The sequence below is a fragment of the Motacilla alba genome, chromosome 3 (genome assembly GCF_015832195.1).
Source record: "Motacilla alba alba isolate MOTALB_02 chromosome 3, Motacilla_alba_V1.0_pri, whole genome shotgun sequence".
Classification (NCBI taxonomy): Eukaryota; Metazoa; Chordata; class Aves; order Passeriformes; family Motacillidae; genus Motacilla; species Motacilla alba.
In genome coordinates, this window is record NC_052018.1 from 28,425,031 (window position 1) to 28,569,209 (window position 144,179).

The window sequence follows — 144,179 nt, forward strand, 5'->3', positions numbered from 1 at the left end:
TTCGTAGGACTCGCAATGGACCCCAGTCCTTTGGCACTAGTAATTACTTCTGTAGACTAAAAACAGATTAATTGCATTTTTTTTTGAGGAAAAAAAATTACTTCCAAAAAAATAACAAAAAAAGCAACAACAAAATCCCCCAAACGAAGATCATTGTAAATTTAGTGTTTCCTAGAGTAATAATTGCAATTAAATATGTACACCAAAAGAGCAAAGCAACTTTGTGAATAAAGGCTTCCATTTTCCAATTACTTTTTACCTATGTTAGCAGAAAGCTACGTAAGGCCTTAGGATGGAAAATGAATTGTACAAAATTGAAAGTATAGTTATAATAAGCTGCGACATTTGAAATATTCTTGTCACCATGTGAATTTGTTCCCTAACACATTCTACCATCAACAACTGCTTGATTAAAGGAAATACAAATGTTACAAACAAGCACAAAAGGTCAGAATTGCAAAATGTGAGCTAGGCACTTAATCTTGTGTTGACAGGTGTTAAGTGCTTAAAAACTTGTGTGGATCGGAGTCTTAATTTTTGCATAGTACTCTACATTTTCAGAAAGTATACCTCAGAATCTTCACATCATTAATTCACAAAATACATGTATAATTCTCGTTTGATACAGAGCACAAAAAAAAATTACTTGCACAGGTAGGTAGCAGGTAGAGAATTAGTACTCAAGACCTATTTATGCTTCACCAAGCCTATATTCTCCCATGTTACCCAAATTTCTTGTAAGTGAAAGATAAAATGATAAACAGTTACTAACAAAATGATAATATCATCCCTGTTTAAAACAATATTTAAGCACAACAGACTTCCACATTAACATATTTCACAATGTGTCTAATGAAACTTATGAGTTAGAAGACATATGGAGTATTTTATTTCTAAGTGGATTACCTTTGGTTTGGTTTATGGTTTTGGTTTTTTTTTTTTGCTTGTCTGTCATTCAGCTTTAAAAGTCTCCCTTTGTGGCTTTTTTTTTTTTCTTTTGTGCGTGTGATTATAATTGCAGCCAGTGTTTTGGGTTTTTTTGTCTGAAATTTTGTAATTTATATTCTGTATTGCAATTCAATTTACTGTTCCTAACAGCAAGAGGTGAGTTTTCTTAGTGACTAGGTAAAGAGGCTGATAGATATGATTACTTCTGAAGAGGAGAGACATGATTCTGGGAGTATAGTTCTGTTTGTTTCTGAACAAAGGAAGCTATGATCAAGAAAGCCCAGCCCATGAACTATAGTTATGAATAAAACAGTTTTGATCATGTTTTTGAGAAGTTTTCTCTAAGACTTAGAGTACCAACAGAGAGAATCTCACAAAGCAGGATTGCAAGTTAATTGCAACAAAGAAAATAAAAGTCTTCCTTGAAAAACAAATACTAGGAACTGGAAGTGGCATTTCCAGACACCAAGAGATTTGCCAGACCTACAGTTCAGAGCAGAAAGGGAATAGACTACCCAGCACAGATATCAGGATAACTACAGCTGTAACTAAACTGAGGTCAGTAAAGGTTGCAAAACCTGACTGAACAGTGAGTAAATCATACCCAGTCCTCTAATACTGTATGCATATTTTTAGAGGTCACCAAGATATGTGGCTTCAGGTCAGCACTCTTAATTTGGTGTTACACTGATTTTATTGCCCTGACTGCAGTAAGGGTATGCATGACCGTTTTTGTCATATAAATGCCTAGTTTTTTTCTGATAGTGTGGTTACTGGGTTCAAACTATACAGCATATACAGCATCATTAAATGCCTGAGCAAAAACTTACTGAGAAAATATCAGCCAAATCATCCACATTTTTAGATACTTTTGAATATTGCCTCAATTATGCTGAAAATTTATAATTGCAGTATTTTTTTTTCTTTTTCCCAACCATAACAACAATGCTGACCTAAGGAAGGATACAGGGTGATCTGTGCATGACAAGGAAACTTTTAGCAAAGATAAAGTCTTACTGCCAAATTGCACTTCACAAAGAAAGCTTGGGTTTTTTTTGTTTTTTTTTTTTTTTCTTTTTTAAAGTAGTAGAATTAACAATTACAGGGAAAATTGCAGATTTCCTGATAGAGTTTTGCCTATATTAAGAGACTTCTTTGATTGTCTCTCACACTAGTGTCTTACGGTGTATTTCTAGTGTAGGGCAGTCCAACAACAGCAGAGTTTCTGTAGGGTGAAATGACTGCAAGCGGAAAGTGTCAGAAGAGGGAAAAAAAGTAATGTTTTCAGTCATGCAGTCTACTATTTCACTGTTTAGACAAACTGTATATTTTGAATAGTTACAATCAGGATATTTTGAAGGTTATAGAAGTAATCCAATAGTTTTCTTAAGTGGATTAAAAGTAATTTAAATACTTCCTCCATGCCAAAGAGTATGTTTACTCAAAGTCTTCTTTCTGGCAGTGACCAGTAACAGATGCCATGGGGAAAAAATGGTGGAGCACAATTACAAAAATTTCCTCAATTTTCAAATGTCAATCATAAGTAAATTATGAAAATCATAACATCCTGCAGTTAGAAATGTCATTAAATGATTTAATTTTAACTGCAAACTCTCTGAACTCCAAGTCTGTGTGTGTAATAACCTTACTTTATAAGACTGGTCATGACTTACCATTTAGTGCTTGCCTAACTTCTCTTATAGTTCAGGTATAACACTGTGAAACACCCAAGGTTTCCCAATCCCAATGGCAGACAATTTGTAACATATTCTTAGCTTATATCAAACCCACTCCAGTAGGATAGAAGCATCTGATAGAGGAAATTTTTCTAGGCATTGGTTTTAAAAGCACATTGCCTTGTGAAGTCACCAAGATTTTTGGACATGACAGGGGACAAATTCACAATAATTGTGAAGTATATTTTGAAGCTGTAAGAGATTGAAGGGCTGCAGTATTATTCCTCATCACATATATATACACAGGTTTTTAACTGGGGAACTAAGTCAAATAGCACATTTATTGCATGATAATAATAGGAATGGTGTTTCTTTCTATGTTAATTATACTTCAAACACACACTGATATTAGAGCATTGATTAGCATGTGTCTGTGAGTACTTTAAGTTCATCCTTTATAATTTTACCAAGTTTTGTTCCAATTGTGAATTTATAATGCTGAAAGTCCAAGACACTGAATATCTGTGTAAAGTAATGCATATGTCTACCCATCTGCAATGCACCAGTGAAAATATCTATCTTATTTCATAATCTTCTTCAAAATATTCACTAAATTAGAGACCATATGTCTTTCTGTCAATAGCTAAGATTTCACTTAAAAAATTAAAGTCTCTAGTGCTACTTTTTCATATTTTATTCAGAAAATAAAAAAAAAAAAAACAACATGATATGCTCAGTGAAAGCTGCATATCAAACAACACTTATTATGTAATATACTCACATAGGAATGATTAGATCAAAGAAGCAAAAATGGTTCAATAAGGTGACCTTTCAGTCATTTGAATTACCACCCTTCTGCCACAAAAGCCAGTATTTCTTGCATTGGAAATTAATGGAGGAAGCAGATGATCAACCCACCTCTATTTATGAGTACTGCAGTTTAGAAAGAACCCAGTGTTCCCTGGGGTAAATTGGTTGTTGTTGGCAATATGTGCTGCTGCTGTTGGTACAAAGGGCAAGGCAATGTAGTAATATTTTACTGGTGTCAGATGGTGCTGTGCAGTAAGAGGCTAGGGCAATTTAATGCAATGCCATTTATTTATAATAGAAGCCTGAATCTCCATCCACTGAGCTATAAACTTGCATTTTGTTGGATATAGTCTATTTTCCTAGATCACTGAAGCTATTAAAATCTGAAGACTAACTTATTGATATGGAAACCTGTTGCTGAGCTGTTTAGATCTATCTAGTTTTCTAGCACATATATTTTGGAGGTACTAGATATTTGTTTCTTTTTCAGGCTTTATGGTGTACTTAAGCTTGTCACATAGTCACTGTTTATTTTATAGATTATGTAATAGGAAATACAGCTTTAATAGCCAAATTGAACAGAAGTTCTTACACAGTATAAGTGAACTTATCTTCAAAATCAGCATATTGTCACTAACCCTTAATATTTTAAGAAAATGGTCAGATATAATTTTACTGGAAAAATCTTCACTGTCAAACTCATACTTGTATTCTTGTCTTGGAAACTGACATATAATTGTCATCACTGAATTGAACATTTCATATAAAGTAATATTTAGAAACAATGAAAAAAGACAGTAAAAGTTTGTTCTTGCAGTTTGTAATAATTTAAGCTACGCAACCCATGTATTGTAGTGTTATGTCCCTCCTCAATACATATTGCTACAGAGTATTATCCAAGCATCAGAGAGGAAAGATGAATTCAGATTTCTGGTTTTAATAAGTCTAACATACTCATGGCCACTGGATGATAAACTATGATTACAATAAATCATACCCTGATAGGGCTGCTAAAAGAGTTCTTTTGTGTCTCACCAGAACTTCAGCAATACCTAATACTTCTATAATTTTCTTTCTCACTGCCAAGGATACTCCTCTATCAGGTCAAATTTTTTTTGCATTTTTTTAAATTCAAGGCAGGGTACACTGATTTAAAATTGCTTATATGAAACAGAATCTATGTCACAATATGTAACATAATGTAGATAATGATTTTTTTTTTTTTTTTTACTGAAGAAGGTTTAATTCACAAAGATATTAAATGTACCAAGGACCTCAACTTTCAAAAAATGGAAGTAATAACATATGAATGTATGATAAGAGAACAAGAGTCCAAGATGCCTTTCCTAAGTGTGGTACAAAGGTTTCTTCCACAGTCCCAGACATGTAACAGCCAACATTTTGATTGCTGTCTCACTAGTTCTGCTAACAGCTAGATATAATTAATTCAAAATCTGCCCACAATCTTAAATTTTAAAAATCTGGTTACAATTCTATCTTGGAAAAAACAGATACTGAAAACTGAGTCAAAACTATCATAATGACTATTACAGATGATCCACATGGCAGGTAGTCCTCAGATCCTATTGAAGTATACATTAGTTTTCTGCACAGAGCAGTGTAGAGAAGAAGAATAGAAAAATACACACAGTGAATATTCACGCTCTTTTTCTTTCAATATACAAACTTTTTAAGCGAAGACATTAAACTTGTTGGGTTGGTTGGGTGAAATTATTTTTTGGTTTAGGACCACTAAAATCAATATAACAAAAAAATCTGATAAAAATTTGGAGCACTCTTAGTGTTATGCCTAAGGATGAATAACAGCCACTTATCACAGGAGAAAACAGAGTTCCTGCATTTATCATCAGGAGTCCTAAGTTTTCAGACAACATTAAACAGAACTGTCTGTTCTCCCAAATATTGGCTAATGGGCATTAGTTTTCACCAGGTCTTTCACATCTGCATATCACATGTTTATAGTTACAGCTCAGATCCTTTATCTAGAAGAAGGAAACAAATATTTCCGAGTAATAGGAACCTATGGAAATTATGGACAAGAGCGTTATTAAATATAAAATATATCTGTGGAACTACACCTGTTTTTATCAGATAAGACCTTGTCTAATGTGCAGTGATATTTCCAAGGATGATTACCAACTGTGAATTAAGAATGTATATTCCATTCATGCAGCATTTGTTCCTGTAAGGAGAATTTGGAGTAACTATGCTTTAAACACTCTCTTAATTGTTCATAACAATTACAGTAATAATGATATTGACAAAAAGAAAACCAAATGGAAATGTTTTAATAACCCTGTTATAACAGGGAAGTAAAAGGACTAGAGAGACTTTTCCTCTACTAGTTGGTAACTATCAATTCAATATTAATGGTCTCTGAAAAGTGTTGTGTCTGTACTAACCTAGTTTTTCAGCTTTCCGCTTATTTTCTCATATACATTTAACTCCATGTGCTGTGTTATAAATCATAAAAATCAGCGATGCCACCTAATGAATACACAGACTTCAATCCAATAACTTCCCAGCTGTGAACTGGAGCGTATGATCATCTTGCCCTGCGCCTTTCTAATACTAACAAAGCTTAAAGACTTTCTGTTTTCAGTCCAACTGTTTCCTTGGTGTAATTTCTGAATTTAAACTCAACTCTCCAAAAGGGATAGTGGTGAAACTCCTGGGTTTTGTACTTGATTAGCTGAAGAGGTATGACATCTCCCTGACAATAGAGTTGAGATGAGAGATCCCATACCTTTGACAGAAGGAGGACGAAGCCAGCATCACCAAGGGTGTGTAAAAATGAAGTTGTTACAACTCTGATTAATTTTGGCCCCCAGGTGATCATACATGCTGAGAGCATAGGGCAAGATGGAGAAAAGGCACAAAGGACCAGGGTTCATCCCGGTGAGTCAATTCCTTTAGCAGAATGATGAAGGCTTCAATATTTTCTGGCATCATGAGAAGGATGTCTCAGTGGTCACAGCCAAGAGCCCAGAATTCCTGCCTCTTTTGTCTCTAGACACAATGTGAGATATGCTTAGTAGGAAATAATGCCATCGGGGCAGATCTACTTTGAATTCAGACCTCTGAAAATTGAAGAAGATTTATCTCTGCAACTATATGATAAGATGTAAATTATGCAAGTAAAAGTTATTCAGCATTACACATTTATTCAGAAAAATAAAAATCCCAGTCATGTTCACACATATTTATTTGAGACATTTCTACAGATGAAGGCCTTTAGGTAGCATATTCTCACAGGATCAAGAAGTTAAAACCATCTCTGTTCATGCTTAACTGAAAATAAATCAGTACCTGCATTCTTAATTTTATTGGCAGAATGTAATAATGCTCTAATCTTAAAATTTATAACATGTAATATTGCCAACTGTTTAATAATAAACATCTCAACTGGCATTATAATTTTCAAGACCAGAGACAGATGTTTTCCATCAAATTTCCTTTACTGTACAAAGAAAGATGTTAATAAAGAAGAAAAGAAAACCTCCCAGTTCAAAATCAATGCCTGTCTAATTTTGTGTAACTGGGTTCTCTCAGTACTTTGTTACCTTATGCATTAAGTCACTCTAAAAGATTAGAGGGCTTTTTGAAAAGTTTCAAGGGCACAGTGAAGAAGAATTAAATTATCAAGTAATGTTACTGCTTGCTCTTGTATTTACATTTATCCTAGATGAAGTTAATTTATTGTGGGGGAGGGGGCAAAGAGAACCATACATCACACTAATGCAAAGTCCATGAAGGATTTGTCCTTCATGCTATGACTGGACACTGTCAAGCAAGGTTTACAACCTTTTTATCTGTAGCTAAGAAAAGCTGCAGTATTTAGCTATCTCAGTTGCCACTAGATACATTCCTCTGATTATATTTATGAGGAAAAGGTGTAAAAAAATTCATCTGTTACAAAGAAATAACCTCTAAAGCATAACCTCCAGAATCTGAGTATTGATTCTCTCATGTTTCCCCAGGTGGCAAAGCGGTGAAACAGAACCAAGAACACCCAGAGGCAGTTGCTGCAGCTTCTGTGTATGGGACTTGAGTAAAATCAAGATTATGCTTTCATTGTCCATAATATTGCTTTGGTTCCCTTTACATTATGTGCATTCAGATTCCCATGTGAAATCTGTGAAAAATTAGATTTAAAATAGACTGCAGTCATGACTAAAGAGCTGTCAGTGAAATCCAGCAGAATAGGTACCCAGACTAAGACTGAAGCCTCACCCATATAGAACAGAACAACACTGTAGAACAGACCTTTGGACAATAAGGTCATGACAAATCCATGATGCTTTGTTTTTGCAAAAAAGAGATAATTTCAATTCAATTTGAAGTAAATTTTGTGTGTGAAAGCTTAATCTTATTCTCACTCATATTCTAAGTATCATAAAAATTATTGTATTACAATTAGAATTGTGTTACAATTCTAAGTTTTCTAAAAAAAGCCTAGAGTAGAAGCTTTGTTCAGGAGAATTTATATTTTATTCTACAACACACGAACAATCATTATCATTTTTCTTTTTGAAATTAAAGAAGTATTTTAAACATAATATTTACACATTCCAGTATTCTGAAAAGAACCAAATCAAAATTAAACTAGAGGTGAAAAATAACACCCAAAATCAATTTTTTGCATGAATATTAAAGTGCACAGTAATAGTTTACTCTTCCTCTAGCCACAGTTTTCTCCACTGTCTTTTTTCAGCAGTATTTCCATCTCTGTCATTTCATCTCAATTGTTCTGTCTGTTTCAAAGGCAGGGATGCTGTTTTATGCCTGCTGCAACACAGAACTCACAGCCATATGGATTGTCCCACAGAGACCCCTATGGGCTCCTAGAAAATCTTTGCAACCCACATATGGTCCTTTTAAAGGTATTTTGCTCCTTTCTAGATTCATAAATCTCACAGGTAATAGGATACTACTGAAAAAAATTTCCTAATGCTGTCACAGATCATAAATGAATTTAAACAGACCCCTCACGAACAACCTAGTTTTTAAGAAATACAGAATCAGTTTTATCAGTGCATCTGCTAATGAGTCTGGAAGCTCTTTTTTCCCCTCTAACAGGGCAAAGAGGAGAGTAGCAGTAGTGAAAACATTGAGACATTATGCACTGGATAATTTTTTCTGGCCAGAATTATGACATTGCTCTAAGCAAAACCTATTAAAATGTGGGAAAAGGCCCAAAACTATTCAATATATCTTGTGAAAACACTCTGTGGAACATAGTTTTAAAAGGTTTTTTCATTAAGATGGGATCAACTTTTATTGAAGTACCAGTGCTTGGTGCACTTTTATATCTAAATTTTATTATTAACATCACCTTTGAAAATGCAGCGTGTAAATTTAGGCAAATAATGAAATGGGCAGTACAGGGAACTGCTCAAGAAGTTGGTAATTAGTGTTAGAACTTGACAGAACCTGGGACATCTGAAGTTTAGTTGGTCTTCACTTACGTTGACTTAACTTGCTGGTGAGAGACAATTGCTATCATCTTTTCAGGAATTGCACACTTCACTTGCTAATTCCTTTCAGATTGTTTCTCAAGTCAGCATTTGGCCTCCGGCTCTGTGATTTATCCTATAACTTTTATCCCTGTTTAACAAACTTTGTTAACAGACTGTAGATATTCTGTGTGCAATTATGCTTTTTAAAACCAAACCAAATCAAAATTGTACCGTTATATTTCATGCTGCAAAGATTTACACAATTATTCGGTAAACTGTACAAAATAACACAGTATTGATCTGTCATCAGTTTAAATAATAATTATCTACCTGTAGATTACCAGTAACCTTGCTATGAAAGTCAAAGTAACAATTTTATTGTCCCAAACTGATGTGTAGGGGTCTTGTTTAAAAGATGCTGGAGCAATTTTGTGGGAAGCAATAATAATCATGCATTGTCCTTCTGAACAGACACAGCATACACATGCAAATGTTTGGTCTTTCTCATCCTGAAGCAGCAGTAAAACCATAGCTATATTAGAGAAGTACAGACTTCTTGAAGAACAGCCACTTTCTGATTCCTCCTTGACCAATTTTCTTACTCTAAGTGTAAGCAGAGGCATCAAGAAATTCTGTTGCTGCAAAAGCAAATTCACCATACCGTCAAATCCTTTTATGGATTTAGATCTACCATAAATGCAGAAGAGTCAGTCCACGTTCTGCATTTACTTTAAATGTAACAATATCAATGAAATTTTAGCTCGATATTTTTGCTGTCAAACACCTTCCAACAAAATCCTAATTTTCTCTGTATCACTTTAGGCCCAGCACTGTTCTTTTATGGGCTATGTGCAGAATTAATTAATGGACTGTACTCACTACTGTCAAGAGAATGTCTCCTTATAGAAGTGAATGATTAGAAAGTCTTGTCTTCAAAATACTGGATAGATCATGCAATAGTGTATTGTAATGCTGAAAATACTACATAATATATAGGCAATATTTCCCATATTTAGCTGTCATAAAATTTGTATGTTTACATGTAATTTTCTGTTGATTTCCCATTGGATTTTAAAAACTATGCTTTTCTGTGGGATTCTTCAGATGTGTTGAGAAGGGAATAAATAAGTAGATCCTATTATTCCACACCAGAAAATAGTTCTAAACCTAAACCAAGGCAGTTTTTTTTTTTTTAGAATCCCATTCTGGAACACCAAATTATCCCTCATCTCTGTAAATTGAGGCCTCAAATTGCAAGGAACCTATGCATTAATTTATTAGCTGAAAAATTGCATCTGAATCTCACTTAATTCATTTGGCTTGAATTAATTTCTAATTACTCTTCAGAAAGGGATATGTTCTGATTAAATTTCAATTTTTTTAACAGATTGTTTTGGTCTGTTAATAATGCAAGAATGGTCTCTGTAAAGAAGATATAAATGATGATTGCATTGCAATATAATTGTAAAAAATTGAAAATATACTGCACTCTTTCTAACGTATGACAAGGAGATCATGTAGGGATACAGCATAAGATTTCAGACACTGTATCAGCAACTAAAATAAAAATAGGAACTTATTTTTCTCATAAACATATGGTAGAATGCCATCTGGTATATCTAACCAGTCTGAGAATTATAACATGTCCTGTTTTTCAAATTTGTTAAGTCTTTACTAGCAACATTGGTAAAATTTTTATATTTGCAATGCAGTTGATAAGACTGAATTTATGTGTGAATCATGCGAAAAGTCACATGAAGTGATTTTTACAGAGATATGTAGGTAACAGTTCAAAATATAACTACTCCGTAAAAAAAAAGATGCTTGATTATAAAACCCATATGTGATTATACAATCAAGGTGAATTCTTACATATTCTTTGGTAAAACACCAAAAACCTGCAGAATTTTTTTTTCATTCTCATTCTTTATAAAGACAGGTTAACTGCAGCCAACAGAATATCAGTCTTTCAGTTTGGTGCATTGTGCATTTCCATCAGAAATGAGAACACACATGTTAGCACATGTTTCAGGGCAGCATCATAGGGTCTTTTACCAATAAGTAGTAAATTGTCCCACCTATATGTTTTTCTCCACTAAATTAAAACATTTTAAATCCCTTCTGATATACTTTTGATCATTAAAGTGCATAGATAAACCAACCATAGTGACACTAAATAGTATCAAAGTAACAGTGCAATAATTCTGGATGGGTTTATTCTGTGCATAATGCTGTATGTAGAAAGGTTGCAATAGCTAGGTCAGGTAAAAGGAAGAAAACTTCAGAACCATTAGCTTGACCTAATAGTTTCTTCTGAATTTCTTGCATTCTCATTATTTTCTACATCTGAATAAGACTAGCAACATTTAAGTTCTTTGATATATAATCTTAATATATTGTTCAGATATACACATAGCTAAATAATTTCTACTACTACCATTGAGTGAGAATATAAACCAAGTAGAGCAAACACATACTCACTAGTTTACTGTTGTCCATCAAATAATGCTGATGAATTTAATGGAAAGCATGAAGACTGTTATTAAAAAATTACTATAAGGAAATATAACTTTATCTGAGGAAGCTGTTTTTTGTGACTATTACAGCAACACAGCTCTACTAAGAATGTCAAAACCTCCATTGTGACAAAAATACAAGCTGCAGGACCACACATGCTGGAAGGAGAAGATTTATTTGTAAAATATAGGTGAACTAAGCTTTAAGGAATCCCCTAGGTATCCAAAGTATCCACATTGATACAATAACAGATACAATACTGGAGCTGTGGATGACCCATACCTTTTTAAAAGTGGCTGCTAAAAGTGACCTGAGCTGCCCCAGACTTTAGATATCCACATGTAAACAGCTGAATGATTCACAAGGTGTGTGCAATGCCCGGACAACTCTTGTACTCATAAATTCTGTTGCATATATACCAATTTTAAAATTTGAAATAATTCTGTACAATTGCCTGAAATGTGTCTTTACAGGTTATAGGCCTCATACACAAATAAATCAATTCCACCATTCCTTTAGGTAAATATTTGCCACCCTTTTTTTGATTTTGAAGCAGCTTGACTAATGAAAGCGAATGCTAGACTTGATAAGCTAGACAATCCCAAATTTTTCACTGAAAGTAAAAAACAGAGCAGAGGCTTTAAGGGATTTCTGTTTCCTTGATGCTTCTACTTTTTGCACAGCTATGTAACTATTTTTTTTCCACAGCATACACAGAACCTGGATGTATTTCATCCCTGCTATGGAATAAAGCAGTTCTTAATAAATTCCATTTATCTTGCCAACTCTAAAACACTTAATTTTATAAAATACTCTGTCAAAAACTTAGTGTTTATATTCCAGTTTGCTCTCTATACTCCAATTATAATTTTATTCAGAATGTGATACCTTTTTAAAGATGCTAACTAAAGAAAAATAATATCATCTAGTTTCAGACTGAAAAAATTTCTCTAGCTCTTCTAATGGTACACAGGCTCTCATTAAACCTGCTTTTATTTTTTTTTTCAGGGTGTGAGGGGGGAAGTCTGACAAAAATTACAGCATAAGAACCAAGAAATAATGATGTATCTACCAGCCCTGTTCCAAGTCCAGTTATTGCACTTATCTTGGATATATTTAATAATTGAATTCATTATGAAGACCTTTATAAGTCTGTCTTACCAGATACATAAGGACTGCATTTTCTTTCTCTATTATCTTAGTGTTTACAGTATCTATTATCTTAGTGTTTACAGTAAAGAAAGAAATTACTTTTTTTTTTGTCATGTGCCTTTTTAAATTAATGCTCAAATATATATATATATATATATATATATATATATATAATCTTAATTCACATACAATTATTAGGCAACATTTTCTGTTTCCCCAGCATGATTTGAGTTTAACTCCTCTTGCTTTAATAGTTTTTTGCTTCACATACAGTGGTGGCACAAAGAACAGCATTTTGCTCAGTGACACTGTGCCGATGCTTTCAAATCTCTTCCTGTGTGAAACCAGGACAAAGGCAGAGCATTCAGCCTGCATTTGAGGATAGAAAGATTTTGTGGTTTCTCCAGGAGAGAAAGTTTTACTGCTACAGTTGAACCCACACTCCTGACTCATTTTTAGGGCAACTCAGAGCATAGAAGTGAGGAGACAACACAATAAAAATATCCAAAATATTACATGTACAAAGACTAACCTTTGAGGGTTTCTTTAGAAAAGAAACAAAGTTTTATTCCAAAAGAAGTGTAGGTTTTTTTTGTGGACCATTTTGTGATACAAAAGGAAAGTCAAATCTAATAGGAATATCAAAGCTTACTCCAAAGCTGAAAAGTAGCAAGTTATCAGAAGACAGAAAAAGGCCCTTGAATAATTGAAAAACAGCTACCTGCTCCACAGAGAGTTGCTCTCTTGAGGTTTTAAAATGGTAGTGAGAAATGCTGCTTGTGCCAAACAAAGGACAGGACTATGAATTTGAATTGAAATATTAACGTTCTAGTAGAGTACATATTATTGAATGCAAAATAATAATAAATAAGTTAGTTACTGCAAACGTCTACATTAGCTTTAGGATTATTCTGGTATTGTTGCTTATTTGAAAAATGGTTATGCTGCTTATGCTCATAGGATGGTGAGAAATAAAACAAAAACTAAACCACTCTAACCCCTCTTTGCTTCTCCCCAGTCTCAGCTTCACTCACTTTGCACCTGCTCTCCACCCCTGAGCAGTGCAGGGGGATAGGGAATGCGGTTGTGCTCAACTCATGACTGCTTCCCTCACTGCTCCTTCCCTCACACTTTCTCCCAGTTCTGACATGGGCTCTTCATGGGCCACAGCTCCTTCAGGAGATCTCTCAGTGCTCCAGCATGGTGTCCTCCACAGGCTGCAGTGTGGATATCTGTTGCCCATGGTCCTCTTCCCATGCTGCAGGGGAATCTCTGCCCCAGTGCCTGGAGCACATCCTCCTCCTATTTCTTCAGTGACCTCCATGTCTACAGAGTTGTTGCTCTTGTATATTCTCACTCCTCTCTCTCACAACCTTCAGTATGGCATTATTTTTCCCTTTCTTCATATCTTTCTGCCAAGGATGTCTGCACCTGGGCTGTGGGTTCAACTATGCCCTGCACCAGGTGGGTTGAAGCTTTCTGGAACTGGCTGTGTCCAGCACCAGGGAACCTGCACCCAGTGCTGCCCTCAAGAACTTGACCAATTTCTTCTAATATGAGGGAATTTATTTTTTTAAAAAAAACTCCTACTTTGTAAGAAACATCTTTAAATCTGTCCCTGCCATCAGAAGATCTGCCAGGAATCTCACTGAAATTAAGGAGGACTTCAGCACTTAAATCTACACATAAAGCTGCTTCATAAAAGCTACTTAGGTTTCAACTACCACAAAAAAGTGTTATGTTCATTACAGTCAGCAAAGAAATCACATTAAACTGTGCATGTTTCTTGAAAGTATCCCAATGGACACCTGATTTATCAAGGTCCTTCATCCTAACAGCCAAGTCATAACTGTGACTGAGAAGATGAAGTTAGGGAGTGGTGTGAATCCCTTAGATACACAAACTAATTGGAAAGTTCTTGGTTTTGCTGATTAATTCTAAAAATGGATCATTACATGCCATTATTTTATTACAAACATAAAGCATAATGTTGATCTGTCATCGGAGATGAAGAAATATTTTAAGTACAACTGGACAATCACATGCTCCCTGGAAGTATTTTCTTCTTCTGACAAGTCTTCATTATGCTTTATGGCTTTAATTAGAGACAAAATATAGGAAAATATTTCAACTGTCTCAGATACTAGACTAAAGCAATATACTTTTCCAAACAATATGAGCTAACCTCTATATTAAAAGTGCCACTGGAGTATATGATAGTACTCCTTGGACTGTCTATGCTTCTATCTATTTAAACAGTATAGTACAGATGGTCATTGCTTTACTGGATTGTATTGTGGAACAATAACCAACAACATTTCATATGGTAGATTACAAAAAAAAAAAAAGTCTGAATTGTTTTGAATTACTTTATTCTTTTATAACAGTAGAAATCACAAAGCACTCATTAAAAACAATTATTGATTATAAATATTTTTAACCCATGCTTTCTTAGAGAAATACCTCCAACTTGTGGAGATGGGGAAGTTACAGGTAGTTTCAGTCAGAATAAGAAAGTGTATAATTATCTAGGTGAGCTAGTTAAACCTTCAGATACAGTAGTTTTTCCCTTTAAAAAATAATTGGTCTACAGCAGTTTCTCACATTGTTAATTGTCTAGCAGCTAGGGTGAAAACATCCACAGAGCCAAAGGACTCTCTGCAATGAACACTTCAGCCTTTTGCAGCTCTCCCCAGGCTGTACCTGCAGAATAACACAGCAAACTGCCATAGTCCAAGTGACCTTGATGCTGGATAGGCTCAGCCACTTATAATTGCTCTTTTGCAGCTGGAGGGCTTGGCTCAGTTTTTGCTAGGAAACATTTAGTTATTTGTGTGGTAGATTTTATGTGGAAATTAGCTGTTGGATGATCTGGACTTTGTAGCACAGACATAAAGAGACAGAGTATTAAAAAAAAAAAATTGTGCTCTGGACACCAGGCAACTTTTGCATGGAGAAAGAGAATCAATAAAAGGACAGTGAGTTGCTCTACAGATGGAAACAGACATCTCTGTTGCATGCATCCTACCAATAGTGTCTTCAGCTGGATCACAAAATTTTTATTCTGTTCAGTTTGTAAATTCCAGCTGGTCCCTGGTTCTACATGGCTGCTCCAGTTATTTGCCATCTTAACTAAACTAAAATCTCTCTTAGCTCTCTTCCCTATATACAAAAGGCTGGCCTGCATGACTACTTCTACATCTGCTGCAACAGTCTCTATTGACCATTTTAAAGTGCCTTATCTAGGTACAATTTTGATAAATCTACAGAGGAAACACCCAAGGGAACATCCTGAAGGGCCAGATTCTCCACTTGGGGTTTTAATCAACATGTTTGAGTAGATGAAATTAGTACAGCCAAAGCAGAAACTGCCTGAGGGAAATACTCTGAAGGCCTTCTTGAGGCCACTTTGAAACATTTCACAGCATTTGCTCAAATACTTTGTTGTGAAGGATGGGGGATCTCAGTCATTCAACTTGCCTCGTGTTCAGTGAGTTGCCTCTGTAGAAGAGTGCCTGGGGAAATTTCTCACTCCCCAAGGAATTAATGATCCAAGTTAACTGGATGTGCAAGAGGTACCACTCAGATACCCAGCAATGCAATAACTCTAACACATAAACTGTATTCTATACTTTTAACTTAAATTCTGTAGTGTTGCCATATCTGCAATACCTCATAATATAACTTGAAATGGCATACATATTTTAGGTTGGTTTATAAACCAGATTATAACTACTTCTCAGGCAGAAACAGGAATAAGGATGTTCAGAATTTTTTCTGTACTCCGTCTCCCAGAAGAATTTTGCTTGCAAGTGTAGAAGATGCCTAAAGTCCCCCAAAGCAGTACCTCAAAAGAGGCTGTATGCACTCTTTGCTTAAAAACAGACATGTAGGAGACTTTGCAAAAAACAGTGGACATGAAAGCAGCTTTACCTCATACTTTACTCTCAGCAAACTTGGTACATGCACATATATCTACAGGAACACAGTCACATCACTTCAGGTCTTTTACTTCATGTCTTTTACTTTAGGTTAGTTCTTTGACCCAACAGAACTGAAAAAAAAAAAATTGAAACAGTTTAGTTCCAGTGCTAGTCAGGTACATAAATAAATACATAAAGTATGGAACAAACAGTTGAATTCTCTTTGTTAGCAGGAAAAACTCTTCGATTGTGTCTAAGAAATTCTCTCTTCTCTATCTTTTTTTTTTTCCCAAGCTGGAAGTAGTTTTGAATTCTAAATTCAAATGCTTTGTCTGTCCTCACAGTGATCTCTGTTGTCTACCTCCACAAAGAAGGTGGATCCAAGCTGACTGTTGAGAACAATCTTTCACACAAGTATCACCTGTGGGAATCAATACAACAGAACAGTTCCAGAGACTACATAATGGCCAAATACATACAGAAGTAAAATTTAATGAAAGTGAGTTTTTAGAAGACTGAGACATTAGTCCAGTTTTAAACTTTCCTGGACTAGAAATCATTTATAACACCCTTCCTGCTAGTGGCTACTTCTTAGTATCAGTCATTATAATTTTATCAGTATGTATTCAAAGTAGTCAGACCTTAGCAATCACAGCTGACACTAGCTGCAAAAATGCAATACCAAGGACTTGATGCCACCTAATTATTACTCGTGGCAGCAGTCCTGGATGTTCTTAGTCTCCACAGTAAAGGTAAGATGGATATTCTGTGGATCTCCCACCAAATTCTGGATCTTTCATAAGGTTAGTGAATTCTCAGCCCTCAACCTCAATTCTGTTCTACTACCTGCCTGATCCTTGGGGAATATTACTTTTCCAGGCCGTGGCAGGTTCCTTATCCTGTGTTCATCTGCTACTTCTGCTTTTCCTAGAGCAAAAGAAATGTTCCCGCAGTTCAGTAGGTTGCATTTTTTCAATGAGACTTACTATCCATTGATGTGCTCTGGCTGCCCTCAACCAGTGTTCATATTTTCAAGGTCTTTGCTATTAACGGGCACTTAAACTATGCATCATAACAAGAGACACCTGGCATCAGGTCCATGTCAACCATTTCTCATAACAATTTGATACTCAGCCTCACAAGCCAGAAGTAGAACTTCACACTGTTTGCATCAGGCATAATAAGGCCCATGGCCAGCAGTGGTAGTAACTTTTTACTTGATTATTAGGTAAAAAATGTTCATACACTTATGCTATATTAATGTGTTCCTGTTTGGGTTCAACAGAAGCTACAATTAAAATCTGCTTTTTGTGCTTCTACGTTTAGAGGTGCAGTATGGATCTGCTTTAATTACAAATGTTTTATTCGCTAATATAATTGTAGTATCAGGGACTTAAAACTACATAGGGCCAGGCAGTTTTATTAAATTTATAGCTGGATGAGGCCCCTTAAAAAAAGGAGCAGCTGCTCTCTGTTTACCAGCATTGCATTCCTTACATATACTGTTGGCATTTTCTCAGTGTTGACCAGGTCAGCTTTGGAGAAAAGTTGATCTAATTTCATACGCCTATAGAAAATCCTACAAAAAATTGTTTTGATCCAAAACCCAACACTGTCCTCTAGGTTCTGCTAAGCCTTTATTAAGTAGCCTCAACTGACTACTGCCTCTTCTGTTATGTCCTATCAGGCAGAGGAGCCATCAGAGTCATCTTTGTACCCATTACTTGGCTTCAAGGAACATTCCCGACTCCTCTGCCACAATTCAGTACCATATCCAGGGTTCATACTTTACATACCCTTTTGTGACTGAGACTGTCAGTAGCTATTGAAGAAGAGAGGAATAAGCTGCTATTCTTGGATTTTGAGCTACATGTACTGCATGATGGTTATGTCACCTAATTTTCAAGTATTCACTGGTTGTATCCAAGCTTTTCTCAGCCTCATATATTTAAAACTCTGTGGAATGGCTTAACAGTGTGCAGCTGCTTTGGGAAAAAATCCAAAACATCTATTTAGGGTTCTAAAAATAAGCATTTAAATGTACCTAATTACAAAGTACTAGAAACCCCACAGTACTGCAGCTATGTAACCCTGAAGGCAACAGAAATTCCCCTCTGCAGGTTAATTTAAATCCCCTCATCTGATCAACAAGACAGAAAGTATATATTGGGGATCAGGCTCTTGAGCTCTTTCTTCTGGTTTACTTATAGACCCTTTCTCTCTCATCTGATTTCTACATTCCAACAAAATGACAGCCTGTCTTTCATACACAAGTTTGAGAACATTTTTAGACACAGACTCAATTGCCTCATCACTGAATTACTGTACACAGTACTTAATTTTTCTTGGTTTTACAAAGGACATAGGGGTTTAATGAGTTAAGGATTTGTCTTCAGGACAAGATGTCCCCCATGCGGACTTCTCAATAGACAAAAGTTTTTGTCTGATAACTTGTAAGCCAAGGGTCCAGGATCTAGAGTTCAGTTTCTCTGAATTCAATCACAACCTACTCTTAGTGGTCTTGGTTTCCCTGGGAAGTTTACAAATCAAGAGGTACAATTAAGCTCTTAAAAGTAGTTAATTGTCTTCATCCAACATACAAGGACCTCAACCACCTTATTTCATCATTTTACCTGGCTAAGCTGGTGGGTTGACATTACAATACTAAATAAAGTAGGGGGTACTAATTTTATGAATTATATAATTAAACAAGATAGATGATCCCAGTATATACAAGAACAGCTGGAAGAGGGAGTACGCTGCAAGCAGTCTTCCCTGTAGTCAAAGAATGTGTGTTGCATGTTTTCCTTTGCTGATCAATGGATAGTCCATCATTATTGCCTCCTATTAAGTGCTAATAGGGGTATCTTACTCACTATCTTATCTATACTCTCCACTAAATAACATACCTTGGAAAACAATTAATCTTAATTTGTTAATCTCATGTGTATAAAAATTATCTTGATTTACTGTTAGAGTTCAGGAGAGAGGTCAGAAGTTTAGGAGGAAGAACAATAATGCTCAGCAAAGGTAATCGTTTTAATCTTGGATATAATCACAGTCTTTTTAGTATTCACAGAGATCTAGTGTCAATGTTTAGTTCACACCAGATGAAAATAAATGGATTTGAGTTAGCTTCTCAGATGCCAATCTAATTAAGCACTTAATGTAGAAAATATAAGTGGCATATGTAGCAGAGCATAGAAGTATTTCTGCAGTTTTTATAGCAGGTTTCAGGTGTAAAACATCAATGATTAAAGCACTCCATTGTTTATTTACTCACTACAAAGCAACTGGGCTAGGTTTTATGCAAAGCAAAGGCAGACTTTGATTTTAAATTACCCTTATGGGAGTTAAGTATCACTCAATAATAACAGTAGGGGAAAAATTCTGCTAAAACAATCCAGCTGCAATTTAAACAATTCAATTACCCTTTACAATAGCTGGGGCAAGACCAAGTGCTAATGGGTTCTAAATGAGAAGGTGATGTTTTTTCACTGGCTTCGTTGGTCATTTTCGGTTGCTCTTTGCACTTTGTCACTGTTAAGGGAAACTGAGGTTGATTGACAGGAAGTATTTAAGAGCTTAGGCAGAAAGGAGACTGTCTAGAATTGCAGGTCATAAGCTGCCAGTCAAGTGACACTGGATGATCTAGCCATTACTGCTTGTATTTGAGCTGGGCTATGCACACAGCCAACGAACCTGGGCTCTGGAGCCCTACATTCATAGATAGTTTATTGCCTGGTGGGTCTGGTTTATTCTCCGGACCACTTCAGTTTGACTGATGAGTGTAGGTTCCCTATATGACCACACCATGGTAGTTTTCTATTTGAATACTCACAGCATTTTCTGCTGCTCCAGTCTGGTTAGGACTACCTCAGCCTATTGATGACTAATGGCTCTCATAGGATACCCTTTTGACTATTAAATGATATAGGATCAGTAAGGAAGTAGATAGGAGGGCCATTCAAGCTCATTTTTATTCATATTTACTGCACATTACACTCATGCTGCAGTAGTAACTCATTCAGGAACTGCTGAGAAAAACAGTAGAATAAATTTTAGTTTCTGGGGTTGATTTCTGGTGTTAAAATAATTTCAAAAAATATCTGTCAGTGCAAGTATGTGAACAATGAAATCTTATATTTGAATCAATTTCCTTTCTTCCTTGTGTAGTGCAAACAAAGAAGTGTAAGTCCTCCTGCAACGATTGTTTGCTTGTATATTTTTTTAATGTTATCATTGCAATAATTCTACATTAAACCATTCTACTTGCAGAAGAGATCCCTGTTTTATAGCCCCAAAGAATAATCATCATCTTAAACCCCTTCTACTTGTCTTCATATTAAACCCCTTCTGCTTGTTTCTGATTCCACAGAAATTCTGCTTCTATTTTTTTTACCTTAAAAGGTTTTTATTTATGTCATTACCCCTGTATCTTACTCTTTCCCAGCCATTCCCATATTCCCTCAAAAGATCCTGTTTTAATTTGATTTGAGCTTTAATTCAGTCACTGTACAAAGACAATTTCTAAAGGCAGGAAAATAATGCCCTAAAAATCGAGTCTTATGAGAGATCTATAAAATGACAATTATCTTCTTAAAATATCACAGACTTATTTTGCTAAGTATATCAGTAATGAATACTGTACTCCAATCTTTAAGCATGCAACCCAATTTCTTATTTCTCTTTAAAGCCATTCACAGGAATCCACTGACTGAATTATATTTCTGCTATAGGAGAGAAATGTTGCTATTGTATCTGTGCAGTACATTTTCTTCCTTGCTTATGCAATATAACCTTTGGTGTTTTAAGTACACAAATAATTTTATATGTATATACACACATTAGGGATTCAATTCTCATTTAAAGAGTAACTGCTTCTAAAAAAGTGACAGACTAGGATTATATAGATGGGCTACTACAAAGCAAAGCTGATAAAGTACATCTACAGTCTGGCTTTATAACGGTGCCCACAACATAATTAAAGAATTGTGATGGTGTCTGATGACTGACAGCAGCCTTCTCTTCATTCTTTTTTTTTTTTTGTTCTCTCTGACTTACCCCAAGGCTGTGCAATTACTGCTATTATTTCATTGCCAATCATTAGCTAGTTCTTATTAAGGACTTTTTCCCTGATACAATAATGTAGATGTCACAGTGTTACACAATCCTTGTTACTGCATTTTCCCCTGCAGATTTCTTAGATGGAAATGGGTGTTGAAGTAATTTAGACTATGGCAATAATGAAATGGAAGGGGCGATTGTGAAGAGGTAAGTGAGTAACCTAAGGTCAGACTTACTAAATCTTAACTAAATATCCAAATAGAGAGGCACAACTCAACCTGTATTTCTGTCCTTTCCTAATTATCTTTGTATTGAATATTAAAATTTTCATATATAAGACCCAAAAAAATCTTTATCAAATATACATGCACACTTATACATCTTTCTTTGTGTGTGTGTGTGTATTAAGAAAATCGATGTGCTTCAATATATATGTCTGTTTCCTTTGCCAAGTTAAATTCTTCTTGTCTTGAGTGAGGTATCATTCAATATTTTCACCAGTAATCTGGTAGAATAACTGCAGACTGTTCTTGTTAATCATTCCACAAAGTGTAAGCCAACATGGGTAGCCAGTATATTGCCATATTGAAAGAAAATTAAAAATAATTTTAAAAATTCGAACAAACACATGGAAATAAACACAAGCAAGTTCCAAATGATTAATCCTTTGCAAAATCTTGTTTCAAAGGCATCTGGCTAGTTAATAGTTCTGTATAAAAGCAGGTAGAGGTTGTAGTAGATCATGACCTGAACATGACTCAAAATGCTGCCAAAGAAACCCTAATCAAACAAACCCAAAACCCCCCCCCAAAAAAACCCCCAAAAAAACCCCAAAAACAAAAATAAGAAAACACCACCCAGAGATTATCATAGATATAGAAAAAGTGACATTTTCTGTAAGATGCATTTCTTATTTCTTTTCCCTCTATTACCTCTAAGGCCCCAAGGCAGAAACATTAGGTGCAGAGAGTATAGTGGAGAGCAATGAGAATTCTTGGTCTAGAATATTGGTCTATGTGAGGTCTAGAAAGCATGACCTATGAGAAAAAGTTGAAAAAATTAGAATTGTTTAGCCAGAAGAAGATTAAGGTGGATGGAGATAGTCTTGAAAAATATAAAAGTCTGCTGTTGGAAAGAAAGGAATATTCTATTTTTGACCACAGGGGATAAAATAAATAACAATTGGCTTCATTCTCAGAAATATATAAATTTACATTTAGAAAAAAAGTGCTTCATGGCCATACTAGTGAAGCTTCCTGTGAAACTGTGGCATCGAATCACTTTTTTTTTTCTTGTGACCTGAACTAACATCTGTTAGAAAGAACTGAGGGATCATTGCTCCTGTCTGGGATATTTAAAATATTAGGTGACCTACTGCAGCTCATTCCAGCATTATGAATACATTATTATAAGATATTTGTGCATGTTTTTTAGGTTATTTCTTTTTCTGCAGTAGATATATTTATATTAAAAATACAGAGATATTTTTAGGTAGAGCAGCAGAATCTCCCAAAAATACTTCTGTGGGATGGGTAAATGACAGCAGTATTTAGATGTCTTTTGACAGATCAATATGGGTGGGCTTTACTTTGTGTCATAGCTCTTAAAAATCAAAACCACCAGGTTGCATTCAGAAGGCTCACTTCTTGATGCATAGCACTAGAGCATGTACAACTTTAAACAAAATAGAATTTACAGGAAAGAAGCATCAAGTCACTCCTTCCCTATATTATGAATTCTCAAGCTTTTTTGAACTTTTTGAAAACTCCAGAAGCCTTTGAGCAAGGCTTACATGGCTCCAGTTAAGTCCCTTCTGTGTTGCACATGTCAAAATCCATTGAACTGCTGACCACAGCTGGCTTGATATACTGAGCTGTTTATTTCTGGGAATTTTATGCATTTGTCCAGTTTCAAATTTTAATGAAATGTCTGTGGCTTAACACAGGAGAAAACAATAAAGTAAATGGTGCTGATTCTCATACTGCTTACATCAGTTGGTGTTTGAATTAACTCCACAAATGTCAGTGGAATTTTTTCTTGATTACACCAATGAAACCAACTTAGAATCAGGCATGCTTTTTACAACGAAACAAATATATGTTTATTTTTAAAAAAAGACTTCATCTCTAAATGCTTTAAATACGTAGCTAAACACCAAGTTAATAGCAAACAGCATTGTTCTCCCAAGCTGTGGCTCAATTTTCTCACTCTGATTAGCTAGCAATTTGTACAATTACACCTAAATGGATGCAATGCTGATTTCACTGCTTATTTTATTATAGCACTAAAGCAGGTACAGACTTATCTGCAATGCTTGTTTACAGTACTACTCATAAACAATTTTTTACATACTCTATTAAAATTTCCCAGCTTGATTAGCTACCAATCTGCACTAAAACACTCAAGTTAAAATGAAAAGCTAATTGCTCTGAGTTGCTCAGATCATTTACATGCAACAGGATTTATTGGGGCTAATGAAGCTCCAGAATGACATGGCTTCTATCTCCCAGCCTTTTTCTGCTTTTCTACTTAATAATAAGATACGTTTCTTTTAGACCTGTAAGGTAACCAATCAATCTGATGATACCTTTAAGTCTCTAAAAATCACACTGAAATCAGTGTATCTCTAGAAACTCTAACTAAATTTATATTTCAGAACTAATTATTTAAAGAAAAATATGTAGTTAAAGAAAAAATATCCTCTCCCAATTCCAGCTTATTAGGTAGTTCATCCCACCAAAATTAATTTACTTCTGATGCAAATCAGACTTTTTTTGTTGTTGTTCTTACATAAGGGTAAGGAAATTTGGGAATTCTATAACAAGAGCTCATGAATATAATTTCTAAATAATACAGTTGCTGTAGTTTGAAATACCACCTGATAATAGTTTGTTTGCTAAAACACAGGCTTATTTTCACTGCATAATGTTTTTTTTTCTTTTATCTGCCTTTTCTGATGTGCAATATTCTGCTATGTGCAACATATTTCTGCTGCACTATTTAATATTGGTTCAAGAAAGAGGAAACATAAGCTTGTCATCAACCCCAGCCTGATTCATAGATTTTGAAAAGGCAAAGCTTCTGATCCTGGAAAGGCAGAGGCTGGAGAAAACACAGAACTCAGGTCTCGGACAAATACTCTGATTACTGAGAAACTGTGCTAAAACTTTTTTCTTGTCAGTCTTGCAACACACAAGTCTATTTGTGAATCCACAGCCTAAAACCTACAAAAATCATGTTGATTTCCAAAATTTTTCAGCTTGCCAGATGCAGAGTATTGATGTACATGAGCCAAGTCCAAAAACATGAAAGGGCTGATTGACCTCTGAAAAGCTCTGCAAGGGAAAGAGGAGGCCCCCATTTACAGGGTACAGTACTTGCCTGAGAAATGTGCGACCTGAAATCCATAATCTTCTTGGGCCAATAAATTTAAATGCCAATAACTGCTTAAAAACTCAGCTGTTAGTTGTAGTTACGGTCTGCTTTTTCTACTGGAGATGAAATTATATAGATCAAAGTTTCTAATAATCAGGCCCAGTAAAAATATTAAGGAAATTGACTTTTGCTGAATCTGGCTGGGATGGAGAGAGTTTCCTTCATGGAAGCTCTTAGGGCGCTGTGGTTTGAATCTATGATCAAGAGGTGTTAAAACACCAGTGTTTTGGCTACTGCTGAGCAGCTCCTCAGCATCAAGGCTGTTTTTGCTTCTCACAGTGCCCCTACCCCTCCAATAAAGCCCATTAGGGTATGTTTTCTCTTCCTTTTTCTCACTCTGCTTCCTGAGCTGGGGGACTGGGGAGGGGGAGCTAGCAGATTTGGGAGGAGACACAGATGGAACAGCTGACTCCTGCTGACCAAAGGTATATCCCATATGATATCAAGCTCTACAAAAAAAAGCTGGGGGAAAAGGAGGAAGGGAGTGGTATTTGGAGGGATAGGTTTTGTCTTCCCAAAAAACTGTTATGCATGTTGAAGCCCTGCTTTTCTGGAGATGGCTGAACACTGGTCTGCTCAGAGCAGCTATTGAATGAATTCTTTATTTTGCTTTGCCTGCACATGCAGGTTTTTCTTTTCCTTTTAAACTGCTATGTCAAGACACAAGATTTGTCTCACTTTTGTTCTTGGTATTCTGTTTCCTATCCTGCTGGAGCAGAGGTGTATGGACTGCTCTGTGGAGCCTTAGCTGCTAACTGGGATCAACACGCTGCAACTTTCGAAATCAACTCAGGAAGGCAGAGCTGAATTTGAGAAGCATAAAATACTTTAACATAGTGATGTGAAAAAGATAAATTCCTTAAGAATCACACAGATCCCTGGTGGTGTTTTAAGTACAAGAAAAAAGAAAACAGGATAGTTATAGCAAAAAATTTAAGAGTTGTAGCCTATGGGCTGGATATGAACTGGCTCTTTAAAACACTTGCACTAGGCAAACAAACGTTGTTCTTCAAATAGAGAGGCCAGAAGTTTTTTTCACTGATTTATTCATAAGTAGAATATGCCCCTGACAAGTCAAAGTCACTGGCAAAAAGTAAATAAAAAATTCACAAGTGAACTTTGTCAGAATTAGAATACAGAAGCTATCCTCTTAACATTGTCAGGGATACTTCTTAGAAAATTAGATGGAATGCATGTATCAGAAAAAAAAGCATTCTTTGATAAGTAGGTGATAACAACTGTTCATTAAGAGTTCATTGAACTCAGCAATGTTACTTTTATTTTGGCAGGAATAATCCTATCAGTAACCAAATACATGTTATAATAACTAAACCCCAGGAAAAATTTCACATATGAAACCACTGTCAGTTTACAGTTTATTTTGAATTCAGAAATATCTTACTCCACTCAGACAGATGAAATGTCAGTGGCTTTCCAAAGTGTTAAAGCTTTTCAAAAGAAATATTGTGATGACATTAGAAATTAATGTGATAAGCAAGCAGTTGCAGTAAATATCATCTTGTTAAAATGTCAGCAGTAGGCAAGAAAGACAAACTACACATTCTAGTATGAATTTGTACCCAAAAGAAAGCTTTACAGTGTGAAAATATTAAAGCATAAATATTTTGAAGCAAATTGTATTAAATTCTATTAGGAACCTTTATTTTTCTGTCAGGGTTTTTTACTTACATTAAAAGATGGTTGCAGGAACCCAGGACATCCCTCTGGGTTCCCTGGATGGCCAGAGCCGCTGGCAGGGGGTTCTGAGACCCTGGCACGGAGCCAAAGACACTCGGGGTTTTGATCTTAGCCTGTGGAGCAAATTATCAACTCTGTATGAAGAATTACAAGTCACAAAAGTTTAGGTATTGTAGTAGAAGTAGTCACGAAGTGAAAGGAAGGATTTTTGAGTGCTGTACAGGGGGGTTTTAAGCCTTGTACACAGGGGTCCAAGTTTTGTACATGGGGGTCAGGAGTTCTAAGATGGAGGGATTTGGGTGTGCCCTGTCCTCCTTCTTTCTCCTTCCTAACCTCAATGTCTTTGGTGATGTTGGCACTCACAGATTGGTTTAGAGTAGAAAGTCACCATTCAATATAGATAGTAGGCATTGGGGGAAAAGTATAAACATGTAACATGTAATGTATGATATAAAAGATGGCACCAGCCCCCTGGGTTGCCTTTGTCTGACCTGCTGAACGGACCACAGCAGTTCAGGAGAAGAATCTTTTAGATAACCAACAATAAACAACCTTGAGACCGGACAACAGAAGACTACTGAGTCTTTCTTTGAAGGCACGGGTTGGAGAAGAGACTTTTCCATCTTTTGGGGTTGCCCCAGTCTAGGGGTGACCTGACAGATGGTTACTTTTAAAACTTCATAATCAAATTAAATAATGACAAATAAGTAAAAAACTAGTTACAGATGTTGTGACAAAGAACAATATTGCAAGAAATGGGCTATTGCCTTTAGTACAGAGGATATCAAACCAGATATTCTAATTGTCCCTTCCACCTTAAAAACCTCATGATTCTATAAATCTCAAAGGAAGTATAAAAGAACCTTAAAGATCCCATGTGTGATATAGTTGAGGTTGTTTCAGGAAGCACACAGTCATGAAAGAAGTGGAAGCTGATATTTTCTCGAATACTTTATCACAGACAAAGCAACAAACTCAATCTGAGTTTTCATGAAAATTGAGTCAGATGTAAGCACAATGCAATAATACTAAGACTCTAAATCTCAATAAGAAAAGCTAAAAAAGAAAAGAACATAGAGAACTTGACTCTCTGACATAATACCTGATGTAGTCATATAGGGATTTCAACTCCTTCAAATCTGAGTTTTGTTCACCAAATGTTGAATTAAGAATTGGAAAATAAAAGCATTAACCATCCCCCTTCCTATTTCCATAGCAGGGAAATTTTTCACATATTAAAAAAAAAGAGAATAATTAATAACATTGAATTTTTTTTTAATTTTTCATTTCCACTTAGAAAGTCATTCTATGAAAATATGTCTGTAACAATAGAATAAAGGTTTAACAGACAACATTAACAAAAATTGTGTGTATCAAAAGCAAGCTTGGTCAAACAGCACACATTCAAAGGCAGGGTTTTATCTGAGAATAGGCTTCTTCATTGTGATATATTCCACTAGGTTGAAGTTTGTAAATGAGATAGAAACAATATCCCTTTTATATTAATAACTCAAATAGTATAAAAGACTATATGCATGCTTTTGGGCTATTTCAGCACACCAAGATGGAAAGAGTATTATTCTAGAATCTTCAGGGCCTTTGTTTCAAGATCCAATTTATTCTTCAAACAGAACAAATCCAGAAGGAATACAAATCAATGCAGTTTTCTTATTAAAAAAAAAAAAAAAAAAACAGAAAAAACAAACCAACCAGCTGTAGTCTCTGCAAGGCCTTTTCTACTTGTTTGTTTTTCATATGCCCACTCAGAATAATGCCTCTTACTTTAATAGTTTATAACATATTCAGAGACAGGGAGTACTTAATCTTCTTTTGACTATTTCACCCTGCCTGAGAGGGTGTCCACACTGCAAACAAATTAAAAGATGTGGTTTTAACTTTCAATTTCTTTTCTGCATTACATACTTTAAGCTGAATAAGGAAGAATTATTATTTCAAGCTTATAGTATTCTCAAGTATTAATGAAAGAATCCAAATATGGAAAAGATATTTTAAATTAACTCTAGCCCTTTATCTCAGTAGATAATTCCTTAGTGAACATTTTCTCATTGTTTGTCCATTTTAATTCAAACAATTAAAAAAATGGGGTTTAAATAAAATTGAGATAGTATAAAAAATGTAGAGTTGTGTTTCTTTCCTAATATACATTACTGCATGGTAAAATATGTCTCCATGTATTTCAGAAGCAGTTGTTTACAAAAGAGTAATGTGGTGATTAGGAATATTTCAAAATGAAAGGAATAATATGGAAAAGCAGAGTATCCATTGTGCAGAGTATTCTGATACCAGTTGATTGAAATGGCTCTTATGCTACTTGATTCTCTTGCCCTTATTTGAATTTAATTTACAACTTTTCCCAAATCTACAAAGAATATCTGTGATTTTCTCTCCGAATCTGTCTACCCTTTACTTAGGAGAAAATCAGCTGAAACTTTCTATGCATTTGCACCTAGACACTTATTTGGAGCTACATTATATTCTGACTGAAGTGCATCTTTTTGGGAAATGGTATGCCAATTCATAAAATTATAGTGTTCTTGACAACTTTGTTTAGCAATAGGTCACTGAAAAACACCATGAACTGCAATGTGTGTGGTAATAAGATATCAGAGACTTCTTGACATGATTCAGTGCACCATGGACACGGAACATAGGTCTCTTGAGAGCCTGGTGATGTTTATCTGATATTAAATGTCACTGAATATGACTGATGTTGAAATAATAAAAATTACAGTGGAAATGAACACTTATGAAAGATCTTGTCGCATTCACAGAAACACAGATTCACAAAATCACAGAATTGGTAAGGCTGAAAGGGACCACAGTGGGTCATGTGATCCAGCTTTCCTGCTCAAGCAGGGTCATCCCAGAGCACACAGAACCAGATTATGTCCAGACAGTTCTTGAGTATCTCCAGCAAGCGGGACTCCACAGCCTCTCTGGGCAATCTGTTCCACTGCTCAGTCACCCTCACAGTAAAGAAGTTCTTCCTCATATTCAGGTGGAACTCCCTGTGCATCAGTTTCTGCCCTTTGCCTCTTGACCTACTGGTTGGCACCACCAAGAACAGCCTGGAAACCTCCTTGTGATACCCTTTCCTTCTGATAGATACTGATAGACACTGATGAGGTCCCCTTTCAGCCATCTCTTCTCAAGGCTGACCAGGCCCAGCTCCATCAATCTTTTCTCATAAGAGAAATACTCTAATCCCTTTAATATCTTTGTTGCCCTCCCCTGGACCTGTTCCAGGAGCTCCATGTCTCTCTCTTCCTGAGGAGCCCATAACTGGACTCAGCACTCCAGATGTGGCCTCGCCAGGGCTGAGTAGAGGAGCAGGACCACATTTCTAGACTTGATGGCAATGTTCTCCTAATGCACCCCAAGACACCATTGGCCTTCTTGGCCACAAGGACACTGCTGGCTCATGGAGAACTTGTTGTCCACTAGGACCCCCAGGTCCTTCTCTATAGAGTAACAGCCTGTGCAGGTGCGTGTGGTTATTCCTCCCCAGGTGCAGGACCCTGCATTTGTCTCTGTTGAGTTTCAGACAATTCTCTGCCCAGCTTTCCAACTTGTCCTGGTCCTTCTGAAGGGCTCTTTCTGAAGCCCTCTGGAGTATCAGCCATTCCTCTCAGCTTTGTATCATCAGTAAACTTGCTGAGATGGTCTCTGCTCCCTCATCCAAATAATTGAGAAATAATTGAAACAATACTGGACCCAGTACTGAATCTTGGGAGATACTACTAGTGACAGGTTTTCAACTAGATATTTTCTTTTAAAAATAAGAGAGGAGAAGGTTAGGAGTGGTCTTGTGTTTTAATAGATCTTCTGTACAATGGATTGATACAACTACTATAGAACCGAGCCATTTCTTTTGATATTCAATTCACTATATTTGTATTCATTTCATATTTACAGTTTTCTGATTATCATTCATATTTACAGTCCACTAGTCTATAGGTTTCATATTGGCAGGAAAGAATTGCATAAGAAATCTTTTTAAAATCTGGACAACTGAAAATCTGGCAAGGGAGTAGACTCTTTATGGATTTTACAAAATTATGATTGTATTATCCAAATGGTATTCTCAAAACAACCAGCAGCAATTGACAGTTCTGGCTTGCTGAGACTTTTAACAATCTCAGCATTGCTAGATCTAACATTGCTAGATTCCAAGTGCCCGTATACCAAATTTTGCAACCTTTTTTGAAAAAAAAAATATTTCTAGTCAACATTATACAACAAATAAATGAAGTAAGCATTCCATAAGTAAATCACAGGTAGATTAACTGGTGGTATTCCATTGATTGTTTCATTTTTTTAAATTACCTTTTTCAGAATATTTTATACAATCAGAAAGAATTACTATATTTTCCTGATTTACAGCATTTCTGATGAGCAGCTTTCTCAACACTACAATATGTAGAAACACTCTTGCAGAATTAGAAAGCTAATATTCTCCTTGGCTTATTCATTAACAGAACAAAACCAATATATCTGGGCAAGTCAGCAGAAGTAGTTCTTGAACACAACCATTTTATAACCAGACATGTAAACCAGGTATTGGAAGAAGAGTTTAATGGCAATTTACCATTCCAAGATCTCAAGTTCCTATGAATTTTGTACCTTCCTAATACTGTTTATCTATCTCTCTCTCTCTTCTAAGGCATTATTTATAAGATTTCTCTCATCAAACTTCTAACATATGTTTATACTATAAGGTCATATTTCAAAATTAGCCATGTTAGAATCCTTTCCCAGTTAGTAAATAAACAAACAAGCAACAACAAAAAAGTTGTGACAAAACAGTTTAATCTCTGCTTTTGAATAACACGAGTTTTCTCTTTATTTTTTTCTGCTGGCTCTCCACTGACATAATAGGAGTTTTGTGTGACTAGTTCATACATGGAAATGTCTGCTTTTGGTCAGAATGACCTTGAAACAAACAACTGTAATTTCTACATACCTTGATCCAATAGTGCTTTCAGCAATCAGTTAAAAATATGTGACCATCCTTCCTCTCCAGGTGCAACAGGTCATTCTCCTCCCTGATCCTAATAAGTGCTCCTGGTTGCAACTTTCCCTAGCAATGTGCTGCTGACCTCTGTGTGGAGGATACAGACCTTCAAAAGCAGATCACATGTTCTGTGAATACAGAGGATGGAGACAAGCAGATGGCAGAGTAAGGAAAAAGGTTCTCTTACTCCTAACTTCAAATGTGTTTGAAAATAGTAAAAAAGTAAGTAGATTATTTTTTTTTTCAAAAAATAGTTTCAGTAATTGATTTTGATCTTTTTTGTTGTAACTATTTACAGGGCTTCTTCTTAGCAAATTTTCTAGACATTCTGAGGAATTCTTAATGAGAATAATAAATTATGTATAATAATTTCAGTATTTGTAATATGACAGAATCACAGAACAGTTTGGGTTGGAAGGGCCTTCCAAAGAGCATATAATCTAACCCCTATGTCATAGACAGGAGCATATTGCACTGGACCAGGCTGTTCAATGTTCCATCCAACATGGCTATGAACACTTGCAGGGATGGGTCATCCACAGCTTCCCAGGGCAACCTGTTCCAGTGCCTCACCTTGTCATAAAAAATTTCTTCCTATCTAAATATATATATAAATATATCCTCCTTCAATTTAAAACCATTGCCACTTGTCCTGTCACTAAAGTCCTTGGTAAAAGCACTGTCTCGTTCTTTCTTATGATTGTCCAGTATATATTTAAAGATCAAAGTAAGGTCTCCCCATAAACTTCTCTTATGGTGGCTGAACCACCCCAGTGGTGAGACTTTTCTCATAGATTATATGGTCCAATCTTATGGCAATTTTTGTAGCCTTCATCTAGACCCGCTCTCACAAGTCTATGTCATTCTTGTTCTGAGGATTCCTCAGTTGAGTTCAGAGGAAGAGTCAACATCCTTAATCTGCTGGTCTCACTTCCTGTGATGCAGCCCAGAATACAGCTGGCTGTCTGGTCTGCATCAGATATTGGCCAAATTTTCATCCACCAATATCCCCAAGTCCTCTGTGGGGATGCTCTCAACCCATTCAGCACTCAGCTGGTATTGATACTGGGGGTTGCCCCAGCCCAGAACCTTGCATTTGGCGATGTAAAAATTCATGAGGTTTACATGGGTCCACTCTTCAATCCTATAGAGTTCCCTTATCAGTCTTCAAATTCCTAGAAACCATGAGATATTTTTTTTTATTTTAACAATATTGCCTAAAAACATGAGATTTAATGATAATAACAACTTTCAAATATTTTTAATTGTCTCTGATATTATCTTCACGTTTTTCATATTTTTTCTCTATCCAGAGGGCCAAGAAATTATTTCCTAGTATTTTTTACATAAAGCTCAGCTTTTAAATAATTTGCATTTCTAGAATGGCTGCAGCTATTGGCAAAGTAAGTTTAACAATATGAGAAATTATTAGCAGTGACAATATCAAATTAGACAGACTGGGTAATGAGCTATGCAAACCATTTTGTTAAATAGCTGCATGATCCAGTAATGACTGATGGTTTGGAGAGAAGAAAAATCTAGACAGAAAAATCATCCAGAAACTGCCGAAGGACAAAGGTTTCAATTTCCCAGTCACTTGCATACCCAACTAAGTCAGTTTGCTCAGGTAGTTTAAATGAAGTTAATGGTACTGTTAGTGGAAGATATAGCTGTCTGCAAGACTAGGGCCAGAGAGGGCAATTCTATTTTCTCTAATAGACAAGGGGAGAACAATTTTATGACACAAGCAGGAACTTGTTCAGAAAATAAGTGGGGCAGACTAATCTTCAGTTGCCACCAATTAACATATTATAAAGCATGTTGCAAGACTGGGTTTATTTCCCTCTTTGCTTTTTGCAAATATTCTTTCATTATTGTTTAAGTTTTTTAAAGGTCAAGCTCAGACATTTCTGTCATGGTAATTGTTGCAGAAAGGAATAAGGAGATTCAGTTCAAAGAGTGTACAGTCCTATAAACTGGAGAATAAAACAGAAGGCAAAAAAAAGTACAAACATACGAGCTGATATAAAATTTCCAGAGCCTGCATTTATTAGATTAAAAACCATAGTGACTGTCTGATTGAAGAAAAGAAAATTCTATTGGAATATATATTTATTACCAATATTCAGAATTTCAGAACTGATGCAGAACAAGCTGTAAGAACATAAGATTCATTTATAGCAAATAATAATATTTTTCCCAGAAAATGTATGAAGGAAAACCTTAGAAGAGCATTTATAAATAATTTTCCCACTGGTCACTAAAGCTGAGTCAATTCTATCAATATCTTCTGGTTTCTTTCCAGAGAGAAAAGTGTATGTATCTCACTAAACTCCTTCATTATGAATGATGACCCTCAAAACCTAAGGCTTGGAGGTAGAAGATATGAGTAGCTAGTGTTATCTTTTACTGAATCTTCTGCTTCCTAGGAGGCCTTCTGCAGCACAGCAGTGCTGGTCTCCAGCAAAAATTGAATTTTTGCTGAGGAGGAGAAAAATATTTTTCTAAATTAAGAACCGCAGAAAGGGTGGGTGTTACAGTTGTACTCTCTTAGTGCTGCCCTGGTGAAAGTATATTCTGCTGCGGCAAGAGCGGGAAACTGCCTGGGAAGTCCATGGGCCTGTTCCTACAGGTTCTGAAGCCTGGAAAACTAAAAAGCTGTGTCTGATTACCACAGAGATAAAGTCGTGCAGGGTACATAACTTCACCAGTGCTGGGATACAGCAGTGTTGTGTTACACTAAATAGTTACTTAATTGTTGTTTTGCACTGATTTGGAATTTGCACTGAGTGGTCCTTGTGTTGCATGGAATGGTTTGTGTTATATCAACTGGTTATTCCCTTCTCCCATCACAGGGTCTCTCCCTCATCCACCCCTCTGCCCTATACTCCCTGGTGGTCTGTCCCCTGGTTACTCCTCCCCTCTCCCCTCCTCAATGATATCCCATTGGCTGCGGTCCTCTTCCCCCCGCTCCCTTTATTCCGTCAGGTATAAAAGTCTCCTGCAAGAAGGGAATGTCCTCTTTTCTACCTGGGGGGTCACAAGAGTCTGAGGTGTCCCCTCCCAAGTCAATAAACAGAGGACTCTCGCCCTACATTGGGCGGCATTCCACGCAATACATTCCATGCAATACAAACCACTCTACGCAATAGAAGGACCACTCAGTGCAAATCCCAAATCAAACCCAGTGCAAAACAACAACTAAATAACTATTTAGTGCTACACAACACTTCCCCCTTTTCTGTTAAAAAAAAATCAAAGGAAAACCATTGGACTATTTCTGCTGCAGGTTGTGAATTTGTCCACTACTCATGATTTGGGGACCTGTCAATTCGCATTAGGTTCGCAAACTCTGTGTGGTTGACTTTTGAGGTAGTGGAGACTAAACCGTTGATAGCTTTTAAAAGTATGCAATGTAAAATTCCAAATGCTAACATGACTAAGAAAAGAGCAACAAAAACCAACAGAATTGTCCTAATTATAGAAGTCCACCACCCCGAGAGTCCCCAGCCCTTGAACAGTCCACTGAATCAGTCCTCAGATTCCTGCTTGACCTGTCTGATCAGGCTTTTCACTTCTTGGAGGGCCACGTGGATGTTGGGTGCTTTAGATGTAAGGTTCAAGCAGCAAATTCTTTCAAATTCCTGGCATTCATGTCTATGCAGCCGCAGGAGGAAATCTATGGCCGCACGATTTTAGAGTGTTGCCTGCCTGGTAATCTCCTCATCTTCTAGGAGGGAACTGATGTCTGTGGATGTCAAGTTTGCCTGTTTGACTACCCAGCACTCTAGGTGGCCCAATTCACCAAGAGCTTTGGCCTCTATAAGCCATGGACAGAACAGGGATACAGCAATTTGCTTTGATTTGGCCCAATGGAAAATTTCTGCATCACAATTTGGGTCCAAATTGTCAACACTTCTCTTCTGAATTTTGCTGACTGAATTGTTCTTTCGAGTCCATTAACCAATCATGGTTTGGTTGGGTGTCAACAAGGACAACCACCCTATGGTACATGGCCCTCCTAAAAGCCGAAAAGGGATTCCGGCCCATGCCCCATCCCCACAAATTAAAAACAAACCCTTGGGGAGGCTTTCGGGATGTGAATGATACGCATTATCTGCTGCAACATGGCTTAAAACCTTACACTACTTTCTGGCAGTGAATCCCTCCTGATGCTGTATTATGTTAAAAGGTTTGGTGTTGTAAAGTGGGATAAAGACAAAGTGAACACAATATGGCGCAGGGGAGGAGCCCAACAGCTCTAACTCTTGGGGCTCCTGAGCAGCTCTGGGTAACTTTGGCAGCCACTCTTCTATGGGGTTCCTGATCATTACAGCCCACCACTGACAGATATTGTGTAGTTGTGTGTGATGTGATTTGGGACTTGGGTCAGGCATAGGTGTACTAAGTTTGTCTGTAAACTCTCCAGCTTGCAACGAAATTCCTACCAGGCAGGTAGACAATGGGTCTTTCGCTGCTGTGGTGGACAGACTTATATTTTCCTGTTGGAGCGTGTGTGCCAGGGTCACCCAGATGTTTTGGCATGGCTGAGGGACGATCCATGCAGCTGTCAGACTGCTCAGCATGAACAGAACGACAACTCGGACAGGACTCATCATGAGGTTAGGTGGGAGGTAGATTTTCTTCTCTACAAAGAAAAACGAACATTTTTAAAACACATTCAAGTCCAGGGATCTGCCAGAATGCAGCTAACTCTTTTGGGGAGATTCTTCTTCATCTTTCTGGCAGTGTCTTCTCTTTGAGACGACAGCTGCTTGCTTCTCATCCCCATCTGCTGGAGCTGGATTTTTGGGGATGAAAGGTTTTACCCACTTTTGGGGTATCCATCGAGGGCCTGAGGGGGTAGATACACATGCGTAACCACGTCCCCAGGTGATGAGCTCATAGGGATCCTTGGTTTACCAAATTTCTGGGTCCCTAATGAGAACTGGTGGACGCTTTGACAACTTAAACTGATCATTAGGGAAATGTTGTACTACTGGAGGACTCATGTTTTCAAATGTACAATTCAAAAAAATTGATGGTAAACAGGGCTTTACAGAGCTTTTGTTGTGGTGTCATCCACGCTGCAGAACTGCCCTGCCTAGCCGGGACTTGTTTGAGCGTATGGTGGGCACGCTTGATCACAGCTTGACCTGTGGAGGAGTGGGGAATGCCTGTCTTATGCTCCACTCCCCACTGCTGGACAAACTCTAGGAACTCCTTGGAGGCATACGCTGGACCATTGTCAGTCTTTATCTCCCTAGGGATCCCCAACACTGAAAAGGCTTACACCAAGTGTTGTTTGGCAAGCACAGCCCTTTCCCTTGCGTGGGCAGAGGCATAAACCGCACCTGAGTATGTATCTATGCTGACATGCACATATTTCATGCGACCAAAACTGGGAGTGTGTGTGATGTCCGTCTGCCACACTTCACAGCTCCCAAGGCCTCAGGGGTTAACCCCAACACCCAGTGATGGCACGGCCTGAAGCTGGCAATTGGGACAGGTAGCCACAATGGCTCGAGCTTGACTCCGTGTTAACTGGAACTGACGTATCAGACCTGGCACATTTTGATGGTATTGCTGGTGACTTAGCTTTGCCTGTTGGAAGACGTCCGGAAGGCGTGCCATTTCTGCTGGAGTGGCAAGGGAATCTGCTTTGCTATTACCTTTTGCAATCTTGCCTGGCAAGTCGGTGTGTGACCTCACGTGCATCACATAGAATGAATGCTACCACTGCAAAACTAAATAAATTAGTTTGGAGAGCAACCTGAAGAGATGCTCATTCTCGATGTCTTTGAGAACTGCTTGCTCCGCCCTGGACACTACTCCCGCCACGTAAGCTGAATTGGTAACCAAGTTAATTGGCTCCGAGGACTTCTCAAAGGCTCTCATGACTGCAGCCAGTTTGACGACCAAGGGCGACCCCTCCACAAACTCAACACAGCATGAGGACAGATAATTGCCACTTAGGTACTGTGCAATTTACTGCTGTGGGTGTGTTTTGTGGGAGCTGGTGAGTGCTTCTCACTGTAGGGTATTCACCAAGCATGAACAGCTGTTCAGGATGAACACCCTCCAAGTGTTACTCCCTGACATTGCAGTGACAGTGTTTCTATACTCGCCCAGAAAACTGATCATTTGTCTGCAGATCCAGAAGCATTTTTGAAATAATTCCTGTAGGACAGATAGGCACAACATTTAGGTCGAACTTCAATAAAATCCAGAAGATGCACCAGTGGGAAATCTGGATTTCTGAGATTTTTTGAGAGTAAAACTCCCCCGAAAGTTATAAATCATTTGAGAAAATCTTGACTTGCCTTTTTTTTTGTGTGTGTGAATCCCAAGAAGCAGTATCCTGGGCTTTGACACATTTAAACTCTCTCTAATACTCCCTGACTTCCAGGGTCCCTCTTGGCCTTTCCAGCTGTTCACTGATTATTCTCAATGCTTGACTGCCTCTCTCAACTACTCACCCTCATCCTTTGTGACAGACCCTCTGTCTTTGATGCTGTGATTTTCTGCCATGTCTTTTTTCACCTTTGTGCCTTTCTCACCACGCATAGTCTCAAGGACTAAACTTCTCTCTCAGATTCTATCAGCAGGGATTTAAGATTTGGCTTCAAAGAAAATTATGTTCAGATGAAGCTGATGCATCACTTAAGCTCTTAACAGACTAAAACTTAGATATGTGTAAAACAATTTTCCCCCACACCACCAGATGATGCTTTTAGTAAGTGCTGAAATGGCCATGCTTAATAGGCAATGGAAGTAAAGCAGCAGAAATTCTATGCTTTTTTTTCCAACTTCCATACAGCAGTGACAGGTTATTCTTTAATGAATTGTCAAAAAAATTTCAAAATCTTATAGAAGATATATTTTCCACTGGTTGCAAAATTCTTTTGTTTCATTCTTTTGAAAGCTTCTGGAAGCCAGGAAAGGAATCAATATCTCGTTTCTTAAACCCATTCTTTCCGAATTGTCTAAATTTTCATGAACAGGCTGTTTCCTCTGCTGCAGCCTTCAAATATTGATAAGTGAAGTCTGCCCCACAAAATAGTTATTACTGTGTAAAGAGACTGGGCCTAAGGTTACCTTAAAAACACCATAGGGGATTTGGTTTGTTTTTTCAAGAAAAGATAAGTAATTGTAGCATTGTTTACTGTGCAAGGTGCCATGTCCAATCAATGTCAAAGGGAATTTTTAGGAAAGAAGGATTGCTTTCACTTGAGTATCCTTATAGCTGCTAGCCACAAGCTTGGTTTATTTCCCTTGTAAGTAAACATTGTATTAGTGAATGAAATTTCTTCGTAAAAGACATAGAAAGGGTTTTTTTTGTCCAAACCTACTTTAGCTCTTGGGAAAATTCTCTAAACATCCAATTGCCTGTGTCCTGACAAACTATTCTGGTATCTGCTAAACTCCATTTGAACTTTTTTCCTGTGCTCTAGATGATGGCTATAGTTTGTGTTTGTGAGATCAAATGAAGTCCTCCACAGTATTCCTTTTTTTTTTTTTTTCTCTTCACTTGGGAGATGTTTGTAGTACTATATTACATATGTAATTTGTAGTGTACACAGGAACATGAAAGATAACAGTGATTCCCTTTCAATCAGTTTTTTTACACCTAACCATTCCTTCTTAAAAAGCAACACTATTGAGAGGCATTTTTAGGTTTAGTACAGTAAATTTCATCCTTGTGTCCAAAAACTCTTGCTGCTGCCATGGGAATTGTTAATGTACCATGTTATCCAATGTCAGCAGTAGTAAAGAAAGGAGCACACAGAGTAAATATTTAACTTAAAAATTCAGTCTCTAGAGATTCAAACTCTGTCATCTTGGGAAAATAAGCTATCCAAGGGCATGTTTGCAGGCAACAGGTTCTTCTCATCCTGACATCTTAAACCTTCTGTAACACAAGCCATTATCATCAGAATTTTACACTTCCAAGCAACACAAATGGATTTTTTTTCTCACTTAGCGTTTGCTTGATTATTTTTTTAAGTTTCATTTATCCACTGATACATAACTGCACTTCAATTATAGAGCGTGTAAATTAGATTGCAGTTCCCCTTTAATAGTGTTTGTAATATTTCAGGATCTCTATGATCAGAAGCTGCCCTTATTTTAGCCCAGAGGCTCCTCTGTGTAGTAGATCTTGCTCTTTAAAATTGTCAGGTTAATGTATGGTTATAGATGTATTTATTCTTAAGAATTTTAGCTTAGAAGATTACACAAGGAACAAAAATTAAGCCAAGTATGTTATTCGAGGTACTTTAAGAATAAAGGATAATTAGCATAGTGGTAGAGAAACATCCTATTTTTAAAATGGAATGTTGTGTGATTGCTAAGAGTAGATAAGATGTTAAGTGCAAAAACATAGTAGAATTTCTGATTCATAATGATTTAGTTCACTTTATCTCACAGCCTTATGTCCTGTAAAATAAGACATGTTGCTCAAATGGGCCCTTTTAAGATAGCAACATCTTGATTTTACATATTGGGAGAACCCTTGGCAAAGCAAACACTGTAAATCATTGCTATGTCCTCAAGAAGATCAAAAACACTGATGAAGATATGATTTTTGCCTGAGTTCCAGTTTCTGTCTTTACTGCACACAGATGTAAAGAGAGATTTAGTTTTCAGATTCACCCTTTCTTTTCTCAGCTTCTCCCCAACATTTGTTTTAGAAGATCATCTTGAATGAGATACCCTCAAAAATTGTTATTTTTTCTGTCTTATGTCAACTTCTATCAGTCCACAAACTTTAGTATAGTTCTAGGCCTTAGTATCTTTTCTAATCCATGCATTTGAAATTTCTCTTCTGTTCTCCAATCTCATCCCTATCTAAAGAGATGCTCCCAATTTCCATTGATAATTTGATTACATCTTCTTATAGAATAAGTTATTTTGCTCAGGTTTTCCTCTGAGATATTCTTCCTCATTTATTTGGCTACCTTGAAACTAATTTATGAAACAGTATCTGTGCATCCCCCCCTCTATTTTATGTCAATATTTATAAAAGATTCCACTCATTCTTTTATATATCCAAACATAAGAGGGTAAAAAAAAAAAAAAGAAAAGCCCAAACCAAAGAAAAGTTCAGAGTTTATGACCTTTACTTGAGTTATAAATGAGCATTAAGTGTCTTAGATTCATTTAAATTTCACAATACAATCTGAATGAAGAAGTAAGCAAGGTATAAACAAAGGAGAGTATTACAACTCTTAATTCTGGTATCTAAGGGAACGTAGAAACAAAATATACATCAGTTTCTTCAGATTACTGTGGACTGTTACTCCATGATGCTTTGCTCAGTTCTGTGGATGTAGAAATATATCCTGTCTACACTTAGTCTTTTTTCTTCTTCCATCATGGGTTTGCGTCCAGCCTTGATAAGAAATTAAATATGGGAATGTAATCAGAAGCTGAAGAGGGAACAGGCAAATCTTCACTACCCAGGTGTAGCAGCGTGTGGCTACAGTGGCGATCGTGTCCAAGGGAGGCCACCACCTGATGGCAGAGGAAACAGATAAGACAAATCTCTTCACAGTTTAGCGCGAGAGTCCATTTTATTTCCCCTCCCACACCCTGCACCGGGGGCAGGAGGCAGAGGCCCAGGAGCCCAAGCAAAGCCCAGAGATCCGAGAGCAGAGAGGGAGCAGACCCGGGGCTGTGGGGTTTTATCAGGTGTCCCATGGGAGGAGCCTTAAGATCAAACTACAGCCTCCTCAGAATGGAAAGGCTCCACACCCAGTTCCACATGCCTCTTTTACCATGAGCTCATATCATCAGACATTGCCCTTGCTGCCTCCCTGCATTGCAACAGGTAACAGGTGACCTCACGGAGGTGAAAACCCCACGGACTCTGGAGAAGTCTACGGAAATCCAGTATAAGGTAGTTCTTTGTTTCCTTCCAAAAATAAAAAAGAAAGGAAAGTGAGAGAATTCTTCTGAAAGAGTTAAAAACATATACCAAATAACTTCAAAATTAAGAATAAGTACTACCATTAATTATAATTTGTAAAATTGTGTATATGACAAAGATTGTTATGTCAGCACAATAACTTAGTGGTACCAACACAGCTTACGCTCTTATGAAAGTCCACTTCCTCAGACAGAAGAATTTACTGGGGAGTTTAAAGTAATTGGAAACAGATGCCCACATAGCCACAAACATGCATGCACATGGATATACCCATTCCTTTCACTTACCTGTCTATTCCTGTTTTCTGAAGAAGCACTGACTTACATTTTGTCATTGAAAAAAGAAAACAACACGTTTACAGGTGGTGGATGCGAGTCTTAAGTGACTTATCAGCAATGACAGCAGTATGTGTAAAGAACACCACTGTGAGCCTGCAAACAAGTTTAAGTTTAGCTGTTAGTGGAGTCAAAAGGAAAGAGGGAGGCTGCAGCTCAGTGGCCTGCCAAATACAAGGCACATGTACAGCTAGCAAAAAGGAGCCAAGCATGGTTGACCTACTTATATCTGATCTGCTTTAATGCTCTCTTATATCCAGTTCTTGAAAGCATTAAATGTTTTCAGGGCTCTGAGTGTGTTTCCTACAGCCCCCAGGGTTTAGCGGCTTGAACTCAGTGAAAACTTTGATGATGCTTCTCTCTGGCTGTGAGAAATCCCAGCAGTGACTTAACCCACTGCACCTGGGAGAGGCTTTTAACCTTAGTCTTTCACCCTTGATATTTCTCTAGTATCCCAGTCCTGTGCTTCCTTGACTCTGACCCAGAGCCCAGGCCGCAGGTGACTTTGTGACTTTTTAGCTTGATGTTGGACTTGCCTCATTACTATGGATCTATCTGATGTTCTGGACTCTTGGCTGAACTAAATGATCACTGCAGACTTCCTTCCCTCATGTGTCCCCTGCGCTGCTGTCACTGCCTGCCACCCCATCACCTACCCTGGCAGAAGGTGCCTGCTATTGCAGCATCCTGGCAGCTGTAATAGCTGATTAGCAAGTGCAGCCACTTAGAGAGCATAAATGTCCTATAAATGCCAGGTGGAAGGTTAATAATAAATAAGCACAATAAAAATAACCCTGTCTAATATATATGGAGAGCACTAGATGACTTGAACTCCTCTGAGCCTATTCTGTAATGGGTGGCTGCCTGGTCAGCAGGAAGCGGGTTGGATTGTTTTCACCTGATTTTGCTTCATTTTCTACTTGTTGTACTGCCTAAACAAAGAAGCCCAAGCGGAGGCCAGCACAGAAGTGATCTGGTGACTGAATACTGAGATTAGAAGGACCCCAGAATCATTTGCCATTGTCCAGTCTCTGAACAGCTAGGCTCTGGAGCAGTGAGCAAAAAGAGGTCCCTGGAAGTAGCTGAAAGGAGCAGCAGCAGCTTTTATATTAGAAAGGCCATATGTTACTGTGCATGGCACATTCTGCATCATGCACTTATATAATATTGAGAAAAAAAATCTGAGATTTTGGCAGCCCCAACACTGGGGTATTGAATAGCTTAAAAAAAAAAAAAAAAGGCAAAAGAAAAAAAAAAAAAGAAAAAAAAAGAAAGAAGTGTTTAAGTGTAGAACACTCAGTGGCTGAATTGTCTCATTATGGCTGTGTCCTTGATCCAGCTGTACACAATTATTTGATACTCAGGGAATTCTCTGCAGTTCTCTGTGGGCTCAAAGACTTTCAACTTGTAGGTCTTCTGCCAGTGTACTGACCTGAGTTGTGTAGCCTGAATCTGGGCATTGGTCTTCATTTAGCTGAGATCACTGCCTGCGATCTCTGCTGCTGCACAGTCACAGCGAGGAGTTCAGTGAGAGTGACAATCAGCACTATGTTCAGTCTAAAAAAGAGAAAGTATGAAAGAATTCTCATAATGGGAAAAGAGTAGAGAAATCTAGGTAGGTGAAGCCTAAAGGGAAGGCTTTTTAGTTTTTATATTGTGTTCAGAGTTATTTTTTGGGAGAGAAGAGAATTTTTTCTGCCTTTGGACAATGTTACAATGCTGAGTTATTAAAAAGAAAATGTAATCATTCTCATGGTAGTGATTCTGCCTAGCAGGCTGACAGGTTGAGCACACATATATAATACAGTCTCTGAAAAACAATCCATCTGATGTCAGGTCACATGAATGAGTCATGACTACTTATCAGTGTGTCTGAATATTTATAGTAGAAAAAAAGGTTTGTGCTATATGGTACCACAATCTGTGTCAAATAAACTTATGAACTTAGTAGACAGCCTAATACTCTCATTGCTGTACATACCTAATTTAACACACCATATTGTCCTGGTATAACATATTATATGTTATACATTAAAGATAGCCTTCTATTGCCTTGCTTTAGATACAAGTTTTGTTGTAGCCAGTAACAGATCTGTAGGAAATCTGAATGTCACTTTCTTTACTCCACCAGTAATCATAAATTACTTCATGTCAAATATCTTAAGAGTCCTCTGTGGGTTTCATTTCATTATTTGGCTGAGTATATATCTGCTGCAAAAGCAGTGTTCAGTTACCTGGGGTCATTTTCATTCATAGGTATTCTGTAGGTCTGTCATTTATAAATACCTAGGGTCCTTGTATGCTCAAGCAAAAACTGTTCATTATAGCTTCAATCATTTCACACTTACTGAAGTCAATAAAACACTTTTTAAAAATAATTTTTAAGAGAAATGTATTCCACTAAACTACTTAAGCTTATTTATAACCTCTTTTTAAACATTCAAATAAGCACTCAGTGCCTGAATTAAATATAGCTCTTGTAAAGACTTCAGAGACTTTCAGACGTCTTTATATCAAAACTATAAAATTCTTAGTTCAATTTTATTTATGTAGAAGCTCCCTATACTTGCCTTTGAGATTTAAAATCGTAATCTACTACATTATGTTCAGAAAGATCCACTCAAAGAGAAGACTAAAGAAATCAGATCTATCAAAAATTCCACAGGACCTTGCTATTTTTCCAGTGCTAAAAGAAAAAAAATTCTGAAAACCAAATAGGCTGAGGGAAATATTTAATAGAATTAGGGGATAGGTGTTCAGTTCTTGTTTGTGAAAACTATCCAAAATTCTCATATTTTGTATCAGTGTTCCAGGTTTTGTTATTTGCCTTAAAAATAAGGAGAAAAGCTGCACTTTCAAGCAAAAGATCATTTAAATAAAAAAATCTATGAACAGCTTTGTATATTAGGCTGACTTATATATTACTGACTACAAGGTATCTTAAAACACACACTCTTGTGGACTTTCCACAAATGTCTAAACAGATTATTTAAAAGGAAATAAAAATCCCCATATTTTTTATATTATAGTCATCTCTTCCTCTGGCTTAAGATAAACATTTCATGTTATACAGGTTTTATTCATGAACAACTGCTGATAACAGCTTATTCTACCTCCCCATGCATATTATTAACCTTTTTCTCACATAAGGTGTTATCTGCAACATAAAAATTCTGGATTTCTCTTTTGGTTTTAGTTTTATTTTGTTTCATAGGAAGTGACCATGGCTAAGACACATGATCATTTATGACTTTAAAGGTTCACCTAGTAAATATATATAATAATTTAGTTGTTATAAGGACCATTTTAGGACATCTCATTCCCTCCACAGTAACAGAATTTTCTTATCTGTTAACTTCTTTCTTACTACTATACGCAAGATGTTTATCTTCTTCAAATACCAAACTTAATTCTGCCTCAACGCATCTGTCCAAACCCTGTGTTTGGATGGGAAACAATAAATTAAAGTCTGGATTTCTAAACACCATTTTTAGCAAAATTTTCTTTCATCTGCAAAAGCCATTTCATAGCTCATTGCACTGTATTTTATTTTCTTGGCTTGGGAGGATTTCTATGGGGTTTTTTATTTTAGAAAATAGAAAATGTGTGTGTAAAATTGAACACATTTTTTGTATTATCATATGAATCATAAGGAAGACTTTATATCTTAACTTTTTCTGTGATGGGGGTCAGTCACAGACTACCTTAATTCCTCTTGATCATGGCCCATCACAGCTCACATACTGATTTTCTTTCAGTTCAGGTTATATTTTTCTAGATGTTCAGTTTGCCATTGACTCTACAGAATTAACAAGCAGATGCTCATTATATTTTTCAAGGCTTTATGCAATGTGTTAATAACAAAAGAGATTGTTGCAAAGTCTTTAACACCTACTGCAAAATACAAAATGGTATAACCTCTTCTAGGTTCCTAGAAATACAAATAGAATTACTTGTAAAGGAAAGTTGATAGGAGGGAAAAATTCTGTTTAAAGACAATTAATGTAAAAAAAAGTCTTTAAACCACAGAGACTGTGTCTACTATATGTCTAGCAGCAACTGCTAAATGGTGAAAAATTTGTTTATGTTCTTAGTCAAGATATTAGATGTGCTTGTCTGACAAAATGTGTGTGTTCTTCTTCCAGGCTTGGTCTCCCTCACTAATGTGAAATAAAATGAAATATGTTTGCTATTTCTTGAGAATGTCTCAAGGCATTTCTTAACTCTGTGTGTTATAATTTGAAGAACCTTGGCATGGTTTCTTAATTTTCCTCTATTATTTTCCTTTGCCTGCATGTCTTCTTTGTTCTGTATCTCACTGTGTCCACATTTTTATTGTAAAAGCAGGTACCACCATCAGATTACGATCCTGGAAAACACGTTCACCTTAGTGAAGTCTGAGCAATGCGGGTGTATTTTGAACACAGATTAAGAGTGTGGTCAAAATAAGGTAAAACCTGCAATGATTAAATTAATAATGTTAGGTTAATATCTGTGATTTGACATAAAAGACTGAACATAATAACTAATAATAACGAATGCATTTTCCTCCAGCACTGTGAAACAATAGAATTGTGTATGTGGCACATGTGCAGGACAAAGAATAGGTCATTGAGGATAGAAATTATAAAATTCTCTTTCACTGACACAAAGTCATTTGTTATTACTAGACATGCAAAAGAAACTAGTGTGTTTAAGCATCTGCGAATCCTCACATACCTGTATGCACAGACAGGTGCATTTCAAAATGTACCCATCTCCAGGCACAGCCTTCTCTTTGACTTCTGAATCTCTGAGTTTGCCTCTAGGACCATTTGAATCCTTCTTTGTTCCCCCTTCTAGTCAAAAGCATAAATTTCCCCCTTCTAGTCAAAAGCATAAATTTCCTGTTTTCTGCAGGAAGGACCTTTACAGTTCAAATTCATGGTATAACAATGACATTTTTCAATGACTCCCATCACTAGCAAAATAAACAGTTCACCTGTTGCAAGAAAAAGGACTGGAGCTACTTTTAGACACTCTTCTGAAGTAAACAGAAAGACCAAGAAATCTTCTGAGTCTTACAGAGATGTCACTGTATGCCAGATGTACTACTGGCGAGTCTCAAAAGAAAATTAGGTAGGAAAATGCATTTGTTCTGTTTAGTTCCCTCTCAAAGGCAGTGCTTTCTCCAATTTCTCCTTTGATTGTAAGCTGCAATTAATGAACAGTTCTGGTGTATATGGTCTTTTTCACCCTACATATTTATACCTGTACAGAAAAAAGATTCAAGGACATTGCATCAAGAGGAATTGGTTTCCAATTAATCAAGAAAATAACATTTTTTTTCCCAATTAGAGTTGTTTGACATTGAAGCTTCAGTTACTTCTGTTCTCCAGTGGTTTAGATCTCAATTAAGAGCTTGATTCTGGCTGTTCCTTGCTCCTTGGCTGATAGTCTTCACTAGGCAGAGTTAAGGCCAGAGGAACAGCAATTTCTTATAGAGCAACTTTGGATCAAGTTCCATTTATACAGACCACATTAGGATTATGATGGTCTTCTTGAGTGCATTACTACTGTTAGGGTCTTTGGGTTGTGTTACCATGTATGCACTGTTGAACAAAATAAAAGAGGATAAGGTATCAGATAGAGACTTAAAATACCAATAATTTTTGGTGGTGAAGGAGTTAGTCTGGGGTTATTGTTGCTGTTGTTGTAGGGTAGATTATTATTGCAATTATTACTATTATTGTTATTGTTATCATTATTTCCTTTAAAATTTATTATTTTTCATATTATGATTTTATGTCAGTAATTAAGAAATCTAAAGAAAGAAAAGCCACAACGAAGACATCTGTCGGATGCTGGTGGCCATACTATGTTCAGAATTTATTTAATATATATATCTTAGACCTAGGCACTAGAATTAAACATTCCACTTGAAAGTTGCATCGTCTAAAACACCAGATTAAAGGAGCAGATATTTATGAATTCGTATGCTATTGAGAGGATCATTCCCTTCCTGTCATTTCTTGCTACTTTATAGGTTGCTATAACAGTGTTGAACCTGATTTAGGAAAAGGTTGTTCAACACTGTTCAGAAAAATATCTCACTAGAAGACAGACTGAATTGAGAAATAGGCTTAGATTGCTCCTGTAGGGACAGCTGATTAACAGCTGTTTACTAACTGGACTTCATAAAACATCTCTGTTCTTTTTATGGGTTTCTAGCCATGCTCCACCCTAATAATTTGTTTCTAAGTAAAATTGATAAGGAGTTTATATTTCAACTGTTTCTGAAGCCCGTTTTCAGAAAGAAAACTCTGCATTTCCTCTTCCTATAGTTTCTTATCTGTGCAAGAAAATTTGTGTTTTCAGGAAATGGTTGTAATTTGTCTCTCAACTGACTGCAATTACCTGAAGTTTGACTGTATCTCTTAGACTAGAAGACTGCAATTATTTATTTTGACATTATCCCTCTTGTTCTACTAAATATATGACCTTTTATCGTATGTTGTTGCTAATATTTTCATCATAGAAAGTAACCTGCTTATATAAGTGTATTTTCTTTCTTTGATGCTTGAAGCTGGGTTTTATATATATTGAAACTGGTGAGGGTACTGACTGCCTGTCACTGAGGCTAGAACCAGGGGGAAAGCTTGTGGAAACCATGGTTCGCTTTGAAATGCTGAATGCTATCTGCTGGAAATGTTCCTGTTGGTAAAAATAATGACATAAGAACAAAGCACACACATTGATAGATAGGCTGGATATAAACACATGTGGATTTGAATAATATCCTGAGAAAAGACCTTTGGGATGAGTGCTGGCAAGAACATGTCTTGGAATCTGAGCAAAGAAATAGTCTCCAGATGTTTGATTCTTCTTATGTAAAAAGAAACAGGATTTTGTTGATATTTTTTGAAACTATAATAAGCATCAAAAAACCTACCTACTTTTAATAATATCTTCCCAAAACAGGAACAATGGGAAGAACCAAACAGAGGTGAAGATTACCTCATGAATGTAGACATAAGAATTCTTGAGGATAAATCCCATTGTTCTTGTTCAGAGGATTTGTTGTTGTTGGGGTTTAGTTTTTTGTCTTGTGTTTGGGTTTGCTTGTTTGTTTGGTTTTTTTCATATGGATTATTTTAAACTGTTTTTAGTAGCTAATTCCATTTACCAAAGACACATTTAAGTACTGATCAAAAGCAGATATACAGAAAATATAGTGGTAACAGATTGCCAATATCCTCATGATCACTACAGAAGTCTAAAGGAGCTGCAAGTGAAAGAAGTCTATCAGTTTTTAGTGTACCTTCAACCCCAAAGACTGATGGTTTGTCCAAAATCAAAACAGTAAATGAAGATCAAAGCTACAAGGCACAATAGGCATGAGCATAAAACTAATGATTGCAATTTTAACTAGGGTCTTATATTTATAATGATCTGAATCTTTAACAAGTGGACTTAGACTCTGTATTTCAGAATAAAGATCCATAAGGCAATGCCAAAATCTTATTTCTGATTACGCAAACAGTTTGACAGCTTTGAATAATTTTAGAAAGTGTCTGTTGTGTATGTTTGACTATTCTGGGCATCCAGTATCTGTTGGGCTGATTTGAGCTGCTGATAAAATCTGACAATTTTAAATTGTGTACAACTGACTTGGAAATTACGGATGCCTCTCAGATGCCTTGTTGTTATTCTTTAGGTCATTTAACTTCATGGATATTTTTTTGCTACCTCAAAAAAAAAAAAAAAAAACAACCAAAAACCAGGGAATTATAGGGATTTTGTGGCAAGCACTCAGAAGTTAATAAAATATTTTAAAGCAGGAAAAAAATATTTCCTATTAGAAACAAGTTCAAGTCAGATAGCTGAACAACAGGACAAGATTACTGATTTCTTTGAGTACGCATTTTGTCTCTGTGCCATTTAAGAGCACCATGGTCTATCCCAGACTTACAACAAAAAATTTTCTGAGGTTACTCTAATAAATCTTTCTGGAATAACATTTTTTAATTTTAACAATAGATTGTAAAACCTAGGCCACATTTGATATGAAAAAATAAATATTTAAGTGGAGGTATTGTGTCAGTCTACTATCAAACTACTTTCATCCAAAACTTTCTGTCTAGACTGTGATGAATGGACAATAAGGGAGGCATTAAGGACATTAAAGGTGCAAGATTGCATTTTGAAAGGTGGGAGTTTCAGTCTGGCATACCAGAAATGGGACTAGTTATTGCATATATTTTTTAAAAATATGACATCAGAACAGAAAAGTTCAAGTTAGATGTATTAAAAAATATTCAATGGCTGAAGTTTGTCATGGTTATATGGACATAGGAGTGGCCAGCAAGACTTGTTCACCCTTTGTAGTCTGATATGGCCAGTGCCTAAGTCCATTGGAGAGTGGAGATTGACAGTGGACTATTGTGGCCTGAATGAAGTAACACCATCACTGAGTGCTACTGTGCTGGGCATGCTAGGGCCTCAGTATGAACCAGAGTCCAAGACAGCAAAGTCTTGGACTTTGACACCATGGACATTGAAAATTCATTCTTCCCCATTATCAGCAGAATGACAGCTACAGTTTGACTTTATCTGGAGCAGGGGTGGGGTGCTTTACACCTGGAACCGACTGCCCCAAGGATGGAAACACAGCCCCACTATTTGCCATGGACTGTTCCAGACTGCACTGGGAAAAGATGGGGCTCTGGAACACTTTCATTATGTAGACGACATCATTGTATGGGGGAACGCAGCAGAGGAAGGAAATACTTTTTTTGAGAAAATACAGAAGATAATCCAGATCCTCCTGAAAGCTATTCCATCATAAAAAAAAAAAAAAAAAAAAAAGACAAGGTGGATGTCATCAGATTCCAGTGAATGTGGTTCACAAGATAACACAAAATAACAGCTATGTTCCCACCAACCACAAGAAGGAAACAAGCTTTCCTAGGTACCACGGGGTTTAGGAGAAAGAGAACAGACAGATTGTAAGCCTTCTCTACCTATGAGAACAGAAGAGAAATTATTTCAAGTGGGGTCCCAAAAAACAACAAACTTTTGAACAAATTAAACAGGAGATTGCCCATGAAGTAGCCCCTGGGAGAGTCAGAACATGATGTGATGGAAGGTACTCTGCATAGGAGAAGGGGAAGAAGGGCTCCTTTCCAAGGAAGGGCCTCTAGCAAGAAGTACCCAGGGAGACTTGAGGACAGCCACTGGGGTAGTGGAGTTTGGGATACAAAGGATATGAGCCCTGTTAAACCCCAACTAAGAAGGAGTTCTTATCACCTTATGAAGGAATTTGAGCTGCTTCAGAAGTGCTTGGCATGAAAGCAAAGCTTCTCCTAGCATCTCGACTGCCAGGGGAAAGTCATTTATACACATCATGCCATCATGACCTGTGGAGAAAGTGGATCCTTCTGATCACACAGTGAGCATAAATGGGGATTCCCAGTCACCCAGGGTTCTTGGAGATCATCACAAATTGACTTGCAGGTGAGAATTTTGTACTACCATCAGAAGAGGATGAGGAGCAAGTGACACGTGCTGAAAAGACCCATATAATCAGACGTTTGAAAATGAAAAGTAACACGCTCTCTTCACTGACGGTTCCTGCCATATCATAGAAACAAATAAAGAATTAAAAGCTGCTGTATGGAGTCCTACGTGGCGAGTCTCAGAAGCTATTGGGACACAAGGTGAATCCAGTAGGTCACAGATGGAAAGACATCCAGCTGGCTTTAGATATCACTGAATAAGAAAAATGGCCAACACTCTACCTCTACACTGACTCATGGATGGTAGCAAATGCTCTCTGGATTTGGCTAGACCAATGGAAAAAGGCCACTTGGCAGCACAGAGGAAAAAGCCATCTGGGCTCTTGAATTGTGGCAAGACATCACTGCCTGGATAGAGAAGTTGACTATAAAAGTGCATCATGTAGATGCACATGTACACTGCCCAAGAGTTGGGCTCCTGAAGAGCATTGCAATAATGGACAGGTGGACCAACCTGCCAAGATAAAAGTGGCTCAGGTGGATCTGGACTGGAAACACAGGGGTGAGCTATTTCTGGCTCAGTGGGCCCATGATGCCTCAGGTCATCAGGGAAGAGATGCAATACACAGATGGGCTCATGACTGAGGGATGATTTGACCATGAATTCTGTCTCCCAGATTATTCATATTTGTGAAACTTGTGTTGTGATCAAACATGTGGGTGAAGCCCCTTTGATATGGGGACAATGATCAAAACACAAGTATGGGAAGGCCTGCCAGACTGATTACATCACAGTCCTGCAAACCTACCAAGGCAAGCGTTACGTGATGACAATGGTGGAGACAACTATGGGATGGCTGGAGACATACCCTGTGCCTCACACCACTGCCTCTAACACCGGCCTGGGCCTTGTAAAGCAAATCCAGCACTCAAAAAAAACCCCCACAGTCAGACAATGTGACTAATTTCAAAAACAGACTCATAGATATCTGGTCCAGAGAGCACAGTATTGAGTGAGTGTATCATATTCCAATCATATTCACCAGGCACTGGGAAAGTGGAATGGTGCAATGAACTGTTAAAAAGTACATTGAAAGCAATGTGTGGTGGGATCAGACATTGGGACTGAAGGCCACCTGCTTGGTTAACACTAGAGGCTCTACCAATCAAGCTGGACCTGCCCAATCAAAACCCTTCCATACCAATGAAGGAGATTAAGTCCCCATGGTGCAGATTAGAAGAGTGTTGGGATGACAGTTAAGATTAGTCTTGGCTCAAGCAAGGGCAAACCCATCCATGGCACTGTTTTTACTCAAAGACTGGAGTGTACTTGGTGGGAATACAGAGGGACAGGGAAGCAAGATGCATAACTCACAGGAATTTTATTTTTGGTTGAGAACAGCCTGAAATGTTTAATTGCATATGTAATATTGGTTCCTAAATAACGCTGCAATTTTATGTCCTAAATACCATGGTCAATGAGTATGGACTGCTCCAGTTACACCAGTGATGGACTAAACAAATTCAACAAACATCTTGGGTGAATTGCCAGTGACTGTTGAAACAACACCTGTGCTTGTGGCATATATATATATATATATATATATATACATGTGTGTGTATAAAGTTGAAAGGTATAAGAATGACCTTGATGGAGCTGGAAGCAGAAGGGTCACTGTCTTTCAGGGTTCAAGGGATGGAGTGTTCAGGTTTCAGGGTCAAAGCTAGCCCCTCTCTGCCTCGACAGTCCCTTTCCCGTTCCTCTGAGCTGCAGCTTTCCAGCTTTGGTGCTAAAAGACAGTGCCGGCAAGCCCAAGATGCTGCTCTGAGGAAAAAGAAAAGAGAGTGGGCAAGGAGCAGAGCCCAGCCAAACCATGTGGACCCCAAGCTGCAGCTGTGGTGACCACAGCAGAGCTGCAGATGGTGACCAAACTGCAGTAGAACTGTCAAGCGCTCCAGTCCCACTCCTGTAAAGTCAGGCCCAGAAAAGGTTCCCCTGACCTGCTTCAGAGCCCTGTCAGGTCCCACCAAGTTTTGTCTTGTCCCTGTATTTCCATTGTGTTTGGGCTGGAGGTTGGGGGAGGAAAGTTAAACCATCAGCCTCCCTGTCTTACTGCCTCTATGTTCCTATATACAACATGGCTTAGCCAGAAGACAGTGGCTATTTCACCTTTGTCTGGGAAAACCACACCTGGAGTTGTCTTTGGGAAATGTTTTTCTTTGTTGAGTGGTGAATACTCTTTTTTGGGTGAAACACTCTCTTTCATTATTATTGCTGTAGTTATTGTGATTTTTCCATAAATTCTGATTTCATCTTACAGTCTCTCCTAGTGTTTCCTCCACTATCAGAAGGGGTGGGCAGACATCTTGAGTGGATTTAATTTTCCCACTGGATTTTAAAAACACCTTGTCTTAAAATGTGTATGATAGAAGAGAAAAATTGAGCAATACAGAAATTAAATTTGTGACTCTTACATGTTTTAATTTGCCAGTTGACTACTATGTATTTTCTTCTCTGCCACTGATACTAGCTTTTAGGAAAATCTATAAACCACGGTTTAACAGAATAAAGTGCTTTCATGCCTTTTGTTGTTCTTTCTTTCCCTTAGTTCCTTCTGTGCTTCCTCTGCCCTTTGTATCAAGCTAAATTTTTTCTTCCCTTTCATTCAGATCACCCCACCAGGCTACCTCAGGCTGTCTGTATGATGTGTTTCATTGTGTTTTCCTCCTCCTTCTTTTCCCATGAAGCCAGGCTTGACTTCCACTCCATTTCTTTTACATTAATAAGTTCACTGTGGTTTTTAGGTCATGGTTCTCGTTTTGTGGCTCACAGTTCCTAAATTTTAGTTTCCCTAGCCAGTATATTTTCTTGATAAAAATGCTTCAAAAGATGGCTTTCTAAATACTTATTCAGGTAAAAACTATAAATAATATAATTAATTTTTGTTGTATGATCAATATGTGTATAAATTATATATGTGAGATTGTACTGTCTTTTGGATGCTGCTTGTCTTTTCCCTGTGGTTCCAAAATCTCAGAACAATACTGATTCTTCCACAGGACAGATTGACATCTTCCTACATGTATCACTGACACTATTAGCATCTTCTTCTTTTGAATCTATTTAAATTTCAGCAGTGCAGATATTAATATGTTTTCTAAGGAAATAGAAAATTGAAATAGAAAATTGACCAGAAAATATTAATTTATTGCTGTATTACAGTGAGAATACCTCAGGCCCAGAAACTATCCCCCACCTTCAGTTTAAAGTTTAGTGCAACACTTGAGAATAACTCAAAATGGAGACCTCCCTCACCCCCTCAGGTAAACACGTATTTTTAGCTGGTTAAATTTCATTTTCCTTAGCTTGTGAGGATATGCTGTATCAAGTTCTTTGCTGAGAAATCAATCAGAAGAGCAGGTGATGCAGCGCAACTGGAGAGCCACATGGGGTTACATGATAAGAGAGGTTTTTAAAAGACACATGGCAACGAAGTAATATGTCTTCTACAGGGATCTTTTCAGCATAGACCTTTCCCTGAAAAGCACTGCCCCAGCTGTTGTGCAAAGCCCTGGTTTCTTGTCTATCCCTTGACCCGTGTGCAAGGACCAGCTGGTTACCACATTAACACACCACCAACAAACTGTCTGGCATGTGAAACCCTGAAAAAGGAAAAAGGCCAAGGTACAACGCTAGAAATACATGAGGCAATTATGAGAAGGGGCTCAACACTGTGCATCTTACACTCAGTGCATGCAGTTTGACAGGTTTTGCATTTTTGCCAGCATCACAGCTCAGTGCTCATTTCTCTGAGCAGCTGCAAAATTTGGGAAGCTTCCAGCTCACAGGAAATTCTAGAATTTTTTCTTATTTGTTCACTTTGGGCTGATTCAGAACAAAAACCCTTAAAAAATTCTGGAAAGTGTAATGCTGCTTTTTAGCCAGCTCTGCTTTATGAACTACTACATGGCAGCATGGTACATCAATTACTGACACTCAGTTTGGCTTGAAAAGTGGAATCTAAGTGCTGATGGCTATAAATGTCACTTTTAGGAAACACTGCCCAAATAAACTTATCCACACATGAACTACCTAGGCTGTCCACTCAGTATTCATAAATTTTAATATTCTCTTCCTGATTAAAAAAAAAAAAAAGAAAAAAAGTCAAGTACCAAAAAGGAAAAAAGAAAAAGAGAAAAAAATTCTCATCTTTGAAATAATGCTCCTAATCTCTTCTATGAAAGAGAGTAATCTACACATGCAAATTCAGCTTTTCTGTAAATTGGTTAGATATTTTTAAGTAAAATAAAATATTTTATTTAGCATAGATTCATTCTTTAGCAATTTTGTTCAGGCCCTAGAGAAATCCAAAGCAGAAATGGAAAACTGTCACTTAAAATTTTTCAGGATTTTCACATTTATCTGCAACGTCCTGCTTGAAGAGCTATGAAAGAGTAGAAATGCTCAACACTTCTCATATGTAGGATAAATTCAGTGTGCTTCATCATAATTTTAAACCAGCTTAGTTAACTGTCCTTCTGAAGCGTCAGTCATGTTTGCAACATCTATGTCATATTTTAACATGAAAAATCTCAAAACCCCCACACGTTATAGCCCCAAATAACCACAACTACCATGGCACTTCTGTAAAACATTAAGATTGTCAAAGAGATCTTGACATGTTCACAAAAACTGGAGCAGTCAGTCATTTTCCACACAGCAAGGATGAACACAGCATGGATGAACGCAATTGAAACAGCCCTTCTGAGGGCATGTTCTACAATGGGAAGGAGACTCACTGAATGGCTGAGGTTAGAAAGCATCTCTGGAGAGCATCTAGTCCAAGCCTTTTGCTCAAGTGTGGTCAGGTACAGCAAGTTGCCCAGGATGATGTCTGGTTGGGTTTTGAGAATGTACACGGATGTTGACCCTTCAGCCTTTCGGTAGAATCTGTTCCAGTGTTCAGCCACAGTTATGGAAAACTTTTTTTCTTATATTTAATCAGAATTTCTATATTTCAGTTTGTAGCCACCGGACACCTGTGAGGAGAGTTTATCTCTGTCTTCTTTACTTGTCCCATCAGTTATTTTTACACATTTATAATGTTCCCCTGAACCCTCTTTTCTCCAGGATGAATAGTCCCATCTCTACACTCCATATCAGGTACTCCAGACCTTCCATATTTTAGCTCCAGTTTGCTAGATTGTTCTACTCTCTTGGACTCTCATTTCATACCTCCCTTGTACTGATGGGTTCAGCACTCCAGATGTGTCTCACAAGTGCTGAGCAGAGGTAAAGGATCACCTCCTTCAATCTGCAGGCAACACTCTTATAAATGGGTGTCACAGTAGCAAATGTACTTTGTTTGGAAGCCTCTACTGCTTCCTTTGTTGTAAAGCTGTCCCTATAACAGAAGTTTTCAGCATCAACTTCTATAAATTATTTTAATTAGTTGTAAAAAAAAAAAAAATTCAATGCAGATGAAAAATAGGACCAAATACATTCCAAATAAACCAAATAAACATGAAGTTGTTAGAGTCTGGGCTGAGACCTAGAAAACTCAGGTCTCCATGCAGACCTTCCCAATCTCTGTACTCTGCCTAGTTTATTTAAGCTTAAAAAAAAAAAAAACAAAAAAAAAAAAAAAACAACCCACAAAAAAACCCAAAAACTTTGAGCTTGTTTAAGACTAGAAAATTTAAATTGAATCATTAAGGTAAAATTTCATCATTTTCGTCTCATCAGATGAAGCTGTTTCTTCCACAGTCATTGAGACATCTGAAATCTGCTCAGCACTTCCCCTGTTCTACTGGATAATGACCTCAGAGTGTTCACATCACCAGAAAATAAAGACCAAGTAGCTGTGAGTTCTACTACAGCCATAATACAATGGCTACTTCTCACTCCTGATATTATCCTGGTCCCAGTCCCAAGTGGGCACATGATCTCAGTAATCTCCTGACTTGCTGTGGCTAAATCCAACTTTTACATCACCAAACATAAATCCCAGGTGCAAGGCAATAGGGAAGCAGAGTTGAGATGTGAGTTGTCTTTTAAACTGCCACTCAGCCATTGCATTGTAAACTTGCCTGTACTAGAACTGCTTACAATGCTAGACACAGATTTGCATAGCTTGGCATTAAATAGCAAATAAGGAGTGTGATGCTGACCCTGCCTCAGTTGTACTAAATATAAAGACTATTTCATTCTGTTGCCAAATCAATCAGTTTTGTTTAAGATGATGAAAGTTTCACCTAATCTGCCTTAAAAAATATCTATTTTTCCTCTTAGAATAATAGAATCATAGAAATGTTAGGGTTGGAAAGGACCTTAAAAATCATCTACTTCCAACCTCCCATGCCACTTTTCACCAGACCTGTTTACTGAGAGTCCCACCCAACCCAGTCTTGAAAATTTCCAAGAATGGGGCAGCCTGTTCCAGTGCTCACCAACTTCATAGTAAAGAACTTCTTCCTAATATCTAATCTAAACCTACTGTCATTAAACCTGAGACTTGAATTGTTGTCTGAAATCAGTAGCTTTTTGATCTATAGCAGTTAAGACAGGAAATAAAAAATACAGAGTTTTAAGAGAAAGAAAAAGCCCAAAACATTAAGCTATACTACACTGCTATTTTTATAGTGATATTGTGTATGCAGTCCTTTTCTTTCTATCCCAAAAGTAATCTCAAGAAAGTACAAAGAAAGATTATACAGATGATCAACATCTTGATTAAGTTTTGAATAAATAAATTAAGATGCATTGTTCTGTAAAAAAAAATTGAAAGGCATTTATGAAAGGTAATCATAACGTCATGGACACAACTAAAAAAAACTGAATAGGGAGTCACAATTTATTCTTTAAGGATATCCTAAGGAAGGGGGATATTTTAAAAGAAAAAAAAGAGATCCTTTATTCACACCTGATTGACAAAAATATCACCATAAAGAATACAGGATAAAAATACATATATAAACAAAAAAAAATGGGCAGTGTGAGTATTATCAATGTTCATGTAATCATTTCACAAGTTTCAAGTATGCAAGCCACTGTCAGACGCAGGAATATATGACAGAATGTATCTGGTGGCTTCTTGAAATGTCATCCTTTAAAAGGAGTGGACAAATGTTGTGGCTGGAACAAAGGTAATGAGATGAAAATATGTGATTTGTGTCCCCTTTGCTTGTGCTTTGCCAAACAGGCCTTGGAGAATGACTGTAAGAAAACATTTCTTCCATTTTTCTGGCATGTGTTACTATCAAACTCTGATCAAAATTGCAGTTGTGTGGAATACTTGATCAATAAAATACTCAAAGCTGTTGTTACCAAAGGATTTGTCTTCCACTCTACTGTATTTTGTTTCAATATTACAGTGAAATAAATAACAATTTCAAAAGCATGGGCAATGGATTGGTAATGCCAGAAAAAAAAAATTAAATGCAACCAACATATTTTACTTTACCAAAGCACAGAGATTTTAGGTTGATTAAAACCTAAATAAAAGCAGAAGTTGCACTCAAAAAATATAAATTTGGAAAGCAGATACTGAAAATATATCTGAGTTCATGGTTATTTTTCAAACTGACATGCAAAGATCTCCTAGGCTTTTCTCAGCTATGGAAGCCAAGAAACCAGCTGAAAAGTATTTCACTGTCACAGTGCTGCCCTCAGAGCTGGTTATATCTGAGATTTCACCAGAAAGCCAACAGAGTAGCACTGCAGACTTAACATCTAAAAATGTCTGTGAGCCTACCTAAGCTCACTACTCCAAAACCTGCTAGAATAGATTGCCTAAAAAGGCTACAACTCTCCATGAATGAAGATTTTTATTTTATATTATAAGAAAAGTTATATTTTATATTATAATAAAAGTTTATTTTATATTATAAGAAAAGTTATCTTTTACCCACATTGTGATATGGGGAGGGGCTGTATAGCAATTTACAATCCCTTCTATACCTACTTTTCTATGAACTAGTCTTATCTATGATTTGCTGGCATCCATGAGTAGCTTTTTGTGAGACCCAGGCAAGGAAAAGGGAACTCATGCCCCAGGTTTACAGCTTTTATCACCAGAAATACATAAGATTTTAGTAATACCTTTGAATGTCTAAGAAATTTTTGTATCATTAAAAGTACTGTGGAAAATAATTTCTTGTCTAAAGTTTGAAAAATTCATGCCATGACTGTAATACATTTTTTTTGTGTATCAGTGTGGCTTGTGAAAAATGAAAAAGACAAATCTTACTAATTATGTCCAATAAACTTGGACTATGAAACATATTGTTGAAGATTATTTTGATTTCTTCTGATTAATTACAATGTTTTTCTTTCAGAAAAATTACAAAATCTACAAATTGAAACAAAGCATACAATTATAAATCTTGATTATCAAATCTGGATTACATTTTTTACAACAAATGCTGAAATGGGCCTGTTTTGTTTGTTGGTTATGTTTATCTAATGACTATGGAAACTTTCCTTTTCCCAATGTATCTTTCACTGCTAAAATCATAGGGATTTTTAAAGGTCAGTTTTATGTAGTGGAAGGAAATAAAAATTTTGATTTTGTTTAATTATGTTCCCATTGAATTCAGATTATGCTAAAATAGTTTCAATAAACTTTTGTCTTGTTTTCTGGAAACTGAATGTTAAAAAGGGAAGGAAAATAAGATCTTTTTATAGTGCCATAAGAAAAAAATATACTAGACAAGAAAAATAACCATCTAGTTGTCTCTTTATATATGATAAAAAAACCACTAAAAGAAAAAAAACCAGAAATTTCTCGCTATAATGCAAAATTACTACTTTTTCAATGTTTTAAGGCAAGAAATGTAGGTTCAGAAATTTATCTTATGTAAGAATTTTCAGCACTCTTATAAACACTCATTAAAAAAAAGATTGATATTGATAGTGGTTTACTTGATCAAATGACTTTCAAAGTCTGATTAGACATTTTGTGAAAAATCAGAAACAAGCAAAATCCTGTTTTATTTTATAAATTTTACATTAATTGCTTTTCATTTCCTTAGAGAGTACTCCTTTGTTCCTACTGTGCAAGAATAAATATCCAATTTGCCTCTCTGTATTTTTATTATTTTGTGTAGCAGTACTGTCATCTCCCATTGTATACATAAAATAAACAGTCTCCTTTTTGTGTGAGTTGTAGAGTAATAACATAAAAACATTATTTGTTTTTATTTCAAAATGCCATGTAAGTGCTTTCATATACTGGCTTAGGACAGCTTAAATTTGCTTCAGCACAAGGTCAGAATTTTTAAAATTCTCTTTCCTTAAAGTAGCTTTCCATAACCATATGGTGCTACAACTCAAAAGGCAATAAATTTGGTAAAGAGACAGAGAAAAAAAAAATCAGCTCTGAAACTGAGTATTCAACACAATGAACCTAACTGGTGGAAGTTAATTGAAGCAGTATTCTTGATGTTGGTTGGTAGAAGTATTTTCTTCTTTAGAATTTTGATATTATTCTTTAGAATAGAGTTATTTAGAGTTGTTATTTAGTTTTCTAGTATTTTAAAATCAGGGTGAACAAGCATTTTCACTAGGCATGATTTTACTTAGTGGGGAAAGCAGCCCCTTTTGCCTTTAAATAGACATATTGGTTCTAAGTTTCTCTTTAAAAAAAAAATTAAAATCCCAGAAATATTGATAAAACCTCTCAGCATTCACATTTTTGGTGCACCATAATTAAGTGTCCAAGTTCTCATTTTTCATTTTCTAATTTCATACTATATTTTTCTTATTGTGCTTGCAGTAAAAAAAAAATTGAACACCAGAAGGGCTTGCAGGTGCATATTATGCATTTTACAAAGTCTAACTACACAGAAGAGGAAACCAGAAATTTTATTGATTTTCTTTGGAATGGCAACACTATTACTTCACTTAAAGATTTTGCTTTTCCAACAAAAGAAATGCAATGAAGGAAATCCAGCACATAAGAAAAGTATATAACAAAACAGTATACAATAAAAAATTAATCATTTCAGAACTAAACCAAAAGCCATCCTACTGCTTATAACAGAAAGAAACACATTAGGTACTTTAAAAAAGACAGCTAAAGAGAAATAAATCCATATGTGTGAAATTATTAATCCATTTTCCCTACTGTATATCCTTTCTTTGCTTGAATTTGGGTTGAAAACCAAGAAGAGACTCCCAAAGTATTCAGAAGTGTTTCTTTTCCTTTAATGAAGCAAACACCAGAATTCATCAGAGCAGTGAATTTAATATCAACTTTAACATCTCTAGTGTATTTCCCAGAGATGCACTTTCTCATGGTAAAGGTTTCTCTAAGCCAAGGTACAGTGTCAGTGGAAAAAGAGGAGTAGCATGACTCTTATGTTGGATGCCTAAGATACAAACACATGGGAGGCTGGGGATCAAGTTCTTATCCTGCTCAATTCAAAACAATTCAAAACCCCTCACATACAAGGGGACAAGAGCACTCACCTCACACTGAAAGTCCTGTATCTGCCCTGAATACCAATCTAATATAGTGCTCCACAAAGACTTCTGTTTTCCTTCCAGCAGAGAACAAAAGCAAATGTCAGAATCTCAGAAGTCACCATGTAACAGAATAGTCACCGTGCCATCAGCTGCATAGGGAACAGATTTTCAAAGTCAAAAAGTGGGACACCTTATGCCGTCTCCTTTTATAGTCATGAAACTCTTATGTGCTTGGTCTTCTGACTCTTTGAGTTGATGTAGGAAATCTCCTTCACAGCAGTAAAGGCATCAAAAAAGTCTCAGTTCTACTTTTCTGTTGTGGGAATAGTCATTTATAAAAGCATAAAAAGTATTTTCATACTATGGCACAAGTAGCATTAGCAAACCCAAGAGTTTAGGAAACCATTTTGTAAGCTAAACTTTGTCCTCTATCTGTTGCTCTGTCATGATTCCTGTGGAACAGCATTTCTTGTATCATTTTGTCATACCACTTTTTCCATAGGTCCCCAAACATGATTTTAAACTTCATTATAGTTGAATTTCTGCATTGTTTCGATTTTAATAAATGTAAGGAAGTCAAAATATGTTTAAGTTTAAAGTTGTACATTTACATAATTTTTTTAAAAGCCAAGAAAGAACAAAATATAAAAAGAAAAAAAGGCATTGAAATGCTGCACACTAACTTGTTTTTAGAATTGGAGAACATACTGCAGTTCATGCTGATATGTTTACAGACTTTGCTGTAAAACTCAGTGGCATCTGTTGAGTTCTTGTAAGGATTTTGAAATCTACACTTAACAACATTTTTATCTTTAATAACACCTTTTTCACACAGAATCTATATATACCTCTATCATGTATACATACCATTTCACATACATATATAATGGTAATTGCTCAAAAAATGCTGTTCTTTTTTGCAAGACATTTTGAGAAAGTCCGTCAGATCAGTTGCAAATGCAATTACAAAGCAATTAGGTATTTATTTTGTGGGATTTTATAATATTTAATGAGGGATTATATAATTTTAGAGAAAAAATGTTTGAAAAACTATGAATATTTTCCTGCCTATTCTATGAAAGTAATAAAGGTTAACTACATTTTAAAATAGTGTTTTGCAATTCAGAGTTCTCTTGGACAGTTTTGAATATGAGTTGATTTTTGCCTAAAATTTAATGAGCTACACATGTACAAGGCAAATTCATGGCCTTTTTATTCTGTAACACCTAGCTTTAGTACTTCATTCTCATAATTGTTTACTAATATTACATTCATTTAACCGAAGTGTTTATACCACATGCACACAAGTGAGATAAGGTGCTTTGAGTCACCATCCCTGGAGGTATAGACATGGCACTTAGGAACATGTTTCAGAGGTAGAGTTGGCAGTGTTAATAGAATGATTGAACTTGATTATCTTAAGGGTCTTTGGGAGCCTTAAATGATTCTATAGTTCTATGATCCTGTGAGCAAAGTCACCTCATATTAAGAAAGAAAGGGAATGAAATAAGTGTGAAGTCTTCAAGATTCTACAGCTATTGCCCTACTTTTAAAAATATAGGAAATTTAATGAGCTTTCACACTTTCTGCATAAGACCCAGAAAAGTGTAATGCTATGGCAACTAAATTGTTGTATAAAACTTATTTTGATGCTGTTGATACTGCACGTATTTATTCCTATTGTTGAATTACTACATGAAGAGTTATACCATGCTGTAACTGTGTACATCTACAGTAAAGAATTTGTGCTGATCCTCAAAACACTTCTTATGTCTGATTTTACCCATGGAAGGTAAAAAAGATAACTCTGCTGACTATTACCTTTATTTACAGTAGTTGAAGAAATCTTCTGAAGAAGAGTCTTCTGACAAGCAGAAAAATTCTCTTGCTTGTTAGAATTATGAAATTTAATTGAAACAGAAGTTCAGATCAGGAGTTATTCTATACCAACATCTGGAAATGCACTTGCTTTTGTTTACCTGACTCTAAAGTCATAAAATCCAGCTAAATATGTTAGAGTGGCAAAAAAATAAGAAAGGTATGGGCCAAAAAGAAACTTAGTCAAAGCAGCAAAAACTAAGCTTTCACAGAATTCTAGTGTCAAACACATGGAAAAGAAATGGATCTGAAGATCTCTGTCTTCTACAGAAATTACAAGAATTTCTTAGAGAAGTGTAGAAATGGATGTTATTGTATTTTAGGTTAGGTAGGCTATATCAAAGAAGAAACTGAGATGTTTGATTCCAGAACCTTCAAAATAATAAACGAATCTGTGAGGACTCAAATCCCAAGACCAGATAAAAAGTGCATAGAGTGAGTGAATATTCATATATATTAAAATACTTGCAACGATTCACATGTCTAGCAGCTAAACATGTGCAAAATAGGGGCATTGTTTGGAACTCACTGGATCTATGACAACTTGCAACAGATGTTATCTTTCCTATATTTGATTAGTATTGTTTTGATTGAGAATTATATCTTTTTCCAATGCAGAATAATGATTAACTAGAGCAGAGAACACATGCCTATTATTTATCCTTAGTTTAGTGCAGAATTTCCATCACTTTTGGTTGATAAATGTTTGATAAATTAATTCCATTAATACAGAGGCGAATGGATGTGTGGATGGATGGGTAGATGTATACTTCTGGTGCAGATATGTGTGTTTTCATAAAGTAAAACATAATAGAAGTTTTGTAATAGAAAGGTTCACTTAACATATATTACATGTGAAAGTTACATACAAAAGAAGATCTTATCTAAGAATTATATTCAACTCAATAAATGGGGCTCTGACTGAAAAATATGACTAAGTCCTTCTCAAATTTACCAGTCTTATTGTGTTATTTTTAGTGAAAAAAATTTTAAAAGTGTGATCATATTTGAAAACACACATTTAGCTTAGAGTTTAAGTAGCATATGGAATTTTTGTGGATCTTTTTCATACTTAATAAAAAGTAGTAATATTTTTAAAGAATAAATGAATTATAATAGTGAAAATATCTTTAATGGAAAAGTACTGGAATTTTATTTTTTGGAAGAATGCCTGTATTTGGTATTATGTATTTTTTTATAAATATGCTTAATTAGTTTTTTTATCAAGTCATATCTGAATTCAAAAACTACTTATGTCTGAAGAAATTACAGTAAATTGACATTACCTTTCCCCTTTTTATGTATGATGGATATAATGTTCAGCATCATAGGTTTTAGAAGTTCATGTTAAGTCAAGTACTTCATTAAAACTGCCAACCTGTTCAGGAATGAGTAATAGTTTACTCTAACTCCAGATTTTAGTAAACAAACATCAGACAACCTATGAGTTGGAATAATTGTTATAACTCTCTCAGTTCTCTCTGTGTAACATGTCCACGTACAAGGATTTAAGCTTTAAGACACAGTAAAAGAAAATAGTTATATTTCTAAAGCATTATGGACTTTTACCATATGTACTGCAGCTCCAAATGTTCAGTTCAGCTAATAACTACTTATATTTTTTTATTATTTTATTTGAAACATAAGAATTACCAGAGCTGCTAGGATAGTGACATTCACTCTTCCATACCTATATTGCTCAGCTGGTAATTTTTTAGTGCATATTAATTAGGGTTCCTAAGTATTTATCAATTTCTTATCTCAACTCCTTACCTGTTCAAAGTCCTCTGAGCAGCACAAAAAAAAAAAAAAATCACTGTTAGGGTGATCAGGCATTGGAATAGGTTGCCCAAGGACATGGTGGAGTCCCCATCCCTGGAGGTGCTCAGGAGGTGCCCAGATCTGGTGCTGGGTGATGTGGTTTAGTGGTTTAGGGGATACAGTGGCACTGTTGGGTGGATAGTCAGACTGGATGATTTTAAAGGTCTCTTCCAGCTTTGATGACTCTATGATCCTACAATTCTTTTATATTTATCAAGTATTTATAGGAAGAACTTATGTTTTCTGATGATGATGATGAAATGTTTTGTCAACATTCATATGTTCGTGGAGTTTGTACAAAGATAAGCAATTTTGCTATTTCAGTATTATTTCCCTCTCCTAAATACATATATACAGTTGTTTACACTCTACTGGTTAAATATGTGTTTCAGATCCCCTTCGACAGGCTGTAGAACTCAGACCTAAAACATATTGTCTTTTTATTATAACTGTACGAATGATTTGGAATACTAGACAGTTAGAAACTTTAGGCACTCCAGGATTTTAGGTGCAACATCTACATTTTAGCACATCAAATTTAGTAATTTAGTCTAGATTACTCACCCTCTCACCTCTTGGTAATGGGAATTCCATCTGCAGGTTAAATATGTTTCACAAAACTTGGCATCCTTTGAGCTTGTTACTATTCAAACAATGAACCCTTAATAATAAATAGTGATATCACACCTGCTTAGGTATTTTGGAAAATTCATAGTGTCATGCCATTAAAACAAAGAGGAAGACAGACTTATCATAATGAAACAAAAGTCTACTCTTATCTATTTACATGGAGTATGTTGGATTCCTAGGGATTTTCCAAAGGACGGTTTTCCAAAAGTTCTAAATACAAATGCCCCTGATACTTATCACTGTCTCATCTTTATAAAGTATCATTTTATCATCTGTATCAAAGACAGTTTTAGAATTGAACCACTGTTTAAACAAGTAGCAGTTAATAAATCCACATTTTCAAACAATGAGCTAAAATACTTGGTAAAATAGATAATTAGTCAAAAGTGGCATTCATGTCTGTGGTTAGGCTGGGTATGAAAACTCATTTTCCTAAAGTCACTAGTAATACTTTTCTGTGTTGGTTTGGGCCAGGATAGAGTTATTTTCTTCAGAATGGAGCTGTGTTTTGGATTTGTGCTGGAAACAGTTAATAACAGGGATATTTTAGTCATTGCTGAGCAGTGCTTCGACAGAATCAAGGCCTTTTTTGCTCCTCTCGCCACTCCCCCAGCAAGGAGGCAGGGAGTGCACAAGAACTTGGGAGGGGACACAGCCAGGACAGGTGACCCCAAATACCAAAGGGACAACCCATATTGTATGGGGTCATGCTCAGCATATGAAGCTGAGGGAAGAAGAAGGAGGCAGAATTGGAAGGTGTTGGTCTTCCCAAGCCTTTGTTATATGTGAGGGAGCCCTGCTTTCCTGGGGGTAGCTGAACACCTGTCTTCCTGATAGGAAGTGGGGAATGAATTCCTTGTTTTGTTTTGTTTCCATGCAAAGTTTTTGCATTTAAACTGTCAAACCATTGTGTTTTCTCACTTTTCTCACTTCTCATCTTCTGATTGTCTCCCTCGTCCCAGTGTGGGGGATGAGTTGGCAGTTTTGTGGGGCTTAGTTGCAGGCTGGGGTTAAACCACAGCAATATGTGGATTTGCAAATCTTCCTCTGTTCTTCCCAAGACTTGAAAATACCATTGACAGTAATATCAAAGGAGGCTAAGAAATTTTCTTATTTTTAGTCCTTCAAGTACTTCAGAAGACAGAGTAGTATGAGGATAAGGAAGAAGATAGGTGCATTACCTGTGAGTAAAGGAGGAAATTTCTGTGTCGACCAGCAGAGCATAGGACCATTTGCTTGTTTATTTTCAACATGTTAGAAGGTATTGGTTTCAAATTGACTAAATCTTTCTTTGTTCATGGATCATTGACTGGGTAGATTGTAACAGCTCCTTTGGAACCATTATGGTACGTCATTTCAATACAACCGCTGAGAGTGTGTATGCAGCCTCTCTGTTCCAACTTCACCAAAAATGTCATTGAAATCATTGCCTGTGCACTGAGCATATTGTTTTTAAACTTACATCTAATAGTTACTTATATTTTTAAGTAACATAAGCAGTTAGTACATGCTGTAAATGAACTGTTAAAAATGTATGTTCTAAAAACTAAAATAATGGTGTAATTTTTTAAAAAATCCCTCTACAAATAAAACAAAAATCATGTAGAAACATTTTTAAAATCTTATTAAATAAAAAAGTAATAATTGAAAACACAATGTTACCGAAGTAGAAACACATCCTCAGACTACAGTTTGCCAGGATTTGTGGGTATGGAGCCGGTTGTCCTTAGCATGCTGAGCACACTATAGCTCTGTTTTCTAAACCTGCAAATAAAGTCATCATCAGATTCAACAGAGGAAGCTTAAATTACATGAGAGAGGCCTAAGAGTTGATAAGCATTTAGGAAATTTTTAAAAAGGAACCACAGTATTTCAGGTAGAAATAATTCCCCACTTGAAAGCAGTGAAGGTTGTCCACCAAAGAAGATATTTCAGTCTAAAACATGGAAACAATATATGTAAATCATATTGCATGTAGTGATCATTTCCAATTTCAGATTTTTGGTTTCTCTTTCAAAATATCTATTTCAGCAAAACTTTCTAAGGGATACTGGTCTAAGCTATATCACAGTGTAGCAAACTTCCTGTTTTGTGAATGTCATGGTTTCCAAAATAAATGGATTTTGAATTTTACCATGGATTCCAAAAAACATTTACAGTCCAGAATTTTAATTAATATTCTCAAGTGTCAGCATATGTTATTTTATGAACCTTTCATTATTATTGGGTTCAAATTCTTTCTCCCCTCCTAATAAAAAGGAGGTGAAGGAAAGAGCATTAAACACCAGAAAATATAATTGTCCTGTCCTGCATGTGTTGATTCTTCAGCTTCAGGTAGATTCTAACTAACAGATATATCCAGTACAAAAAGAGACTGTGAAATTATGTTTTATATTGCAAATGAATGTTTTCTCACAATATATGACAGAAAATCATAGAATCATAGAATCAATGGCTTAGGTTGGAAGGGACCTTAAAAGTCATATACTTGCAAACCCTCTGCCATGGACAGGGACACCTTCTACAAGACCAGATTACTCAGCACTCCATCCAACCTGGCCTTAAACACTTCCACACAGGTAGTGTGGAACATCTCTGGGCAATCTGTTTCAGCATCTCACCACCTTCCACCACATCTCCTTCCACCATCTCACCATCTCCACCACAGTAAGGAATTTCCTAATATTTAGTCTAAACCTACTTTCTTCCCCTTTAAAGCTATTTCCCCTTTTTCTATTAGATGCCTTTGTAAAAAGTCCCTCTCCAGCTTTCTTGTCAACCCTTTTTAGGTACAGAAAGGCCTCAATTAGATCACCCCAAAGCATTGTTGACTCCAGGCTGAATAATCCCATCTCTCTCAGCCTTTCCTCACTTCAGCCCTCTTATCTTTGTTGCCCTGCTATGGAGTTGCTATAAAATGTCCATTTTCTTCTTATATTGTGTGCACCAGAAGTGGATGCAGTACTGCAGGTGGTGTTTCACCAGAGTGGAGCAGAGGGACAGAATCACCTCCCTCAGCCATGATACTTTTGATGCAGCCCAAGATGCATTTGGCTTTCTGAACAACAAGTGCACATTGCTGACTCATGTTGAACCAACACACCCAAGTCCTTCTCCTCAGAGCTGCTGTAAATCCATTGTCCACCTACCCTGCAGCTGTTTTTGGAATTTCTGTAATCCACATGCACTTGATTTTGTTGAACCTCATGAAGTTCACACAAGCCTGTCTCTCAAGGTTGCCAAGGTCCCTCTGGATGGTATCCCTTTCCTCTGGAGTGTCAACCACATGACTCAGCTAGGCATTGCTGGCAATTGCTCTCCCACTGTCCATGCCACCAACAAAGACAATAGAAAGTGCTGGTCCCAAAGCCAGCCCCCGAGGAAGGACTCTTTTCACTTATCTCTACTTGGACAGTAAACCATTGACCTCAAACTTTTGAGTGTGACCTTCCAGCCAACTCCTTAAGACTGACTGTATTGTCTTCAATGAGGCTGAAATAGAGATTTAGGGAAAAATACATTATTTTGAATTTCACAAGTTTTGATAAACAAAGTATCTCACCCAAAACACAATTCAAATTCAACTTTGAAACAGTTCATAATTTCCATCAGCTGCCTCCCCCTTTTATACCTGATAAGAATTGACTTTTTTGTTGTGTTTCTGAACTGCCAGCAAGTGACATAAGTGTTGTATGACCTCTCTGCTTACTCTCTTCCTCCTGAACTTCCAAGCCCTGCAGTATTTTACTGAACAAAGGCAACCCCACTGGACTCACATTCAAAAGGGTTAACAGTGTACAAAATGTTATGCTCCAAAAAAAACCCCAAAAGCTAAAACTGATGGGCTTTTACTTGTCTAGAATTTAGAACATCATAAATGAAGCTGCGTTTCTGAAGCTGTTACAGATAAAACCTCCAATACTCCTTTGAGACTATTGCATTATTTCTGCTAGGTCTTAGAGCAGAAGCCCAGAGTCATTTATCATCTCTGAATATGACGTCTCTCTGACCAACAAGTCACTTAACAAAATCTTCCAGCTGGTCGGCAGTAGTATATGTAAAGAGAGCAGCAAATCCCAGGGGGAAACAGATTCTTTCCTCCCCCTTTTCTCTTGTCTAAGGAGCATAGATTGCCTGGAAAACAGTTTTCAGGCGTCTGTAATTGAATGTGAGATGAACTTCCTCTTTAATGAGGAGTAATATTATTGCCCAGGCAGCAGAAGTTAGTGCTCTGCTCCACGTCCTAAAATATTTCATTAATATTAACCAAGGTTTCCTACTCTCCCCAGGCACCAATGCTGTAGCAGAGAAGAAAGATGCAAATAACTCTCACAGTCACCCAACTAATCACTGGAATAACGAGTGCAGGAATAACGAGTATATAGAAGTGATGTTTGTCAGGTGAGGGAAATAGGTCTTTTCCACCAGGAAAAAAGCTTTTATTACTGTAGTTACAGGTAAAATCCTTTTGTACAGTATTTTGGCTTGAAAAGTGTACTTTTCTATTGTTGGCTTTTGCACTTTTAAAAATAAAAATAATTTCAAATAGCAAGAAGACATTATTATTACAAATTTTGCATTAGAGTGCATAAAAAATAATAAAACCCTTTGTCATGGCCTGCCAAAGTATTCTGTTCAATGATGAATTATAAAAAATTTAAAATTAAATTTGATTGTAAATAGAAATGCATATAAAGAAGACAGAAGTGCCATGAAATATTTTGAAGGGCACCTGAGCTCTCAAGGGCGGCAGAAGTCCATAATTTCCAATGTAGCTGTGCAATTTTTTCAACATGAGGCTAAGACATCCTTAAGCTTGTAGAACCTAAGTACAAAATTACCATATCTGATTCATGCCATCTTTTGAATAGTTCCACTCTAACCTTTGTGTGGAACACAAAGGAACATGGGTGAAATGAAAAGGCCCAGCAGGAGACCTGCCATGTATCTATCCATAGCATATGGCTACATGTAAAGTACATATTGTTTGTGAAGTGAATGTGTGCATATATTACCAAAATCTGAGTATAATAGACTAATGTTTACTTCAGTCTAGTCATAGAGAGCTTATTTTCTTTGGTATTGTTACCTATTAACTTACACTATTTCAGAAGACTTCAAAAAGTTCTCTGGAGTCCCATATGTAAGGATTTTAAAAATGACTTTATTTTACCCAGTTTGCTTGCCTAGGAGAAAGGAAATGATGACCCTGCATAGCAGCTGGCCTGATTAATAGAATATTCCAAACATGGGGGGTTCTTAAGTCATTGTGAAGTTAGGCAATACTTTATAAAGATTGGTAGCAAGTTATAGACTCCTACCCATCCTCCAGGAGAACAAACTGGGTTTGCAAATAAGGAGAAATAACAAAATATTCTTCAAAATGGATTAGCAGACATGTTAATGTCCACCTGCTCCAATGTGTATTTGCTGCCAGTTACTGTGGGCCGAGAGTATAAAGCTAAGAGACTCTTGGGTAGAGAAGGAACAGCAGGAGGCTCTGCTAATTTCTCATCTCATTCAAGAATGGTTGCATGTCTCCCACTGCTGTAACTGTTCTCCAATTTCCCTTTGACTTTCTGATTCCTTCTTCCTTCTGAATACCCCTGCAATCCCTTCTCTTTGTCATATCCTAGGCATATTTTCATCATTGCATCTCCAATGGATTTCTAGAAGCTACCTGGCAGCATGTTACCCTTGCACTATTAATTTCTTACCTCCTCCAGTCTTTGAGGTGTTTGTCTGAAAACTTTCCTACTGGTATGCATATGATGAAATAATGTGTTGAAAGACAGACACACACATTAGAAAGAATAAATATATAAGAATTAAAGGACATAATTTTTAGCTGAAAGATATATACATTAGTGTCTTGGTCACTGCAATGCTGCTGTAATTGCTAAGCACTAGTATCTTCCCTCAGCATCTGAATCACCAGCCTTGAGTCACATGCAGAGGCATGAAGCCCATAACAACCAGAAAAAAAAAGCAAAACAAAACAAAACAATGCTGTGCTAGGAGTCAAGAGTGAGGAAAAGTGTAAAGGAAAACTAGGCTCCACTCTTCCCCCTGTGGTACTTCTTCATCCCTCACCTTACATTTTTAACACAGAACCAGACAAGTACGTTGTCTGACTCATTCTTTTAAAGAGCCTCTCACCTGGGGAGGGGGCTAGAGGGTTGGGACACTGACTCTCTGCTCTGCATAAAGCTACAAACAAGGTTCAGTATGATACACACTGCTCAGGCTATGCTCTCTCTCTGCAAGGCAAAACAGCTCAGTTTTCAGCAGGCCTGAAAATATTCCCAATTCCTGAGTAAGTTGTTATCTGGAGATTGAACTACTCTCCAGAGAGTAAGGAAATATAGATTTATTTGCATATAAGATTTCAGCCATGAATTTTTTTTCCCCTTGCCCTTTCATTCAGATTAAAGTTTGAATATCTCTTCCTCTCTGATTAAACTAGCATCCTTGCCCTGTTTCAACCCACAAAATCTTTGCTCTATTCTACACATAAGATGAAACTATTTCTCCAACACCCTTAACAGCTTTTAATCTATTATTTATTATTAAACCACATAATTTTATTATTTATAGCTTTTCTTGTAAAGTGTCTTGGGATGCATTTTTATGAAATGCTATTCAAAATAAAATTGTATTGCACTAAAGAACAGATCTCATTTATTTTTTAATAATTATTTGATCTTGCCTTGATTTACTGAGTCACTAAGGCATCTTATTCCAGATGATTTAAGGGATGCTATGAAGTTAAAACTCATATAAACTCACATCCTCAGCTAATGTAATAGGCAAAGTTCCAATGCAATCAATGGAGGTCTGCCAATTCACACTAGTTCTGTCCTACCACAGTTTGTAAAAATCTCTTCTCGTCTACATTTTAAATGACATTCTAGATGCCAAATAATTTCTTTTAATCTACATTGCTTGTCACTGTACAGAGTTTATTTTTTCCATTTCATCTTACTTAGACAGGTAAATCAGAGTGGTTTATTTCTAAAAGCCTTTCAGTTCTGCCTCTGATATAATACTATAATTTTGAAAGGTTTTTCACTGCTAACTCTGCAGGGAAATGCAATAAAATTGAAGCTATACATTTTGCAAATTTTATGGAAATGCTTTTGTCAAATCATTGTCACCAAGAACTTCCTTATTAATATAATATTATAGTGATCTTTCTCAAACACTGTAAGAAGAATATAAAATAATATATACATATGAAAACCTGAATTTTTAAGTGAATCAATGATTTTAGGTGCCTCCATTGTCAGACACACAACTAAGAAATCATGGGGACACCTGAATCATTAATATTCTGAAAAGTCACATAAATGGTGCATGCAAAGAGAGACTCAAAGTGTGAGAAAAAAATACAGTAAGAAAGCCCTTCTTCTGTGTATAAAATAAAAAGTAGGCACTATTTTACATTTTGCCACTTAGTCTTTTTTTACATTTTCTTATTAATATTGACAGGAAGTTGTTACTAGTAGACATGGAAGAACAGAAATCCTAAGACTATCTAGTGATGTGAAATACAGTTTTACATCTTGATAGTCTACATAACTTCTCCAGCAATGCTCTTCATATCTCCCATTTCAGTATTAAGCTTTCATCCTCAGCAGTGTCCCTAATTTTTACCCTCTGACTGACTAGTTATAATTTAAAATTATATTATTTTAATATGCAATTTACTTTGGGTACAGAATATGTGGTGGTTTGGCTCTGGCTGGATCCCAGGTGCTCACCAAAGTTGCTCTATCACTCCTTTCCTCAGCTCAACAGAGAAGAGGAAATACAGTGAAAGCCTCATGAATAAAGAGAAAGAAAGAAGAGGGCACTCACCAATTCCTGTCAAAAGTAAAAGTTATTGGGGAAGTTTGGGGGAAATTATTTATTACCAAATCAGAGTAGGGCAGGAGGAAAAAAAATCAAATCTTAAACCACTTTTGCCCCACCTTGTGATAGCACCTGTCCTGATTTACTCTACCTCGTCCCCACTTCATTGGCATAAGGGCACAATGTAGAAGCCCAGAAGATAAGAGGTTAATGTGTATGTCTCAATACAATAACCAGATAGCCATGGAGCCAACCAAGGACCATTGATAAGAACACACTGTAAAAAAAAAAAAAAGGATATGGCTGAAGAAGAGATCCATATGGAGGTAGGGAAGCATTTTCATGGGACAAATATCCTTGTTCTGGCTCCTGGGGATAAGGTCAAGCACAGGAATAAAGTTGAGATGCAGGCATGAACTTTCGAGCAAAGACTGACACCGTAGAGGGGAAATCAAGAGCACCAAAGATCCCCAAAGCCCTCCAACCTATTTCCAGAAAGGTCTAGAATGAACTGTGCATGATAAATAATTTGCATAGAAAATGAGAAAGTATGCTTCAGGATAGAGGAACTTATCTATAAAAAAGCACCCTCACAAAGCCTGGGCAGCCCGCCCAGGACCATGGACACCCCATCAGTTGGATCAATGCTGGAGCCAGAACTGGTCTTCCTATTTTCCTTTCTCCTTCTTTTCACTGTCCCTCTCTTTGGTCTCTCTCTTCTCTTACACCCTACTCCTTATTCAAAACCCAGCACCATGTGCTTATGCTATAAGACAAGGAAATAACAAGTTAATATTCCATGCCAAGTGTGTAATTTACTAATAAAATTTGGTAAGTTTTTGCAGACCTTCTGACTTTTATTTTTCCATTCCTTCCCACTGCTCCAGCATGGGCCTCTTCCACAGAGTGCTCTCCTCAGGAACAGACTGTTCAGCATGGCTCCTCCATGGGGTCACAAGTCCTGACCAGTCTGCTCTAGGATAGACTTCCTACAGGATCACAACTTCCTTGGGGTGTCCACCTGCTCCAGTGTGTACTACTCTGTGGGCTGCCTCATTGGGGTCTTTACCACAGGCTGCAGAGGAATCTCTGCTCTGGTGCCTGGAGCATCTTCTGACCCTCCTTCTTCACTGACCTCAGTGTCTGAAGAGCAGTTTTTCTTATATATTCTCACTCCTCACTTCCACTGCAGTTGCACAGGTTTTTTTCCTGCTTCCTAAATATGTTATCCCAGAGGCACTACCACTGTCACTGGTGAGCTCAGCCTTTGCTGGCCGTGGGTTCATCTAGAAGCCAGCTGACATTAGCTTTATCAGACACAGAGAAAGCCTCTAGCAGATTCTCAGAGAAGGCAGCCCTGTAACTCCTCCACTACCAAAATCTTGCTATGTAAAGGTAAACAAAAAATCCTTAATAGTTAAGTTGCTTCCTGGTTATCATTATTATTTTCAGACTTTTTACTATACTGAATTACCACAGTCAAATATAACGGAAGTTCATGTTTCAATTTAATAAAAGGCAGAAAAGAAATGAAATTGTACCAAATATCTTCAGACTAGCATTAATACAAACATCTAAAAGCTGCTTAATAAATTGAAGGTATATTGTTGCCCCAAAATTTTGTCATGGTTTAGCCCAACAGGGAAACTGAGCCCCACACATCTGGTTTTCATGTCCCTCTGGTGGGATGAGGGAGAGATCAGAAAGGTAAAAGTGAGGAAACTCATGGGTGGAGATAAAGACAGTTTAACAGGTAAAGCTAAAGCCATGCATGCAGGCAAAACAAAACAGGGAATTCAATCACCCCTTCCCATGAGCAGGGAGGCATCCAGACATCTCCAGGAAAAAAGGGCTTCCCCACTGTCCTGGTTACAGAGAAAAGGCGGTGGATATTTTAGTGCTGTTTATTCCGCTCATGTCATTGCTGGGTGGCCTGGTTTTAGCAGGAAATGCTGGGACCAGAAACAGGAAACTTGTGATTCTTGCCTAGGTCACTGCAGTGCAGTGCACTACCCTCTCAAACCCCAGTGTACTTGGGCCCTTCTGCTGCCTGCTGGCTTTATTCCTTCTTCCTGTTTTTTCTCCAGGGCACTGCTATGGAGTTACAGATTTAAAGCAGACAGCTCTGAGTGGCAAAAAGTTTGAGGTGGTAGCTCAAGCAATTACAGAGGACTGAGCTCAGCCAGCAGCTGCAGAGCCCCTTTATTTGGATGAACTAGCTTATAGGTTTTGTTTTGTCACAGATTTTCATTGGTTTTGGGCTGGAGGGGGTGGATGGAGGAAAACAATCCAGGGAAGCTCTCCCCACCATATTGCCCCTGTTTGGAGACCACGCTGGGCGCTGTCTTTAAGTGTCTTGCTCTGTTCCCAGTGGTGAATGCCCTTTTGCGCATAGGACACTTTCTTTTCCTGTACTTTTTGCTATGGTTTGTGTACTTACTGCTGTGGTAATTGTGATTTTGGTAAATTTTTTCTTTTCAATTTATAATCTCTCCTAATGTCCATCCATTATCAGAAGGGGGGTGGGGGGGTGGGGGAAGAGTAGTATATTTGGAGTTTATTTCCTACCTGGTTGTTAAAACACAATCACACATATCACCACAATCACACATAATCACCACAATCACACATAATGGTGACTTGTGAAGACAAATGCCATCACTCTGCATTCCTCCCTTTCCTTCTCCCTCCAGCTTTATGCGCTGAGCATGACCCCATGTTGTATGGGATGTCCCTTTGGTATCTGTGTTCAGCTGTCCTGGCTGTGTCCCCCCCACTAAGTTCTTGGGCACCCTCAGACTCCTCATTGATGACATGAGGAGCTGAAAAGGCATTGACATTGTGCTTGCAATAATGAAAACATCCCTGTGTTATCAACACTGTTTCCAGCACAAATCTGAAACTTAGCCCCATTCTAGCTACTACAAAGAAAATGAGCTCTATCCCAGTCAAAACCAGCAGAAATGGTTGTTATTTTTCCATTGAATTGTTAAAAAAATATTTTGACAATTTTAACAAATTACTTCCAGGGTTTGATTTTTTTTTTTTTAAATAAGAGTAATCATCAGTTGAAAATGTTATCAATACTGAATATTTTATTGCTTTTGTGGGAATGATTAGTTGCTACTATTTTGACAAGAACTTTTAATTGACTAATATAAAATGTAAAAGTGTGGTAAAAATTTCAGTATCATTTTTCAAGTAAGAAAACCAGCAGACAACAGAAACATGAGTGAAGTCAGGACCTCCTTTTGCTCTTACGAATTCAGCAAGAAAGTATTTTAACTTCTTCTACTTGTCCTCGTTTCAGTTCGAAGAGTTAATTTTGCTTCTGGTACAGTGCTGTGTTTTGAATTCAGTATGAGAATAATGTTGATAAAACACCAATGTTTTACCTTTTGCAGAGTACTGCTTGCTATAAAGAAAGAACTTTTCAGTGTCTCATGCTCTGCCAGTGAAGAAGTGCAGATGAAGCCAGTGTGGAGCACAGCCAGGAGCTGAACAAGCCAAAGGCTATTCCTTACTGCAGAACATCATGTTCAGTATATAAACTGGGGGAGCCAGCCAGCAAAGGCTGTTCAGGACAGGCGGGGCCTTGGTCAGAGGGTGGTAACGGGCGGGTGGTATTGTGTATCACTTGTTTTGCTTCGGGTTTGTTTCTTTCTCTCTCTTTTGTTGTGATTGATGCTGTTGTTGTTGCTTTTGGTTTTGTTTGGTTTTTAACAGTTCTTAGCTAAGCACACAGATTTTACCTTTTTCCCATTCTCCTTCCTATCCCACTAGGGTAGGGAACTGAGCAAGCAACTTTTTCGTACTTAGTTGACTGATGGAGTTGAGTCATGAACATATTTACTTTGTAGTAGACTAGTGCATTTGAGAATGATATTAAATTTAAAATTGTGAGTGATCCTAGTCATAAAGAAACTGGTTTAACCACTAACATAGTGTATTTCAGAAACTAGCAGATATTAATGCTGAGCTAGTCACCCTTACAGTAAAAAAGAAATAGATACTGCTGGCATACACTTCAACTAATCAAAAGCAAAAATCTGAAATGGATCTAAAATCTCCAGTCACAACAAAAGACAAGCTGAGCTGTTAGCATCTAAGATTCAGTTCAAGATTAAAACACTTATATTTAGGTTTCTATGTTAAATTGTCTAATGACATATGAGCTGTCAAGGCTAACATCATAGACAATGGAGATCTAGTAAATACAATTGATGGATCCAAGAGCTTATTAGTAATATGATGTTTGTTTTAGGATCATTTTCATAGTGCTAGTTTCAAACTGCTCTCCACAGTCTATTGGCTAAGCCTTTACTGTCGGATATGAAAGCTTAGTTACCTAAGATATGACTACCCACTGCCCCACAGGTAGTTACGTACTCAGTACTTTATTTCAGATTGTATCTTGCACCTTGGAATAAGGTTCAGTTACCTGAAGATGGATGTTCCATGTCATTAAAACATCCTCAAATATAAATGTTGCTGCTGTTGTAGGGTTACAAGATGTAACACAGGACTTGTGGAGGAAAACACAGTTGCAGGGTTACAAGATGTAACACAGGACTTTGAGAAAAGCAGCTGGAAGACAGGAAGATATCCAGTGGGATCTCAAATGACACTAGACATTTGGGGTTAGGCAAACTCTTAACTATATGAAAAATCTCTGTTTATTATTTATATCCCTGTATTGTTGGACAAGGACTTATAAAATCAAATAGTATGATGAGAAATCTAAATCTCAGTGAGTCTAGCCCAGGATATGAGAAGGGTTGAGGTCCATATCTCAGAACTAACCCCTCAGTATTATGAAAATGGTTTTGTGTATATATATATATAATAAATGGTGGCTAAGCAGCTGCTGTCTGTGTACAAGATACTGAAGAAAATGAGTAACTGTACATTAAAGCTGTGTCAGGCAGCCACACACACAAAACCCAGCATATTAGGGAGTTTTTTTTCCTCACATATATCACAGCATATTATTTCCATATTTGAAATGGGTTTATATCTCATCAACCAAGTCAAACATATTTTAGCTTTTCTGCCTCTAGAGATGCAGCTAATTATCATTTCTAGGGAGGCTCAATAATGGAAAATCAAATAAACTTGCATTGCTAGTATATTTCAGAGCTTCATATACAAAATTCATAGTGGTCTGGCACAGAGTCAATTGTTGGGCTGCATAAGCAGTGTCCAGTTACATTAGGTCCAGGCAGAAACTTTTCACTCTAGGGTCTGGATCTGCCTTTTCCTAAAGTGCTGGAAAAAGATTAACAGATTCACAAGGATTTTAAGGGGTTTCTGTATAGTAGCACAACTATGAGAGTAATCTTCATGCCCATCTACATGTGTGTATATATATATATGTGTGTGTATATATATATATTTATATATATGTATATATAGATATAAAACATAGACAAAGTTAATTAGAAACTTAGAGCTCAGCATACTCTATGATGGTATTAAAACTGTGAAACATGAAAATGAATGTCCACATTATGAAGTTGTGAATCTGGATGAGAAAGTGTGTTTCTTGTCAAGTTTTGCCTCTACGTGTTGTGATTTCCATGAATCAAATAATTCTGCTTCAATATTCTCTACAAAAAAAAGATGCAAGATGAAGCCCTTGTAGACACAATTGCTAGCTTTCAATCAGGTAACCCAGGAATCAATTACTATAAATATGGCAAGGTAAAATGAATTTGAAAGACTTCTTTTATTGGGTCTCTTTTTTTTTTTTCAGGTAACTATCTCATGATGATATCTTTGCTACTGGGGAAGACTATAACTAGTGCATGGACAAATTAAAAAAAATTAATTCAAGATATATACATGAGATGCAGTCACAAATCTGACTGTATCATAGAATATTTTGGGTTGTAAGGGATCTTTAAAGGACTAGATCTGACTGTATCATAGAATATTTTGGGTTGTAAGGGATCTTTAAAGGTCATCTAGTCCATTATTATACTTTTAATTTTGCCCACTGAATATGTTCCACTTTGCGTGAAGTAATTAAATAATCTTTCAGCCACACAAGGAGAGCAAGGGTTAATTATTTCTTATTTCTTTAGAACAGCCAGCTGGCAGATAGAGCAATGGGTCCAAGTCCCTGCCACATGGAGAAGCTAAGCAGTGGAAAGGCTGTTTTGTGAACAGGATAGAGGCAAACACCCTGGTGCTCAGAATTTAACATCTACCTATCCAGTTTGGCATGGTTTAGACCTAGAGAGCACCTTAGTGATAATTTTAAAGTTGTAAATTTTGGATTTAAAAGTTTAATCTGTCATAGGTCCATCTACTTCTCTTCCCCCTTCCCCCCATCTGTCTAAACCATTTAAAAAGTAAAATTTCTCATTTAGCTAATCTTCATCACATTGATAGACATTACCACTGTAGCTAATAACAGTAAGACTTCCACTTATCTCCTATAGAATTCTAAGCACAAAGACATAAGTTTTGGCCAAAAGTGACCTCAAGGATATCTGCAGCTTGAAATCCTAAAACAATTTTGTAAAAAAAAACAGTGCCTACCAATTCCTAACTAATCCTTGATTAAAGCAGAAGATATAAAGAGGTACAGGTGGAAGCAGCATTAACACAAAATTAGTTCAGCCCAATCAATTCCTTTGCTGTGCGCATAAAATAAATCCATGGTGACCAGACACTTGTTAGGAAGATATCTCTGAAACTGACTAAAAATGTCAAGTAAACAAACAAAGCTATCTGTAAGGAGTAAGTTAAAGTTTATTATTTAAAGGGAACAATGAAAGGAGAAAATGGCCACTGTCTGCATTCAGTGGTATCAGAATAAAGCCAGAGTAGTTATGTCAATTTTACAGGTGCTACAACTCTATTGAACTAATAACTATTCTCTTCATTTCCTTATTCCAGAAATTCAGGCAATCTTTTAATGTATGCCACTTGGAGCACTGAAACACTGGCAGTCCCTCAGAGGTCATTTCCAGGAATATCTCTTTTCATCCTGGAAGACTGAACTACTTGAATAGCTCTGAGTCTGCTCATCTGTGATCCAGAGATGGCATGAGCTACACAAACTTCCATTGCATCCTATCTCACACAGTCCACCTTCAAAAAAGTGAAGCACTCATAGTCATAGTGGAGATAGGATGGATGACATTAAAGCACAGCTCCCAGTCCTGTAGGCGTGACACAATATTTTTTTGCCCATCCCAAAAAAACCCACATATATACAGATGCCTTGTGAAGGCTGACCTAGAACAGAGACTAGACAGAGTTAAAAAATTAAGTAGGTATTTATTAAGAGGCCTCAAATAGATCCACCTTGGGCAACACAACCCAAAATGGCCACAAAATGGATGACAGGTCACGAGGTCTCACACTTTTATAAGTTTTGGTCCATTAGCATATTGGAGCTAATTGTGCAATTACAGCTTTAGCCCACGAAGTCCCATCCTTGTTTTCTCTCTTTGGTCCACCGTTGTTTATGCTCTTGGGCCTGAGATCTGAATCAGCTGTCTTTGGGTCCCTAGCTAGAGAAGGAATTCTTTTGTCTGCCTATTCTGTGAAGTGAGCTTTACTGTCCCCTAATATGAATCCTAGACCTACACACCAAGGCAGAATAGAATCTGAAAAATATAAAAGCTAAAACCTGATGCATCATACTACAACAATGATTTTTGCAGCTATTTTCCAAAGTTTTAATAAGAAGGGGACATTGCCTCTCTCACTTACTTTCTTCTAAAAAGTATGTTTCCAGGCAAAAAAGTATAATTTTTTTTCCAAGTCATTTGTACATCAAACAACTGAGTGCATAAAATAGTGTTTGTTTACTTTAGTAGAAAATTGTTTATGAATCGAAGGAAAACTTGTTTAGAAATTTCTCAGTCTTCACTGTAGATTTGGAATCATCTGATAACAAGGGAAACAAAGCCAACTTAGACAAAATTTTAATTATAACAACATTGCAAAACCCCTGACATATTTCACTAATGATGGTAATTGAAACAGTGTTTACTTTGCTCTCACTGTAATTGCACTTCTAAATCCCAAGGAGCCACAGTCATTTGGTTTGTGAAGATGTGCTTTAATAGCAAGAGAATGTAATGTCAGAAAATAGAATAATAAATATGACTTTAGATGCATAAGCCATGCTTACAGAGCTGCCCAATTGTAGGTTTAGCTTGAGTACTACAAAAAAAACTCTGCTGGAATTAACTGATTCCACCAAGCTTATTTTAAGGACAAGTTATCTACTGTGGTATGACAGTAGAGCCTATTCTTTGCAATTTTGCCCTAAAGTCTTTTGTTTCCAAGATGTTTTACACAATTTTGTGCTCCTAAAAAACTCTGATTCCAACAGCACTATTATTTTCAAGATATTTCTAGATAAATAATGCCATTTTCCAATGTGAGCACAAGGATTTTTCTATTAAGATGTTAATAAAAATATATATGTAGACAAGACAACATTCGTGATTACAAAAAGTCATGCCCTATTTACAGAGGCTTTGAGGAGGTAGTATATATACAAGTACATAAGGTTCAAAACTGTGGGGTTTTGGCTTCTCAGTCTATTATACATTTAAGGCTTTGGAATCCAATTGCTGCTTTAGACTATAATTCAGCAGGACATGATGGAAACAGCTTTATACACAAAAGTTCATTGCAACTTTCTATACACTTAAGTATGTCTTAAAGCCTGGAATTAGAAAAATGAAAGAGCTAGTTACAGAATGGAGACTTTCAAAAACTGATGACTGTAATACTCAATGGAAATCTGGGTTTTTTTGAGACATCTCAATCATATTTACCCCAGGATTGTTGACCTAATCCTACTCTCAAGTGTCAAAATTTTATTGACATGTAATGGGAATCAAATCGGGTCCTAAATCTGCTGCTTAGGAGATTGGTTGTCCAAGAAACAGTTTTATGGAAAACAGAGAAAAGGGATTTTCAGAGACCTAAAATGTTGCCTTTTGGCATGGCACATTTTTTACTGGTTTCTGAAGGGGACTGAATCTCCAGCAAATAAAATACATAATTCTTAAACAAGAGTGACAAAGTCATGCACGGATGAAACTTAAAAGGCAGAGAACTATATTTTTTTGCTCAGTAGCTTAGTGACTGCCTCCCATATGGTTTTCTTTATGGTCATTCCCTTTTTCTTCCTTTTCAGTTCAGCTAGAAGACGAACTCTCAAACAAATATCCTTATGTTCAGGTTTTCTAGATAGTAATTTTCATCACTCAATATTTTTTTTTCCTTTTAACAAAAATTATTATACTACAGGCATTCTGGCTTCTGAAGAAGCCAAAATACCAGTGAACATATGTTATACAGTACACTTAACTCAGCATTTCTTAAAATAAGTTGAAGTCTTTGCTTTTTCTTTTATAAAAAGCTTTCAAATATTCAGTGTTTCCAGATTTTTTAATTTTATAAAAAACAAATCATGTACTTACCACATTATTCTTGCAGAAGTGGTTTCATCTTTACATTATAAGGAAGCTTCGAGCAAAAAGGAAGTAAACATAAAAAGATGAAGGTGCTGGAATATCTTGTGTTTTGTTGTTTTTCCTCATGATAAATTATGAAAGAAAGGAGTAGAAACTGAAACAATGCATATTCATTTGCTGATTCATTTTGCTACCAAAATAAATAATGTATATTATAAATATACCTTAATTTTGTAATATTTATTAATTCATAACCGCTTAAATATTTCCGATTGCTTCTTAAGAAGTATTAGTATTAGTATTAGTATTATTTGTTAAGTTTAAAGAGGAAAAAAGACCAGCCCAGCCTGGCACTCAACTAATATTTTTAGATGTTATTTTCCAGTAAAGAAACATTATTTCTTTATGAGATGCTAGTTTTGCTGTCTTCTCCCATGTCCATTCTGCCTGTTAGGCAGATACATGCACACTTGTGCTCACAAAGTTGGTTCATCAGGTCACAGGTTCTAAATTTCCTGAATATATCAACAGGAGTTAGGAGTGTTAAAGCGTAACACTTTTGTGTCAAGAGGTGAGGAAAATGCTATCAAGAATGGGGAGGAGTGAGGAGGGGATACCTTATGGTGACCTTTCAGTACTTAAAGGGGACCTACAAGGAAAATGGGGACAAATTTGCAATAAATTATATTAATTAATTTCTTCCCCAAATTGAGCCTGTTTTGCCTGTGACGGTAACTGGCAAGTGATCTTTCCCTGTCCTTATGTCAGGCCATGAGCCTTTTGCTATATTTTCTCTCCCCTATCCAGCTGAGATGGGGAGTGATAGAGTGATCTTGGTGGGCACCTGGCTTCCAGCCAGGAATAACCCACCACTTGATCAACTGATTCTAAACCTTCATTAGTCATGGCTGAAATTTTCATAAATTTGATTCTTTACGCTCAATGACAATACAATGATTCCTGAATACAAATTTCAAAAGACAATATTTTTCACTCCTAATGTATTGCTATTAAATTAAATCCGTAATGAAATGGAATATGAGCTATGCTACCAAATCAAAGTGAAAAGGGCTCAGAAAACAAAAAGGATATGAAGATGGAATACTGACAGGATTGATAGCCTGAGTGATTTATATTTTACTCTGAAGTTACTGCTTTCAATACCACCTGGAAGTAATAGAAAATTATTCTCAAAATAGGAAGTGCATATAGTATAAATGAGTGCAAATTTTGTGGTTTCACTACATTGTTCTATACTTCAGGAACTGTACTCATGAAATGAATGGAATTATTTGCCTAACCAAAGTGTAGCTGTAGCTTAGCTCATAATACATATTCCTCTGGCAGTCTGAATTATTAAGCAGATTTTAAAAGAAAAAAGAAAAAAATGTAACTTGTAAATATACTCTGTATATCAAACACACTGTTATCCAAGAAAGCATCACAAAGTACTTTGAAATAGTTGCTCTTTTATAAAAAAAAAAAATCCAAGGGTTTATCAAAATACTAAGTGTTATTTCAGCAGTATTAATCTCATTCCGTTTCCCTTGACCTTGAGAGAAGTGCTTGAATTCTTGTCTAATAAATAAGGTCATAATTCTGCACTCATGTGCAACATTAAAAATTTAGATTAAAAATGTGTAGTTGTATTATAGACAAGGAGATAGTAAAAAATCTCAAAAACTTTTGAGGTTTAATTAAAAATGTTGAGTTTTGCAAACATTTTCCATTTCCACACTTCCATCTGACATGCAACTGACTCTGCTCTCTACAACTATACATAGGAAGAGTATTAGACTACAGGAGGACTATCAATAACTGATTTTTATCCTTATGATTCATCTTTCAAAATAATTTTCAGAATTTAAATTGTTCATATAGGTGCAATAAAGATTGAAGGGTGGAAATTGAAAAGTATATGTGAAAGTAAGCATCTACTCCATAACAGAGACCGCTTCAAGCCCATTATCTCTGACATATTAATGAGAAATATTGTGTTTTCCAAACTAGTGTTGAGAAGCTGGATTAGTTGTGTAAGATGTGCTCACCACTACTGCAGTGCTCCTGATTCTACCACACTCAAAAAACCTATCTGAGAAGGGAGAACACAAAGAGCATAGAACAAATACAGATTTTAAAATGTCCATTATGATGGCCACTGAAATCCGCTGTTGTTTAGAAAGGTGTTGAGAGATTGTGATACTAAATATAGAGGCTGTTTTCACTCCTTCTCTAGCAACTTCCCCTGCTCATGCCTCTTCACTAAAGGACTTACGAAATCAAGCAATATCAATACAGAGAGGGCTCCATAGGAACTCAACTGACTAATGAAGTAAAGTGTTTTTTTCAGGTAAGCATTGAGAATGAGAAATTGATACACTGATACAGAGAAAAAGAAAGAAAAGCTTTTGTTCTTTCTGAAGTGTGAAGATGTTTACTCTAGAGTTTTGTTTGCTTAACCTGCTAAGTGACTCGTTGCAGCAGAGTTGAGCCCTTCACCTTAAATCATCTGCAGTGTCATAGAGTGTAAGAATTAACAGCTGGGTGCTGTAATCAAAAGTCCTACTTTTCTCTATAGTGCCAGTATACAAAAAGTGTTTTACAAGAAAAGGTTTTAAAATAACTGAAATTCCATGTCATAAAGTCTCTGCATAAGTTTACGTAGTACGCTAAGCACAATAGATAAAGGATATTCAATTTTTGTTTGAATAACCGCTCTTGCCAAAAAAAGAGGAAAGAATATAGAGGAAGGAAAGGTAAAACCATCATATGATCCTAATTTATATGTTCTAAATAACCAATCAAGAAATTTTCTTTTTTAAAAACTGTGTCTATTTACAAAAACAATAAATGGGCCTAACTGAAAGCTTGATTTTAAGATTAATTTTTTATTTTCTCTGTCCTTTATGGGAATTAAATACTTTGTACGTGTATAATACATATGAATACACATATGAATGTGTTACTTGGTATACACATGCATATTACAGGGAAAAACTAATCTTCATTTAATTTTATGGGAAGTCAGCAAAAAGTAGAGCTATTCATAATTCATGGGCACATATCTTAGGATGATATACTTCCTCATATTTACTTGAATATATGTGGACAGTAGGAAAAATATAAACAATAATAATTCTATTGAAAGTACTAAATCATCTATGGTTCAGAAAATCATCTGCTTTTCATGAAGACCTGTCACAGAATATCTCAATCAAGACATGAACTGTCCTGGAGAAATATCCAAAATTTGTTTCCCTAGATATCTGAGAGATCTTAAATTTCTATTTATATATCTAATGTCTAATATATATCTATTTATATATCTAATTTCAGAAAATTACCTTTGTTTTCATGATCTATGATTGTCTAAAATTGCTTAATAATTCAAAATGGGCTTTTTTCTGATTATCTGATTTTATCTGATTAAGATACGTTTTTCTGCTGGAGGACATAAATTTGCTGAAGAGCCCCTGAAGCACTGAACAGATGAGCCATGAGAACAGACGTTATTAATAGACTCACTAAAAGGAAGATTGTTGTGGTGTATTAACTTTTTAGAGACACAGAAACTTACAGAGGTGTACCTGTACAGTTGTAATTTGGAGTTCCTATCTCACACCCAAAATCGATCAACTGTTTCTCTCCAGGAGGGACTGACAATGTGATCTTGCCTTTATTATTGCAGGTTGACACACATTACTGATGACCTGTAGCTACCCTGCTCTTAAGATATTACAAAACTGTCACTTCTAACAGCCCAGGACTGTCTTGTCTACTACTTTGGGCTTAGTTGTCAAAGCACTGGAAGCGGCAGGGGTGGAGAGCCCATGCTGGAGCAGTGGAAAAGCAAGAAGTGATGGATAGGAGCTATTATGAGCTCACCACAACCCACCATGCAAATTCTTCAATGCTGTGTGATGGAGGGACAAGTCAGAAATGAGCCTGGGAAGAGGGGAACAAGGAGCATGTTTTGAGATTTTTGCCTGTTCATATTTTATATCATCATTGATATATATTTGAACAGGCAATAAATGAAACTAATTTGCCCAAGTATGCTTTTCCCATGACCATAACTCTTAAGTAATCCCTCTGCCCTTAGTTTGACCAAAAAAATTTCTTCCATCTCATTTTCTCCTCCTGGCCTGTTTGAGGAGGGGGACTGAGCAAGCAGCTGAATGGGCATCTGACAGTCACAGTCAACACACCAAAACTGCACGGATTCCAGAATCTGTGAATGGTTGATGCAGATGCCAAGTCAGCTGGGTGGTGCTATGGGAATCACAATAACTTCCAGGAATTATGCCGTGATGACAGAGAGACATGACAGACCCACAGAATGCCTAATGAGGAGTTGTGGAAAATGCCGTCATTTTCTGTGATGTGTGACTTCTCCACTACATTTGATGATCCACTATCTCATTTTTTGTTCTTGTCTCTTAGCATTGAGACCCTACAACCTCCCTAGAGAGTCATCTAGATACTTGATAAACTCATGCTAATACTAAACAAAATAATAATTAATTTTTTTTCAAAAGAAGTCTGTTATTTCTTGTTTTACCATTAGTAATCATAAAGTATGCTTAATTACCCCTTTACATTTCATTTAGAATTTCAAACCAAATGTTACTGCTGCCTCAGTTTCTTCTTTTCCTTGATGTCTTTATTTCTTATCCCTAATAATTTATATTCCTGTCCTCTAAAGTGTCTCCTATTAGTCCTTTTGTTTTTTAAGTCCACTGCCCAATCCTAGAGGCAGTATGCCAGATGTCTTCCATGCCAAACAAAGCATCATAATTACCTTCTGTGTCTTACAAGCATTATTCCGCTTAATAAAGCAGAAGTTGTAGGGAAAGGTAAGATGTTTTATTAGCCCCGTGAATGTAATATAGATTATCGCAGCTGCAATAATGTCATTATGCACTTTTGTAATGCACTGCAGCATTTTCCTCTATAAAGGAATTATTCTTCATATATTTGTGCAAATCATAAATAATGCTGCTAATTTTCAGTAAGTTTGCAGTCCATTGAAACACACAGTTCTTTTCTGCCTTTCTTCTGACCATCTGCCTAGTTAGTCCTCCCTTTTTATTTTACCATTGTACTGTGCATTTTTCCCTTTCATTGCTTTTTATGTCTTTGGCTTTTGTAAGCCTTTTCAGTCTTCCCCTCTGGCCCCTAGTTGTATTACTCTTTCATACTAATCCTATCTTTCTACTTATTTACGGATCATTAAGAGGTCCTAATGTACCATTCAGTTTCTCATTACCCTTCTTCCATGTCAACACACTTTTGTAAGTTTTCAAGTTTCTGAAACATTTTTATTTTATTAATCATCTGTAGTATTTGCTGATGTATTTCTTCTAGATCACTTCCAGGTAAACTATCTTCATATAGTCAAATCTGGTCTGCATTTCATTTCAGCTAATTATTTTATTTTCTGAAGCAAAGTGATCTCATGTAAAGTGGAAGAACTCATTGGATAATCCTTTATTATTCATATTGTCAAATTTTAGGAAGCCAGCATACATCCTTGGCTTGTCTTCTACAGACAATAAAGGGAGTTTAGTTAGCAATATGCCTTCTGATTCATGTGATTCATAGTGGGCTAATATGTGCTCAATTCCATTCCTTTTGGGCTATATTACTTTCCTTACAAAGATCCATAAGAAGCAGATTCTGTACTTTGGAGCCTAAAGTAAAAGAAAAAAAAAAACAAAAACAAAACAAAGCCAAAAAACCCACAAAAACCCAACAATTGTAAACATTTTAGAATATCAACTCCAGGAAAGTTTTGTACCCAGAAGCATTTTGACGATTTAGGAGGGAATTCAAAAGAAAGAAAGAAAAGCAAGCTTTAAATGAAGATTCAGATGGAACCTTGACTATGCAACCATCATGCCCTCTTCCATGAAATAAACAATATTGAGTCTTTACTGTTTTTATTGTATCCTAATTAAGCTATTAATATCCTCTTACATCCCTTTTATTCTACAATTCTATTTCCAGTTATTCTAACATAAATGATGGGAAAGGATATATTTTCGCAGAAGTCTGAATGGAGGTGGATTCTGCTGTGATTTTACTGTGGCCCCAAATCCCAGTAAATATTTTCAGTAGTTTTCAAATGATCAGTGAAATTTCATGGCACTATTTTCAGAGATTCCTTCTATACACAGTCAAAGGCTTTATTTGACTTTGGTTATTCAAAGGCTAAAGGAAGACATCTGCCTTTCTCATTGAATCTAGTATTTACAAAAGAGTCCTTCTGTGATGTCTTGTATTCACTTTCACTCATCTAGTCCCTGTTGGAATGTCTTTTGATATTTCTGTGTCAGTACCAAGTTAAAAACCTAGTGGGTCTGGCAAGCTTTCCAGGAACAGACAAGTCATTGCAAACTTCATCAAAATTACAATATCTGTTTATAATTTATCAGCTGAGAAATAGACTCCTTTATGTCCTACCAGAGGTAGTCATGATCAATTTATTGATTGTTATTTGGAAGTTACTTTCCTCAATAAAGCATGAGTGATCCCAAGCATAAATGTACTTCTATTTTCAAGCCCAGCGGGGAAAAAAAAGCCCACCACAACTCCACATAGTTCTATTGCTCCTGCAATGTGAAGCATGGTGTCTCCAGGTTAAGAACACTAGTCATTCTGACAGTTACTATGGATGTTTTACCAGACCTTAAGTCTATTCAAAGCTGGGTGCAGTTCCTGAGAGCAGATATTGTTTTGCATTGCAGATTCTTAAAGCATCTAGGTCTGAAACTTTAAACTTTAGTGGTTTTGCTCTGGCAGCACTCTTAAGCTTTTGGGCCCAGCTGTAAATGCACTTGGAGAAAATATATTTCCAAATTCTTTTGAACGGCTCATAATTGAGATGTCTTTTTTTCCCTGGTGGAATAATTTAGTTTTAATTTTCTGGCAACCAATCTATTTTTATATTTACTCTAGTTTAATACATCTTAAGAGTTTCTTATATCTGAAAGATAATTAGTGTTGTGCATTTGCAATGTTTTTTTAGAATATTCAATCTGTTATGGATTTTTTCCTAGTCTAAGAGCACTTTCTCCTACTTGAAACTTCAGTTAGAGTTCCTTGTTTTTAAAATTGAGATTTTTCTTTAATAAAATTATTTTTTTGGAGATGCTTTCAAGGAAGTATCAATTACTACATTCACTGAATTAAAATTAACTTTCCATTAGATAACACATAGTTCAAGTAATAGAGTTGTGATAATGTAAAATGAAAATGCTGATAAATAATGTATTTATATATTATTTAATAAAAATTTTGCACATCATTTTCCAGAGGATGGAAGTGCAGCTTACCACCTTGTTGAGCTGTGATTATTCTGCTGTTCCATTCAAAATAGCAGCAACATGGATATTAATATACTAAGTTTAAAGATATTTATATGAACTGCTTTCATCTAAACAAGTATATCTTGGAGCATATTTTGGAGAAATACAATCTTTTTGGAGATTTTGTAAAAAATTGTATAGTCTCACTCTCAGCAGATGAAAGGTTTTTGGATGTTTCACTTTCATTGTTTTTAAAGGTAAATATCTAATTTGGGTTTAAAACTCCCTGGTTTCTGGTGGCTTAATTTTAAAAATTTTATTTCTGTTTTTTCTTATTTATCTTCTAATATATGTATTGTGGTGAGCACCCAGTTTTCATTTTTAACTGATAAACTAAACCAAAAAGCATTGGAATTTCAGTCCTCATTTTATTATACAAAGATGAGGACATGTGGCATATCAGGGAGTTTTTATTACATATACTTATATATATATATATGTATTTCATTATATATTTACCACAGAAAACTCTATTTTCCTTTTTTTTTTTTGTTTTTCTTTTTTAAAATTTCAGTATACAGAAAGCTTGACTGATCAAACCATCCTCTAGCTAGGGTCTTTTCAAATTCAATTTTCTAAGAAACTTCTCATACTACACTATTCTCATTATGCTAACTCAACATACCTCAGTGTCCTGACACTTTAATTAAGAGTGAAGTCCATCTTTTATGATTATCTGTTTTTCTACTAGCTGATATTATTTTACTGAGGCCAGCAGAAACATCACTATTCACAAGATTAAGATCAAACACTCATTTCATGTTTGAAAAATTAAATCTGTAAAAGAATTTCATATGCAGGATGGGCTTCAATCCAGTTTTCCTTTATTGGCTATCTTGCCCTTCTGCTCTTATAAAACAGTGTTTTGTACTTCTCTCATTTTATTTATTTGGTTTGTTTATTTGGTTCCAGTTTCTCAAGGCAGGTTTTGGACCTCTGGAATATTTATCTCTGTCCATCACTTTGCTGCTCTTGGCTATTTTCTTCAAAATCTGGGAAACAGCAGGTTAGGAGCCCTTAATGATACAAACATTCTCTGCTGAAAATTCTGAACTATTGCAGTCTCTGAGAGACTTCAAATTAATAAATTGCCTTGATAAAGGGTTAGGGAACATCTGTTGTCTGAATTTACCTGACAAGGGACTGAACTTCAGTTCAAGGAATAACAAGGTAAACCTTGGTTTTGCCTTGTTCCAGGTTAGAGAATAATGGAAGCTGGACATTTAACTGGCAGAGATTGCTTCCCTTCCTATCTGCTTTGATGTCTGAGCTGCCTGCGGCACTTAGAGCAGAGACTAAAATAAAGGCTAACTGCCCTCATTTCTTCCTCTGCAAAGGGAGAGGATCCCCACCATCAGAGGAGCTGTAACTCAAAACAGAGTCAAGAGCAGGGGCTGTGCTGGGAGCACCAAGACACTTCAGCATCTCTTGCACAGATCCTCCATTCAAGCAGTGCTTTTTACACAATCCTTCTGGTAACACATACACGCCTTCTCCAGTGATGTGTAAACACTGTAACACAGCTGTAAATTCAGAATGATGACAGTTCAATGAAAATAATGATTTAATTTTCAAATAATTTTTAATACTAGCATGATCTATCTGTATTTAATACAAAATTGCACTAACCTTAGTAAAAGTGGGATTATGCTCAACTTTGCAGCTTCAAATTTGCATAAGGAAAAGGTTATCTGGAAAGTATATTTCTGACATAAAACAAAATAGACTTTTTAAAAACAAAATGTCCTAATTTTGAGTCATCATTTCTGTAATTAATAAACATTGAAATGAAGAAAATTAAAAAATTTTACTTTTTCATAAAATATTGGATTCCATACAATTTGGGATATATGAGAATTAACATATAAATATATCTAGTCCTGCCAAGAAACAGATTTACAAATATAGTAACAGTGAGAAGTAACACAATAAGAGTTAAAATAAAAACTCTGACCCACTAAACTTAAACTGATCCATGGAATGGAGATTTTTCTATTGAGGCTTATTCTTTAAAAGAGAAAAGAAAATTAAGATATTGATAAATCCACTACAAATATTCAGTTGCAGTTTTATGTATTGCTTTAGAGACCTCATATTGCCTAAACCCAGAAACCTAATCCTTTTTCCAGATAATAGATTTTTAAGCACTCTTCTCTTTTACCTTATTTAGTTACTGAAAACAAATTCCAATCTCTTATTCAACTGCCACAACATCATATTGCCATATTCCATCAAAAAAATAAACCAAAACAAAACCCACCGAACCCACACTGAAAATGGAATACAAATCATCCATAAAACACCTTGACTGGGTTTTCTTCCACTGAACAACTCAGATAGTAGTGCCAAAGAGGGCAAAGAGAGCAGACCACCTATCATGCATAACTGAGCTTCAGTAGACTTACATACTTTTACCTTTGCGGAAGCATTTTTCAGTGACAGAATGACTCCATGATTTCTGTTTCTCCATTGGGACATCTGTCTTCTCTCACTTAGATTACTCAATTGACAACGTAAATCTCTTGTCTGAGAGGTATTTTCATTACACAGCAAAATTTGCCTTTAAGTGAAAGTGCAAGACATGGGAACTATCACTCAACTAAGGTCAGGTTCAACGCCTCTATTTCTTTCTCAATCCTAAAGTATTTCTTGGAGTACAGAACTATATAATAATAGAAAATGACCTTCAAATATCCAGTAACATTGTCCTTCCTGTTCAAAACGGGTATGACCTAACCGTAGTCTACAGATTTTTCTCTTCTGTTCTTTCTGTTTGTTCTCTGACAAGATGTATTTGCATTTCTTGTGGCATATTGATATAGCTTCATATTCAATTGGAATAAATGGAGTTTTTTCCACATTATATGCTTAGGAAAAAACGTCGTTAAGAAAGGGTACTTTGGTCATAAATATATATTTGTTGCTCTTCAGTAAGAGAAGTGTTTGTCTACCAACTTCTGAGTAAATGTTTTAGCAAGCAGATCATAATATAAAAATACATATGAATGCAGAAATTTTTCTGTTAAAAAATAATATCACTGTACTAGTAAACCAAATTTAATCAATGTATATGAGACAGATGGTTTAAGAGATTTGCCTAGTTAAGAATACTTTGCCCATTGATAAAAGTGCTGTGTGATGAATATGTGACACACCTATTATGAGAGTGAATTAAAGATTCTTCAATTTACACATAATAGGATCTTGCATGAGGAAGAAAAATGTATCTTAGGTGTAAACTAAGCAGCAGCAATAATCTTGATGGAATGAAATCATATCCGAGCACATAGGCACTTGAAACACTTTTCAAGTAACACTGGATCTCTTCTTCGGTAGTTGTACTGGAGACAATAAATCTACAGTAATATAGTTGCAAAACTACAATATGAATTAATACCATGACTCTTTGGCCATGCTGAGCTCACCTGGGAGTACTGGGATTTCTGTAATATAAAAAGAGCTGTGGTATAAACTACAGAGCTGTGGGTCCTTAAGAGCACTGAGGATGAATCTCAAACACCTATTGGACCATCTCAGTCCTGCCCCACCTCTCCCATCTTCCCTCAGTCACTGAAATTAAACTCACATACTCACATTCATTTTTATATAGACTCATGCTGTCTTTGAAAAGTAAAAGAAACACAGAAAGAGAAGAAAGAGGACAATGCAAAACAAAATAAAAAATCAAGTAGTCAAGACCTAGTAAACACAAGCATATATGTGCCTGGATACTGCGTCTGTGCTGCACTTGACAGAGCTTATGGACAAAGCAGATTTTAAAATACTTCCCTTGAATTTAACATCTCTTATTTTCTTTCTGGATAGTCACTGACTGTTGCACGCGTACCCTGATTTAAGGACTGAGCTCATACATAGACATGTACTGGCTCACCAGGCTGTGACCCTGCCAGCCTCAGGCAGCCCACCTTCCCTAGCAGGGACCACCTGGTCCCCAGCTGCTACTCCAGAAGATCACAGATTTGACACAGGTGTCCTGTCTGCCAATGACACCTAAATGCTTAAGGTGCCCTTAGGTTCCTCAGACAGCATTTACTCATTTTCAGTCAAAAGGGAAAATGTGAGCAAATGAACCTTAAGAGAGTTTCTTTGGTGGGGAGACATATATTTTTGATCCCATTCTGATGATTCCAAGGAGGACCAGCCAGGTAAAAGTTAGGCCTAACAACATAGCAGTTGGTTTCCTATATCCGTAGTAATAAACACAACATTAGTAATTTATAAACTTAAATAGGATTATCAGCTTCACCCTGCTAGGTATAAACCACAAACACATTTTAAGCTACAGCTTAAATTATGCAAAAACATTTCCAGTGGAAATATTTTCTTCCTCCAAATCCGTTTGACTGGCAATGTTTACCTCCAGCTTTCATATTTTTCATCTGGAACATTCTCTAAGGGAAACTTAAATCTTAATAAAATTTCAAAGAAGGACACAAAGTTCAAAGATTTTTAAAAATTAGGACTTTGGACAACCACAGATATAAAATAAGTCAATAAATGATGGTAACAAGTTATAGAAGGCATTTAATAATATGGTTTGGTCTTGGTAAGGGTGGTAATGGTAAACAATAACTGAGGGTAAACAATAGGGTAAACAATAACTGAGTAAGGGTAAACAATAACTGAGTCTGTGCATTCCTAGGAGTATGTACATCAGAAACCAACAGCAAAAGAGAAAAATGGATATTGGAAAGTAAACATAATATGCTTAATTTATTATAGATTTATTTTTATATTTGTATGTGATATATCTACAAAAATACATGTAAAGTGTATGATCAATTAGCATTAGTGTTTACCAGCATGTTTCCAGTCTTATACAAAATATAGTTTTCAGAACAGTATCACTTAATTGTTGTTGCAGAAGTACTTCAGTACATTTAAAGAAATGTTAAAGTGTGGTAGCAAATCCTGTATCATACCATTTATATGCTGGCAATGTGGAAAAATATCAGTATTTTTTTCTTTAGAACTCTTGGTTTATCAAAAGTATATTAATTGCTCTTTTCAGAAAATGGGAGCATTTGCATATCTATGGCAAGCTGTCAGTTTAAGACATGTCAAGGGAAGCTATGTGAGTCATACCATGTCACAGTACAAAGCACAAAGTAAGTTTAAGTAAATGCTGCAACCTGACATTCTGTGTCAGAAGCAGATAGATCATTACCAAGGTAATCCAATCTATGACAACTTCATTATCTAAAATTTTCAGTGCTGAAAAGCCATGTTAGCTATGGTTTGCAAAGGTCTCTTCTAATCTGAAAGCCTCTGCTTCATGAGGGCAATATTGTAAGTGATTACATGCCATGCCCAGGGCTACTCTTATATGGATGGAGTAGAATTTTTTTTTCACAAACAAACTAGCTACAACAAGATAGTAAGATATAACATTGAGATATCATAAATTTGCATAGGAAATTTTTCATGGAAAATTCTCAAGATTAACAATGCAACAGTAGGAAAGATGGAGATATATATATGTGTGTGTATATATATATATATATATATATATATATATACATATATATATATATATACATATATTTTTTAAAAGCTGAACAATTGTGCATAGTCAAATGTGCATAGTCTAGCATTAATAAGCCAAGAAAATATTCACCCAGCCTTGTTTGGGACATTTAAATTTGGCTGCTGTTTTAGGTACCTACAACCTGTTTAAAGAGTCTCTAAGGCATCCAAAATCTGGCTAGAAATCTAAAAGCTTAGTAATTTTCTGTTTTTCTTAGATGTCTAATTCAGCCACCTAGGTAGATGTTTAAGCCCTACCCAATCTCTTGTAGTCATTGGTTGTGGAGGAAGTCTTTCTAAAAGCAAATTTACTAGACTTTACTAAGATGAAATACTGTAGGATACAGGAACAATTTTATTCAAACACATAGTATTTGTCATAATTTCAACAAAAATGCCTTTCTCTATGGCTTTGAAGACCTTATTTTGAGACAGCAGGTGCTGAATACATTGCAAATTTAATATTTGCTGTTAATGCATCCAGGTCAAAATCTATATACTTTAAAAAAACCTCAAAAACCTGTGCCTGGGGAAGATCATGGAGAACCTTCTCCTAGAAGCTGTGCTAAGGCACATGAAGGACAGTGTTGCAACACAACAGGAGACGATCTGGCACAGCCACCATGGCTTCACCAAGGACAAGTTCTGCCTGACCAACCCAGTAGCCTTCTATGATGGAGTGACTGCATTGGTGGACAAGGGATGGGCTGCAGATGTCATTTATCTGGACTTCTGTAAGCCTTTGACGCGGGTCCCCACCACATCCTTCTCTCTAAATTGGAGACAGAAGGATTTGATGGGGAAACTGTTAGGTGGATGAGGAATTGGTTGGATACATCCAGAGGATAAATGTTCATGGTTCAGAGTCCCAGTGGACATTGGTGACAAGCGGTGTCCCTCAGGAAATCCATACTGGAACGAGTATTGTCTAATATTTTCACTAATATTGGAACACTTAGTGATATTATCAGATGTAGATGAAAGGTTCAAGCACACCCCCAGCAAATGTGCAGATGACACCAATCTTCAAGCTGAAAAAGAGCAGGCTTAGATTAGATGTTAGAAATAATTTTTTTCCTGTGAGGATGGTGAGGCATTGGAACAGGTGGTACAGAGAAATTGTGGAAGTCCCATCCCTGGCAGTGTTCAAGGCCAGTCTGGATGGGGCTTTGAGCAACCTGGTCTAGTGGAAGGTGCCCCTGCCCATGGCAGAGGGTTAGAACAAGATGATCTTCAAGGTCTCTTCCAACCCAAATCATTCCAATTCTATGCTGATCCCACAACCATATCTGCTCATAATTTTATCAGCTTGCTTTGGACCATTCTTACAATTCCATGCATTTCAGAAAGAAAACTACTGGGAAACCTTCACAAAGCCTCTTTTCGAAAGTGAAATTTGAATACAACTGTCCTCATAGAAAAATCTTGACTTGAGAGAGACAACAGTTTTCCTAACTTTGATTGTTTGCTTGCATGTGTTTAAATTGGTTCAACAGATTATGTGAATTATATACTTTTGTTCGTTATTTTGCCCATTTTAGTATAAATTGCTAGAAAATTTTGGTTTTGTGAGAGCACTACTGGTTGTGGGAAGACCTGTGTGAATCTAACAATATAAATCAATCCAAAGGACGGTACATGCACTTAAGTATACATCTTAGAAAATTTTGACTCAGTGAGCACAAAGAGTTTAGAAATTGCAGCATGGACAAACCATTGAAAGTTAAATTGTTTAAGTGCAGTTCTTCCCAAGTCTGTAGAACTTTGTATTAGTCAGAGAAATACAGCAAACAAGGTACTGCTCAGGAGCTCTGCAGTTTCTGGTTTAACAACACTGGAATTCCTAGGAAAAGGGAAAGACTCATAAGGGGCTAAAGCAATCTTTTTTTCTCTTCTTTTTTCTTTTTTTTTTTTATTAGAGATACATAGAGATGCCAATTGCACTGAATTTCTCTTGTTTGTTATTTAGGTTATTGTCAGGTTCTTGATCCTCTTGTTATGACTACCAATGCACATGGCTCATATTCCAGTGCAGACTGCACTGTTGTATTCATACTCCTTTTTAACAGTTTAAAAATTAACTGACTCTTTTATCTGGGTACATTTTGTACACACGCCGATATCCTGTACAAACTGGTTGTCCTGTTGAGTGATGCTTACTCCCACTGACGTCTGCTGTGATAAGATGGAATGAGTCACACTAGGTGTTCGTAAAGGTTAACAAGTAATATATTCAGAGCTGTAGATAAATCACGATGCCCTTCTATGTGGCAGATGTTACAGAGCAAATTGCTGAGAAATGCCTAAAAGTAGGTAAATAAATAGGTAGAATCAGTGGCTTCAAAATAAATTTAAAGGTGCACATTCAGAAAGCTGCGCATTATCCTTGCATGAAATAGTGACACTGAATGACCTCTGAATATTATTTCATTGTTAAGAATCTGGATACACCATAGATTAAAACACTTTTTTAGCATCTTGTCACTGTGTGCTGCCAGTGTTAAATGTGGTTCACATCCCGATTTTGCAGCTTTTACACCTGTCTGAGCTGCACCCTCCCTAGAGGATTTTCTAGCCAAGACAAATCAGCATAACGGTTCTACTCTAGCTCCCTGCCCCTCTGCTGTGAGAGTCAAAGAGACAGACAAAATACACTGGTGGGGTTTCTTTCTTTTTTCCCTTCTTGCTGTCTTTCCTTCTATAACAAAGAAGCCAAGAAAACCATTGATCATCCCATTAAGGAATTGGTAACATAGTACCTGGTATCTGTCTTCTGAAACACTACTGCAGAAAGGTTTTAGCACAATCTTGAGAATTTTACTTAGACTAATTTTCAGAAGGCATGGAAATATATTGGTCCTGCTGCAGTCACTACAGATGACTACACAGAATCCAAATAAAGATATTATCAAGCCAAATGCTAGTTCTTAATACTTTATTCTGTCAAAAAAAATGTTTTCTTCCAGTTTCTTCAAGTATGTTGCCCAATTTCCTTCCTAAAAAAGTCATGTATTTCTGCCACTACAGTAAAAGTTGATTTGTTCTGTCCTTGTGTTATCTGTATTCATTAATTAGGTAGTAGCGCTAACTCTCCTCCATCCTTCCTTGACATGGGAGTAAAAGATATATAGTCAAGGTTCTGGATTTTCTATGCTGATGTAATGGCCCATAGAAAATCATTGCAAACTACTAGGCATCTGTTCTGCAAAGCAAGGTCATCAGTAAATTCTGATGGAGGAATATTTTACTCCATACTCATATATGCTAATGCTAATATACTCAATATCTAGTGCTTTGTTATTTGCTGGGTCTGGAAAAGTGCCTGTGAAGTCTATGCAAGTATTACATCATTCTATGGATGTACCTATCACTGAAACTCTCTAAAATTGTTTTTCAGAGGAGTCCGTTTTCTCTACTGACTATCTGTTTAGCTAAGGTGCTATGAATCAGGATGCCAAGACAGCAATCCATTCATTAGACATCGTAGTATTTGCTTCAGGTGAAAATTCTACATTTCAAAATGCATAAAACTTATACTGAATATAAAAGTTTTTACCTATACAGTTATAATGTTGTTTATTGCAATATTTTATTGTCTAGGGTTTCCATTCAACTACTAAGTCCCAGGGTTCAAACATACATACAACTACTTTAATCTAAACAAACTCAAACATTAACTATATGATTTTCAGAAAAATGAATAGAAAAAAAGGAAATATATGGAGAGGGATAAGTTTCAATGATCTAACTCCATCATCACCAGCTCATCAGCTTCTGTCTTATTGCTGGTCTTGGTCAGGGATTTCTCTGTACTTGTATTTCAAGAGTCAATTCTCAATAAAAATCACTACCATTGTTGCTAATTATTGCATCATTGCTCCTCTCTTTGTTTTCTTTTTTCTTCAGTTCCAAGGAGATGTAGCAACAGAATTCCTCACTGCTTTGCCTCTGAGGGACAGGTTCTAGGCAGACGAAAGATAATCAAATATAATTTTTAATTTGCAACAGCTTCCAGTAATGGACAGTATCTATTAGTGCACCTGGTATCTATTAAGAAATATTCCGTTTTTATATGAGCTTTTGGTGGCACAATCTTTCCCTTTACATAAAACTCACAAATATATATTTTTAATTCATAGTATTATTATGGACCCATCATAATAATACAAAAAATTGAAATAAAATCCTTCACAACCCCATAGTCTGATATACCTAATGTACCTTGTGGCAAGGAAGACATTCATGTTACCATAATTTCTATGAATATTCATAAAAAGAAATGGAATAACTTTAAAATATGGTCTGCAGGCTTTGACCTTCCTTTTAGTAAGGCAGTGACCATGCTTCAATATCATTTAATTACTCCATTTTAAAACCTTTCTAAAAAGTATATTCTCTGCTTTGAGTAATGGTGTACAGAAGCAATCCACCTCAGCAGTTAAACATTTTAAGTGAAACAATCAATTTGAATGACAATCTGTTATTCATCCATAAAATGTATTAACTAATGAAAAATAGACATTTCTCCACAATATTACAGTCACACATTTCAGTGAGAGACTTAAAACAACTGGGACTTCACAACCTTTTGATACAATTAGATATGTCTATGGCTAAATCATCAGTAAAGTGTTTGAAGTCTATCAGGGTTGAGTGAAAGAGCTACATAACTAGAAGCTATGAATAAAATGAAAGAAGACAAAGACTTAATCACTAGTCAATTCCTTTGTGGGTAGAGGGAAAAGAGCCTAGTTATTTGACAGCTTTTATTTATCCAAAGGCCAGAATTAAGAAATATACATTTAACAGATGCATTCTTTCAGTAAATCAGGGAATCTATTCCTTCATATATTTATGTCACAAAGCAGCATTCATAAAACATGGGTCATGATAATAAAAATGGAAAAGAAAAATATTTTGTGTAAAGGCAGATTCAGAGTCAATTTCCTGTTCCAGGAAACAATTTTACCATATTTGATTTAGAACTGGATAAACAAATTCCATCCCCACTGCACCACGGAGTGCTATAGCATGGCTGTTTTGAAAGTTACTAAATCCCTACTTTAAGAAGGTTCTGATCAAAATAAAAATATCCAGATTTCCTATTATTTTATGTAATAAAAGCCTTTCAGCCTCATGATGTTTTAAAACTTCTTTTTAAAGACACGTTTTAGTTTTGCTTGCTATTCTGACAGACAAGTCAAGTACTGAAAGAAAGAAAGAAAGAAAGAAAGAAAGAAAGAAAGAAAGAAAGAAAGAAAGAAATACCATGAACGTGCATGAAATAGCATGTCAACATACCTGCAAAAGCTTTTGTGCATCCAACAGCTTTACTAGCAATGCACTGATGGGCCATTACTCATCATAGGAAAAAAAACACCTGTGAAGACTGTTTCTCTTTTAGGCAAGGGAGCAGCAGCCAAGCAACAGGATGAGGCATGTGCTGCAGACTGGAAAATAATTTTTTCCCAGGTTCAGGCAGTGTGTAGCTCAGTGTAGGAGCCAAGGACTGGGAATTGACTTGAAAATCAACCACCTTGTAAAAGAACAAAGGCTTGGACTTCGAAATGGCTAGGAGTGCAGAGATGTTTACTTCACCTCTTTTTATTGAAGAGCTCTTTGCCTGGTCATCTGCACTGAGGTGACCAAGGACATGAAGTATTGTTGCCATCACTGCTAATTACACAGGTCAACTCTGTGCAGTTGCATACTCACAGCTAATGTTGAGTGTGCTTCCTGGGTAGAGATGGCTTTGAGTATGTAATGATAATGGTTAATAATGGGAACAAAAGATTTGCATTAAATGTGTGTGTTTCTGGTCTAGAAAAGCTTTATTTTACCATTAATGTTATTTATACATTTTACCATTACAATGGTAAACCAGTTATTTTACCATTACAATTATTTATAACGTTTTTCAAACATACCTATTACAGTGAAATCTGATTCCTACCTCTTAATTTCTTTTTAGTGTACATGTATGTATGTGTACACATACATGTACACACAACTATATACAACAAATGGTTTCATCCCTAAAACTAAGATGCATTGATAGGGAAACAAAGGAAATACTGTCCATGGTAATGAAGGAAAGGTCCTACACGATAACAAGTGAGCGAGCTCTAAGAAAAACTCTGGTGTATATGAAAGAAAAATTATTGTAAATCTCATGGTTATCTTTGATTTCAACAACACTTGGATCAGTCATGAACTCAGTTGTGCAACTCTTCTGCAGAACAAGACTGTCATCATTTCTAAATGAGTTTCTTCTAAGAAGCCAGGAGTTTGTTAATATTTGAAGGATATTGTGCATTTGAACCATATCTGTCCATGAATTGTTATTGACAGACTTCAGCTACTGCAAACCTGTGCATGTTCACTGATTTCAGAGTAGCTATGCCTGTTTACCATGATTATGAATAGGGCCTAATGATTATAGGACTACGCATGGGCCAAGAATTTGGTAAGGAGCAAAGATATGCCTGTATCATAAGTGGTTCAACAGAATTAAAATGCTTTAACTTTTGCCCTACACTTTCTAATGCATTTTGTCTGTTTTATGATTATCATTTCTACCTGACCATACCAAAACAGTTCTTTCTGATTCTCCTAATACAATCCTGAAAAAACTTATGCTGATGACCTTCAGATCAGAAATGAGTTTATTTTTTCAAGCAAAGAATTTAGCAAAGTCACAAAATATAAAAATAATATCTGATGTATAAATGATAGCAGACTTAAGATGTTCCCTTATTTAGTTTTTAATTAACATTTTTTTAATTAATTCTATATCTTCAACACCTTATATTGTTCCATAGTTAAACACCTATAGCACTTCATAAAAAGATAAGTTATATTTTCTACTTCTCTCATATCCAGGGAATCAATCATTCTATCAAATAAAGATACCAAGTTACCTTGGTATTATCTATCTTTTAAAAAATGGTTTTGATTTTTCATTAATTTCTATTTCTAGAATTAATACTTCCTAATTTATTCCAAAGGTTTCTACGCTCCTGAATTTAAAGCATAGGTTCCTCTTCCTCAGGGTTATGTTTTTCTTTCCATTAATTAAATTACAATGTTTATTATTTTACAGGTATACTTGTACTCCAAATTTGATAAATCAGTTACTCATCAAAATTTAAAAGTGCACCAGTTTTTCATTATTCTACAGTGACAATCAATAAACGTCTTGATCAGAGCACACTAAACTCTGACTTCTGTTTTCTCCTCAGGATGTGGTAATTTCCATTTCTATTCTGACACTGCCATTAGCCACCCTGTCTCTGCCCATGGATACACTTTGGTTTTACTGAAAGTGATACAAAGTTTTAATAACTGTGATTATTTGCAACTTGAATAATTTTAATCTCCTTCCAAAATTCTTCTGGTCTCAAGCTTGTGGCTTACCTTTTTATATCCATGTCTTAAAGAACTTCAGCTCCGAGTGAAGACCAACATCTCTAAAGAGTAACTCACCCCTGCTAAGATAACCAGTGATATGCCTCTTGGAAGAACTTACCTTTGTAAATTATTGGGAAAACCTAACTGCTGCTTAATTTAAATGTTAGTGACATAAATTTATCCATAAGGATTGACAGTTGAATAAACAAGTAAGCACATGGAGAATAACTGTTTACTTATAAATTCCCAGTTCTTCTTACTATAGTTGTGGTCCCAGGTACCACGGACCCCATCCAGTTACCACTGGATTCAATGCCAAATTTTTTTTAAGTGAACTTTACTAGGTAGCAAATTGGGATGGAAAACAGGCATAAATTTCCCAGTGTTTCAAGTAGATTGCTACATATTCAAGGATCAAAATAGCAGAAAAAAATCCATTCAAAGTGGGATATTATTCATCACTTGAAGTAACAATTCCCTGCTGAATTTCACATGGCTCTACATAGGTACTTAGAAGATTGAATCATACATTTTGAACAAAGAATATTAATTTCTCTTTTGTCGTTCATATTTTATAGAATAGTTTAGTTCCTGACAGAAAAAGTGTTCAGGGAGTAGTATAGGAACAGTAAAAGGATTTACAATTATTAGCCATATGAATTGCATTTCTAGTGTAGCCATCATTAAAAGTTGGCATTGAGAGTGGCACTAGGAAAATTTTACTTTTCACAGAAAATAGTGATCACAATGCACAATTAAAGAAGTATTCGACCAGAGGCTGAGATTGCTTCTGCTATGGCTTGATTTGGAATTTGAATCTAAATCAGAAGGGTTCAGACTTGAGGAAAAGAATCAATAGTATGGAAATTGTTACATCGTTCCATCTAACATTTTGACCCAACATTGCAGAAGGAGGGTAATGAGATATGTTGTTCTGGTCAGCACATTGTGATTCTGTGAAAGAAGATTAAATTTCTTAAAAAACAGCCACCACTGTAGGCCAAAAATTTGTTATTATCTGATCATTGTGATCTACTGGACAGATACATTATGGGTTCATTGATGACTATTTGTATACATTCCACTTGGAGCAGTACTCAAGGAAAACAGTGATCAGAATTTAAGCAGCTTACCATGTGATCTTTTCAGCTGTTAAATTAACGTTTGCATATGCCTCAGTTTTCAGCACAACTATTTCAGCACAATTACAGTAGAGAGGCTGGGAAGAAGAAGAAGAAGAAGAAGAAGAAGATCAGTAGAACATGACACAAAACAGGTCAGTAGTACTGAACCAACCCATCACTATATTCCTTCTCATCTGCCCAGCTCTAAAGTGTGAAGTTCAAACAGATTTCCAGCTGGTGGAGAAAGAAGCATCCCTTTAAGTGTTACATCTGTTAGATCCATGACTGTTAGGGGAACAATACATTCATCCCACCCTCGAGGAAAAATGGGTGACACTGGAATAAAGAAATGCAAACAGGACAATTGTTTCTACTGCTGTTATTTTTCAGCACTTTTACATAGGAAGACATACACTTTAGATAGGATTTGTCTCATTAACTAATGGTCTTTGTTTTCTCCTTAATATTTTCAACTTGTTCTTGAAAATTATGTTCATGGGTAGATTTCCTCAAAGGTTTACTCAAAATATTTACTGGAACATCTGGGTCTAAGGTAACTACTGTTTGAAAACAACAATTAAGAATATTAACAAGCAGCGGCAAAAGAACTAAATTAACTAGAGGTTAATGTGTACCTGCCACTTCACGCACCATAAATATTCTTCTGTGTATGCTTTAATTGAAAAATTTATGACAATTTAGGCTATGAAAATTGAAAAGCACAGTTAAGTAAAAACTACAGTTGGATAAATAGCTCAGTAGAAGCTCATGCTACTGTTAATGCTAAAAAGTGAAAATGAGGCATCAAAATGTTAACTATAGCAATTAGATATTAAATTCTATTTTATTTTATTCTTGGCACTTATCTAGCAGCCTCCTAAGAAGTTATCTTGCTTGTGCCGATGAAAAACTAACCTGTAGTAGTCATGAATATACAAACTGTAAGTGCTATCAAACTAAATAAAGAATAGCAAATCAAAAAGAAAACATGAACAAAACTCCATAAAATTGTAGGACTGCGTGTCATAAAAAACGCATGGTATGTATGCAACCAGCCACTGCAACAGACAGCCTATATCTAAGTCTATACACCTTTAGTTTATAACTATCCAAAAGGCAGTACGAGTAATAATATTCTTTAAAAAATCTTGAGTAAACATATCACCTGAAAGAAAACCCAACAGGTTAAAATTAATTTTCTTTGGCTTCAGGAGAGTCAGATCTTCATTTAAGAGCAAATAAATTATATCTATTTTTATTAATGATAATTTTCACACATTTCACACATACTGAAGCAGACAGACTCATTGTTTTTCTTGACTTCACATGCCTAGTGAAAGGAAAAACTTAGAGGAAACAAAGGAAAAAATAATCCCAGCACAGATTATGACTAGGTTAAAGACTAGAAAACATTCATAGTTTTCTGACAAGTGTGTGCCAAATAGTAGAACATCTTTTGTCTCATGCAGTGTATTCAGTTATTTATTTATTGCAGAAAATATTGGTCCTTCTATAATTTATTCAGATACCGTGGAAATAAATAAATTCCAATTTCTATATAGTGTCCATAGTAGCTCTGCTGGAATCAGGCACTTTTCATGTTGTAATACCAGCATTGCAGACACCAGTCTTCAAGGATAAACAAAAGGAATTTTTTTTTCAATTATATACACACACACATATATATAGATATATATATATATGTATTTAAAAGTGTACTGGTAGGTATAATGTAAAGGATGCGTGCATACAGACACAAATGCATATAGACACACACTCTACTACCTTGTCACATTCTGCTAGCCAAAAATGACTTTTGCAAGCAAATTCTGGTAAACCCATGTTATGCAACTAATTGTGGTAATCAAGGTACTCAACATCACAAAATTGTGCCTATTGCTTCCAGAAATGATTTTCTGATTTCATTAGCTTTTAGAATTAGTACTTATCTTTGACTTTAAATAGACTACAAGCTCTGTACCATGCATATAAATGTTCAGTCTGTCTGTTTAATCATTCAGTTTCAGTATTTTGCATGATGCCATATGTTCCTGTGACTAAACAATCTGCAGTTTCTATTCTGCTGGCTTTTATTTTTGAGATCTCTGGGATTTAAAATTTCTCTACCAGAAGTGCCATTCCCTCCATACTCTGATCTGCCTCTTAGCTTTACAATCAACAATCCATTTTATATTCCCTAAAAGAGAACATGGATGGTGTCATTTCTTCACATGATGATGTTAATTACTGTCACCCCATCACACTCATTTTTTCATAACAGAAACTGTAGGGACACATCAAATTAACTTCTTCCTCATCTGTATGCCTATTCCAAAGCCAAGAAGCTTTATTTCTAAATTACCTCATCTTTGTATAAATATATTTAGAGTATTTCAAAGAGAATGATTGAAATTTAGAATGCCCTTCTTGTCCTCATAAAATTTACATCTATTTATCTCCTTCCTGGGTTTTATTTTTATCAAAATTATATGACGTGTTGCATTGACCATGGGTAGATGCCACGTGTCCACCAAAGTGGACAATCCCCTCCTCAGCTGGATGGGGGAGAGAATAATGTAGGAGAAGGCTGGTGATTCAAGACAAGGACAGGAAGAGACCACTCACCAGCTACCATTATGGACAACACAGACTCAGCTTGGGGTAATTAGTTTAATTTATTGCTAATCCACTCAGAGTAGGGTAATGAAAAATAAAAACCAAATCTTAAAAAAACCTTCCCCTACTCCCTTCTTCCCAAGCTCACTCCAGAGTCCTCTTCTGCCAGCAGTTCAGCAGTACAGGGAATGGGGGCTCTGGCCAATTGATCACACATTGTCTCTGTTGCTCTTTCCTCTGCAGGGAGAAGACTCCTCACACTCTTCCCCTGCCACAGGAGACAGTCCTGCATAAAATTCCCCAACATGAATCCTCCCACAAACTACAGTTCTTCATTAGATGCTCAGCATGGGCCCCTCCCATGGGCTGCATTCCTTCAGGAGCAGAGTCCTCCAGCATGTGACCCTCACTGGGTCAAAACTTCTCGCCAGCAGGAGCTGCTCTCTCCACAGGACCATAGGTTCTGCCAGGAATCTGCTCCAATATGGGCTTCACATTAGGTCAAAGTGTCCTTCAGGGATCCATGTTCTGGTGTGGAATCCTCCAGGGGCTGTAGAGAGATTGCTCCACCATGGATCTCCTTGGGCCGCGAGGGCACACCTGCCCCACCATGGTCTTTACCACAGCCTGCAAGGTAATCTCTTCCCCTGCACCTGAAACACTTCCTGCTCTTCCTTCACTGACCTTGGGGTCTGAAGAGCTGTTTTCTCTTGTATTCTCACTTCTGTCTTTGCCTGCAGCTACCCAGCTGGGTTTTGCTCCTCCTTGACTATCTTATTCCAGACGTGCTACCACCATCACTGATGGACTTAATACTGGCCAGCAGTGGGTCTGCCTTGGAGCCAGCTGGCATTGGCTCTGTGACATATAGGGGAAGCTTCTAGCAGGTTCTTACAGCAGCCACACCTATAGCCCCCTCACTACCTGAACCTTGCCACGTAAACCCAATATGTATGATCACTTTAAGGAATTATAAAGTCACTCAATTGTAAACAGATTACAATCAAGTATTAATTATGTCAGAAATACATGTGCCTTCACTTTAAAAATCATAGAAAACACTAACAATAAATATGTACAACAGCAACAGAGATGGCAATTTTTCTTCATACTATGCCTGAAATGGGAAATAAGTGAAAGAAATTGGACACCACCGTCTTACTGCTGTTAAAGGCATCATTACTAATTCAAGGCATCCATAGGTTAATGACAGATTATAGAAGCTTTCACCTACTCCAGTCTTGATTCAGGCAGGAAATCAACCTGGCTACCAGAAATAGAGAGAGGCAGGGGGAGAGATGTGTAAATAAGCAGCCAGCCTTGCACTACTTTAGTTAGCATGTCAGGAGCAAAACAAACTGTACCTGAACCAGGTTTTGTGTTACAATGCACAAAAGTAATAATGCCTCTCCTAAGGCAGAGACTGCTGCCAGTTGTGACTACCACAGCAGCTAGTAAGTACCTATGCTTCTTGAAAGAAAAGGCATCTTAGTGATGAATTTGCTTGTCAAGGTGATAAGCTTATCTTCAGGAGCATTCCACAGTGAAGTGGGGTATCTCAGCACACCAGAGCAGGTCCTGAAATAGGAAGGCCCCAGGAGAGTGCAGAGACCTCCCAGGAGCTGGTAGCTCACACATGGGTGGTGGCAGAGGCAGCTCCCTTCTGAGAGGTATGAGGGCACATGTCTGTGAGCCTGACACACTCTCTAGAAGGGTGTGCTGCTTGCTGTGTGCTCGTATCAGGGATGTCACTGAGAGAACACCAAACCTTGTACAGTTCACTATTCCCTGCTACTGTTGCTCCATGTGGGCACCAGTGATAGACAAGAGCAGCCTGAAGAGGACCGAGAAGGATTAGAGGGTCCTTGTGTGAGTAGTAAGGATCTCTGGAGCAGAGGGTTTATTTTCATCAATTCTACGGGTCAAAGGGAAGGAGTTTGAAAGAGATTAGTCAATAGAGTGCACAGCAAGCTTGCTACCCTGAGCTTCATGCAGGTATCTGCTTGGTAGACCATCACTGGATAAAGCCCTGGAGGGAAGAGAAACCCAAGAAAGGTGGTTAATATTCAAGGATCACCTCCTCAAAGCAGAGAAGCAATGCATACCAACAAAGACAAAAACCGGGAAAAAAATGCCAGGAGGCCTGAATGAATGAACAAAGAAGCTCCTGGGCAAACTGAAACTTAAAAGGAAGCCTAAAGAGGATAGAAACAAGCACAGCTAACCTGGGAAGAACACAGAGTGATTGTCCAAGCACTAAGGAATATGTTAGGAAAGGAAAGTATTCATATCATTAAATCTGGACAGGGAATTCAAGGGCAACAAGAAAAGCTTCTATAGCTGAACTGGTGATAGGATGAAGACTAGGGAAATACAGGCCCTAAGTCCATCTCTAAGGGGGAAAGAGAAGACCTGTTTAGAAAGGATATGAAGAAGTCTGAGGTATTCAATAAATTTTTAGCCTCAGTCTTCACTGGCATGCGCTCTAGCCACACCACATATGTCACAGAACGCAAAGGCAGGGACTGGGAGAATGAAAAACTGCCTGCTGTAGGACATCAGTTTCAAGAACATCTGAAAACCTGAAGGTACATGTGGCTTGATGAGTCCATGGGACTTGATGAGATGCATGTACTGGTGCAGAGAAACTGATGGATAACTGACTCAGCCACAATCCATTGTATTTGAGAGGTCATGGATGTCTGGTGAAGTTCACAGTGATTGAAAAAGGGGAAACATAAACCAAATTTTTTAAAAAGAGGAAAAAGGACAACCCTGGAAATGAAAAGTCAGTCTGACCTTGTTGTCTAGCAAGATCATGGAGCAGATCCTCCTGTAATCAATGCTAAAGTATGTCTAAAACAGGAATTGGTGAGTGACAGCCAAGATGGTTTCAACAAGGACAAACCATATCTGACAAATTTGGTGGCCTTCTATGATGGGGTTACATATTTGGTAGATAAGGAAAGAGTGACACCATCTACCTGGACTTGTGGAAAGCATTTGGCACTGAACCACCTGAGATTGTTCTCTCTGTTAGGGAAAAATGCTTTCCTCAGAGCATGATGAGACACTGGCACAGGCTGCCCAGAGAAGCTGTGACTGTCCCAGAAGTATTAAAGGTCAGTTTGGATGGGGCTTTGAGTAACATGGTCTAGTGGAAGATGTCCCTGTCCATGGCAGAGGATTTGGAGCTAGATAATCTTTCAGGTTGCTTCCAACTCAAGCTATTCTATGATTCTATAATTCTGTGATTATTGAAAATACTTCCAAAAATATATCTTCCCTCATAGCTGGTCTTTTTATGATTTATAGTTTTATGCAGATAAAATTAGAGGCAGGTTTATGGGCCCTAAAAGGAAACAATTTCTTCATATTCAAAAGTAGTTTACTCACCAAGGGCAAAATTTACACATTTTCTTTTATGATGGAAATCAAGAACACATTATACTGGCAGTTTCTAAGGCTCATTAGACCAACTAATCTGATGCTTTTCTAAATTAACACAGATTATTTCTTAATATCTTTTTCTAACTTTTTTAACAAACTTTTTTGGTTTTCATTGTTCTGTGAAATCAGCTCCTGCTTTCTGTCAGTGCTTAATTCAGCAACAATGTTTTCTGAAGTGTATCTTTAGTCCCTGTGTCAGATTTAACAGCTTCACTTAGTGTTTTAGTTAACTTCCATGCTCAGCTACTTTGCCGTTTATAGTTTCATCTGCTTCCATCTGCTCTGAATAAAGTTGCAGTAAATCTGGCCTCTTGCCTTTTCTGTCAATTTCTAAGTGAAAAAAAGTCTAGAGGGCAGGAGCCCCAGATTCGAAAGGCTTAGTGGAAATCCTTATTCCCTCACAGACCTGTTTTATGCTGAATAAAACACAAACAGCCCATTAAGGGCTTAGGATCCTTAAGATTTATATATCTGGGGAGGACCTGAGGAAAGGAAGGAAAAAAACTTGTAAAAGAAATTCTGTGAGAACAGAAAATTATTTTTTACCCATGATTACAGAATTAGTCACTAATAGGTCTCCAGTTGGCTTCAGTTACAGTAACAGGTGTTCCTCTCTTTGATTCATCACACACTAAAAGTTTTGAACTGACAGGTGCAACTAGCTTTTGAAAAATTCAATTGAATTTTTCTGAAATTTTAAAAAAAAGGAAGAAAATAGTTATTATTGATTCCTCTAAGAACATTTACAAAATACTCTTGTCTTGAGCTGACTTAGGGAATTATGAAAGAAGGTGGGAGCTCATTTAATTTAAATATGTATTTAATCAAGAATGGGAATCACTAAGATCTCAGGATAAAAGAGAGAAAGAATAGATGGAAATGTCTGCCTTCAAGTGTGAAACTATTTTTAATTTAATGTTTGCATTAGTTCTCCTTCCTTCCTATACTGCACTGAAGGGGAGTGATGAAGCAGCTGTGTGGTGCTTTGCTGTCTAACCACAGCAACATTAGGAAAAACAAAAAACAGCCACAGACTGAACAGATGTATTCTACCAGAAAACAGACAATTAAAAAGTCACCTATGATGTCTTCTTGATGCGATATATTTTGGGAGCAGGACACATAGAACAATAAAGTATTTGTCTTACAGATCGTTAAGTGGCACAAGGTTAGGCAGCATAATACTAATAGAATACTAACTTTGAAATAGTACTTTCATTTAGTTGCAAGCTCCTAAATTTCCCCTCATCCACTAGAGATCTGTTGCAAGCTAGAATTGGTTTTACATTAGAAAACTGGATGAGTCATTACGGTGATAACATGAGAAGATGAACTATGCCTGGAAAGCATTACACTGCTTCTTTAAGGAAGCTGTTGAAACAGTTAACAAACAACATAACAATTTACCAGTAAAAAATTAATAAAACATTGTCTAATAGAGGAACAGCTTCCACTGGGAAAAGCTGGCAAGAGGAACTGATATGAGACGCTGTGATTTGAGTGAGCACCAGAAAATTCTATTCTCCTCCTGTTTCTGAAATTCCTTTGTGCATGGCGCATGAAAAACTTAAACAGCATATGGTTCCACATCCGAACCTTCTATTTTTGTCTCAAAATCACATATATAAGCTAGCCATACTTCATATTGGGCTATCTCAGTCCTAGTGATGAACCTTTGCTTTTCCTTTAAATAATCCTGAGAAGAGTGAGCTTCTGTTCACCTGGTAGATCCCCAAGGGTGGACAATAAAAGCATTACACTTGTGGAGTACAAACCACATCCACTTCACAATATACACATAATTATTCACTGAGAAGCTTTATTTTTCCACTTTTTAATTAATACCTTCCTTACACAGAAAACAGATATAATTATACATAAGCTTTCCTGAAATAAGATCCCACTTAATATTAAGAAAAAATAACATGAAATTACTAAGGTTACAAGAGAGAGAATGAAAAACAATACAAAAAACTCAATAAAAAAAAGCACCAAAAAAATCACATGAAAATTACTTTCTGAAAAAATTATGCATGGGCACAGATATATGGGAAAATAGGCTTATGTATTGGGTTTTCATGGGTTTGGTAGCAGGGGGAACTAGAGGGGTGACTTCTGAAAAAAGCTGCCAGAAGCTTCCTCCATGTTCAGTAGAGACAATGCCAGCCAGCTCTAGGACAGATGTGCTGCTGGCCACGACTGGGCTAATTAGAAATGGTGTTAACACCTCTGTAATAACATGCTTTAGAAGGAAAAACAGTGTTGCATAGATTTAACTACAGCCAAAGAAGTGTGGGGTGAAAATATATCAGAAGAACAGCTTTGCAGACACCAAGGTCAGTGCAGAAGGAGGGGCAGGAGGTGCTGCAGGTGCCCAAGCTGAGATCCCCCTGCAGCTCATGGAGGACCATGGGGATGCAGAGATCCACCTGCAGCCCTTGGAAGAGACCCACACTGGAGCAGGTGGATGCCTGAGAGAAGGCTGTGACCCCACGGGATGTCTGTGCTGAAGCAGGCTCCTGGCTGGGACCTGTGGATCCATGGAGAGAGGAGCCCATGCTGGAGCAGTTTGCGGTAGGACCAGTTACCCTATGGGGAACTCACACTGGAGCAGGCTGTGCTTGAAGGGCTGCACCCCATGGAAGAGTGACCCTGACTGAAGCAGTTTGTGGAGAACTGCTGCCCATGGGGTGGACTCATGTTGCTGAGTCTATTTTGGCCCTGACAGTATTCAGTGAACGATTTCTCTGTCAACATAGGAAACTTTTGTTGTGTTTCCTCTCCTCTGCCTACTTGTGGAGGGGAGTGATAGAGCAGCTTTGGTGGGTGCCTGGCATCCAACCAGAGTCAACCCACTACAGCTTAAAACCTCAAATACTAAATTTCTTATACACAGTACTGGAGAAATTTAAAACAAATAGGAGGTGGCACTACAGACCACTAGGAAAAAAAAAAAAAAAAGTATGAGATACCTGAATCCCACAGGAAAGGCATTTGAACAATTAGGCTTGGAATAGATGGACAAAGAGTATTCATCCCTATCCCTTTTGGAAGCAGAATATTCTTTTCTCTCTTATGCATCTGAAAGATGGGATTTGGGAGAATAAAACTGTTCATAACTGTGATTAAAAACTCTTATATGCTGCACTATAATGAAATAAAGCAAAGCATGCAACTTAAACAGCATGAAACTCATAGCACATTTCTTACACAGAGGCAAAAGAATGAAGGTTATATAGGATTCTTTTTAACAGATGAATGGATGAATTTAAATGCTACAAACACATTATTAAATACTGTTGACTGCTCCAGTTTTTGAGGAGTCTTTCATACTGCAAGCTACAGAACATGCCAAGCCATGTTTGTGTCCCTTGCTTGTCCCATCTGGGTCCTAGAGAAATCATTCAAAGACACAAAATGGAAAATATATCTGTCTCACCAAGAAATTGAGTGCTCTGAACAGGGGGACATTGTGCTTCTCAAAACTCAGAATTTTAAGATTTCTATAACTAGTGTACAGAAAAAATTCTGCTAAGTTTCAGCCTCCAGATAGGTTTTCAGCCACACTGAATCAATCTCTGCTAGCACCACTTTAATGAATCCTAACTAAGCAATGCTCTGGGGCTTTGTTTCACAGCTGAAGACACTGGTGCTTCGCTTGCCTCATCTGTGTGAGGTTTCAGTTGAGTACAGCACCCTGCAAACAAAACATTTGAATAAATCTTTGAGGAGACTAATTTTTTATGATGATTTTCTTTATAGACCTGTCATTTAGGCTTTTTTCACAATCTTTCTCACAGATTGCAAAAGATAAGTAGAAGAAATCGGATAAATGTTTATTCATAGAACTAGAGTGGGATTATTTTTATCTCAGTAGGCACATCATAAGCTCAAAAGAAAAGTATCTGCTTTTAAATTGGATAGCACTGAGGAAATAAATTTCAGGGAGCATGAAGATACCAAAGAACAAAGATTTTTTTAAAGGTTGATATTTTTATTTTAAAAAAAAGATTAACCTGGGGGAGAGAAAAAGTAAAAAAATCACAAAAGCAAACTTTATAAATAGTAGTTATATTGAGTCAATTTTTATGAGAAAAGGCATAGATTTTTTGTAAAAAAAATAAAATTGAAGAAAACAGTGGTAGCAAGTAAGAGCTGATCTCTGTGTACAGTAAGAGGTCAATTGGTTTACCTGTGGTAAGTATAACCCTAAGAAGGAAACAAACACATGCAGTCTTCAATAAGCATAACATTACACATGTAGTGATGGCTATCCAGAAAAGAGGGTGACATTATACTAGAACTGTTCTGACATCTAGCCATAGCACTGGCTCGAGGCAACTATTAGCCTTTATACGACCCAAGATTGACAGGTGTTTTCAGTCAGTGTTTATTCATTATTTTAAATTTGAGAAATTTATATGTATAATCTGTTTCTTACTGTTGAACATCCAAGAGCTCAAATTTAGGTCATAATTCTTAGCTGTAACCATCCACAGAAATTAAATTCAAAGGAAAAATGAACATAGTGAGAACTAATTATCAGTTACAGTGATTTGAACATGACCGGATTTTTTCTCATTTTATTTGTTTGATTTTCTATTGGCATTCCTAAATAAACTTTAGCCACAGCAAAAGACAAAGCTCATGATCCAAAAATAAATTTCACAAGCTTTGACATGCTTTTCAAAGTGAAATGTACACACCTGATGAAAAATATTCATACTGACAAGTGAATAGTTGACACTGAGGAAAATACATCCAGGTATCTTGAAGGATCTTCATGAAGAAATGCACAAATTTGTTGTGACAGAAAAGAATGTGTCTCAAAATTGAACACTGAACAAATGGAAGATTTGGTCTCCATTTTAGCTATATGCAGATATAGCTAGGTGAAAAACTTGCCCAATATTTGCTGCTGTGGTAGATGGTACAGTTTTAGCCAGTTGTGTTAGATGCTTTCAGTCACAATGAAAAAGACAATAAGGGAAAAGCAAGAAAAAAAGACAAATTTAATGAATCAGTTCTACAGATAAAGCACAACAAAATCTCAGACGAGGCAAGGTTGAAGATAATGTTTAAAAAGTAGAAAATTATTCAATGTCATGTGGCAGAAAAGGAAGAAGCTCTAAGAAATAAAACAGTGGAACGAAGAAGGTGATATTAATGAGTAAGATAGTAGGAGTGCATAAACAAGGTAAGTGGTTATGGGACAAAGTTTATTTTGTGAGATCAGAAAAATTGATCGTGATTCTGGAAGGAAATTATGTACGCTTTCTTGAGATGTTAGAAATTATAGGAAACCTGAAAAAATGCTCAGAAAACAGCACTGATGTAGTTTTAGGCTTTAAGTGATCAATCACCTGGACTTGGCAGCCTAGATTTGCTGAAATTTCTTAAAAAGTGTTTTTCAGAAAAAGTTACACTGATATATTCAGGAAGGAGGTCTATAGTGGGGGATGCTATTGCACTGGAAGTAAAATGTCAGAGAAAAATGTACTCAAATACCTTAAAAATTAAAGCAGAGGAATGGGAAATATGTGCTAGATAATGATCTAAACTCCAAGGGTGCACTGAAGCTACTCATTATTGTCTGCAAGCTAAAGTAGTCTGTGCTTTTACAGACAGAGACAAGGTTAGTGCTGTTGGAGGAAAAAAAGAAAGCAATGACAGTGAGTGGCAATAATGAATGAAGGAGTAGAAGAGACAGAGTTTGACACCATAAATATTATTTTGCAACAACATTGGCTGCTAGAGACACTATTAGAAGGGAGAAGTAAATGCAACATGTTTTTTTCACAGACACGTCACTACAGTTATGACCTTCAAACTGTGTTGTTTGACACTTGGCACAATTTCTCTTTAAAAATAAATTGAAGGATTGGCCATTGTTTAATTCAATGTTTCCTTAATTTAGCAGCTCTTGTCTCCAAATATTATTTTCTCATAATATGCACACAAGCACACATATAAAAGCAAACACACATACAGATGGCATGTAATTTTGTGATGTTCTTTGTATCATAACAGCCGTTGTCAAAGCTCTTCTTAACACAGGGTATTATAATTGCTTAATTATCCTGTTAAATTTTTGAAGATTTTTGACACAGTTTCGTGAGTGTTCCAAGCCATTAACTATTTTTGTTTTCAGCACAAAACTGTCTTAACTCTACTTTCATGCTATTCATTTGTTTGTACTGCTTGTAATATTAGTTAATTCTTTTTTGTATGACTAAAAATCAGAATTTATGACTAAAAAATTGGATGATCAAGAGATAAATATTTAGAAATAAGTATTTTGAGATAAATCACAATCACACCTGAGTCAATCACAAATATTTCTTCAGAGAAGTGAGATTATAGTATTGAAACACAATATATTGCTGTCAACAGAAATGTAATTAGGGAAAATTACATTGTAGAATTGCAAAAAGAATTTCTGAACAAAACCAGATTAGGAGGGTTAAAATAGCCAGTATCCTACTGCTGAGGATTCAGCAGTAGTCTGATAAAGTACAGGGGAACAAAACAGCTAAATCCATTTTTAGCCTAATGTGGACAAGGAACATAAATTTGAACCGTTTCTATCCAAAATTATTATTCCAGGAATTAGATAATTTTTGTTATGATTAGATTCAAACCACAGAAATAAAAGCATTACAATTAATTCAAGAAGGAAAAATGTATTTCATGCTAGGGCATACAAAATGTTTTGCACCATCTGTCAGATCCCACAGCTTGTTTATTACCATCTTGTGGTTGTTGTTGTCTGAAGTCTACCTACCTTATTGGCATTTTTTCCTTGTCTGAAATGAAAGGTTTGTGGTCCATCTCCTACTTGTATTTTCTTGTTTACATTTGCTCTTTTCTGTACAAAGCAAAATGGTCTGTGAAACCTTTTTTATTAGAAATTCAAATAAAATTAAACTCTGCTACCACATAGCAAGCAAGGATGTTGGTAAGGACTCTAGGCTGTCATTCTGAGGTTCAAATTTCAAAAGTTGTAATTCTTACAAAATTACTGTTGGTCTTGTAATTTTCTTGGTTTCCCAAATGCTTATTTGCATGGATAAACATACAACCGGATGCTCAGCCTCTATCAAAGATGAAGAGCCATCCATGTCTCCAAAATAATGTAAGTTTAATATTATTTAGGAGTTCAATTTTTTTTTTCATTTCACCAGAAGAACTAGGAGTTAGCAATTAAGTAATCTCCAATATGTCTCAGACATATTTTAGAGGTATTCAATGTGAGGCAGAAAATAGAATCAGGGGCTTTGGTTCACAGAGGCTATACCTACACCAGCAGGGTGTGCAGCCTGCCAAAAGTGACTTTGAATGTATTCAGGTTTTGCACAGGCCTTGAAATTATGAATGTCCAAAGATGTAAAGCACATCACAATTTTTATGACACTAAAATCACTAGAAATTCTAGTCATGACAGTATGTTAATAATTCTAAAAATCTTGAATTGTGTTTGCTTTTCTTCTTTTTTTAAGGATGCTCTTTAAATATGTAGGTATATATTGTGGCATAAACATACCATCAAAATGCATCTATAAATATATAACAATGATATGAGAAATGCCTCACATGCTCTTTCTATTTAGTCTGCAGAAGAAAAGCTTTAAGGTGTGAATCTTTCTTTATGGGGGGGAACAGCTGCAGTGAAAGTTTTCCCTACAGATTGTACCACTTAACTAAAGAAATCACAGTAAAAGAAAAAGATGGAGTTAGTTATGCTGCATAGAAATAAAATAACAATAAAAAATCACAACACACACACAGACACACATATTAAGTACGGGAAACTCTCCATCTCTTTCTTTCTGTGGAACAATAGAATGGAAAAAACAATATTGGAGGAAACTGGTGTGATCTTTATTCTTTTTTGAGAAATTTTTTTTGATTCAGCATAGCTCCAACAACATTGGAAAAAATGGATAATATCTGGAAATAGGTGATGTTTAAGGTCCAGCCTATACCATTCTGTGATTGGGCAAATTTAAATATTCTAGTATGCCATAACAACATGCCAGTTACATTTTTTCAAGTGACTAACTGTATACATGAGGTACATGTAACTTTTCAAAGTACTATGAACACCTCTAGGTGGGATATGCTTGTGCTTAAACTGGGAATCATCAAATTTTGGTTATATTCCTATGCCACTCACTTCCTGCCAGACCTAGGAGAACTCTATTAACCTTTAATTGACTCTGTCACACAGTCTGAGAAATCAGGACAATATATTTGGCTCTCTTTATAATGCACTTTGACATGAGTAAGAGAAAAAAAGCTGGGCAGGTGCAGGACTGTTCTGTGTCACAGAACTGTCATGAATGCAAACAGCTCCAGGGACACACAATGGAAGATACGTGACTGCTCTGTTTACTTCAGCTAAGCATTGTTCAAAACATTTGCCAATTTCTAATTATGTACTCACATGAAATATGGCTGAGAGGAAACTCATAGGGTTATTCAGTCAAACTGTTCTGCCCCAAGTCGGGATCAGCTGACATTTTAGCTTAAAGCTTTCTGTCTTTTTTTTTTCCCACTAGACACAGAGAATTTATTACCTTTCAATATTTTGGCAGAATGATCAAAAAAGGAGCCAGCCCCAAACAACTTTTTGTTAATGATATTTTGTAATCATTAAAATTATTCTCTTGCTGAAAAAAAAAGAACCAGGTCATTTTTCCTCGCTGTCTTGCATCAACTCTTTCATGTCCTGTGAACTTCTTCAGCAAGATGCTTAATTTACATAAATAATGAAATAGTCTTGATATAGGTAAAATGTTCTTTCCTGTTGCTTAGAATTATTTTCAAACTTAATTTTTTTTTCTGTTAATAATAGGTAATATTGCCATGAACTCATACAGTATAGGTAAATTAATTTGTTTAATTAATTCTTAATTAATTTCTTTATCTCCTTGTGTCTTTTTTTTTTCCAATTTTGTATATATTGGCTTATTATGGGAAACAAAACATTCTATCTTGGCATATTTTTCCAAGTACTTAGGTGCATTATAGTCTGGTGTGATTCCTTTTGAGTACCTAGATTTTAGACTGTCCTTTGTATAAAAGAACAGCAGTATTTTCATGCACAAAATAGCAATGGTATTTATTTAAGATTACTTAAGTGTTTCTAAACTCAGTGATTAATCAACCATTATATCTTCAAAAGATTAATTTGTCCTGAACTTTCATAATCTGATTTACTATTTCTTTCACTGTTCATCATCCTGATGCTGAATAGTTTTCCTGGAGAAAGGGGTGAAAATAAGAGTGAACAGTCACTTTATTACATACTCTGAATTTTTAAATTACTTATAGTAATACAATAAGTGATATAAGAAAATATTAAATGATAATGTCTGGGAACTCAAACTTAAACTTTATGAATCAGTTCTCTGCAGTCTGCTGTTTCTAGAGAACATTAAAGAAGGTCTTTGTTAAGAACACTAGCACAGCTGAAACATCTGTTGCTGATTAAAGTAACCTTTATGAAGTTCATAATCATTTTCAAATACATGTACATAAAAATCCACAGCTATGTCAGTACTTGTGTTCTTTTAAGTGGACCAGTACAAATCTCAAACTGTTGGAACAGATTTCACAAAGATAATAAAAAGTAATTTTTTTCTCTTGTAAAACTAAAGCACTTACTAAACAGCGCACACCATGACACTATCTCAAAGTATTACATAAAAATTAAATAACTTTGCTGCACACCAATGCTGGTAAATATTAATAAATTTCCATCACATGAAGGGAATCTGAAGCAAATGCTCCAATGTGATTCATCTGCAGAATTCATAAATGAAATCAGTGATCTCAGAGGATTCCATCTCTGTTAGGTCATCCTCACACTATAAATATTTCTGTTTCATATGCAGAAAAGTTATGCAACAATTAACATTCCAAACAAGTATTACATCTAACCAAAGTAAGGACAAGTTACAGGAAAGATTATTCTGTTCTTATAGCTATGTAATTATGTAGAAGTGCAATGCCAAAAAAAAAAAAAAAAGACCACCAAAAAAAACCCCACAATTTAACTAGAATGTATTTTCCACTTTAATCAGGAAACAACCTCTGTAAGCCAGTAATTCCATGAGTGGCTACCACAGATAATGTCTTTTTCCAAGCATTTTCAGGGGTTGTCCCGATGTCTTCTCTTAATGTTGACTACTTAATGCATAATTTGCATGTACTAGCAAAAGACTGAATGACCTAATCAGAATTATTTCACTAGATTTCTTTCCATGGAGTTAGAAAATGTAGAATTTGAGCAAATTGTTATTACTATGAGCAGACTGTTAACTGGGTAAGTATTGTTTACATAAACAGAAATTTTACAACTGTCTGTTCAACGAGCTGAAAAGCACTAAGCTATTGAAGAAAAGTTATATGCTGACATTAGTAACTCCAGGAACTTGCTTTTGAAAGTTTCCCTTATAATACATAACCTGAAAGAATCTTGAAGATCTAGGGATTTATTCTGCAGAAATCTGGTACAGCTCTAACTGTGCAAAGTTATTGAACACATAAAAGACTGCCACTAGCAGTTTTTTTCTTCTTTCATATAATTGCTGGTCAATTGTTCATATTCAGGAAGAATCCCAAGCATTTCACTCTGTAATTTAGTTAGTATCTCCATCAAATAGTCTAGGCTTTGCTTGCAACCTGAGATTTCCTGTGAGCACCTGTTCTTTATACTTTAGGCCAAACATTCACCAATGCGAGACATGTCTTAAGACTGTTATGAATGACACAACCATCTCCCAAATTAAAAAAAAATGAACAATCCAGGCTAGTCATCCAGAAAATTTTTGATCCAAGAAGGCACTCTGGTCTCTCCAGTCCAGTTGCTGGCAGCTGGGCACATGCACCCACCAGCCTATGGTCCCACGCCTGTTGCTGGCATTCAGACCCCTTCCCACGGGCACTCTTTTTAACACTTTTCTGTATCCCATAATATGTCCTATGGTCCAGCATTGATCACTGTGATGGGTGCCACATGTGGACTCATCACAATGAATCAATTCTGGAGAAGCTTTTGGCTGAGTAGGGTGACTGCCTAGGTATATAAACTTCATGGGGTGCAGGGGAAGAGCATTTGCAGATTGTTGAAGAATCATAAGGGGATGTTTAGGGAAGAACCAAAAATGTTAAAGGGAATCCAGATGATCTGTGTAGGAACAAGATTGGGAAAACATAAGGATATGGAGATAAAAGGGCTAGTCGCATGTAAAAAGCTTGCTGCTCAAAATAATTTGTCTGGCCATACTGTGCATTTACTCAGCACAATTTTTAGCTACTTTTTTCTGCAGGAAACACTTTCTCTTCTGTGTACCTGTCTGTGGGCTGGGGTCTGAATGTCAGCAATTGGTGTAGGACCAAAGGTCAGATGGTGCATTGGCCTGGGTGCCAGCAACAGGACTGGAGAGACCAAACTCAGTGAAACCCAAGCACCAGTCCTGGTGTGAGACTTGAGTCAGGGGCCCACAGTGCAGCACCTGGAGTTACTCTTGGTGGAGGAATGTGTTTGATCACCAGCAAAATTCAGTCAGACCAGCCAGCGAGCAAGTGACTTCAAGGATCTGGAGGGAAGAGGTAGCTCCACTAGTGAGACTCCAGGAGGAAATGGGACTTTCCCAGACTTTGGAAAAGCAGAGGAGTGCCAGCAGTTTCTAGAGAGACTATAGCATCTGGAGACTCTAAGGGCAAGACCTGCTGGTATGTGTGTCTGTAAGGGTTAGAATCTGGGGAACTTGGCTGCAGAGTACCAGGGGAGTGCCAGCAAGCTCCGGGTTTTTGGGTGTGATTATGTGTTGAGAGAGGTGGTCTGCACCAGCAACTGGAAAGGGTATCAGGGGCTTGTATGCCCAGGTACTAGAAACCAGGGAGACTGGGATCCAGGCAGAGCTACTGGACAAACTGAGTGTCAGAGCCCAGCTTCTGAGGAAGGTCCATGTTACACATATGTAGATATATATTTATATTCACGTGCATAAATATATTTTCACTAGCAAACCTCCACCCTCCTCAGCTAGAGACGGGGGCAGTATAAGGCTGCTTCTGCTGTCTGTGTTTGTGGGAGTGCTCTGTGTGTCTGTGGTCTGCGTGGAAACTGTGTGTGCTCTGTGTGTGTGTGTGTGTGTGTGTGTGTGCGTGCAGGGGCCACAAGCTCAGTTTGCTGCTGGTTGCACCTATGGCATAGAGCTGTAACAGCCTCAGCAGCTTCTTGGTCTGCTGGACCCAGTATGATGTATTTTTCTGTAACAATAACCTTTTTTAAAAAGATAATTTTTTTGGCATAGTCTCCATGATATCCTATTCACTGTGCTTTACTCAGTGCTTCCTGTTAGACCTTGTTTTCTAGATCTCCAACCTGCATCTGGGACTGCTATAATTTAAAATTCCTCTCTTTGGCTGACATACATTTTGAAGGTGACCTATGCCGACAGTACTCTACCTGTTGCCCCACTAATGAATAAATAGGTTTAACACATCTGGCACACTTATGTTCTCGATTATATTTTGAATATGATGTTTGTTTTCTTTCACGACAGGATGATTTTACAGATTCAAGTTCAGTTTATGATCCACTATAATCCCTGGAAAGGCAGGAAATTAATTTCTTCACAACCATTTGTTTTTCTTCCCACTTACGCTGTTAATTATATCTGTCTAAATGTAGTTCCTTGCACTCGTCTCTGTTGAACTGCATCTGGTTTTTTTTCCAGACCATTTCTTCAATTTGTCAAGATCATTTTTGATTCTCATCCTATCCTCCAGTATGCCTACAGTCCCTCCCAGATATGTGTTGTCTGAAAATTTAATCATATGCTCTTGATTCCATCATTCCTGCTGTTAATGAAAAAACGAATGAAGCTCCACTCTGTACATCTTCTCTTTCTGGCAGTGAACCACAAATAATTCTCTGGGCACAGTTTACCGAACATTGTTTAAGGCTTTTGAAGAAGAGACAACAAAAATCTACTTCTTTACCTGGATTATTTAAAAAATTAAAAAAAAAAAAAAAAGAAAGAAAATAAGAAGTTATAACAGTTAAAAGCATACTAAATTCCTAAATTCCCTGGGCCTCTGACTTTGTGATGTAAAAAAATTAGGTGAGTTGGACCATATTTTTTTTTTCAAGCTCAGATTAATTCATCTGCCCATTATCTTTTAGAAGCTTGACATAGTTCATTAATTCTGAAATTTTTCTTTGTCAGTATAAACCTATATCCCTCTCCTATACACCCTTCTTCCCCACAAGTTCTATGACCACTGCACTGCCTTTCCTTGTACTTCAGGGCCGAATATATGTCAAACAGATATATAATACTAAATTCATAAGGATATAATAGCATAATTTCTTATCTACATAGAAGCTTTCACAAAATTTGAAGGTGTCTAAGCTCTTAATACAAAGAAAATAGAAACACACCCACCCCCCCCCACCCCGGCACCCAGTTTGATTACACATACAAGTGTCTAGTACGATTTGAGGTCATGCAGTGCCTCCAAGACAGCCACTGGAGATATAATACCAGATCAGTGTGAGCCCCATGTCCTCATTAGCTAGCCTGAAGACCACAAATGGTACTAGAGGCTAAAATTTGAACAACCAAAATGTATTTTGTATTCCACTGACCACAGTGGGAATTTAGGATTAACTATATCTGTTGCTATTTGAGATGCTGCAGGGTATTCTTACCCTGATTCAAGTTCCCTGTTTCATAAGGATGTTCGGAGTGGGCACATGAAGGTATTTTAATCCAGTGCCTGGCATATCTTTAAGCACCTATGTAACAAATCTGAATTTAAGGGCTCTAATTTCAAATTGATATGCATTCATATATCTTTCTGGAGATGACAATTAATTGCCCTGGCATGTTTTTAAAATTGTGGAGTTATGTAAATCATCACTAGTATAAATTTCCTACTGATGCCTAGATTCAGTTCAAACATGTAGTCTTTGCTCAGACTAATTATCTACTGCCTCTAAGATACTTCTATGTGTGCTGACTGACCTCCAATTGTTTCTCCAGGAGAATTCATGTCATAACTGCTAGCTCCACGAAGATATCGCAGATATCCTGAAGTTCATCAAAAAACATTACATTCTATATTTCAGTAACGGAACAGGTTTTCTTGTTCTGTCTCCACTGGCATTGACTACTCTAGTCAGTTTTTTCCTTCCCTACATTGTGGGGAAGACAGAAGAAAAAAAAAGATGCATTAAACATTTCATCCTCCTTCATGTCAATCCACCCTACCCAGTGAACAGGAGACCAACAATTTCATACTAATCTCCTTACAAAGTTCACTACCATTTTTGATGACTCGTACTATTTGCATCTTCTTTTCTATCTTAGCCTTTCCAACCCAAATATTTTCATGCTTCTGCTACTTTTTTATAAACCTAATGGACACTTGCATCATGTTTCTATTTTCTATAAGATTTATGCTTAGGTTTGAGTTTAATGATGAACTCAAGACAGTCGCGTTGCTCTCCTTCCTGTGCTTCCTTGCCTTCTTCCATTTTGGGATAGTTAGTATTTGTGCACACATATTATTGTTCCTTAACTCTTTATCATCAAGAACTGACTTACAAGACAATTTTTTTAATGGTTTCTTGTACAGGTTTGTAAAATGTGCCTTTTTCTTTTTTTTTTTTTTCTTTAAATTAGGTCAAACTAATTAGTTACAACTAATTTGAAGCAGTGTTAACATTTTAATCTATTACTTTAAATACTTCTCATTTACTTCATTCATTCAATGGCCCAGATCTTGTCTGTACTAGGGTGAAAATTGAAATAGTCTCCCAGAATTGTCTCTCTGGAAGGCAATGCTCCCATATTCTATTCATGAAGTCTGAGGAAGAAAAGGCCTTTGCACATGCATAGAATTATAGAATAACAGAATCACAGAATAACAGAATTGTTAAGGTCGGAAAATACCTCTAAGACCATCAAGTCCAACCATCAACCTGGCACCACCACCATGTTCACCACCAAACCATGTCCTCAAGTACTATATCCATATGCTTTGTTGAACATTCCAGGGATGATGATGACTCTGCCACTTTCCTGGGCAAAGGGAAGCAATGCTCATTATGTAGACATGGGTTAAGACATTAAATATAAACTCTTCCAGCAAGTAATACTCTCCAATGACTGAAAGTCAGAACTACTGCAGTAAACAGGAAATAAATATTGTATTGTATGATTGGTCCCATGACAACTCCAAGAGGGCTTCATCTGTATCAGTGAAAAGATAGATACTGAGGGTTATTAAGTCGAGTCACACTGATCAACAGTTATGTCATTGAAACATTTTTAAAGTGCCTAAGGGGACCAGGCAGATAACAAACCATAACTAGCTTCATTGTTTGCAGTCCAAGACTACTTTATTTGCCTAAATTCCGCAACAAAATTAATTATCTCTACATGTTTCTTTCTAGTCATATCTTCCTCTTTTAGGAAGTTAATCTGGGGTTCAGTATGGGATTAATATACCTAAACACCCCAGTTATGTCATCATCTACATGCACACCATCTCCCAGCTCTTACTACAGCCACCTGAGACACAGGGCTTAAATTATTCTCTAAAGGCAGGTCTCCCCTGTAATTAGAGATACAGTGGGCTATGCTGCATGGCATTTGTGTGTCATGACAGTAAGATCTTTTGTCAATGGCCTTTCGTAGGCAAGTTTTCTAAATTGCCAGCACACACAGATACTGGGATCCTTTTGGTCATCTCAGGTGGTAATATTTAGCCAACTGAACTGAGGCCCTACTGTCTGTAACTTAGATAAAGAATAGCTGAAGCAAGTATATGAAATAAATGCAATTTTGATGTCAAAAAAGAGCATTACAATTTTTCCACAAGAAGGCTTATTCCCATTTTTCTACAAAACATAAACCAGTTTCAAGTTCAAGAGAAAAACTGTGAAGTTTATTCTTTATACATCACTTTTAGAATATCTTAGATTTGAGATAAGTTTGACTTGGAAGTCACAAGTGTTCTCTTTTTTTTTTTTTTAACTCTACTGCTTTCCAACACCTCTCAGCTCTCTTGCAACATTGATTTGTTCAATATAGCCATTTTTCATATACAATATTTTCCTATTATCTTCTCTTAAAATGAACTACTAAATAACACAGCACCCTATAGTTTCCCATCAATAAAGTATTTTTCAGTGGAAAGGGGTCAAGCTGAATGCATTTCTACACTCAGTGAATTACAAGTATTTGGGATTACATTTTAAGAAGTTCTGTTATTTAGCATATCATAGAAATGCATCAAGTAACTTTATTTGAACACAAATAATTTCAGTACTGGACAATAGAATACATTTTAACAGAGTTGTAAATATGCCCCCCATGTATAACAAAATATCTTCTCAATGCATTGGGAAGAATGAGCATTTATTTTTTCTGACTGTGTGTACATGTTTGTATGTAGTAATTAGCCAGAAAATGTAAGAAGCCATCAGTTCTTTTGCAAGGTTTATTGTCTGGTTGCTCGTAAATCCAAGCATTTTTATTTCTCATTCTTAACACTGAAAAATCTCAGTTGGCTTTTCAGCCAGTATGTCTTTTTTGCCTTTTGAGCAAATGCTCAGAATGGTTTGCATAATATAAGATGATACACATTTTAAGTATCCTTCATCAAGCCATGTGCTACATATCCTTGCCGATATCTGTGCTTCCAATTTTATGCTTCAGTACCATGTTAACCCTTCACTACTCGTGTTGTTTTTTTCTGAGTATCTTCTGCCAGTTCTACACTTAGATATGAAGCACATTCACTGACTTTTCCCTTTATAATTTTTGTTGTTTCATCATCTATTGCAGGAATATTTAATTAATCCATTTCTATAAGAGAAGTATCTAATCTCAAACTACATGACAACCAGGAAATACTGAAATTTTGATGAATAGGCCTGGAAATCTGTAAACTAGTGAGCCTTACTGAAATGACCCACTTTAATTTGCTAACTATTCCTATTATTAATAGGAATCCATATGAATGTATTCTAATTTAGTCTCTGGCTAAATTTGCAACTCCCCCATTCTTAAATTAATTTGGAAGATTTAAAATGTATCTTCATAGAAAAATGCCTCCCAAATATATCTCATGAATACTTATTTTGAGTTTCAGTGCCAGGCCTGCAATAATCAAGGACATTTGATAGTGATGATGGATATTTTAAAACAATGCATATTTAGGAATAATTTAATTCTTATAAATAGATCTGTTTGACTGGTTGATGGAGCCAAGATTCAAAAATTAGCATTTGGGGAAAACTATTGTTTTCCTGACAAAGAGAAAAATAGATTTGTAATCTTAAACCCACAAGATCATATCTTCCCATTGTTCTCTGTTAAGACAAGACTTCAGCAACCTCTCCTCATCTCTCCCTCACCTGAGAGCCTTTCTCCATCATCACCTGCTCTCTCACATGCCAAAATACTGACAACTACGATTCTCCCTTTTATCTCCTGCCTACACTCCCATCAGTGAGAAACATCACTCTCTCTACTTTGTAGTTTACCTATCAGATTCTCTCCAGAAACACTTCGGGGCAAACACTAATCCCTGCTCTCTGAATAGTCCTGATACCTTACTGCAGCACACAGTCAAGGTGAAAGAAACTGGAAGGAAATGGAAAGCAGCTGAGGTACAATTCAGGGCCCCAAATACAAGCTTCAGTCTCTAGGACCCACTCATAAACCCTTATGAAGTCTGGGGTATCTGCAAGGGATTTCTGCATGGGAAGTATGACCTGCAGAAGACATCTTCTGAAAAATGGAAGGCTAGAGGGAATTTTATGTTGAAAAAAGTGCTCCTAAAAGTCTATATTTAAGCTATGAAATCTGCTTTCCAACATGTTTCTACCTAGGCATCAACTAATCTTTGCCAAGCATACCTAAATTCTTATCTACTTCCCTCTGGATATCCTCTGTTACTCCATACTCCTCTCCCAATCCCACTTGGCAATTGCTCACATTTTCAGTAGTAAGTAAAGCTTAGAAGAGATTTTAACTTACTATTATTTATTTTGTTGCCAGACAGAACATTATAATTAGATGAAATAAATTGTGTAGAAAAGATAAGTAGGTGGCAAAACAATTATCATTGTTAAGCAAAGAAATGGAAGCTTAAATTTGCCATTTTTAGAAGCAGTATCAGATAGTGATCTCTTGACATTTCAACTTGCTACATTTAAAATATATATAGCTATATTGTCCAAAATGTTACAAAATGCCTGAGAAGGGAAGTTTCAATTCTCATAATCATTCATAGCCTACCTGGACCTAGAGCTGCTCAGTACACCAAACACAGGGTAATTCTGGATAACATGATTCAGTGTCAGACCAACAGTGCTTAAGCTAAAGCTCCAGGCTAAGTAGCCTAGTTCCTACTGAAAGATGGATAATATTTTAATTTTTTTTGTGTGTGTTAACCAGTGAGCAGTATGCAATCCCAGGGAGGCAAAGCATCTTTAACAGATACTGTACCAGTACACTAGAAATGGCGGAATATGTTCTGTTTATGCTACTGGCCTAGATGTCTGAAATACTTAATTTAATTTTTTACTGTAATAGTTGTGCGATTTCCAATAAGTTATTCACTGATTTTTCTGTCACTGTTCTTTATTTAGAAAATGATGGAGTAGTTATTCATAGCTATAATTATCTCTAATTATAGAAAATTCTTTTCTTCCTTCCAGCCTATAACAGTACTTTCTGTATTTCCTACAAATGTATGAAATCTCTAGAACAAATACTGCTTCAGCATTACCTAAGTACCACTCAGGGAAGAATGAGGAGTGCAGTCGGAGGGGAATTGTGGTCAATCCACTCAGCAGTGCTTTTTTTGTTCATGCTTTTCCCATTCTCCGGTGTGAGGCTTCACAAGCCACAAGTTCTTTCAGCAGATACACACGTGCTGCAGTGTATGGTCATCCACAGGCTGCAGAGTGGATATCTGCTAACCATGGTCTCTCCATGGGCTGCAGGGGAGTCTCTTCTCCCTCACCTGGAGCACCTCCTCCCCTCCTTATTCCCTCCCCTCAGTGTACCCTCTGCTGTTTCCTTTTGTTCTCTCCTCCTTCCTCAGTGATGTTTCCTCACCTTTCTTCAATACATTTTCCCCAGGACACCACCATTTTGGTGGCCAGACTCAGCAGTGCCCTGCAGTGGGTGGCCTGGAGCTGGAATTGTCAGTGTGGGTAACTGCTGAAAGAAATGTGGCCCATGTAGAGACCATGTTGGAGAGGGGGAAAAGCATGAAAAGAAGCAGTATTGGAGATGACCTTTTGTGGACTGTCTACAATCCTCTGTTCCCCTTCCCTCAAGTGGAAGAGTCATCAATGAAATAGTGAAGTTGAGCCAGGGAAAAGGTTCGCTGAGGGGAGAGTGGCTTAGGCTTCTTTTCTTACCATCCAATTCTATTTTAACTGACAATAAATTAGATTTTTTTTCTCAAACAGAGTCTGTTTTGGCCCATGTTGGTACTTGATAAGTGATGTTCTGTCTATCTGAAGTCATAATATACTGCATCCTACTTTTTCTTACTTACTTCTTCTTCCCTGTTGAGAACAGAAAGTATGAGTTACTAGGTGGGAATCTGACAGCCAGCCAAAGTCAACTCACCACAAGAAAAAATGAAATTAAAAAAAAAATATCTTTTATAAAACAGTTCTAAGTATTAACAGCCACACATTTGACTTTTTTACACACATTTCCTGGAGTTTATCATTCCTGTTGTTTGTGGTTTTTTTGAATTACTCTTCAATTCTCTCTGGGGTGGTAATATTGATGCCTTCCATCTGTTGGGGTAGGGAACAATGAGTCATCAGTGTCCCTTGCCTTTCACCAAGGATGACTAAGACAGTTGTGGGGTTTTCTTCCCTTTCCAGGCTCTAGTTCATTTTAACATTTACTAATCTGCTTTTACCTTTTGATCTTCCCTGATTAGTCAGCAAGCTCACATTATACTCAAATATGCTAGATAGGATGCAAACTATTTCATATTTGTTCTCCTTGCTGTTCCTCAAACTGTTTTTGTCTAGTTCCAGGTCTGAACTTCTTTAACTGACTGCTGGTCAATTGTTTATAATGATGGGGTTATGACCAGTACCAAGGCTATGAACCATTATTAACATCCCATGCTGGTACTCCCTTATGCTGCACCCTATTTTTCCACACCTCTAAGCCTCTGCTCTTATTAGAGGCATATATTTCTCCACACTACATTATCAAGTGACAGTCATAAATTTTTAAATTTATAAAGAATAACTGCTTGTTACTGTTATCTGCATAAAACTATTGTGTATCACACAGAGATAAGCAAAAGTTACACTGCTTAGAGGTAGACTCCTGATCACAAGAGAAGTTGCTGCTACAGCAAAACCAGGTAAAATAAAAACTCCAGACAGGTCAAGACAAATTCAGAGTGAGCCTCAGAAGCTTCAGTCCTGATGCCCTCAAAGTCAGGACTAATCATGTGGCTCAACTTTACTCACAATCTCTCTACCTTTTTTCCCCCAGCAGCGCAGGGAGATGGGGAACAGGACTTGTGGTGGGTTCATCACAAACCTCTGCTGCTTCTTCCTTTGCAGGGGGGCAACTCATCACACTTTTCTCCTGCTCCAGTGTGAGGTCCCTCCTACAGGAGACAGTGTTCCACAACTCCTGCAACACAACTCCTTCCCACAGGCTGCAGCTCCTCACAGATTGCTCCAGCATGGGATGCAGTACCAGGAGCAGACTGCTGCAGCGTGAGTCCCCAGTGGGGTCACAAATCCTGCCAGCAAACCTGCTCTAGCATGGGCTTCTCCTGGGGTCACAGCCTCCTTCAGACATCCACCTGCTCTGGCCTGCAGCCCTCCAGGTTGGTCTCTGCTCCACCATGGACCTCCATGAGCTGCAGGGGCACAGTTGCCTCACCACAGTCTGCAATTCTGGCTGCAGGGAAATCTCAGCTCTGGCACCTGGAGCACATTTTCCCCCTCCTTCTTCACTGACCTTGGGGTTTGCAGAGTTGTTGCTTTTGCATATTGTCACTCCTCTCCTTTGACTTCTGCTGATGTGGCAGCAGGGGTTTTTCCCCTTCTTGACTATGTTATCCTGGAAATGCTGTCACCATCGCTGATGGGCTTGGCCTTGGTCAGCAGCAGGTCCATCTTGGAGCTGAGTGGCATTGGCTCTGTTGGATGTGGGGAAAGCTTCTAGCAGCTTTTCCCTGTTGCCTCCTCAGTACCAAATTCATGTGAAAAGCGTCACAATAAACATATCAGAGCTGCAAAACTGAAACTTTTTTTGTCCTTATATCATTAGAACGATCTTTGCCAGATAATGGATATTTATCACTTTGATATATGGGATGACTGATTAGTCCAAAGAGCTCATGAAACTATAAAAAGGAACACAATTATTTACCAAAAAATAAACTCTTACTTTTCGTTCCAGTGAAGCTTTATATAGGGTTATTGGCTTTTGATTGATTGTTCAGGTATTTGTACAAACGAATAAAATGACTATGCTTTTATCTCATTAATGAGAGAGGACACAAGTGGAGAAAATAAAGTTTTTATTACCAAATGAATAGCACAGCAGGGTATGACTTGATAAATAGAACATTTCATTTTACCTCGTGGGCCTTACTATCACAGTCCACATCTCCTGAGTAATTTAATGAACACTGATGGTTGAACCAGTGCCAGTTTTAATACTCAACATTTTAATCAGCTAGGAAAATAAGTTATAACTGAGCAACACTTGAATAGCACTTCAGTGTGTAAAGGAATATGTTGCAGAGAATGATGCTTGTTAGTCTGGATGAATTAGAGAAATTGCTACCTCTGCTGGATGTAGCTAGTTGGACACTGAGGGTGGTTATTATTTCCCCTGCACCAGGCATTTGACTTTTGCTCTTTATAATCTAATGAGGTTTATTCTTCTGTTGACCTAGTCATCCTCCATCTGTATTATTTCCCCATTATTTTCTTACTAAGTGTTGACTTTATTGCTGCCATCCAATGTAGGTCTGGAATTGCAAGCATCACATTCCTAGGTGTGTACACGTCCACTGGAATGCATGTTCATTACCTGCAATAATCCAGGCTTGTATGTGCCATAATGACAGAAGCAAAAACACAGTCCCAAAATGCCTACACAATGGGAGACCTTCTTCTGAAGGAATGGAGGGGGATTATTATGTTTGCCTCATACTCATAGTTTCCTACCACTTGAGATCACAGTGTCCTCTATCCTTGGAGGGATAGGTTGAAGAAAGGTGACTTCATTTTTATCTGTTGAACATTTCCAGTTCCCACTGTGAACACAGCTGCTAGATGGAGGGACTATAGAGAAGGTGGGGCAGGGTGTGTGTGGCTGAGGTTGATCGATCTATTCTTAATTACAAGAAGTGAAAATAGCAACAGAACTAAGATACTGAACATCAGTGGACTTCCAGAAAATTAGACAGTAGATTTTGGCGTTCTTTTCTCATCCATTCATTCAGCCCAATAATGGAAATTGTCATCAAAGTGGCCTAGAGCCTGTTTAATTTGGCATAAGCATTTTATAAAAGACTGCCCTACTTTTCCTCCTTCTTGTTTTAGAGAATAATATGAAAGCAAAAAAAAAAAAAAAAAAAAAAATGAACAGTGAAATGTTCTTTTTCTCTTTCCAAGCAGGAAATGAAAGGAATCCATTTACACAGCTATTTTCTACTTCATTTCTTAGTCACTGCAAAAAAGGGGAGGAATGAGTATAAAAAGTGGAAGAGAGAATTTTCATTCAAATTCAGTTAAAGGGATTATGGTAAATCTATCTGTATTTGCAATGGGAAATCACAAATTTCCCATTTGCTATTTAAGGATACTTATATTAATTGGGATCAAATTTTTCCTGATGGAAAGAATGAATGCTTGTCAGGTATTCATGTACTTGCTGTTAATTTTGACACATCTCACATTTTAATCCTAAACATTTGCATTGACCAAATATTCACTCAATAATTGTTGTGATTTATTTCATACTTTTAATACTTATTTCTTATGCACTGCAAAATTGTTGCAATGGCATGTTCGGACACCTTTCTGACACCTTTAATGCCATGTTACATGTCATTCCTTTGTAAAACACTCTGCAACCTTATTAAATAATTCTAGAGATGTATTAAAAGTTTAAAATGCATGTCATATTCACAATAGGTTTTCCACAAACACCCTTTTTGTGTAACATTGAAATTTCCACACCCTTAGTAGTTGTACTGCACTATTGTGCTGGCATAATCCATTCTATATCTGTTCTGAATTTTCCCCTTCACTGCTTCCTCCTACCCTATTATTTGTCACTTTATTTAATTTCTATGTTTGATACAGCATCTATTGTTCTAATGAAAGGTTTCTAATAGGCTTCAGTGTGTGTTGGATTGCACTTTGGGCCTTTGTGTCTGAATAAAAATACATATGACAAGTTCATCTGTAAATCAGTTACTTCAGAAAAAAATTTTTAAAACCTAAAATCAAAATACTTGTATTAGATGCATAAATGATCATATACTCCTTATTCAGTTGCTAATATATTAGTCAAAGAAAGTAGTCTATCATTTTGAGTGTTTGCTTTGTAAATTTCAATAAGATTTTAAATATTTTAATTTATTTATTTGTTTGTCAGCACTTTTAAGGATGCATTTATTAGGAATTATATTATTAATTTAACTGTACGGAAATTCTTAAATTAAAAATCTGTCAATTTCTTCAAGATACTGAATTATAAAGATGATACCATTGTTTCTTATGTTCTGATGTTCAATTCCCCAGAAACTATTATTAGCTCTTGTATATGATAGGTTATCCAATTGTTCCAGCTTTTTTCTTGAAAATCTCATGGTTAGCAAAAGTACATGTCTTGGAAAATTTCATGTTTATAGAGAGACAGCCCATCACTTTGAAAAGTTCTCCATACTTTTAGTCTTTGTTAAACAAATACCAACATTTTTTGTTTTCTTTTGTTTTAGTGAGCATTCCTAGATTGTTTTATGTCCTTGTCAAGAAAAAAAAAAAAAAGGTCCCTTTGCACCTACATCTATTTGTATCCTTGAAAAGATACTGATCATTGCAATTAACTTTGTCTTGGGTAGACAACAAGAATGCATACCAGGAATATATTAAATACGCCAAAATAAGCCTTCATGATCAAACACAGAAACATAACCACACGTGATTGTCTTGTTTATCATTAACAGAATTCCTAAACTTATTGCTAGTATCTGGTAATTTTTAAAATTTCATCAAGTCTGCTTAACGAAATTTATTTCCTTCAAAGCCCTATTGACTCAATTTAGCACAACCCAAATCCCAGTATATTTGGGTTTGTTTTTGTTTATTTGTTTTAAATTATTATCTAAAATATTGGGCTGTATTTCAGCTGATCATCTGGTTTGTCCTTTCTTAGTACTAACTCAAAGATTAGAAGCTTTCCAGTACTGTAGATGCATATTTTTAAGATATATTAGAAACTGATCTTGACAGGCAGACGTTTGTGTAAATTATCAGGACTTGTCAATGTATAACTGTAATGCTTTTTCCCAAGTTAATAGTTTTCTTGAAAGTGCATCATTATGTCCTAGAAATTATGAGCAAGCAAACCAATAATACATAATTGCTTTCTTGTGATCCCCATTCTGCTTTAATTATATCACTGTTGCTGTATTTTTATATTTTACTGTAAACAATTATTTACTGGAAATAAATTTTATTCAGTGAGTGTCTGACTTAAAGCTTAACTGAAGAACACAAATTTTACCACAATATAAATAATAAATAATTACATAGCAAGCAAAAAAATAGAACTCAATTTCAAAGGAGAGGTTCTAACAATGTGACTTGTAGGTGCCTATGTCCCTGAACTTTTAAATGCCTTTTGTGATGCTGTTCACGTAGTCACTCAGGCAGATATCTGGATATCATTATTTTATTTCTAACACATCTATTAAAAACAAACATTAAAGAAATATGAAGTGCTATATAAAAGAATTTTCCAAATATTTTCCAAAAAGATTCTGGTGTATTTCAAGAAATTATAGTTTTCAAGGGTATCTCTGAGGAAGATATCTCCTGATTGTCTATCTAGTGTGATCACAAAAAAAGATTGTGTACAATTAATGTTGTCAGACAATCTGTTATTTCTCCCTAAACACATTATTTTAGTAGTAACTAGGAAAGAAAGGGAGAGAAGGAAGGAAGGAAGGAAGGAAGGAAGGAAGGAAGGAAGGAAGAGAGAGAGAAAGAAAGAAAGAAAGAGAGAAAGAAAGAAAGAAAGAAAGAAAGAAAGAAAGAAAGAAAGAAAGAAAGAAAGAAAGAAAGAAAGAAAGAAAGAAAGAAAGAAAGAAAGAGAAAAGAAAAGAAAAGAAAAGAAAAGAAAAGAAAAGAAAAGAAAAGAAAAGAAAAGAAAAGAAAAGAAAAGAAAAGAAAAGAAAAGAAAAGAAAAGAAAAGAAAAGAAAAGAAAAGAAAGAGTTGATAGGGTAATTTTATTCAAAAGAAATCGCATGTTTTGTTCCAAAATTTTACAAACTCGGCAGAGCAAAATGCAGGTAAATATAATTTTCTGAAGTGAAAAAACATTGTGATAAGTGCTGTAAGTAATTTATCTTGAGAGAGAAATCATGGAAGATAAATCAACAGAGAGTATTGTAAAATTCCTTGCAGATTCTTTGTCTGATATAATTTGTAAGCTGTTTACTAAAATATTAAACCTTTTTATCTTTGAAGACTAAAGACAGCCAAATTAGATTCCGGCACATAGACTTGTAGAAGAATTAGATAGCTTTGTTATTGTAATGAGGTCAGAAATAATTTTCTTGGGTTTTGTGAATTGCTAATTTAATTCTTGAGAGCAATTTGCATTCAAGGATGCTCTGCAGTTCCATTTCTAGTGAAAACAATCAATATTTTATTCTCTTTATTTAAAATACTGCTTGCAAAATATACAACTAGTTGGCTTGCAAACAACAGTCCTCACTGGGGTTACCTACCAGCTGTCAGGCATGGGTGAGGAAAGTTGATCAGTAACCTGGAAACAAAACACCATAATGTTCCTGTGAGAACTTATCATTAAGCCTAATTTTGAGAGCTTTTTTGGCTATAAAACTGCTGGACAAGTAAAACACAAGCCTGTCATTGAAAGATGGTATCTGCATTATTTCTTCTATAATATATGCAGTGTTCACTTGGCTATCAAGATTTTGAAATGAACATGCATCCACTTGTCCCACCACAACTATAAACAGACATGTAATTGGGAAGGTTTTTTCCAAATAAACATGGATATAAGAGATCTTTTCTTCAGATGTATTAAACTGGAAAATTTCTTGGCTATCTCCTCCCAAAAACCTCAGAGCTAGTAACCATCATGAAAATATGACCTAAGATACTAGAAATATTAATCCAGAATGACAAAATGAATGCTACCTTTTGCAACTAAAGTCTAAGTAAGATATTCTAGACTGTGTTTAGTTGCCTAAAAAAGCACTTGAGTTAGACAACTTCATGAGACTTTTCAGATGCTAAATCCTCAAAAATTACTGAGAATAAGAATGATCAATAAACAACTATTATTCTCTTTCTCTCTCATAAGTGATGGAAGTCAGTAAAGCCTAAATTGGTGGAAGACAATAGAAAATATGGTACCAAAGATACAAAAATACTTCAAGCAAGTAAGATTTGCTACATGGTAAGGGATGGAGTTTAAACTTACATGGGTATAGACCAGCTGATGATCACTTTTTTAAAGATAAAAGATTAAATGAAACATCAGATCCATGAATCAAAAGTGAGAAAGTCACCTAAATCTGCTTATTTTACTGGCAATACAGTCTTACTCTCTAAATTACTTCTCCCAGGCAGAGACTTAGCTGTGTAAATACCTAGCAACAAGTGCTTACCAGGCACTGAGGCATCTGAAACATTTCAGGTGTTTAGTTCCCAAAGGGGCCAGAGGGTATAAATCAAGTCCTGCAGGAAGATCAGTGCTCTACAGGGGTGGCAGCTGGGCGTCAGGCAGAATAAAGTTAGTGCTTAGACGCCTCTGTTTTCTCTAGTATTTTGCTTGGTCCAATTTAAACACTTCAGATGATGGTTTCTCAGATGGATTATCAGCTAATGTAGAACTTCTGCAATTCAGTATGATTTTACAATCGTTGTGTTGGTTTTTTTTTCCTATATTCTTGCATTTTTCCATTTCAGAATAAGTTTTATACTGTTGTAAGTCCTGGACTGGAATGGATTGAAAAGACTATAAGCAATTGAAAACACCTTTCATAACAGCTGAAGGACCCAAACAAACTCTGGAAAATACGCGTACTCCTTTGCCACATTAACTTCTGCACTTTTTAGGGAGAATTCTTACTTCCTGGTCTAAGCATATTTTCACATTGTTATGTGTCTCTGTGTCACAGCTTCATTCTGGTGAAATCTTCTTCAACCTTTTCCTTCAGGTATGCAGGTTATAACATTCTCTTTGACCTCAGATTTTAGTTAGAGAACGGTGTACATAACCAGGTCAACTGGGACATTTTCGGTGATTTCACCTTTTTTCCTTAAAAGACTTCTGGTATGCTGTAGCACAGCTCTTCTTTCTTTTATTTTGTTTTCTTCTGCTGTCTCTCTATAAAGTGAAATTTCATTTAATTCAAAATGTTCTAATTGATGCCTTAAGTTTTAGCTTTCACATTTTCTAGATTCTGTACTGCATCAGTACACAACTCTGAACTTCATATAAAGTTTTAGCAAGTTCTCTTCACAGGGCAGTTAGACAAAACAATCCTTTTCCAGCCTGAACCAAGGACACCATTGCAGCTTCCGGCCCAAAGAGTACAAACAACAATGAATTGAGCAGAGCAATCTGGGAGGATGGGACTGCATAACCTGAAGTTGTAATTGAACAATTAACCCCATGGAAATAGACCAAAACTTATAAAAGTGTGAAAACTCCTGACCAGGTGTCCATCTTGTGTCCATTTTGGAACCATCTTGGTTAGAGCCACAGCCGGGCTCTTGTGCTGCTCAAGGTCAATCCTTTGAAGGCCTTTCAATAAACACCTACTTTATTACTTTAACTCAGTCCAGCCTCCGTTCCAGGTGGCCTCTTTAGGCATTGAAATAAGTTCTCATACAGATAATCTAAGCACCATGTGGCATTTATCTAAATTATACAGAACAATGCTTCATTTTTCATGTATTTTAACAACGTTTTTTCCATAATGCTACACCATTAATTCTATATATATATTATCTAATAAAATGTCTTTAGTGGCCACCTTTAACTTATCCAATATGCTGTCTTTCTACAGCTATAGGAATTATATGGAGTTTGTGGTTTGTGGGTTTTTTTCTGAACCACAAATTGTACATGAGGAATAGAAGATATGGCTCTGAAGAAAAAAAAAACCCAACAAGCAAAACATGATCTGGGATGGTTTTGGCTGGATGGAGCTCATTTTCTCTATATCAGACTGTTAGGTGCTGCGTTCTGGATATGTGCTGGAAACCAAGTTGATAACATGGAGATGTTTCATCTGTTGCTGAGCAGCGCTCTCAAAGCATCAAGGCCTTTTCTGCTTCTCACTACACCCCACCAGTGAGGAAGCTGGGGTTTATGCTCAGCTTATAAAGGTGGAGGAAGATAAGGAAGAGGGGTACGTTCAGAGTGATGGCAAGTAACTGTGCTTGTATAATAAAATCCTGCTTTCCTGAAAAATGGCTGAACTCCTGCCTGCCAATGAGAACTCTCAATGTAATTTCTTTTTTTTTGTAATGCTGAAGTGCACAGTTTTTGCTTTCCTTCTGAGATTTTATTCATCTTGATTCATGAGTTTTCTCACTTTTACCCCTCTGATTCCCTCCCCCATCACACTGTGTAGGAGTGAGGGAGTGGCCATGTGGGGCTTAATTGCCTTCCAAAGTTAACCCACAACATGATTTTAAGAAGATGGAGGGGGGTTCAAGCAATGCCAGAACTTTTGATTTATCTGTAAAGGGCTTTTTACCAGAGTTTTACAAAGAGTGAGAATAGCGGGAAATAAGCATTTTCAGAATAACTCTGTGATGGATTTATTTTTTATGTCCAAGTGCCAGTGGGTGGGGGGAAAAAACACCTTAAGGGAAAAAAACACCTTAAAGGAAGGGAGAAATTCAGAAGAAGTCTGCTGTTTTCTGGAAGGGAAAAATAAGCCTCCTTTACTTAATGTCTGAGAAAAGTCCAGAAAATTTCTGAAGAAAAAATTAAATTGCAGTGAATCTTCATTGCCCCTTTCACAGAAATACACCATGACTTTCCTCTAAAAAGTAGAAGCAGTATGAATGGTCTCATAAAGTTATCACAGTAATTTCCAGACTGTTGAATACAAGACTTCAAGGGCCTGGAACATAGGCCAAATGGCTTACGCTAGATGCTAAATGATGCTAAAGTACTTCCCTGGGCAGCCTCTTCCACTGCTTCACAACAGAAATCTGTGGAGACATCTTTTCTAAAATCAAATCTAAACCTCCCCTGGTGCAACTTGAGGCCATTTCTTCTTCTCCTATCACTTTTTAATTGGGAGAAGAGATTCCCATGCTGCCTACAACATCCCTTCCGGTAGTTGTAGAGAGCAATAAGAGCCCCTCTGACCCTCCTTTTCTGCAGGCTAAATCTCAGTTCCCTCAGCCACAACCCACAAGACTTGGCTCTGAACCCTTTCTCAGCTTTCTTACTCTTCTGTGGACTTGTTCCAGCACCTCAACGCCTTTCTGGCAGTGAGAGGCCCAGAACTGGACACAGGAGGTGTAACCTCACCAGAGCCAAGCACAGAGGGACAATCACTGCCCTGGTCCTGATGGCCACACTGTTGCTGATACAGGCCAGGATGTCATCGGCCTTCTTCTTGGGCACTCTGCTTATGGTTATTTTTGTTCCTATGCTTTTTCAGTTCAAATTGCTTGAAACAGCATGAAAATTGTGTTACAGGCCACCAAAGCTATGCTTTTATAGCATAATAAAATGTACATGGTGGGTGCTCCAGCAAGTGTTACAGGGGTAGTATAGCAGCACTATCGAAGGAAGGAACAATGAAACTAGCTCAGGCTAGGCTAGCTTTTCCTTTTAATTTTTTCCCCCTTTTATCTCTTTCTTTTCTTTTTTTTTTTTTTTTTATTTTAAGACCAAATACAGAAACATCACTAGTTCTTGTCTGTCAGGAAGCTAATCGTAATGATATGTAGAACAGCTGAGAACAAGCTGACAATTAAGCAGGATGGACAGACAAGTGTTCAGTGCCTGAGTTTGCTGCCTGGTGAATGTAATTGTCACTATAGACATCTACCATTTATCTCTAGATGATCTCTATCCAGATCCACCTCTATCAAAATCAGCCATGTGGCACCTGCCACCTCAATGGAACATACCTGCGGGGGGGGGGTGGGGGGGGTGGTGTAGGCATAATTTCAATAGTACATTTTGCATATAAATACCCTTTTCATAAAGTATGAAACTACAAGAATGTTGCAATTTTGTCTATACACACTGTACCTGTCAATCTTCAATAGATTTGTACCTATTAATATATGTCCAACTTAATCATCTGGAACTGCTGGTGCCAAGGTGCACTTTGTTGCCATGTTATTTCTGAAATACAGAAACTTTTCCATACAGCTATCACTTAGCAACTTGCTTTGAAGTCCTTCCCATTAACCCCGGGGGACAACAGGGCTAGGAAATATTTTAGGAGTTTCATCTTTTTTTTTGGGTGGCTATCAGTGGCAGCTTTACATAGAAGAATGTTCCCAGGAAAGCTTTTTCATTCAAGAGCAAAACATATTTTGTTCTTCCCTTAACAAAAAATGCACTCTTGCAAGCCGTAGGCTATGTTTATTTATGCTACAGCACCCCTGGGCTACACAGCCAGTGTAGCAAATTTATGTCACATGTGTAAGTGAATATGAGGATCTTCACTAACATTGTAAGAAGAATTTTTCACTTGGAATGGCAAGCTTGTTTAAAATGTGTACTACGACTGCTTTTCACTGTTAGCTACTTATCTGTCATCAACTTTCACGCAAAAGGATGAGGAATTGGAGAAACAGACTTAAGCATATTTGATCACACAGACTTTTAATGAAAACACATTCATCTGTAGCAAGCTTTAAGCAGTAAGGAAACACCTCGATTTTATTAAAGCAAAATTCAAATGCCTCTCTCTGATGGTGAAGATGTAATAAGCAAGGTTATATGAATTTTTCACATGCCAGAAGGACAAAACATATTTTAAAAAAATCTGTTAATAATTATTCAACAGTAATTTTTAAAGTGTTAAATTAAATAACCCTACAAATGTAGTTTCCTCAGGTTTTCTCTACTTACTATAGAAGCTTTGATGTATATTTTTTGCAAATACGGGTATGATGACTGAATGTGGTTGTATTTCCATGGCTTAACAAACTACTGCCTGAGACAGTTGACCACATTCTTGATCTTAATCAGTGGCAATTATAAGTCACATTTATTGACCTCCATTATATTTCATTACATAGTGTAAAAGTCTTGAGATTTTAAATGCATATGCAATAAAATGAAGAAAAAGAAAAGACTTACCTTATGAAATAGGTACAGCCATTTACTGGGCTAAGATGAATAACCAGCTTAAATATCCACATTTTAAATCTAACAGTAGCTTTTGCTTATTAAAACTGTTAAAAATATTTAATCAGCATATCTTTTGAAAGCTTGACAAATTAGTGTGTTCTATTATTAGGTAAGACTCCTATGTGAAAGTGGGTCTAAACTTTGAAAAGGATTTATTTTACTTCCATGAGTAGTGCATAATATTTTTAATGGAGTTATATACCTTCAGGAATTTAGAAGAATTAGAGAATGGCAAACATAGTATGTGATTGTTCTATTATTTTATCCAAGTCAACAGAACAATATAATGTAATGTGTGATAATAAGGGGGAAAAGTGTCTCTCATGCTTAAGCTTTAAAAGTATTCTGTGGTAACATACACAGAAACTATGAAAAAGCATGGATATGAAAGTATACCTTGACTACATGTTTAACTGAAACCAGAGAAAAACCCTCCCGACCAGCCTCAAATATCTACTCAAAGAGATAGGATATTCTCCAGTAAGTGGTGAATAACTACCAGAATTTTAAAAGGCAACACCTAAGGCAAATATGTAGTTGTATATATTATTTATGAAAATATTTTATCTGACATTTAGGGATCTGTTAGTACAATCATTGTAGAACATGGAAAGGAAGTAATCGTTTCTCCTGGAGATTTTTCTGTCAGGAACACTGAAACTTTAAACACAATTTCAAAGACCTTCACTTTGCAGAAAATATTCTCAACTATTTTAATGAAAAGGGCCTTAGCCATAAAGATTTTACAGCACTTACTGGTTTATTATGTCTGTGACTTGCATGGAAATCTTATATTTTATTTTAACTTTAAAATTGCCATTGATCAACAGTATTTTCAACATACTGCGGCACATTCAATGAAAGGTCAGGGACAAGAATAAGGAGAGGCAGTAGGGCATATGCATTCTGAAGGAGAAGTTATCTGTGTAAAAGGAAGTTCTTATTAAACCAGGAGTCTAAGGCCTCACTGCACTTGCACTAGCCCTTTTAGCTTCTGACACACATTTTCAAATCACATTCCTTTCTCTTCAAATGGTGTAACGTGTAGGCTTCATTTTTGCATCAGTTGCATCAGAATGTTGCTCTTTTTTTATTCCTTCACAGCAACTTTTTAAATTATTCTTTTAACATGGAATTTTTAATATACATTTCTACACAGCTCAGAATTATCTTCCTTCTGTACTGCTGTCTTGTCTTTTTAAGGCCATTTTTCCAATACAGGGGTATCATATGTACCTTGCTTAGTATTCATTCTCTTGAGGCACTTAATAATTTGGCTGCCTGAAATTTTTAAAGTTCCCCTGTGTCAAAAGCAAGTTTTCAAAATGTGCTTTGGGAG

At 36.5% G+C, this 144,179-nt stretch overlaps 1 long non-coding RNA gene across 2 annotated transcripts; it reads right to left on the reverse strand.

Annotated features, from left to right (window-relative positions):
• Positions 1-40,880: 40,880 nt before the first annotated feature.
• LOC119699535 lies at positions 40,881-101,953 on the reverse strand. Of its 2 annotated transcripts, XR_005256461.1 has the most exons (7): positions 101,826-101,953; positions 67,964-68,065; positions 65,624-65,637; positions 43,440-43,564; positions 41,960-42,103; positions 41,521-41,657; positions 40,881-41,257 (listed from the first exon to the last, which is right to left on the reverse strand). It is a non-coding gene; the product is annotated as an uncharacterized LOC119699535 (long non-coding RNA). The 2 variants fall into 2 exon arrangements; XR_005256460.1 differs by lacking the exon at positions 40,881-41,257 and having other exon boundaries at positions 41,298-41,657.
• Between the last annotated feature and the right edge of the window lie 42,226 nt (positions 101,954-144,179).